The sequence below is a fragment of the Elaeis guineensis genome, chromosome 1, assembly GCF_000442705.2.
Source record: "Elaeis guineensis isolate ETL-2024a chromosome 1, EG11, whole genome shotgun sequence".
Lineage (NCBI taxonomy): Eukaryota > Viridiplantae > Streptophyta > Magnoliopsida > Arecales > Arecaceae > Elaeis > Elaeis guineensis.
Window position 1 is genome coordinate 165,027,826 of NC_025993.2, and position 144,179 is coordinate 165,172,004.

The 144,179-nt window shown below is 38.6% G+C and overlaps 8 protein-coding genes, 1 long non-coding RNA gene and 1 pseudogene across 24 annotated transcripts; 1 reads left to right on the top strand and 9 right to left on the bottom strand.

Moving 5' to 3' along the window:
- Nucleotides 1-18,236: 18,236 nt before the first annotated feature.
- LOC105060515 (uncharacterized) lies at nucleotides 18,237-29,349 on the bottom strand. Its single transcript, XM_010944255.4, has 5 exons — nucleotides 29,265-29,349; nucleotides 28,171-28,247; nucleotides 21,792-21,943; nucleotides 18,919-18,994; nucleotides 18,237-18,811 (listed from the first exon to the last, which is right to left on the bottom strand). Exons 2-5 carry the CDS (start codon nucleotides 28,229-28,231, stop codon nucleotides 18,612-18,614), a joined length of 489 nt encoding a protein of 162 aa, XP_010942557.1. The 5' UTR covers nucleotides 28,232-28,247; nucleotides 29,265-29,349; the 3' UTR covers nucleotides 18,237-18,611.
- Nucleotides 29,350-29,470: 121 nt separating this feature from the next.
- LOC109504809 (pentatricopeptide repeat-containing protein At3g02490, mitochondrial-like) lies at nucleotides 29,471-34,307 on the top strand (annotated as a pseudogene).
- Nucleotides 34,308-34,693: 386 nt separating this feature from the next.
- Nucleotides 34,694-52,328, bottom strand: LOC105060516 (BTB/POZ domain-containing protein At5g47800). 5 transcript variants are annotated; one of them, XM_029260568.2, is made up of 8 exons: nucleotides 52,181-52,328; nucleotides 51,868-52,100; nucleotides 51,630-51,714; nucleotides 38,228-38,369; nucleotides 37,893-37,962; nucleotides 36,984-37,388; nucleotides 36,000-36,737; nucleotides 34,694-35,390 (listed from the first exon to the last, which is right to left on the bottom strand). In XM_029260568.2, exons 4-8 carry the CDS (start codon nucleotides 38,284-38,286, stop codon nucleotides 34,959-34,961), a joined length of 1,704 nt encoding a protein of 567 aa, XP_029116401.1. In that variant the 5' UTR covers nucleotides 38,287-38,369; nucleotides 51,630-51,714; nucleotides 51,868-52,100; nucleotides 52,181-52,328; the 3' UTR covers nucleotides 34,694-34,958. The 5 variants fall into 5 exon arrangements, with proteins under 5 accessions (XP_029116401.1, XP_073103149.1, XP_010942558.1 ...); XM_073247048.1 differs by lacking the exons at nucleotides 51,630-51,714; nucleotides 51,868-52,100; nucleotides 52,181-52,328 and adding exons at nucleotides 39,569-39,692; nucleotides 39,804-40,229 and having other exon boundaries at nucleotides 34,695-35,390; XM_010944256.4 differs by lacking the exons at nucleotides 51,630-51,714; nucleotides 51,868-52,100; nucleotides 52,181-52,328 and adding an exon at nucleotides 39,569-40,229 and having other exon boundaries at nucleotides 34,695-35,390.
- An 8,385-nt stretch (nucleotides 52,329-60,713) lies between these two features.
- Nucleotides 60,714-62,287, bottom strand: LOC105060518 (NDR1/HIN1-like protein 6). The gene has a single exon (XM_010944258.4). The coding sequence runs from the start codon at nucleotides 61,803-61,805 to the stop codon at nucleotides 60,939-60,941; it is 867 nt and encodes a 288-aa protein (XP_010942560.2). The 5' UTR covers nucleotides 61,806-62,287; the 3' UTR covers nucleotides 60,714-60,938.
- A 4,227-nt stretch (nucleotides 62,288-66,514) lies between these two features.
- Nucleotides 66,515-69,141, bottom strand: LOC105060519 (protein phosphatase 1 regulatory inhibitor subunit PPP1R8 homolog). 5 transcript variants are annotated; one of them, XM_010944263.3, is made up of 4 exons: nucleotides 68,993-69,141; nucleotides 68,441-68,545; nucleotides 67,866-68,341; nucleotides 66,515-67,610 (listed from the first exon to the last, which is right to left on the bottom strand). In XM_010944263.3, the coding sequence occupies exons 3-4, from the start codon at nucleotides 68,315-68,317 to the stop codon at nucleotides 66,797-66,799; spliced, it is 1,266 nt and encodes a 421-aa protein (XP_010942565.1). In that variant the 5' UTR covers nucleotides 68,318-68,341; nucleotides 68,441-68,545; nucleotides 68,993-69,141; the 3' UTR covers nucleotides 66,515-66,796. The 5 variants fall into 5 exon arrangements, with proteins under 5 accessions (XP_010942565.1, XP_029116403.1, XP_073103167.1 ...); XM_029260570.2 differs by having other exon boundaries at nucleotides 68,909-69,027; XM_073247066.1 differs by having other exon boundaries at nucleotides 67,866-68,545.
- A 2,353-nt stretch (nucleotides 69,142-71,494) lies between these two features.
- LOC105060609 (uncharacterized) lies at nucleotides 71,495-85,786 on the bottom strand. Of its 3 annotated transcripts, none has more exons than XR_012137958.1 (7): nucleotides 85,626-85,786; nucleotides 85,168-85,238; nucleotides 74,383-74,573; nucleotides 73,953-74,221; nucleotides 73,736-73,851; nucleotides 72,079-72,677; nucleotides 71,495-71,874 (listed from the first exon to the last, which is right to left on the bottom strand). It is a non-coding gene; the product is annotated as an uncharacterized lncRNA (long non-coding RNA). The 3 variants fall into 3 exon arrangements; XR_012137957.1 differs by having other exon boundaries at nucleotides 74,378-74,573; XR_012137959.1 differs by lacking the exons at nucleotides 85,168-85,238; nucleotides 85,626-85,786 and adding an exon at nucleotides 76,807-79,771 and having other exon boundaries at nucleotides 74,378-74,573.
- A 6,601-nt stretch (nucleotides 85,787-92,387) lies between these two features.
- On the bottom strand, nucleotides 92,388-94,190 carry LOC105060610 (uncharacterized). The gene is made up of 5 exons (XM_010944397.2): nucleotides 93,420-94,190; nucleotides 92,971-93,144; nucleotides 92,768-92,878; nucleotides 92,717-92,726; nucleotides 92,388-92,629 (listed from the first exon to the last, which is right to left on the bottom strand). Exons 1-5 carry the CDS (start codon nucleotides 94,188-94,190, stop codon nucleotides 92,388-92,390), a joined length of 1,308 nt encoding a protein of 435 aa, XP_010942699.2.
- A 5,944-nt stretch (nucleotides 94,191-100,134) lies between these two features.
- On the bottom strand, nucleotides 100,135-104,721 carry LOC105060520 (uncharacterized). The gene is made up of 2 exons (XM_073247082.1): nucleotides 104,328-104,721; nucleotides 100,135-101,157 (listed from the first exon to the last, which is right to left on the bottom strand). Exons 1-2 carry the CDS (start codon nucleotides 104,639-104,641, stop codon nucleotides 100,335-100,337), a joined length of 1,137 nt encoding a protein of 378 aa, XP_073103183.1. The 5' UTR covers nucleotides 104,642-104,721; the 3' UTR covers nucleotides 100,135-100,334.
- A 4,387-nt stretch (nucleotides 104,722-109,108) lies between these two features.
- LOC105060611 (ABC transporter G family member 26) lies at nucleotides 109,109-114,497 on the bottom strand. The gene is made up of 9 exons (XM_029260550.2): nucleotides 114,090-114,497; nucleotides 113,027-113,307; nucleotides 112,688-112,843; nucleotides 111,797-111,980; nucleotides 111,432-111,710; nucleotides 110,912-111,196; nucleotides 110,386-110,670; nucleotides 109,789-109,896; nucleotides 109,109-109,484 (listed from the first exon to the last, which is right to left on the bottom strand). The coding sequence occupies exons 1-9, from the start codon at nucleotides 114,243-114,245 to the stop codon at nucleotides 109,215-109,217; spliced, it is 2,004 nt and encodes a 667-aa protein (XP_029116383.1). The 5' UTR covers nucleotides 114,246-114,497; the 3' UTR covers nucleotides 109,109-109,214.
- A 593-nt stretch (nucleotides 114,498-115,090) lies between these two features.
- On the bottom strand, nucleotides 115,091-128,297 carry LOC105060521 (GBF-interacting protein 1-like). 6 transcript variants are annotated; one of them, XM_010944274.3, is made up of 10 exons: nucleotides 127,918-128,297; nucleotides 126,626-126,669; nucleotides 125,357-125,456; nucleotides 124,615-124,738; nucleotides 122,041-122,642; nucleotides 119,251-119,629; nucleotides 118,359-118,668; nucleotides 117,793-117,948; nucleotides 116,734-117,231; nucleotides 115,091-115,939 (listed from the first exon to the last, which is right to left on the bottom strand). In XM_010944274.3, the coding sequence occupies exons 1-10, from the start codon at nucleotides 128,075-128,077 to the stop codon at nucleotides 115,637-115,639; spliced, it is 2,676 nt and encodes an 891-aa protein (XP_010942576.1). In that variant the 5' UTR covers nucleotides 128,078-128,297; the 3' UTR covers nucleotides 115,091-115,636. The 6 variants fall into 6 exon arrangements, with proteins under 6 accessions (XP_010942576.1, XP_010942572.1, XP_010942571.1 ...); XM_010944270.3 differs by having other exon boundaries at nucleotides 117,793-117,954; nucleotides 118,359-118,665; nucleotides 127,918-128,295; XM_010944269.3 differs by having other exon boundaries at nucleotides 117,793-117,954; nucleotides 119,251-119,626; nucleotides 127,918-128,294.
- Between the last annotated feature and the right edge of the window lie 15,882 nt (nucleotides 128,298-144,179).

A 144,179-nucleotide genomic window follows, 5' to 3' on the forward strand; every position in this document is an offset into this window, starting at 1 on the left:
ATGTTGGATGGCACATATTAGAATGGAGTTGGATGTGGTCAAGTAGAAAACATTTTTGAAATCCGCACATTATTGACATGAAATCAAGTGATTTTTTTTCTTTTCATTTTTTTAAAGCCGAAAGCATTGATTACTAAACATCATCTTCGCTACCATAGGTATAATAATTTTTAGAAAAAATTATCTATCAGTCTCTCATTTAACTCAGAATTATTTTTAAGTCCCTCAAGTTTTCAGTTAAAATAAAGCGTTCCTAGACTGTTAATGACTTATTTTTGGATTCCTACCATCTACTGTTGCCACTTGTTGTCGTTTAAGCCCATTTAAATGATAGAAATGGCCTTGACGGTTTTGGAGAGAAAGATTAACCCTACAGAGACTTACTTAGAGATTGATTTTTGGTTTATTTGCAAATGCCACCCCTCTAACTCTCTCAACTGGAACTTTTTCTTAACGCTACATCTCCAATCCCACGCCGCCGCCGCCGCTGCCCCCCTCCCTTTTCACTTCATCTCTACCAGCAATCAAGGTTGTAATATCTCTTTTACACCTTCTATTTTTTCCTCTCTTTTTTCCTTCCTGTTTTTCTTCTTTTTCCTATGATCTGTTCCTAGTTCCTATGATTCTTCGGATCCGTGGCACGGTCTCAGCTGATCTATCTTTATCCCTATTTTATTGGTTCCAAAATACTGCCACTTATCTTTAAATCAAAAAAAAAAAAAAAGAAATGATCTCCGTTGCTTTATTTATAGTGTTATTCATTTATTATATAAGTAAATAGTTAAATATATTCTTGAGTATTTATTTATTATGTTATTTAATAGCTTGATATATAGATGGATTACTGATATTTGTTTCATATTCTCTTTATCAATATATTATACTATACATTACTCATAAAGCAAATAATTGTAGATGGATTATCATATAGTATTGGCAAAATACGGACAAGAAGGGAATATATTGAGGGTGAACCAAAAGAGCACATTCGATGAAATTACACATGGGATATGCAGTAGATGAGGCATAGATAAAGATATTCTGATACTGAAATATCAACTTTTCATCCTAGAAAACTTTATGTTTAAACTCAAGAATAATGAGGATGTTCAACGCATGCTTGATTTTCATATTGCACTGAAGTCTCCATCAATAGAGATCAATATGGAGACCAATCTTAATAATGGATCAGAATCAACTCGTCTTATTGAGTCAGGATAATTTTTTTTTAAAATTATTTTATTATTAATTGATTCATCCAAAGTTCATTATCCATTGTAATTATTTCATATTTTTGACAGCATACTTGGTCCACAAGATGTTAGGAGTATGGCTCTCACGGTCACAGCTTCATCCCAAGGTTCTACATCTACATCCGGCCTTCGATTAGCTAGATCATGGGAGAATGCCATAACAGGCATTGGTCAGTTATTTAAAACTATAACTCATTTTAAGGAGATACTAAGAAATTATTCAATCACCCATAACAAAGATTATCAATTCATCAAGAATGATAAATTAAGAGTTACTGTCAAATGCATCAATGAAAGTTGTCCATGGCGACTGCATGCATCAAGGGTTGGGCAGCAAGAGACTTTCAAAATCAAAATATTTAGTAATACGCATACTTACGGCAGTGGCATTGGGAGGGTCGGACATCCAAAGACATCAAAAACATGGATTGCCGATATAGTGCTTCAGAAAGTTAGAGATAGATTATTGTATAGACCAATTGATATCAAGAAGGATATTCAAAAAGATTTTGGCATTCATCTTCCTTACAGGTAAGCTTGACTTGGTAAAGAAGTTGTTAGAGTTGCATTACATGGTGAAGATTATGCATCATTTGATCTTTTAGGACGGTATGGTGAAGCAGTGGCTGAGACTAACCTAGGAAGTTTATTTGTACTTTAGTATCCAGATGGACATTTTGAGAGGGTGTTAATATATTTTTATGCATGTTTAGTTGGATTCAAGAGTAGATGCCGCCCTTTATTGTTCATGGATGGAATCTATATCCTTAATAGATATGGTAGTGTAATGCTCTCAGTAGTGGTACTTGATGCTGAGAATGGGATGTTTCCACTAACTTTTGCTATTGTTAGTGCAGAGAATGATGTCAATTGAGTTTGGTTTTGTGGAAAACTCCATTATGTAATTTATAACAATGAAGATCCTTACTATCGTCAATTATGTTTTATTTCAGACAGAGCAAAAAGCTTGACAAAGGGTGTGAGGACTTCATTTTTTGATGCTATCTATGGTTATTGTTTGCGGCATCTAAAAGAAAATTTCAAGAAAAAGCTCAGTGGATTGTCGGCAGCACAAAGAGAAAAAGTGTTGAGCCTACTTGATAGCGTAGCTTATGCACTACAGATATCATAATTTATTGATTATATTAGTGACATAAGAGAGATTTTGTCGAAGGCATGTGAATGGATTGAATGTGGCTTAGATATTGATCACTGGCCAAATGCTCTATTTAAAGGAGAGCGATATAGGGAGATATACTCTAATATTGTGGAGTCATTTAACAATTGGGCGAAAGAGGCACGACAGCTTCTAATAACTCCTATGATAGATATGCTACGGTATAAGATGATAGAGTTGATGCATGAGAGATGTGATCGCTCCTATAAATGGTAGACATATCTAGTTCCTAAGATTGAGGAGCTGATAAATATGAACATTGAAGATGGAAGGGGTCTTACAGTGCGATATTCGGATGGCGAATGATTTGAAGTAGTCATGGATTGCCTATACAAAGTTAATCTTAACAGTCGTATTTGTTCATGCAGGTATTGGCAGGTCTATGGTCATCCTTGCTCATATGCATGTGCAACGATAATTAGGAAGCACGAGTCAGTGTATACATATGTATCTAAATTTTTTACAGTAGATGCTTATCGAAAAATGTATGAGCATGTCATCTTTCCTATCACGGATATTTCTAAACCTACAGGGATAAAGTATGAGGATCTGATTATAAAACCATCTATAATCAAACCAAAGGCAGAAAGGCCCAAAAAGAAGCACATTGAATCCCAACCAGAGAAAATCCATCCGCTTAAATATGGGAGATGTCATAATGTTGGGCACAATCGGAAGATATACAATGCCCCAATAGCTGAAGAATAAGTATATTTTGAAGCCTATATGGTTATATTCTATTGACACTCATATGTACGGAGAAGATGAAGTTATAAAAGTTAATTTTTTATGAAGCTAATTGATTATTTTTTATTTATTTCAGATTTACTTTCTTTTGGATGTAGCTCAGCAGTTATTCAAATAAAGAAAGATTTCAATGTATCAAGAATCCATATTTTTGCTGTCTTTTTGATTCTTGAAGCTTGTATGGTTATATTCTGTTGACACTCATATGTATAGAGAAGATAAAATTATAAAAGTTAATTTTTTATGAAGTTAATTGATTATTTCTTATTTATTTCAGATTTACTTTTTTTTGGATGCAGCTCAATAATTATCCAAACAAAAAAAGATTTCAATATATCAAGAATTCATATTTTTACTGTCTTTTTGATTCTTGAAGCCTGTATGCATATGTTCTGTTGAGACTCATATGTATGGGAAAGATGAAGTTATAAATGTTAATTTTTTATGAAGCTAATTGATTATTTTTATTTATTTCAGATTTACTCTTTTTTGGATGCAGCTAACAGTTGTCCAAACAAATAAAAATTTCAATATATCAAGAATCTATATTTTTGCTGTCTTTTTGATTCTTGAAGCCTGTATGTATATGTTCTGTTGAAAATCATATGTACGAAGAAGATGAAGTTATAAAAGTTAGTTTTTTATGAAGCTAATTGGTTATTTTTTATTTGTTTCAAATTTACTCTCTTTTGGATACAGCTCAACAGTTGTCCAAATAAAGAAGGATTTCAATATATCAAGAATCCATATTTTTGTTGTCTTCTTGATTTTTGAAGTCTGAGTATAAATGTTCTATTGAGACTCACATATTTATAAAAAAAATATAGTGTATATACAATTACTTTATTGAGACTGTAAATTTTTAGTTTTTCATCCAAATGTAACCAAATTGCATATGATTTATTGATATTTTTTTATTTTATTCACTTTTGTCGATGGATTGTAGTAGTTTATTAAACCTATAGGTAGATTGTATATGTAAATAGCTTGAATAATAGTCAGTTACTATGCAACCAGAGATGAAAATCTGAAAATTGAACCTGCAGGTGAAATGAGTTCGTATAACCAAACCATGTATCCATATAATCGAAAATTATATTGTGTAATTAGAAATCAAAATTGGATAATCAAACATCAAAACTGGATAATCAGAAATCAAAACTAGATAACCAGACCACCAACTCTGGTACAAAAAGCAACTGGCACATTGGCCCGGCACATAACCTGAGCATAAACCTGTGTAACCGGAATATAAACTTGTGTAACTTTAATACTATTTGTGTAACCTGAATATGGACCTGCGTAACCAATTGTCCAATTTACATAATTATAAAACTGTCTTAACATAAATCTGTGTAATCAGAAATTAAAACTGGATACCGACTGGCATGAAGAGCAGCTCAACAATTGGCCCGGCATATAACCAGACAACCGACTGGCACGAAGAGCAACTGGCATGGTAGCTCGGCACATAACTTAAGCATAATCCTGTGTAGCCTAAACAAAGACCTGTGTAATCTGAATATAAACTTGTGTAACTTTAATACTATTTGTGTAACCTGAATATGGACCTGCGTAATCAATTGTCCAATTTATATAACCATAAAAACTATCTTAACATAAATCTGTGTAACTAAAAATTAAAACTGGATAATCAGATAATCGACTGGCATGAAGAGCAGCTCAACAGTTGACCCGGCAAATAATTAGACAACCGACTGACACGAAGAGCAACTAGCATATTGGCTCGACATATAACCTGAGTATAAACCTGTGTAACCTAAACAAGGATTCGTGTAACCTATATAACCTGAATATAAACTTGTATAACTTTAATACAAATCTGTGAAACCTAAATATAGATCTGCATAACCAATTATCCAATTTACATAACTATAAAAACTGTCTTAACATAAATCTGTGTAATCTGAACAGCTTTCAATAAATTTTTTTAAAAATAATCTATAATTAAAAATAAATATTAGTTATATAATTGTATCTCAGTTATTCATCCATAAGTAAAAGTTACATTAAGTTTGCCCATCCATAGTTACACAATTGATCCCCCATTGTACTACCCCCATCCCCATTAGCTACAGTCTCCTCACCCTCTCCATGTTAATTAGCAGCTTCACGACCTTTTTTCACTTCATCTGCAACAAACTTCTCAAACTATTCTTCATCATTGATAGGCTTTTCTCCACTGAAAACAAGCAATATATGCATAAACACAATCATATAATTGAACAATAAAAACATGTAATCGGACCAAATATACATATAACTAAACACACGAATCAGATAAGCATACTTACTATCATTTTAAAACTGTACTTCAGTATCACTTTTGGCTGCATGCCCTCTATCTATTGTTTCCTCACAGACAATCTCTCTTTTTTAACCTTCGTGAATAAGGAGTGCACTATATTCAGCTCGTAGCCTTATAATATCACTCGATCCTATGTCCAATTGTACCCCACATTGCCATAGTTTCATATAGCGTATCATAAAAACTCCGCAATCAACGCTCCTAAAATTAAAATAGTGATCGAACATAAAATTAAAATTTATGACAAGTATATATGAGCTTGTTTGATATTAAACTGATACCCACATAGGGTCCTGTTGAGGACAATCATCAATTTATCAGAGTGGCCAATCTGAAGCTTGGGGCAGATTATGATGCTTAGCCAAATATTGAGAAATCTAATTTTTTTATTACAATTAATCAGTAATTTATCAGTGATTTATACCATGACGATATGTACAGGATTAAGGAAGTATACTAAATTAAGTGCATCAGGATAATAGATGGATGGAAAGAGAGAGGAGTAATGCTTGAAGCATTTCTCCTCTATATCCATCACTAGTAGGTGCTAGTGGCAGTTTGTACATAAGGGCATAAAGATCAATTTCATCGTATTAATTTCGAATTGAAAACCTCTGAGAACATTATCCGAAAATTTTCAGAGTCTCTGTTGTGCATGTTGCTATAGGAAACACCAAAAATATAGGATCAATAATAACATACAGGATGATTTCAAAGTAAAGAAACTCCAACCAAAAACTTGCCAATAGCCACGGCCTGATGAATACACAAGAAAGATGTTTATTTGGTTCAGATTTCTGATACTCCCGAAAGAGTGCCATGAATGCATCGATAATCTGCATAACAGTTCAATGAATTTAAAAATGTTAGTCAATCATTTTTATCCTAAATGATTTTTATATATCAACTTACATCATCTTCCAACATCTGGTTGAATAGTAGCTCACGAACTTACGTTCGTAAAATAAAGCTACTTCCATTGGACTAAACTACTATCCTGTAACCACATAGAAAACTCATATAACCACAGATTAGCACTGTGTAATCAATATTGAAAAAGTATAACCAAAGGCAAAAATATGTATCCGATTATATTTTTAATATAACTAAAAATATATTACCGATCCATTATCAGTGGGAGGAATCTCGCTATTGTCTCCCTCTCTTTCTCTATAATATATTTTGATCATGGGTAATTCAGTCGTTTCTTATGGTACATCTGATTATCACCAAAAATAAAATTGAGTTTATAAGTATCGTTGCATGTTTTTTAAAAAATAAGAGTCTAGTTATTTACGTACCAAATGAAATTGAGTAGTCATGCTATCTGCATCAATGATAGATGTAACAGTGGGGGACGGAGTGTCTGGCATGTGGGCTTCTTCAAAACTATTTTATTTCTCATTGATCGATGGGTAGGTAGGATTGCATAAGAATTTTTTATCTTTACAGATTTCTCTCTATTGCCCCTACTCTTCACCATCCTAACTATTGAACTTGATTTTTTTATTAATCTGCCTATGCCCCTCCTCTTTCTGTTCATAGTCCTCTTTTCCCATAATTTCAGCACCTGCTGAAGGAAGATCAGAACAATCACTAAAAAATTTAGATGGAGCTCTATCATCTCCAACCTCAGTTTTTTTCTCATCCTTTGGAGGCACAAGACTTTCTTTAAGCTCAACAATTCTCTGCTTTAGAATTTTGTTTTCTTTTCTTAGTCCATAAATTATCTATCTCAACTTTCGATACTTTTTCTTGTAGTGTGAGATGATCTCTTTCATTTCCCTTAACCCTCTCCCTCTATCCACTCTCTTCTCTTTTATTTGCCTTTCCCTCATTTTCATCTTAGATTTTATCTTCTTGGATAGCCCATTTCTCATCTTGGCAATAGCATCGATGTATGAGCACTGTCCTTCATTTGGTTGGAAGAGCCACTTCTCTTCCTCTTCCTCTACAAGAGGTGGTATCTGTAAAATTAAATATTAGAGTAAATGATCCATTGGATATAAATTTCAAGATTAAAAATATATGAATTGCAGCAATCCTATCAAATAAAAGCACATATCTTCTATTCTAAAAAAAGTACATTTTCAAACTTGAAAATACTTATATTCTTGGGTGACACTTTAGCAATTCTAGATTGCAGCTTCCTCCGAATTGAAACTCTTATACTATAGCTCAAAAAATGGAAAAAAAGTTCATAGTGGGCACGATCAACCAAACCCATAACCTCATATAACCATACCTGCATTATATGAAAAATAAAAACTACGTTGCAGCAAAATATATGTAAAATTATAAAAAGCATCATAGAGGTGATGGATACTTACACTAAGAGTAGTTATACAATCCCTCAAGTACCCAACATTCATCTTTTCACCTGCATTTCATTTTTGTACCAATAAAGCCTTCTCTTTGATAATGCTATGCATGAAATCATATACAGCATGACTCCATGCAAAATTAGAAAGTGAAGAGAGATTCTCCACATATCTACACAATAAACAAGACTGTAAGTATTTCTAATATATAAGTTTATAAATAAATTAAAATTATAAAAATTAAAATATTTATGTAAAGATCCATCTAGCAACTTTCATATTATTTATCGGGAATAAAAATATTTTCATGATGTATAAACACGTGAGGCGGATAAAATCTTCAAAGTCTTCCATCCCTTCTCTCTTTACCAAGGATAGTATAAGGCCCTCCAATCTTTTTTGCTTAAATATCTCATTGCTATGTATCTGGTCAAAGTATTTCCTAACTATATCAATCTTTTTTCAAGTACCCATTTTGAAACTGACACGGACACCATATATCGGGAGACCCAAAACCAAGCCAACATCCCTCGCACTCCATCTCAACAAGTGACTACCTATTCTAAAACAACTAGAATCTATATCATACGCTGTAAGTAGATCATCAATAACTGCTCTCTCTTGTTTGATAGAGAGTACGTCAAGTAATGCATGAAATAGAGTCATACCCATGCGGCTCAAGTGGCGTTGGCTCATTTTTTTTTTTTTAACTTTCAATATGAAGAGGTGATATGATGTAATATAACAGCGACAATTAATTAGAGGACCCTTATTACTTCTCTCCTCTCTCTTATCGCTGTCCTCACCTCTCTCGACTTCTTTCTCTTCTTCATCCTCATTGATGTCATCCTTTAACTCTGATTTATTTATAACCTATATAAAATAAAAATATTAAATATAAAAACTCATCAAATCTGCAAAGAGACAACATTAATTATGTAATCAAAGTTAATTTAAAAGTAAACACTTAGAAAGTATATATAATCAGGACTCTATGCAATCAAACTTAACAAGTGAATTCTATAATCAAAGTATAAATACAGATGACTATAACTGATATATGTGTAACCAAATAAATACTTACATAACTAAATCAGCAACTCATATAACTCCCTCATTAAATATGCAAATAATTCAATCTAATACGTTACCTCCTTGCTCTTCTCTTTTTTCTCCTTGGATCTCCTTCTTCTAGCAGTATTTCGAGTCGATACAGTCATTTCCCATCATAAAATAAATACATCAAATAATTAAATAAGATGTTTGTTATATTTAGAGCATGCAATAAAATATAATGATAATAAATCGGTACACAGTTTAAAATTTTGATTACATACTTTACCGTAATGATTACACATACCATAAAATAAGGATAAACCGGACAATGCGAAGCTTAGAATGGGGGAGAAAAAGAAGCAGTTATCGCCGTCGTCGGTTCAGACCATCAGAGGGAGAGATCAGAGGGAAAAGGAAAAAAAGGGGAAGGAGAACAGGGAAAAGGGAGGGCATACCGAAAAATTTTCGTCCGCCCGCTGCTAGTGGAGATAGAGGAAAAAGGGAGGGTGGCGGCCGCGTGCACCTGGGTGACCGAATGGCTGTACTGTAAAGGTTACGGTCGATGGCGTCGGAGCATGAGAAGGAGAAGAGGATGGAGTTGGGGCCGACGGATTGAAGATAAGGATTAATCTTTCCCTCCAAAATTGTTAAAGACCATTTCTGTCAATTAAATGGGCTTAAACGGCAGCAGGTAACAACAGTAGATAGTAGGGATTTAAAAATAAGTCATTAGCAATCCAAAAATATTTTATTCTAACTAAAAATTTGAGAGATTTAAAAATAATTTTAAATCAAATTAAGGATTGATAGATAATTTTTTCTAATTTTTAGTTGGATCTGGTTCGTCGTTTGATTGGCGGAGCAGCTCAACCACAAAAGCATCATTTTTCCGGTTGGTCCATTTTTCTGCATGTTGATCTGCGGTTGCATTGGTCCACCAGCTGAATGGTGGATCCAGCAATCACTCCTATCAAATGGTGCAGCTTTGGCTACTATTTTTTTGCCAATTCCCACGCTACCCCTCCGGCTCTATTTGGGAGCGCCTACTAACTCCTCGCCTAGAGTACGTGACAGGATCCATCCATTTAATCTGCCTCAAGGAACGTGTCCGCGTCTGGTATTCGCAGTTCCATGTTCTAAACACCGTCCGCGGTGCAGAGAATTCGACGCCGGGCGCACCATCCCATCCGATTATATCATATACCTATTATTTTTTAATATATATTTAATATTGATAATTTTATTTTTTTATTTAAAATTTTAAATAATAAAAATATTTTTTTAAAAAAAAATTTAATATTTTGGGTTGATATTATGATATCCTGCATTGAAATTATGATTTCCTACACAGGATATCATAATTTTTTCATAGAACGTCGAAAAAATATTTTTATCATTAAAAAATTTTTATATAAATTTTTTAATAATAAAAATATTTTTATCAAAATTATGATATCCTGTGAAAAATTATAACATCATATGCAGAAAGTCATAATTTCAATGCAGGATGTCATAATACCGACATAAGATGTCATAATTTTTTCAAAAAAAAAAATATTTTTATTATTTAAAATTTTGAATGAAAAAGTAAAACTGACATTAAATGCACGTTGAAAAATAATGATTGTGAGATTTAATCAGACAAGATGGTGTGTTGTATATTAGATTTTCTGTATCATAGGTGGTGTACAAAGTATTTCGCATGTAGAAAATAGAGAGGTATATTGTGATCGGATGCAGGTTTCCCATCATATGCAGGAAGTCATAATTTCAATGCAGGATGCCATAATACCGACATAAGATATCATAATTTTTTTTAAAAAATAATATTTTTATTATTTCAAATTTTGAATGAAAAAATAAAACTGACATTAAATGCATGTTGAAAAATAATGACTATAAGATTTCATCAGGCAAGATAGTGCGTTGTATATTAGATTTTCTGCACCATAGGTGGTGTACAATGCATTTCGCATGTAGAAAATAGAGAGGTATTGTGATCGGATGCAGGTTTCCCATGCGCGGAAGAGCTCTCCGTGATTGCAGCCCTGCTAAACTTCTTGCATGCAACTCTATATGGAACCATGCGTTAAATTGATTATTTTTATTGTACAAGTAAACAATTGTTGAGGTAAATGTTGATTTGAAATCGGCATAATGGGCGTACGTTTTTTATTGCATTTCTAAATCAAACATCCTTGAGGAGCCAACTCAATTATTTTTAAGGTGTTTCAGTTGCAAATAGACCAATTATGATGTAGGAGGGAAGATATCATAAGTCTCACATTAGTTGTGAGCTAAATAGACTTTAACTTATATAGGAAGGGATATCCATTCGGCATAAAGTATTTTTTAAAAGATAAAACTATGAGGCAAGGGACAATACTTTATATATCGAGCCATAAGCTCTTGACCGCAACAGCAACGCACCAAAAAGGAGACCATCCTTACGACTATGGGGTATCCCTCATCCGTATACAGACTCCTCCTTGATTAGGGACATTGTGGCAAAAATAAAAGAAGGGCATCTTTTGTCCATACACAGACTCTCTTTTAACTTGATATTTATTGTATTGTATGAGAGAGGTCATTATTAGTCCCATATTGATTATCAGTCAATGAAAGCTCTTGCTTATATAGGAAGGAACTACTTATCTCACATAAGGTATTTTTTGAAGAGCAAAAATATGAGATTTATGAGTCAGAATGGAGAATATCTCGTATACTCGTAGTATTTTTAAGAAAGTTATTTCTCTTGCTATCTTTATTATAAACCAAACTCTCTAAGATGATATTCAACCAATTCAACCAGCTCTGGTTTCCAACCATCCAATCCAACCTTTTAGGGGTTTTTTTTTTTGGGTGATAAACGCCACCTTAGTTAACGAGAAGGGAGACTACTGTATTAACCAAGAGTAGCAGTACAGTTACCAAATACGTAAAAGGTATTTAATGAAGCGGAAGGATCGGAACCATCCATTTCATGCTTCCTCTTGTTAGTCAATGCTAATCACTAAAATAATATATATATATATATATATATATATATATATATATATATATATATATATATATATATATATATATGTTGCGGCCAATCTCCTCGTCGTCTGATCGCCGGGAACGAGCGCCTGTAAAAAAGGAAGTCCACACTGATCGGAGGCGGCTCCGGCGGGGACCCTCCGACGGTCAAGTCAGAGAGATGACTGGGCAACAGTGAAATGAAGACAGAGAGCTCAATCGAGAGAGAGAGAGAGGGAGCAAGCCTGTTGCTTTGAAGGGCCCCTTGCACTGTTGCCTTCCTCGATATATATATAGTGGAGCGTGGTATGGCGCCGTCATTAATGGCGCGGACAATTGAGGAATTGTCAACTCACTGTAGACTGTCAGAGTCACCGTGAAAGTGTCACATCGCCGTGGGGCTGTCAAATCACTAGGGTTGACAATGTCCTAGGTGGGATAACGCCCTTAGGTGGCAGTGCCGCATGTTGCTGTCAGGGCTGACAGTCTTTGGCAGGTCGACCGACCCTAGGCCGGTAGCCAGCTGTATGGCGTCGGGTGGAGATCCAGGCCCCTCCGACGGTCAGTCGGGCATGTTGCTAGAGTCGGCCATCGGACTCCCTGGTGTAGTCGGTCGGGAGAGTAAAAAAGGTCCGCCCGACCGACATACCCTCAGTCGGTAATGACATCCGACGATCGGTCGGTCGGTCGATCGGTTGGTCGGTCGGTATATCCCAACAGTTGCCCCCCCACTCCTGAGTCCGATGTCGTGTTGGCTCGCATGAACACGTGGGCGACGGGTTCGGACGAAAGGAGTGGTTTTCCGTTTCGTCTTGCCCCGACTCTGGCGATCACATCAACGAACGATCCAATATCGGTCGTCCCGACTGTAGGTCGAGCATGCACGTCGGGTCGGAGGTCGGCCAACCTCCGAACGTTGCTCGTCGACATGATCATTCCGTAAAATCTGATAGTCAAGTAGTGTCCGACGTATTCGGATAGGATAACGATGGCAAGTCGAATATCCATTGTCCAGCCCTTGGTCGGACGTATGCGTCGGGATGTATGATAAACGGTGGCAAGCCGAATATCCTTCGATCGGTCGTGACTAGATCGGTATGTCGCGAATGCGACTGCGGTCGTCTTGGCGTTTTGCCCTTCTTAGTCGAAGCTAAGTCGGCAAGTTAGCCAGCCGCATTAGTCGAAGCCCTTTGCCTTCAGAGGTGGGGGCCATCGTAGATATTCCACCCCTTCGATCTCCGTCGTAGAATCCGATGTGTCCTCGATAATCGAGACGTAGATTGAGCCATTGGTTCGACGATTCGACGATCAGGCCGACGACGGAGTCGTAGATTCGGCGATCGGCAATCGAGCCATGTTGGTCGGGGCCTTTTGCCTTCAGAGGCCGAGGCCGTCGGTTTCGGCGATCGGTGATCGAGCCGTTGATTCGGCGATCGATGATCGAGTCATGTTGGTCGGGGCCTTTTGCCTTCAGAGGTCGAGGCCGTCGGTTCGGTGATCGGTGATCGAGCCGTTGATTCGGCGATCGACCGTGTTGGTCGGGGCCTTTTGCCTTCAGAGGCCGAGGCCGTTGGTTTGGCGATCGATGATCGAGCCATTGATTCGGCGATCGATGATCGGCCGTATTGGTCGGGGCCATTTGCCTTCAGAGGCCGAGGCCATCGGTTTCAGCGATCGGTGATCGAGCCGTTGATTCGGCGATCGATGATCGAGTCATGTTGGTCGGGGCCTTTTGCCTTCAGAGGCCGAGGCCGTCGGTTCGACGATCGGTGATCGAGCCGTTGATTCGACGATCGACGATCGATCGTGTTGGTCGGGGCCTTTTGCCTTCAGAAGCCGAGGCCGTCGGTTCGACGATCGGTGATCGAGCCGTTGATTCGGCGATCGACGATCGGCCGTGTTGGTCGGGGCCTTTTGCCTTCAGAGGCCGAGGTCGTCGTAGATTCTTCGCTCCTTCGATCTCTATCAGGATCTGTGCACGAGGAGCGGGGAGAGGGGTGTAGGAGTCATACTTGCGATGCGTCGGTCTCGGACTCCGTCGTCGGGGCAAGGCCCATCTATCGGTGGAGGGCCTGCTGGGTTCAGCATGGGCCCGACCTTTCTTCCGTTTTTCCTTTCGGCCCGTGCCTTAAGTCAGGCGCCGGTCGGAAGCTCCTTCGTCCGCGCGCATGTACTTGTACGCGCGCTCCAGCAGTTCGGCGTATGTCCGGGGGAGGGTCTTGTCCAAGGAGTATGTGAAACGGGACCCCCTTAGCCCCCTCTTCATGGCCGAGATAGCCATATCTTCATTGAGGTCCTGAACCTCAAGCGTGGCCGCGTTGAATCGCATCACAAAGTGTCATAGAGTCTCATTTTCTCTCTGCTTGAGGGAGAAAAGACTGTCCGAGGTTCGTGGCGGCTTCCGACTGGTGCTGAAATGGACCACGAAGGAATGTTCGAGCTGCCCGAAGGAGTGGATACTTCCCGAATGGAGGCCGGAGTACCAGGCCCTGGCATCTTTGCGGAGTGTGGCGGGGAAGCCGATACAAAGAAGAGCGTCGGTTGCCCCCTGAATTGTCATGAGAGCCTTGTAGCTCTCCAAGTGGTCGACTGGGTCGGTGGAGCCGTCGTAAGGCTCCACGTGTGGCATCTTGAACCGATTGGGGATCGGTTCGTCGAGGATGAGTCGGGAGAGAGATTGGGTGGTCTGGAAGTCAATGTCGTTTGAGGACTTCTGTCCGTCCACTTGCAGCTGGGCAAGCCGATGGTCGATTTCTTCGAACCTACGTTCGTAGTCGTCGACCCGTCGGTGCTGGGAGACCCCAGGAGTGGAGTCTTCGAAAGAGTCCGAGAGAGAGGCGGATGGCGTTCGCGGTCGCTTCTCCTTCCTCGCTCGTTCTAGCTGGGAGGGAGAATGCCGTCGGGATCGATGGGTGTCGCACCGCGGCCGCCCCTCCTCCTCCCTGTGGGAGCGCTGTGGCAGGTGCTCCTGCGGAGGCGATGGAGATCGACGCGAGCGTCGGCGGCTGCTCTTGGAGGGCATCGAACGTGCCGTCGGTTGCCCGACCGGTGATGGCGGCAGCTGGACCGACTGTTGCTGAAGGCTTTTGACCGCATCCGTCAGCACGGTCATCTGCCGCACGATCGCCGCGATCTACACCTCCGTGGTCACCGCGGGGTGCGGAGAGCTGGGTTCCGCCGCGGAGGGTGGAGGAGAGGCCTATTCCCGACGGGAAGAGCGCCTCGCCGACCCGGTGACCCTCGATCGCTGAGCTCTTGTCTTTGTCATCCCCCCTACCTGGTGCGCCAATCTGTTGCGGCCAATCCTCTCGTCGTCTGGTCGCCGGGAACGAGCACCTGCAAAAGAAAGTCCGCACTGACCGGAGGTGGCTCCGACGGGGACCCTCCGACGGTCAAGTCAGAGAGGAGACTGGGCAACAGTGAAAAGAAAACAAGGAGCTCAACGAGAGAGGAAGAGAGAGAGAGAGAGGGAGCAAGCCTGTTGCTTTGAAGGGCCCCTTGCACTGTTGCCTTCCCCGATATATATATAGTGGAGCGTGGTATGGCGCCGTCATTAATGGCGCGGACAATTGAGGAATTGTCAACTCACTGTAGACTGTCAGAGTCACCGTGAAAGTGTCACATCGCCGTGGGGCTGTCAAATCACTAGGGTTGACAATGCCCTAGGTGGGATAACGCCCTTAGGTGGCAGTGTCGCATGTTGCTGTCAGGGCTGACAGTCTCTGGCAGCTGTACGGCGATCGGAGGAGTCGACCGACCCTAGGCCGATAGCCAGCTGTATGGCGTCGGGTGGAGATCTAGGCCCCTCCGACGGTCAGTCGGGCATGTTGCTAGAGTCGGCCATCGGACTTCCTGGTGCAGTCGGTCGGGAGAGTAAAAAAGGTCCGCCCGACCGACATACCCTCAGTCGATAATGGCATCCGACGATCGGTCGGTCGGTCGGTCGGTTGGTCGGTATATCCCAATAATATATATTTGTGAATACGCTCTGATACCAATTTTAGTGAGAAGTCTTTGTTACATTTATGATGTACATTGGTTACGATAGATAAAAAGATTAAAAACTTGAAAATTAAGGCAACTTGAGAATGCATAGATAATGATGTTGGAACGGAGCTTTCAAAATCCAGTTGTTAAACCATGGACCTATTTGTATTAATAATAATAAGGATAAATTATTTTTTTAATTCTAAAATTAAGTTAGATTTTTTTAAATGATCTATAAAATATAAGAAGCCAAAGTTTAGTTCCTAAATTATCTGAACCAATTCAATGTTGTCTTTAAATATAATTTCGATGATTTTCTCTCATTGAAAGTCCGATGTGACAACCTTCGATACTTATATGATGCTTATGTGGTATTAAAATTTTAAAAAATTATTGATGTGGCAAAAATAATGATTATTTCTCCTTTTCTAATCTTATTTTTCTTTCTTCTTCTTTGATTATCTTTTGATCTCTCTTTTTTGAGGAGGATAAAGCCATTGAGGGAAGAGAGTTTGAAATAGAAAGAAAAGATGATGAAACCGGCGTCAGCTCAGTGGAAGGCATTAGGAGGAGATGATGAGAGACAAGTGGAGGCAAAGAACCAAGCAAATGAGGAGGATGGGGCCATGGAGATAGGGCCACAGAGGGAAGGAGATTTTCTTCTTTCTTTCTTCTTTTTTTTTTTTTATTGGGATTTTTGGGATGAGAAAAAAAAAGATGAGATATCCGGCGAAGAAAATGAAATTAAGAATTTTTGTCATATTAGTAGATTTGGGAAAGAAGAAGATGATATGGCTCAAAATATTTTAAGCCATGTTGTATGAGCAAAAGCACTAGAGCTTACCACATTAGATTTTCGATGAGAGAAAATTATCAGAATCACATCTTAGGGCAATACTAAATCAGTTCAGATAGGTTGGAAACTAAACTTTAGCTTTTTGTAGTTTATTGTTGTAGTGTAGAGATGGCCTCTTTAGTCCCACATCAGTTATGAGTCAAGAGAGAGTATGGCTTATATGAATTGAAATATTCTCTCTCTCGTGAGGTACTTTTTAAAAGGCAAAACCGTGAGGCTCCATGCGATAGTACTAAAGGCCAAAGCAGATAATATCTCACATATGCGAGCACGGAGGTATAAGCCAACTATCCAAGCCATCCGACTTCTTGATTCATGACCGCAACATTAGCGCCGTCTGTAGGATCATCTCCTGCTCACACATATTCCCTCTTGATTGGGGGAGCTATGTTGTGGTGTAAAGAGGACTTTTTTTAATCCTACATCGGTGATGAGTAAAGAGGAAGTATGATTTATATGGATTGAAACTTTCTCTCCTCTATGAGGTGCCTTTAAAAGGGCAAAATCATGAAGAAAATCTAATTTAATTCAGAGATCAGGAATATAATTTATCCTAATAATAATAAGCATTGCAGATCTAAACCAGATGTGAAGGGCAATAAACAGAACAAAGGCTGTGGGAGGGAGAAAGGAAAAGCTGGTATTGCCCTCTAAACCTCAGCAAGTCCTACAAATAAGCGTTTAAAGGTCAGACAACTCGGTCGTCCGTTTCTGGCTTTCTGTAAATCAAGATGGGCTGCAATTGCCAGTGTTTCCCGTGGATGGTGCGAGTCGAGGACATGAGAAGCAAAGATCAGTTGGCATTTCGAAACGATCTTTCGAGGTCGCCATGGTCTACCTGAAAAGCTGTCGAAGCAAAGAAGGGAAACGAGGAATGAGGAAGAGCGGAGAGATTTGGACAAAAAAGAAAAAGAAAAAATTATGAGAGCTGCTTTTCGCTTCAATATCTCCACTTCCAAAGAGATCTAAAAATGGGTTGGAAGATGCACCGACTCTCCATTGCCTTTTCTCTGTTCTCATTTTAATATCCAAAACAACTAGGATGTAGCAATTTGGATCTGGACTAAAAGTTTCAAATTTTATGTAATACCATATCAAATTTTATAGCCACTTATTACATATACGTCAATGAAGCAATTTGGATTTATCAAGATGCACAAGATAAATAGTTTGTGTACTATTGAACTCCATCACATGGACGAGGCATATCTTTGAAAATGGGATGAAACGTGGTGCACATTCCGGCCACACCATATCTCAAAATGATCTACCTCATCTTTTACTCAAAAGCCAACCACAAAAGTATGGACAGACTATTGTAGAATGGAGTAGAACCAATTCTTGAGCAATGATTCCTGCCATGCTTCTCCCATTAACCTTCCAATTTCTCATTCGTTTGCTCTGCTGTGTAGGCTCTTATAGCTCCACATCACTGATTTCTAGGATAAATAGTATCAGCATTTGAGGATTAAGCAGCAACAACTCATCATAGCAATTTAAGCATCTAATATCATATCCAAATAAAATATCAAATAAATAATACATATATAATTTGGAGGGGAAGAATTGATGTTGCACCATGTTCAATAACAAGACGGCCCATTAGAGAATAAATGCATGTACGAATTTTCGGACCCTTGCCCCCAGCCAAAGCATCACCATTTATACTGCAGCTCTATTCAATGTCTTTTTTCACTGATAGCATATTCGATGGGTCCTTCAGCACTTTTCTGCTTTAACAGATCTTAAGAATGTAGGAAATTAAATAATTTGACCATCCTCTCTTCTTCTTCTTCTTCTTTTGTTTTCCTTGGCAGAAGAGATGCATACATGTTACGACAGCATTTCAACTTGGCTGGATCAATCATCTCCTCCCACCATCCCTGTAGGGTCCCTCGCTCTCTTGATCCTTCAGGAAGCCAAGGAATGCAAGCAGACCAAAAAAGAAGAAACCGCCTGACCAAGGATGACCTCCACCACCACCGCCACCACCACCACCATCGCCATCATCACGAGGTGGGAATCCAGTACCCCCATCATCAAGGTCTGGTGATTTCTCTTTTCCTGAAATCCACAAATATACAGCTTTTCTTATTTGATCCAAAAATTAGTCAAAGCGAAATAATATGCCAGCAAGTAACAGTTTTTAGAGAACACTGGTTTAGTATTACCTTGGATGGGAGCAATCGTGATTGTTGATGACTGGCGTGTGACAGTCTGTGTTTGCTCTGCGGCACATCTTGCATTCTGCAGCAGAAGTAATACCAAATTTACGAATAATAGGTTCATTAAGAACAAAAATAACTTGAACGAATGTCAAGTTTTACACAGATATACAAGCACCTGCAAGAAGGATCTTGCATTCAAAAATAACCAGAGATACAGCAGACAGGTAAGTGTAAATGGAATCAAGATCAGTAAGTCAAGATGCATATTGCCTATGAATATGAAATCAACCATGAGCCAACAGAAATTGAGAGAAACAAGATTAGATACAAAAGCTTTGAAGAAGAAGCTCTGGAAGTCACATGATTCCCACTTTTAGTCCACCAATGTGCTGATTCCAAGATCAAAAGATGCAAAACAAGAGAATGCCAGACATGGCAGGGAGCTAACTAAAATGGCAGCAGGAAAACATGACAAGAGCATGCAAAATAGGAGCACTAACAGCAAGCAAACTGTGATCCAGCCAGAAGAGAATACCATCCAAGTTTTGCTACATCAGCAAGTCCTCAAGAGCCATTATTCAGAAATATAATAGCATTGGCAGTGGTACCCATAGTCATGAAACAGTCCCCCCCCCCCCCCACCCCCCCCGCAACCCACCAAAAAAAAAAAAGATGCTAACAAGACAACCATCAGAAACAAGAAAACCAGCAGACCGTCAGTGCAGCATCAGAATCTCTTCAAATATATGTAGTATTGGGAATCTAGATCAAATATGATCCTGTTTTATGTTCCCTAAAAGTTTTAACTGACCATTTGCTTTCAAAGTCCAGTTTACACAGAATAGCTTTGACAAATAATTTACCATAAGAACTGGAATGGTCCAACTTTCAACTAAAGCAATGTCAAGCTTGGAAACACCCAAGACACTCTAATGACATCATTAAATACCACATATGTCAATATTCACAATGCATAAAGAGATCCTCAAAACCTTCTAAGGAACATGATCTAGCCAGTCATATTCTGCAGGGAATATATTCCCCCAAAATCTTCTACACTAAAAGAATAGTTTGGATGACTGGAAAAGAATCACTTGTGCACTGAACAGGAGGCAACAAGGTGGAGAGGACCAAAGATACCAAAAACAGCAGTTGACTGCAAAGGTCTGTCCTCAGACTAAATTTACACCATTTCAACCCTAATGCCACATAAGAAACCCAAACTACCAAAGAACTCTAGAAGTTACCCATTGCTTCCCCCTCAACATCCTTGTTTCTTTGAACTTAATAGCCCTTCAGTACTCAAATCCACATGATCAGACACCAAGTGTGGGTACCATCCTATAAAGTGTAGGACATAACGTTTGTAAAGGCTAGGTCCTGCAGAGCCAACCCCCTAAAACGTTACACGAGGCCCATATCCATGACCAAAAGCTAATAACCATCTTCTACCTTCAATGCCCTATCCAAACCCCTCATACTTGAGCCTCCTAAGACTCACATGTTTTCCATAATAATGTTAAAATTTGAAGAATAATGTCATATTCCTTATTCCTGCCTTTACAAGCATTTTGGAGTTTGGACAAGTTTTCAAACAAGATTAAGCATTATTTTAAGATCAGACCATGTCAGGCTATTAAAATTTGGATTCAATGGGTCAAATTCAAAATTCTTTAGGTCCGCATGCACTTTAAAACACTTATAATCAGACCAACCTATATAATGCGTGAACTTCTACCACTGTCTGCAAACACCACCTTAACTGCTAGGGTTAAGGAAACAATTCAATACATGACCTTTCAAACCACAGCCCTCTCTCTCTCTCTCTCTCTCTCTCTGTGTGTGCTTTCTTCCATGCGTGCGCGTGCATGCATCACATCTCTCTCTGCTTCCTTCCAAGGATGCATGCATGGTGCTTGCACTGTGCCTCTGCGCGCATTCCTGTGCTTGCATGCATGCATGTATGCAGGCACATGCATGTGTCAGTTATCTGTCTGCTTTCTTAAAAGTGTGTATCTGTGTGTTTTCAGTTCTCTCTCTGCTTTCTTCAAAATACAAACAGAACAAGAAATAAGGAGAACCACATTCTTTGTATTCTACTATTCTTCCATTACGAAAAGTTGCAAGCCTGCATCTTTCCCCTTGATTCCTTGGCCTTTGACAAACTATTAGTTTTTTTTTCTTTTCCTGAGGTGAATCAAGGAAAAATGCCTCCTATGAATTAAAGAACGATTCCACCAATGGATAGTACCTTGCTAAACTAAAACCTGCTTATTGTTCCAAAAGCAGGCGATTGCAAATAAGCACTTCTAGATCTAATTGTGATCATCCTCTAGCTTGTAATAAAGTTCTATTTCTTTTTCTTAACCGAAAGTCGCACTTTCTCATAGTCCTGCTTATGATGTTTGGAAAAGCAAACAAAACAAAGCTTACACCCAAAACAGACCTGGAGGAAGTCCTGAGGGTTGAAGAACTTCTCCACATGCCCTTGAGGGCATTGTCCATGTGCTTTCCATGCACGCATCTACATGCCCTATTCTATGGACAGACATATATATGTTTGGCCATTCTTATTTTGAAGCACACTTAACATATTAAAAGTTAGATAAGCCAACTGAAAGTTTAAAATTTGAAAATATGTAATCTTTACATAAATCATATGCTTGACAAGATTAGATGCATCAACAATTAAACCTTAGACAGAATTAAGGAGTTTTTTATAATCAATCAACAGAATTTGATAACAGAGAGTCATTCCAGTATTTGGCAAGATAACATCCTTCATGTTTGTGGATAAAAATCATGGACTCGATCATGCCCCATTTATCATTTCCTTGTAACTTGAAAAGGTTATTTGAAGTTATAGAACCATGTACCAAGGCAGCAGCACAGATCACTGCAGTAGAGCGCAGCCTCTGAGCATGTAAAATGGGTTGTCTGTTTTGAAATGGCTGAAATTTGATGCAGGGCACTGCAATACCAGATTTGGTAAGTTCGAGCCTCTGGGACTGCAAAATCTTTGTTTTTCCTGCATCACATGGTCATATAATTTAATGTTAATCAGAAAAGGATGAAAGGGGAAATAAAGAATCTGAGTCTAACAGCTTATCTGCAATGTAGCAGAAAACAAGACATAAATTATGAAATTTAGATACAAAACAGTCAACTTCAAAGATATGCTATGCCTTCTTAGCAAATCAAAGTATAAGATTGTATGTTCAGTTTCATGATTTCACTGATGTTGTTAAATACTAATTTATCCACCCAAGTGCATTATGCAACTTCCAGCTAGTTGCAGATGTTCAAAAGTTGAATGGAATAATAATTGGTCCAGAAATACCATGTTCTCAGGGAACACCAAAAGCAGATAAGTGTTCAACAAACATCAAACTACTTATTTGAAATCCATAACGCTCAATGCTCTCAAATTTGTAGTTGGCAAAGTTCTGACTATTGGTTTCTTGATCTCAATAAACACATTGTGCAGAACCAATTTCTCAATCCATAAAGGTCTTAACAAGATGCAAAGGCATCTCAAGATTACCCCATGATACACACATATAATTTCCTTGTCCTCCATCAAAGTGGATATATACCAGATACTAAAATTATGGTAAAAAAACAACTGCAACTTTCGGAAAGTATTTATCATGCTGAATTACATTTAGGATTCCCAAAGTTATCATTATGTTTCTGAATAGTTTTCATTGTACATTAGGAACTCCAAGATTTGAAAATAAACCAAATAGTTCCCCCATCAAATTATACAAGATGCACCTAAATGATCATTATTAAACTTTGTTAAAGACACAGGTACATTCTCTATAAGACAACAAAATAAGTTCCGACACAAACACATACATTTTCTTTTTAAAGTACTCTCCCCCTGAAACAGTGCACGCTTGTGTTTCAAATGCATTGGGTGCTCTCAATGTAGCAAACTAGTGTCCTCTAGTTTCTTTTTTCAGTTATTCTTTGATTCCAAACAGTACAAAACCTTGTTGTCCTTTTTCCTTCCCCCTTAACGAGCACCAAAGATGGAAAAATAACTCAAAACTTGCATTCCTATGTGTCCTTCTATGACTTCATTTACTTCTTGTAGCATCAAATCTATGACATCTGTTTATGCATACAAGCTAAAGCACCCACAAAGGCACGGATAAGAAAAAATGAAAAATAATATCAAGTAAAAGATCCGATCTTCACGACTCTCTTAGACCATCACTTAGATCACTGAATAATTTGTTCTTTGAAAACCAAATAGAATGATTGAATTTTGTATTTTTATAGGCAAAACTCAAGTTAAAGCAAGATTGAGCATAATCAAAATTGATAAATTTTAAAAATAACAAGGGGTGCAGAAACACTACAAATATTTAAATAGAAAGTAACCAAAAAGAGTTTCCACTTTATAATGTTCGCGGACTTGGTACCAGAACCCGTGCCGGTTGGCAATGGTATGGATCAGTACAGATCCATACCGGACCGGACCAATGCGAACCGACACAGGCAAAGGACGCGAACCGGGAGGAGGAAAAGAGAGAGAGGAAAGAAAGAAAATGAGGGAGGGGAAGCTGTTAGAGAGGCCGTTGGACAACCTTCGACTGGCTGCCATGGCCATCGAATGGCAAACTCCATGCATGCGGTGTCGCAAGCGTGAAACAAGGACTTGCCCTTGTTTCACGGATATTTTTTTAAAAAAAATTCAAAAAAATATGAAATCGGCAATTGGTTTGTCGGCTTCACTCAAGTGAAACTGGCAAATCCATTGCCGGCTTCACTGTTTTTGACTTTTTTTAAAAAAAATTCAAAAAGTGAAACCGGCAATCTGATTGCCGGCTTCACTATTCATCACCATTAAAAAAAAATGATTAATGAACAAGGGCTGTCGTCCCTATTCCGCGGCCACGGCTCCGCCCATGCAGTTTTCGCTGTCCGGTGATCATGGTGGCCACCCGACAAACTCCGACGGCCTCTCCACCGGCTACGCCTCCCTCCGGAATGTCACTCTCTCTCTCTTTCTCACTCATTTAAAAGTCCTATCGGACGACAGTCAAGCCGCCTTCATGGCCCTTCGGCAGTCGTAGCGAGCCACCGCCGGCCTCCGACGGCATCTGTTCTCTCCTTTCCTCCTCTCTCTCTCTCTCTTCCTCCTCCGACATACCATTTTCTCTAGCCGAACGTCCCGGTTCCCCACCGGTCTGGCTCGGTACGGGATGTACCGGCCAATTCGGATTGGTACGGAATTTCATGCCACTTGATTAGTTGGGAAGGAAAATGCAAAACTTAAGAGTTAAGAAGGGAAAAGGGACTTTCCATACAAGATTTTATCAAGCAGAAATGGTTATGTCAGAGAGTTTATAATAAGGAAACTATTGGTTTTCACATAATGGTGACAGGAACAAGGAATGCCAAGGAGCCCACAATGGCTGGGGAAAGCTAGGAGTTCCATGTCTACTAACAGTTGATTTTGGTGTGTATTTAGGGCATTAGAAATGTGAAGAATGAGAATACACATTAAGAAGTCTAACACCATCAAGCAGAGTTATTCCATGGTACAGCAATGCTTAGGTTTTGTAAAATAAGCATTCATCAAGTAACGAGAGATCAAAAGCTGTACTGTTTGAAATTAGGAGGTAGACCAGTACTGAGAATACCTATTCAAATTTGAAAGCACACAAATGATGAGAAGAAACAAGTTTCCTAATCTGTTGCTCTACTCGAGAAGGTGTAAGTTCCTCTTCAATGGTCAGATGGTACCATAACATTCTTACCAAAGTTTTCTTGCAAACTCACTTATCAATGATCTGATAAGAGGACACCTGTGTGCAGTAAAGTATTTGTACAATTTAATGGGTCAGACTCATGCCTAAAGTGCAGTGAATTATGTGTTCTAAAGGTTTGGGCTGGCACAGTACACACACCATGTAATATGGAGCTGATAACTGGAATGCACTGGCAAGAAAAAAAGCACTAGTCTATAAAAAGATTCAGGGCTGGCAAGTTCACCTATACAATTTTTTTTTTTTAAAAAAAATACAAACAAAAATAATTTTCCACTTATTTTTAGGAAAATAAGATCATAAAATATTCAAAAGTAGTTTATTGCACTAAATAATGTTTGACATGGGTTCCATAGTGTTAATTTATCACACTAAATAATGTTGTATGACTGTTTTTGTAGATTACTGTTGGAAGCTTATAAATTAAAATTTATCTCAATTTCAAACCATTGGTTGAATGTAGACAAACGACCACGTTGGGTTGATAGTTTAGAACCTCAATTTCTTATTGAAAACAACTTCAATGGGAAGAGTTCAAAACTATTTTGAACACAAATAAAGCTGTTCAAAATAAATACAAGCTTGTACCACAAATTTGCTATTAATTGGTATGCGTTGCAAATGCTCCAATATGTGATGAATATAATCTCATAGACAGTGACATAAGCCATCATAGATGGCAAATAGGTACTTTCCCCATATCATACCAAAAACCTATCATATGATACATCTTGCAGACACAATGTAATACATCAGAGCACTTTAGTCATCGGTCAAGACCACTTTAATAAATGAATGCAATTTAACAAAAGCTTCCATACTTTATCATTAGATGCCTAATCAACAAAGTAAGAAAAACTTGTCCTTTTCTCCTGTATTTTTTTTCTTTTTATTCCAGATCCACAGCAAGGAATAATGTTTCTTGGCATTTAATTGTCAAAAAACTTCTAACATTTACAAAAATCCTTGTTTTGTTAATATTTAACAAGTCACTAAGAAATCATTTCATTGTAGGACAAGCCTGAAAGCTATCAACCATGTTCATCCATTTGGGCTTAAAAAATAAAAAGTAAAGGACTATTCTACAAATCAAGCTATGCAGTAATTGCATGGAGTGACATATAAATTGACAATCCACATAACTGATCATCTTAAAGAAAAAAAATAATGATTACAATCAAATCTCCTCCGAAATATTTGTTTTTAGCTTTACAAGTCCTCATTTTCCAAATGTTCCTACAAGGTCACCTCCAATGTTTATGAGCTATAATCCCTCTCACAACTTTCATCCATGCAAGCTAAGGTCTTCTCCTCCTCTCTAGAGATCCTTTGACAAGTATCCAAGCAATTTTCTTACTAGAGTCTCCTAAGACCATGGTTGCACATGAGTACTATTTGCTCAATCGGTTCTCCATTATTTATACATTTCTTTTCAGTGTAACTCCTACATTTCCTCTTATACACACATTGCTTATTCTATCCTTCCTGGTTTCATCATATAAACATCTCAATGGAAACACTTTTATCATAATTATCTTGCTTACTCAAAGCGTCTTTTGCTGCAGATGATTATGAACCATAAAACATTTCAAGACTTGATTTTTCGTTTCAAGCTTTTTGGCATGTCGCTGAGAAGTGTGTCAACTAGATATTGCCCCAAGAAGCATCTCAAAACTTCATCCACCCAACTCTAGTTTTATTTGATTTCTCCATCTCTCCATTCTTTAGAATAAATAAATCAAAGCTAATGAAACTGACCACACTGGGGTATCTCATGGCCAATAATTTTGTCTAAAGCCTAGCTTCATTTATGCTCCCGTCAAAAGTTGCATTCCCTATATTTTATTTTTTCTGTACTATCTTTTAGGTCCTTACCTTATGAAGTTATCTCGCATAACTCTAGCAACTAGCAATCAATCTTCTCTTCTGATCAGTAAACCCTGTCATATTCTACAAATAATATTCACCACAGCTAATCTTCCTAAACATTAGCAGTATGCTCACTTATGACTAGTATATAGAGAAGTAGGTCCAGCACTGAAGCTTACTGTAAACCCAACATGCTTGAAACTACACATGCCTCACAACAACTACTTCTGATATTTCTTATTGTCTCAGCATACATGTCAGCAATTATATCATGCTGATTATGCATACATCCTATTTTTTCTATCGCATATCAAATTACTTCTCTTGGTCCCATATTCATATTCTTCTCTCAAAACGGACCTCTAAAAGATGGAACAAGGCTCAATGATTGTGGTGATGGTTATGGTTATTTGAATTGCTTTGACAATTAAGTCCTGCAATATACCTCCAAAATTCAAAGCCATACACTGTAAAAGTTGTCTTGAATTATTAAATGAAAATTCTTCTATCCAAAAGTTTCCTCCTATTCTAATAGTGCAATTTAATACACCTGTCTGTCCACTTCAACCATCATGGTAGCATTGTTCATCAAAGCCTTATTTAAGAAACTAGTGTGATGCTTTGTTTTATTTCCATAGAGCAGCCATTGCCAGCTATCTTTTGCTTTTTGTTTTTCCTTTTTATTTAACTTCAAAAAGAATATTTTTTACTTCTCTAATTTAATTATCATCTATTAGATTAGCATTTCTTTGGTGGGTTTGAAAACTAGATTTCAAGGCCTCACTCCATCACCAAAGGGAATGCTTAATTCCTGGCCAAACCAATTATATTTTTACTTATTCCTTGCTTAATTATCATTTACTGAAGCTGGAGCCTTGTTTGGTTAGTTCAAACACTTGGTTTCAACCAAGCATTAGTTTCAGTTTCAGTAGTTTCACACTATGGTTTTGATAATTTTGTCTAAAAGGTAACTGGGGAAAAAGGCAAAAAAGAGCAAAGGGAAGTTCTCACACACATAACAAGCCAAAAAAATGACTAAGATCATTTTGAAAGTGTGGTACTATTAAGGACCTCTTAATTTATCATCTAAATGGTTTCACACTGAAACATTCAATAAGTCGCAATTTTTCTTTGAAAAAAATGTCAAAGATCATGTTTCATGTCATCATAGAGCATACATTTATTGAATTTTAGCTAATATCAATTTAAATGTTTATGACAAACTAATATTATAAACTAACAAGGAACAGAAGTTGTATGCATCCATCAGAGAATAATCACTACAAACTAACCAAGGAATTCTAAGGCACATCACATCCAAAAAATGCCGACAATGTTCAAACACCTAATTGATGTTCAAATCATCCTAGAGATCTTTCTTTCCTTTTACAAACAGGTATGAATCACTTGTTTAAGTATGTGAATCACCTTTGCATCTTGCACGCATATGATCTTCATTTAAATATGCTATGGATTTCCTAAGGGGCACAAATAACAAACTGAACAAGAAAACCTACATAGATCCTTGCAGAGTTAAGAATTATTCTATATCTAATCAATAATTAATCATCTTAGACATTCTAAATATTATAAAATTAAGTACCTGGCAATCTCTTAGATGAAATTGTGAGTGTAGGTACCGTTCCAGCTGTTAGAGACATCATGATTGCAAGGGAAAACCTACAGATTAGAATTTTCCATTAGGACTTCCAATATGAATAGAAAGAATGAAACAATTTCCAAGATGATATTTAATATTGGCACTAAATTGTGAAGTGATAAACGAGGAAGTTACTTATTCTGTTGGTTCAAGCCAAATTTATCATCCATTCACTTCTGATCATAACCCATGGAAACAAATTGTTTAACATTTTTTCAAAGGCATGACTTACAGATACTCATCATTTGTGAGGATATCATAAACGAGGGAATTATTTGTTTCACAAATAAAAACAATCTGAAGAAAACTGGATCAAATTAAACCCAAAGTCAAAAGCAGCAGTATTACAACGAGAACCAATTTTCCATTTTCAAGATTCGCAAGACTTTGAGGAAAAATGTCAGGAAAAACGGAACCACAGCAATATAATAAATAAAGAACATTGCACATGTCGGTCAAATAAAAATGTATCGTATTACAACAGCAATGCAGCAGTTATGAAAGAAATCATATAATAACCTTGGATATAACCTCGAAATAGTTAAAAACTGCAAATCTTGGAAATTTAGCAAAGCATGTCCCCGGAAATAAAAATTCTAAAAAAAAAAAAAAAAAAAAACTGCTCCCGAAACCCAGGCCCATAAATCACCAATCCTAGATCATTAAATTCCAATAAAATCGAAAACGCTCCGATCTTTTTACACCTGCGTCACGAAAAGAAAAAAAAAAACCTAAAAAATGAACCAGTCTGGAAATTAAAATTCCAAGAATGAAGAACCGATCATGAAACGAACGTAAACCATCAACCAGATGATTTCTGAAAATTGTTTCTTCATATTCGACAATACGTCTCCATAACCGCAATCTGATGAAGAACTCTCTTTGATCTCGACGAAAAAGACAAGGGACGGAAAAAGATGCCATTTTCTTTCAAATTGAGAGCAAGATGCGTAGACATGAAAAGATCCATCAGAGAAACGTGAAGGGATAATCGAAGCAAGAATCGGAGAGAGACAGTGGTGGAGAAAACTCGATACCTTCCTTGTGGTCGGATGTCTCCAAAGTGGGCGAAAAATCCTGATAGCCCGTCGCGAGAGGAAGAGGACCCTTTCAAGCGATAGCACTGGATTAAAAAGGCTTTATTTGTAGGCCGGGCCGGAAGGTTTATTTGTACGAGTAAACCGACTTACTAACTGGGCTGGATGATGGCAACCAAGACATGAACCGGTATACGTAGTGGGTCATGGCTGCCAAGGCCCAGTATGCCGATTGGGTTAGCCAACGTGGCCTTGAAAGCCCTCATCTATTATAATTTATAATAGAATTGAGACCTTGGCTTGAAAGCTTTTTCTATTTTCCTATAGTTGTCAGTTGATCTTTACATTCCATAAATGTGGGAAAATGTTGCTGTTTCCATACTTCAACGATGGTTGCAGCAATTGACCTGGAAAATAAATGGTATGGATCACATTTGCTAGTGTGTTGTGCTTTTTCTCCTTTTTAACTACTTGATATTTTTCTTGTAGGTGGAACTTGTAATCAATTTCAGATAACTGTGATGTGCCTTGCAACCACTATCAGGCCCTTACAAAATTTGAACAAAAATTATATATTCTTGAGGTCCATATTATATATGCATGAAACCAAACAAGCTCTCCTTCTCGTTTGATTGATGCGTTAATGGCCTTCTGTCACTTGCCATTATGGGCAGCCAAATACAAGAAACGCCCTGGACACCTGTGTTAACATCTCCTTGAGCCAGTCATATTTAACTCAATCAACATTTAATTTTCCAAAGTATTTCAGAAAACATCATCTGTCTATTATTCTTTTCCCAAGTTCAATGAAAAGCATGATCGATCTTCTTTATCCTGGTTCATTGATTAGGATTACTCGATAATTATGGTGTTTTCATGCCATACCTTAGTTTGTAGATTAGACGATCAATATCATAGAAAAACACATCCAAAGTAGAACTTCTACATGCAGAGGTCTGATTGGAAGATTTCAGCCTAGCTCTACGTAGATGCACTAGTTTAGTCGGGCACGGTGATCTTTCATCTGAAGTTCCTTCGTTTATCTGGTGCACATACCTTAAAGTGCTTATTGCATGATTCGATGGATTCATGAAAAAAAAAAAAATATATATATATATATATATATTTTTCATGCAAAAGATACAACTCAATTTTTTTTTTTTTTCTTGTAGTATCCAAAGACACTCATCATTTTAACATTAGATCTAGTCTCTAATATGTTCAGCAATAAAAAAAATATTTTAATTCAGTCTAATTGTGTCTAGCAATTGGCAGCCCACGTATCTTTGTTCTTTAAAGTATCGAAAACGTCCTCAACTAAATTTTCTTCTCATTTATTTTTTTTTATTAAAAAATAAATCGTTATCGAGCTACCACGGTGCTTCAACCCTTTCCAAAATCCTAAACCTAGAGAAATTAATGCATGCACCAGGTGCAAGTGAACCAAGGCAAATGCCGAAACATATGCATAGTAGATAATGCACAATTGGAAATTGGTGAAATACTGGGGGTAGCATGGCCGTAGCGTGTTATCCATCATGAAATTTGATGCGGTCCAATTGCACATAAACCTAACCTATGTCAGATTCTTTGAAACCCTAATATTGCGTTTGGTGCATTGTCAGATAATTTTAAAAGATAATGTGGATTACCTTCAGAATAGATTGTCATCATTAAATTATCAATAATATTGATTATTATATTTGATATACAAAGATAATGTTGTTGTAAAATTATTAGAAATCTTGATTGATATATTTGATATGATAATTAGATTATCGATAATGTAAGATCAAATTTTTAAAATATCCTCCAATGATTTTATTCTGATATATATTTTTTTTTCTTATGAGAAGTAACGAGAGTAATGTGGGTGTGGTAGTGACGTGAAAAAGTGATGGATCGAGAAGTGTGGAGAACTGTGGGCACTACAGGATGGGTAGAGGCGGACGCCTCTGAAGCTACAGGAGTGGTGGGGGAGGATTGGACTAAAGATTTTGTGTAATTTTTTTGTAAAATAATTTTATTTAAAATTTTTATTATAATATTATAAAAAATTATAATTTAGATAATTTTTTTTCAAAATAATTCATATTGTCTCATAAAAAATAATATAAATTATCAAAATATTTTAAATTATTATCTAAAAAAATATTAAATATAATAATTTAAAATATTATATTAAATTGTGTGGATGGATTGCCGGCTATCAAACTCAACCTAAGGTTAAATCCCAACGCCTCCAACGGAGAGAACGCGCCAATCACAGCAAAATGAGAAACGGGTGGAAGGCGCTCTATCTCCGGAGCTTTTCTCAGATCTCAGCTCAAAGCTCGAGAATTGGATCCCTGAACCTCCAGGTGAGAGCTCCGGAACCCCAAAATGCCACCTTTCTTGCTCCATTTCTCGGCCGACATACTCTTGGAAACCCTAGAGACCGCTATTTCTCCTCGAAGAAGCTATCGACCAGAATCACGCCCTCGTGACGGAGATATTTTCGAAGCCGAACGGTTCTGATGACATCAGGGCCGAGTTAGAGTCCCTCAATCTCTCGTTGGACCAAAAGGCTGGGAACTTGGTGCTCCGGGATCTCGAAGGGAGCCCTGAGATTGCTCGGAGGTTCTTTGATTGGGTTTTTGGGGTTTGGTTGAGATCATGAAGAAAAAGGGGTTCGGGTTATCAAAATCACGTACTTGAAAGTCTCAGAGAGTTTCAAAGAGCAGGAAATGGAGAATGATTTCAATTTGTTGAAGGAAATATATTTCGTGAATTCCCACGAGAATGTAATTGGGAGAATGTGCCATCAAATTTGCAAGATTTTGAGAGAAGAGGATGAATCAAGTGAAATCATTCAAAATAAACTAGCAGACTTCCGTGTAAATTTGTCATCTGATTTGGTCGTTGCAGTCTTGGAAAGGATTAGCTCCCCCAAGATGGCTTTAATGTTTTTCCAATGGGTTGAGGAAGACAGATCTTTTAAAACCGACAGTAGAGTTTATAATGCAATGGCCAGGGTTCTGGGTCGAGAAGATTGCATCGAGGAGTTTTGGTTTGTTCTTCATAAGATCAGAAATTAATGTCAGACATCAATTGGAGCCAGAAACATATATCAAGGTGTTGGAAAGGCTTCTAAAGAGGAAAATGATGGCAGAGGCCGTGAGCCTTTATGAGTTTGTGCTGCATAGTTCAGAGAAGCCTTCACCTCAGGATTTTGTATTATTGTTGAGAAAAATAGTGGTAAGTAAAGACCCAGAGTTGAATTTGATTACTAGGGTTGTTCGCACTTTTATAAATGCCGGAAATTCTGTCCAGGGATCGGTTTTGGTACGGTACTTAAATCACTGAATAGTGTTGGTAAACTAGGATAGTGTGATAAGATCTTGAAGGCCATGGAAGAAAGGGGCTAGCAGACAGTTTTGTGCACGATCGGGTTGCGGATGGACTTGTCGATTGTGGGAGATTGGATGATGCACTCAAGTATTTGGATAATGTGGAAAAATCAGCGTATAATTTGGATCCAAAGACATGGGCATTTTTAGTTTGAAAACATTCTCTGGCTGGCGAGTTAGATAAAGCATTGCAGTGTTTCTATAAGATGATAGAAAGAAAGGATGGTGAGAATGTTGGTTGTGTCTTTGAAGTTTTGATGAATGGGTTTTGCTAGAAAAACAGAGCAAAAGAAGCACACAAGTTAAAATGTCTGGCTAGTTCGATGAGATTTACTCCATTGAATTCCACTTATAGCATTTTTTTGATTCTGGATTTCAGTTTTCCTTTTTTAAAAAAGAAAGAGCTGTCTTTTTGTCTATGATTTCCTTGATTTGAAGCTATTCTTATGCACGTTTTAGACAGATTTGATGACAGATTTTTTTTCTATACTATTAGGCTGCACTGTATTATCACTTCAGAGATGTTGTGCCATGTCGCTTGGAAATTCATAACCAGAAAGCTGCTGCTTAAAAATGACATATTAGTGACATATTAGAATAATTTCCTTTCATTTGTAATATTGTGTTATTATAACTGTACTTGGCTTCATAGGCTTCATAACTATTTTAGATATGGCTAAATGCTTGAGCCTCTTTTTTTTTTTTTTTTTGAATTTTTTTCGAATTTATGTACTGCTATATGATTTGAAACAGTCATGCTAATTTAAAATTTTCCTTGTACCTTTACTAGGCCCAAATCTGTTCATTCATTTGCAGTCTAGAAATTTTTGGGCATTTAGTGGACCATCACAGCCAGATTATTATAGCCAAGAATGCAGTATAATTAGTCATAGTATCGGGGATAAGATACTATTTTTGAATTCTTATTTCACTATATCATTCAACTCCCAGGGGTTGTGTGGGTTTTACTTAACCATTGGTATTCCTAAATTTCATGCTACATGCATTACCTTTTACTCATCATCTGGGTCAAAAACCATAGCAGGCAACCCCTCGGTTGTATATATGTGGTTACACGGTTGTTTGTCAAACCAACTAGGTGGATGTTTTTTACATTATGGTCCATTTTTTAATTTTACTCCAAATCAAATCATCATGTAAACTTTTTACACATTTTTTTTTTCCAGCTCTAGTAATAGAAGTTGGTTTTTTCACATGTGCTTTGCTGTCGTACTCTCCACTTTTGCTATCCAGCAAGACAAACTTACTTGGCTAGTTCCATGGAGTAAATAGAAAAGAAGCATGTGAGAACCCAGTGCAAACTTGGTTCTTGATGGTTTTGTCATTTCCCTTACAGTTTGATGGTTATGTTTTTTTCCATGTTTCCTGGTTGTTGTGACAATGTTTCCATCTTCCCGCTATGCCATCATTTCCTTCTATTTGTAATACTAAACTTTCTAGATTTTTTTCTTAAAATAACAATTTAACAATTTAACTGCTGTTGCTGGTCAGAATAAATGTTCATCCGGAACAAAATTAGGAGACCAGGTGGCATGGAATCCTTATCTGTATTTTAAAAGAGTCATGCTATGCGACTTCCCTAAAGTGCACCAATCAACAATCTTCTTAATAGAAATAGAAGGAGAATAAAAATAGAAGAATAATAGCATGAGGAAACATAAAATAAATCAAGTGCTGAATCGATCTCCACCAAAACTTAAATCTGAACTTGCATCCGACTATTAATCTGGATTGGTTTGAGTTGGGAGCTTAACTCATTTTGATGATTTCAAATTTGAATCAAACTCAATTTGTCTTATCGACTTTGGATACAGATATGACATGGATCCCACCTTAATCCAACCTCTTTACAGCTCCGATGCCTGCAGGTAACTTGATCTGTTGCATGTGGATTCTTTCGGTTTTATTTGCTAATTTTCTGTGGCAGCTTTTCTTGGAGATCCTCTATGATAATCCTGGACGGGTCCTTGGACAAATATCCCTTCTGTATCATGCATGACATATTGACATTTCAAGGTTAAATGATCTATCATCTGCTGCTCGGTCAAATAATTACAAAATTTACCTTCCAAACAAATTCTCCATGGTCTCTAGATCCAAAAAGAATTCAAAAAGTTAAAAAAAAAAAAAAAAAAAAAAAAAAATCATGGAGATCTTTTCAAGTATTAACAAACTTGATCCCCCTCCCCATGTTTATCTTTTCCGCCCCTTTTTGTTGCAATGCCAGGTCGAGTGGGGATGTGATACTGGTATCATCATCATATTTTTCATCCCTTCTTCAGCTTTATTGGTTGAGCCTGATCTTGCTCCCAGATCCTTCCCCTTTCTCCACTGCTCTCTCCTTCTCCTTCCTGGTCATTCTAGACTCTGATGTCGATCTCCCCATCCTCCGCATCTCTACACTCTTGACCCTTCTACCTTGTACTGGCTCTCCTCTGTGTTGAAGCCCTTCATCCGACCCCTGTCTCGGCCTTCTACCATCATCCTGAGTCACCCTTGCAGCTGAGACCTCATTTGATGATCGAACGGGAGGAACCCCGTGGTTGCTGCCGGCTCCACCTGCCCTCTCCTGTTCTACAAACAGGAGTTGCACTATCGTGCGCAATGGCAGGCGATCGTTTCCTATTGCATGCGAGCGTGCTGCAGGGGACAGCTTTTGGCAGTTAATCATCTGGCAGAGCCTCTTTCTTTCTGCCTTGCTCAAGTCTGGGTGCTCCTGAAGAGATCAATTTAGATTTAAAGACACTAGAAACAACATCCAAGTTCCAAACACTTGAGAGTATGAGTAAATGAAATAATTCGAGTTGCTAAATTTTCATATCCAACTCCTACTTTCAGAAAATAGCTGGTTGGAAAACCACTCAGTGTGTGTGATCTCTAGAAAGTTGGGGTAGAAGTATCTACACTTTTTTTTGTTGTGCTTTTTGTTTAATTATATTGGCTTCTTCTTCTTCTTCTTCTTCTTTTTGGCTGATAATTATATTGGCTTCTCAATGTTCTGATTCCCTCGTGCCAAATACCTAGATCTCAGATTCAACTTCTGCAAGTCGGGATGGATTCACCTTTGCATAAAAGGATTCACCTTTCTTTGTGCCAATCCACTGTTGGATCATCAGCTGCTCTCTTTTAGGTCATTGCATATGGATGAATGACGGAGTTTGAAGTGCTTTGAGATCTGTGCGATGGGTGATCCAATGGTGGTTTTGCATGAAGTAAGGTGAATCGTTCTTTTGTGTGAAAGATGCACCCTAGTCCCCTGGAAGTCGTATGGAAAGCTATTTTCACATGCAATCCAAATAACTAGTGCTGAAAGTATTAATGTTACCTTGAGGTAAGTGTCGATGGCTCGATAGAGTCCGTCATGCTCTTGTCGTGCCATTTCTGGTAAGAATTCTGCAAGATCGCAGAATTTTGACACTGGAAAATCAGTATCTTGTGCAATGACTTGCAAGTAGGAGTCGAAGATCGTTGCCACCCTCGCCATCGACCCAAGCATCCTCCCATTCTCCTCTGGAGGTATGGGCCGCCGAAGTTGAATCAGGAAATTCTCTAATACTGCTTCGACTATACCAACATCATATTCCTGTGGGTTCGAAGGCAGTGGAATGAGCAAATCGCCTGGCATTGCTTCATCCAATTGCCGGCCTGATCGCCTAACTAGCTCGGCTTTGGTGGATGACGAAGCCCCGACGTGGTTAGCAATTTTGAGCAGCCTTAACAAGAACCTGCCAGAGACCGAGCCTCGTTCGCTTGGAATCATGCTGACAATGGACTCCAGCACACGCTTGCCCTTGGCAAGGGTTTCTTCGGTTCGGGCCGTGGAGCTTTGAGCTAGCAGGCCTTGGGTCTCCATTGGATCTGGGAGGTGCTTGCATGCATAGACATGGAGAGCTTCTCCGATGAGTGCTGGAGGTAGCTTCTTGGTCACCCGGACGGTGGAGATTATCGAACGGAAGAGGTCGAGCTCGAGCTCGGAAACATCCTCAGTCCACCAGTCCTTGGGGACAGAATGGCGATCCTTCTTGCTGTAGCCTGGCCTGGTGTATGTGTAGGACCATGTAACCTGGACAAGAAATATATGACCAATTCAATTACATGTACGTAGTAGTACATTGTGATCTTTGAAAGGTATCAACCAGGCTGCTGGTTAAGTCTTGTGGGGTCACATAGAAGACTGCTAACTCTAGATAACATGTGATGCACCTCATTCTACCATTCATCTTTCTGCCCTCCTGCAAAGCTAAGTTACTAATAGCGAACCATGCATGGATGAAAAACGAAACAATCTGAACTATGAAAGTAACCAAACCTTTGATGGTTCTGCAAGGATTTTTTCAATAATGGCATCCATGCATGGTTGCACAATCCTAGGATTGTCTAACCAACCTGACAGCTTCCCTACAGACTGGAGTGTTACGATTGGGTCCTTCCAGCCCTGGAGGATCCATGAGTCGAAGAACGACTCGAGCTTCACGATGACATTTCCCTTGGCAACCGACTCAGTCATCCGTAGGAACCTGGCTGCAGAGATTGCCTGCGCGAAGTTGTGAGCGCTAAGATTGATGGTGATTCCATAACAGAACTTTGCGCATAGCTCAAATGCTTCTTCCCCTCCTGGGACATCGTGAAGAGCTATGGGGATCGGTTGGTCGGAATCGTCATCGGCGTCGGAGCAAAGGCGTTGCAGGAGGCCACACTTCAGGAGAAGCGGAAACTACAGTTCAAAAGACCCTGAAATCAAAAGCTTTGAAGTAATTGAAACATAATGACGTTGCTAATCTAGTTATAATGCGCATCAATGGGTCTTGTACTTGAGTTGTATGCTAGATTAGGCAAGATAGCAGGAAACAAACATTAAAACCGTCTGCAGTCCTAGCGATTCATTATTCACCGTAAGGGCTTAAAGCTGATATTTAAATGTTGATGATGGTCGTCCTATTAAGTTTGAAAAGTGGAGACGCCTTACAACCAGTTGGAACATCCCTTTTTTATTTCAGAAAAAAACATAAAAATCTAGACTTTTCTTTTTTCTGTCATTAGTTTTCTTGTCTCCAAGTTCAAAAGTCCCCAAAAATTGAAGTTCAAATACCCTTGTCGATCGGTCGAGCTATGGCCTTGATCCTGGAGTGGAAATGGTGCTCATGTGTCGTGTCTCAAACAAATTGAAACAATGATATGATGTGTGTGTGAGAAGAGAGAGAGAGAGAGAGAGAGGTACCTTATGCAATAGGTATTTCGTGCTGTTAACATGTATGATAATGTCAGTTGGTACATCCGACAACACTGATCTGCATGGCAAGTGTAGATTTTTTTTTAAACAATTGTATATATAAATGCAATCCTCTGCATAGTGTATGGATATTCCTAATCAACTAGCTTGCAATTAAAGATTTCTAAAAAGAAGCTATATTCTTTCAGCCTATTAATTTAATTTATTACTGCTTAAATAAGAACAACTAATTCATTCCTACAGTTACCAGTAACCCTCGAACGCTTATCCTGTAAATTTATCTGCTTATAAATTAATCTCATCGGTAATGAAGCACCACATACCTCACAGCTTCTTCTGTGTAGAAAATGTCTGGCTTTGTTCCAAGTTTCATGTACTTCATCTTTACCACTTATCTTTCCTTCTAAGAACATGAGAATTCCTACTATCACTAACGGACCTTATCTTCCTTGGTTGTCATTAAACCTGGACATCAAGACATGATTATTTGACATGTTAGTTCTTCATATCCGTTGTTGCAATATAGAGACAGAGATATGGGTTAAAAAGGTATTGATCATTCTACCATTCTGAAATAATATGTGCATGACTGCAAGGACAATCTCCTAATACTGGCGCAAAAAGGTAATCGGACCCTTTGTTCGCCCATTCAGCGTGTCAAAAATTAAGGAAGTCCCCGCCTCTCGGACCGGCGTCCGATCAGCAATGACTCCAATCTCCGGCTAAGTGATCCTATTCGAGTTCGCTCTGTGGGGAATGGAGAGGGGAAGAGGAAGAGGAGGTTGGAGAGGTCTGGCGGGATGTGGAAATAGGGAGTTCAGCTATTCTGACAGGAGCTAATGCCGTTCTGATGTGACGACTCGAGTTGCTGCCTTGTACCTGGCTCTAACTACTCTGACCACTTGACTCCTCCCAACGACTTCTGTCCTATGGTGATGTCCTTGGTCAAACCCCAAACCTCTCCTTTCCATCTTGTTCCTCATACCAAGCCAACGCCCATCCTGCTTTCATTTACCCTAAAAGAATCTCCAGTCCCGGACCTCAAAGGCGACTTATAAACCGTAATAAGCATTTACTCATTGTTCCTACCCCTCATCTACTCTTTGGCCGGGCTTCTCTCCTCCTGTTACTTGGTGGCAAAGACATTTCTTAAAAAACAGGGTAAGGGGAAGTTGGTCATTATCAGGACACTCGTAGGAAAGGGCTTGTTTGATTGTAGAGAGGTGGGACACTACTAGAGCTTCATCCCAGCCTCTACATAAAGAAAAAGTGGAGGTTAGGAAGAGAGCCGCTAGAGCTTATGCTTTTCTTCCGATGGAGATCGAAGCCAGAGCCTTCTTTAATGAAGCTCTATGTATAGGAGTAGCCAGAGATTCACATCTCAAGCTCTCAGCTTGCCAGATCTTTAGAAATTTATGTATAGGTATATGTTTGGAACATACCATGGACCTAACCATTTCTTGATCACCTTCCAGAAGGGAGGTGATCGGAGCGTAGTTCAAAGGTGTGATACAAACTTCACATCTTGGTCCATCCGGGATGGTGGAAGAGCTCACAGACTACGTCACCAAGTCCTTACGGCCGATATGGTTACAACTACCTACAAGAACACCGAGTTGGTGCCTGTTCTTCGACAGTAGGGCTAGATCGAGGAGAAATTATACCTTGCACCATGTGTACCACGCAAATCACCTCTCCTCGTTCATGTATTTCCGTTCATCAATGTTTGCTGCGCAAGTTCTGAGTGTCCCACTTCCCCTCTATAGCTATTGGGCCTAATCTTTTTCCCTTCAAGAGATCAAACCTCGCATCAGGAGCAGAGAGGCAAGGGCTTTCATCTGAGAAGCTAATAGGCTTAGAGAGATTGGAGAATTCGATAGAAAAAGAGATTTTGAACACCTTCAGATACCAAACACGTCTCCTTCCCACCTGCACTTTGGTGAAAGTTGTATGACCGTCCCCTCCACTACCATGGTGGTCGCGGCGACAGCTGAAGGAGTCAAAAATCAAACCCCAGCTAGCGGTAAAGCAGGATGCATCCTCACTCATCTCTTCCCTCTTCTCGGTAAAGAAGTGATGTCCGCCATTCCACAATAAGGAATAGTGGATCAAGGTGACGCAATGGATGAAGACATTCCGCCCTTGCTTTCTATCTCGCCTGCCAACTTAGTGGAATGCTCGTAGTCGGTGTTGTAGACTCATCTCCATCATGGTTGCTGATTGTGTGGCGCAACTCCTTGGCCTATGGAAGCCATCTAGTCTCCGTGTTCTTTAGCTAGGATGTTAGTTGCCTGATGCTTTGTTTCTTTTCTAACTTAGTCAATGCTTTATATCATCTGTTTATCTAGAACCGATATGTTGATGGTTGGTGGGATTCCTATCTGTCTTTGTCATTTAATGACCTATCTCTTCTCTAGCACGTTTGATGGTCTATCTCTTTGATGGAAGGAATGTTTGTTCGGTGCTTTTAGCCCACCTTCCTTTTTGTAGGTGGTTGAAACTTACCTTCAATATTGTATCATGGCCCATTTCCTCTATCTAGTGCTAGGTTAAGGAAAAAATAATAATAAATAAGAATATTATGCATCAGCTTGTTAACAATGATAGCTGAATGCTACCATCTGGAATTGTTCTTATATGTCTCTCTGGTGATACAGTTTCTGCTTAATTATCTTAGAGTTTTGTTGAATTTTTCTCGCCTTTGGGATCCTATCAAAGGGAGTGGTGAGTAATGAGTAATACGATAGTTCCCTGAGAAATTCTTTGTGCACCGCGAGCGGTGCAGAAAATCCAACGTAGAGCATATAATCTTATTCGATTGGTCCACGTAGCCACTGTTATTCAACGTCATTTAATGTCCGCAGTTTTATTTTTTTCGTTTGAAATTTTGAATGATGAAAATATTCCTATTTTTTGAAAAAAATTATGATATTTTATATCCATATTATAACATCCTACATGTAGAAAATCATAATTTAATACAGGATGTCATAATATGTCACGAGATGTCATAATTTTTTTCAAAGAATAAGGATATTTTCGTTATTCAAAATTTTCAAACGAAAAAATGAAACTATAGGCATTAAATGCGCATTGGAAAGTAATTGGACAAAAATACTTCTCCCATATTATGATATCCTACATGCAGGAAATCATAATTTGAAGCAGAATGTCATAATTTTTCGGACTATATTAATATATTTTGTGTGCAGGAAGTCATAATTTGATGCAGAATATCATAATATGTCATATGATGTCATAATTTTTTCAAAAGAGTAGAGACATTTTTGTCATTCAAAATTTTAAACAAAAAAGCAGAACTACAGGTATTAAATGTGCGTTGGAAAGGGATGGCTACGTGGATCAATCAGATAAGACGATGCATACCATATTAGATTTTCTACACCGCCTGCGATGCAGAAAGAATTTTTCTAATTTCCTTCGGTGTCGTGTGGTTAGGCTCGAAGAATCCAAGCTTGATTAGGTATCACCGAATATTATTCGTCCATTGTTAGGTGGCCAAATTGATATATGGATTGCTTTTGATGCCATCGATGCCTTTAGAGGGATACCTCCAAACTGACTTCTGCAGATAATCCCAACAAGAATTGAAGGAAGAACCTTGGAGGTTTGTGTCTCTTGTAATGATTCTACTAAATCAGTTGACCATATTATTGTCAAAGGCCCATTTTCCATGCGATATGGAATATGCTCTATCAAGTTCAACAACATACCGACAAGTTTTTGGATCTCTATTCTACTTGGAGAATGGAATAAATCACTAAGGATTTGCAATCAGCTTTCTTCATACTAATCGCAATGAACTAATGGGTATACTAGGAGAAGCAGAACTCCATGATTTTCATAAAGAAGAAGTCCTCTGCTGCAACTACTGAATACAAGGGTGGTCTTTTTAATGATTGGTCTTTACTCTACCATCAGGAAGATTTGCTAGGTTTTACAAGAGTTTGGATGATGATAAAGGCAACTTCATCTCTTTGATAAATTCCAAGTGATTTTACCTCCCTTAAATAAAAAAAAACTAGATATTGATTTCTCTCTCTCTCTCTCTCTCTTTATATATATATATATATATATATATATATATATATAGAGAGAGAGAGAGAGAGATAGACTAGGCTCCGCTCGATCAGATCCCAGCTTCTATCTAGTCGGATTTCCTTCTATTGAATCGATGCACATCTCAAAGTTTTTTTTTTATAAGCTAACAAAGGAGTTCGGAGGGCGTTAGCTGAGCTAACGTGTTAAAAAAAAAAAACAGCATTTAATGAGACACGACGCGATGTAAGACCAGCGCATGCGACCATCATCATCTCCTCTGCTGCCGTCTTTCGGTAAACCCCCCACCCACCTCCTCTCTTCTTCTCTTTCCCCACTCACCCATGGCCGCTGTCTTTCGATAACCCCCCACCCATGCCTCCTCTTTTTTTTTCTCTCCCCCCACCCACAATCACCGTCTTCTGATAACCCCCCATCCGTGCCTTCTCTCTTCTTCTCTCTCCCATAGTAGCCATCTCATTTCCTCCCATACCGAGCTTCCCACCTCATGGCCGCCATCTCCTCTTCTTCCAAACCCCCCACCGGCCATTAGTGAATATTTTGTATGAATTATATTCTAAAATTTATATTCTCATTGTTTCTTATTATTGTTTCTCATTGTTTGTGTTTATATTGATAGGATAAATATAAACTGTAAATAACTCTGGATAGGATAAACACAACCGTGAGTAGGATAAACACCAAGTACTCCAGAATAATAAACAGGAACTTTGAATAATAAACACAAACTCTAAATAATAAGTACAAATTTTATTAGAATAAACATAAATCTTGCAGAATAAATATAAACTCTGAGATGATAAACACAAATTATCTGAAATAAATACAAACTCGAGATCAAAAGGTTGAATGATCCAAAGGTCCACGCTGGATAAACACAAAGGGATAGGATAAACACTAAGTCCATACAAACCATCTCAGAATAAACATAAACTCTAAATAATAAATACAAACGGACCCAGGATAAACATAAATTTTTTCATAATAAACATAAATTTTGAATAATAAATATAAACTGTGTATAATAAACAAAAATTTTTTAAACCACGAGTTTGTGTTTATCTTGAAAAATTTTTGTTTATCGACATAGAGTCTGTATTTTTAATGCCTGCACTTCTGGTCTCATGAATTCACTATATATTTGATGTCTTCGAAAAGGAAAGCACCCGCGACTTAACAGGAGCAGTTAAAGAGCGCTCCGTGACTTAATAGGGAGCAGTCAAGGGACGTCCCATGACTTAATAGGGGCAGGACGCCGCTCCTTTTATAAGCTTCTTTCTCTCTCTCCATCATGCGATGATGGGGTGGAGCAATATCTTCATGGACGGCGGCACTCAGCTTCTCGACAGAGGCCATCGCTCGTCATTTGAGAGGTGGAGCCATCTTGCAAGCTTCTTATTGACCTGGGAGGTCTATGAAAATATGTTCTAATACTGAAAATTTTGAATTTTCCTCAAAGCGTATCAGACTCATACAATTGGCATTGATGGTACATGATATTATATGAATTATAAAAAAAATTTTAGGTGTCCCTACATTCTGCTTCTTCTGATACATTACGATTAAGCTTTTATTTTTTTTTGTCTTCTTTCTATCGGGTTTTCAGCAAGGTTTTGTGATTTATTTTTCTTATATTTTCATCTGAACATGTAGGACTTGACACCAGACATAGATCTTCTGGCAGAACTTTCAGCAAAGATTTGAAACTACCCTTGCCGACTTGATCGTGAGTCACTTGTGCTTAAAAATTTCTTGATCATCGGATTTCGGAAGCTGCAATATTAGTATATCAGCGTGGGATATAGTGAATATTAGAAGGAGCTTTCTAGTGTCATCTATTTTGTTTGTTGTTTTTATTCTATATGGTGCTTGGTGCGCCGTCGTTGCAATGCTTTGCTCGTCTAAAAATTTTAAATTATTTTTAATTTGACGGTATATACATTCAAACTATATAATATTTGTGTGAAATTTTAAATTATTTTTAATTTGATGATATATACATTTAAACTATATAATATTTCATTTCTTTTAATTCATTTGTTGATGATGTTTGTATTTTAAAATGGAATAAAATGAAAGACCGACGAATCATTCAGGTATTGTTTAAAAAAAAATAAGTCGAAAAAATTGAATGAGATGGAGGAACCTGAAAGGAAGAAGTATGAAGATGCCTACATGGAGCATGTAGGCACATTCATTTCAGATTCCTTCGATAATCTATCTAATTTTAGATTTAAATTTTGTTGGTTTATTAACCCCTGTTCCGTGAATGAAGGAGGAAGAAGAGGACGTGGGTCCTCTATTCCATGGAGAAAAAAATCTTCGAAAAGGTATTTGTCTACATCTTGATTGTAGGCACCAACAACCAAAATGTAGGTGCCTACAATCATGTATGAAGGTACCTTCCTGAAGATTTTTTTCTCCAATCGGCATCCTCTTCTTCCTCCTTCTTCATTCATGAAACATGGTTAATAAATCAACAAAATTTAAATCTAAAATCAGAAAAAAAAATCTTCAAGAAGGGCGCCTTTCATGCATGATTGTAGGTGCCTACATCTTGATTTTAGGCACCTACAATCAAGATATAGGCGCCTACAATTATGCATGAAGGCGCCTGCAATTTCTGAAGATTTTTTTTCACCGATTTTAGGTTTAAATTTTATTGATTTATTAATTTTTATTTTGTAAATGAAGAAGGAGAAAGAAGAGGATGATTGTAGACACCTACATCTTGATTATAGGCACCTACAATCAAGATGTCGGTCAAGATGTAGGCGCCTACAATCAAGATGTAGATGCCTACAATCATGCATGAAGGCACCTAAATATTTTTTTCTCCGACCCACATCCTATTCTTCCTCCTTCATTTACAGAATAGAGATTAATAAATTAATAAAATTTAAACCTAAAATTGAAGAAAAAAATTTTCAGAAAAGCACTTCATGCATGATTGTAGGCGCCTATAATCAAGATGTAAGTACTTACAATCATACATAAAGGTGCCTTTCTAAAGATTTTTTTCTCTGACCCGCATCCTCTTCTTCCTCTTTCATTCACGGAACCTAAAATCATAGAGATTGTCGAAAGAACCTGAAATGAAGACACTTACATGGAGCATGTAGGCCTACATGGAGCATGTAGGCGCCTTCATTTTAGATTTTTTCGATAATTTTTTTAATTTTAGGTTTAAATTTTATTGATTTATTAACTCCTATTCCATGAATGGAAGAAGAAGAGGATGCAGGTCCTCTATTCTATGGAGAAAAAAAAATCTTCAGAAAGGCTAAAGGTGCCTTCAGCCTTCTGAAGGTGCTTTCATGAAGGTAGATAAAAGTTATATTTTTCATATAAAAGAAGGATAATCTTTCTTTATGCGAATCCAATCCACTTTAGATCACCCATGCACAGCTCTGAAAGCTGTCTGAAATCCATCATGGTAAAGAGATAACAATAGATGACAGCAGTTTGTGGGCAAAAAAACTTCTTCATAACAATAGACGACTCCGAACCAATGAATAGAAACTGCGAATAATAAAGTACCGATAAATCAAAACTTTTCAAGATAAATATAATATTTATACTGATCCATACCATAGGAGGTGTTGCCCCCCGCACCTCCTAATGAGGTCAGTAATGGGCTTTGGGCCCGGGCCTATTGGCATGTGCCCTCCGCTACCACCACAGATCTCACAAAAAATTTTAATAGGGTTACAATACGAGCTCTTCAGATCGGATCATAATTTGGACCTTTGTATAAATAAATAAAAGCTGTGAATAATAAATGCAAACTCCATATCGATAAATAAATTTTTTTTAAGATAAACACAAAGTCAAAGTTCAAAAGTTGAATGATCCAATGGTTCATCCAGGATAAAACACAAAGAGAGTGGATGATAAACACTAAGTCCTATTCCAAATAAACACAAACTATCGAAAGATAAATATAAATTTTAAATAATAAACAGAAACTACGAATAAAAAATACAAACTTCAAATAATAAATATAAACTATGAATAATAAATAAAAATTATGAATAATAAATATAAACTTTGAATAATAAATAAAAATTATGAATAATAAATATAAACTCTATATCGATAAATTAGGATAAATATAAACTCGTCGAGTGGTCTTAGAGTCCACCATGACAAACAAGAGAGGATAAACACTAAGTACTATAGAAATAAAACAACAAGAGGATAAACACTAAGTACTGTGAAAATAAATATAAACTATCGAAGGATAAGCACAAACTTCAAATAATAAACACAAACTCTAAATAATAAATACAAAACTTCAATCAGAGCCCAATCGGAGTTTATGTTTATTATTCACAGTTTTTATTTATTATTTAAAATTTATATTTATTTTTTGATAATTTATATTTATTTGAGTAGGACTTAGTGTTTATCATCTCTCTTATATTTTATCCTAAGTGAACCATTGGATCACTCAATTTTTGAACCCCGAGGTTGTATTTATCCTGAGAAGTTTATATTTATCTGCACAGAGTTTGTGTTTATTATTCGAAGTTTATGTTTATTTTTTGATAGTTCATGTTTATTTTTGCAACACTTAATGTTTATCTTTCTCTCTTGTTGTTTATCATTTGTTTATCGTGAGTGGACCTAGGATCATTCAACTTTTGAACCTCGAGTTCATGGGATATTTCTGTTTATCGACCCAGAGCTTGCGTTTATTATTCGCAGTTTTTGATTGTCCGTATAGAGTTTGTGTTTATTCACAGTCTATTTATATTTATTATTCATAGTTTCTGTTTATTATTTAGAGTTTGTGTTTATATTCCGATAGTTTGTATTTATTTTCACAGGATTTAATATTTATCATCCTCTCTTATTGTTTATCATAGATCGATCTAGGATCACTTAACTTTTAAACCATCCGTCTCCTTAATTTCAACGGTGAGTCAATGGATTCTGGGGTTAGATTGCTCCGCGGAGGTTGGAAATTAGGAATTGGGAGAAAGAACGATGGTTGCTGGTGATCTGAGTGATCCGTGGCATCTGGATCTGATCCCGTGAAGGCGTCGATGAAGGCACCTTCATGGTGAATAAAGGCGGTGAATAAAAGTGCCTTCGTCAACCATGAAGGTGTCTTCAGTATAAGGGTTTGGTGGCATCGTGTCTCTCTTTTTTATTTTTTTAATACACCAGATCAGCTAACGGGCAAGAGAAATACTGTTAAGAATTCATACAAAATACTCACTAATGGCCGGTAAGGGGTTTGGGAGGAGAGAAGATGGTGACCACGTGGTGGGGAACTCGGCTTGGGAGGAGATGAGATGGTGACTACGAGAGAGAGAGAAGAAGAGAGGAAGACGACAGCCGTGGATGGGGGGAGAGAGGAGAAGAGAGGAGGTGCATGGATGGGGGTTACCGAAAGACGATGATCGTGGGTGGAGGTGAGAGAGAGAAGAAGAGAGGAGGCAGGTGGGGGGGTTATCGGAAGACGGTGGTGGAGAAGATGATGACGGTCGCATCGCCTTCCATTGAATGTTATTTTTTTTTAATACGCCAGCTCAGCTAACGTCCTCCGAACTCCTCCGTTAGCTTATAAAAAAAGCTCTGAGATACGCACCGATCTAACGAAGGAGGATCCGACCGGATGAGAACTGAAATCCGATCGAGTGGAGCCTAGTCTACCTCTCTCTCTCTCTTTCTATATATATATATATATATATAGTCAGGCTATAATCATATCGATCGGATTTGGACTCAGATCCGGTCAGATCAAAACTCTATAATAGAAATCCCACATCTATGATCTAAACTACTGAATGTGATCTATTACCTCAAAATTATTTGCATACGAAGAATCTTATGATTTGGAGACCTCTAGTTCATACATCAAGTAGTCAAAAATTGGATAGTCTAAATAAAATTGAATTAGATATATTTTTTGAGTACTTGATGAATAGGCTAGGAGTCTTCAAATCATATAATTTTCTGTGTATAAGTAGTTTTGAGATAGTAAATCATATCCAATAGTTTGGATCATCGATGTAGGACTCCCATTATCTAATTTTGATTTGATCAGATTTAAATCCAAATTCGATCGATTTTACCCAAGTCTATTCCTATATATACACACACATACACAAAAAGAGGGATGACTTTGTCTTCAAAGCATTGCCTTTGTATATTTTGGCATAAAATTCCAATTCTAACATAAAACTCTAAAACTTTTAATCTAAGAACTATCAACTTTTTTTTTTTTATTATTAGTGGGCCGGTAAAACTAGATTGATGATAAAAATAAAGAAAAGTAATTGCACCATCCTAGAAATTCTTCTTATACTCGGGTTTATATCCAAACCCTTCCCATAGTTATTTTTGTACATTCTGGTGTTAGGCCTTCCTCTGTTTCAACACAAAAGCCACAAAGTAATGGCCACACCTCATCCAAAAAGATTGACATTATTTAGGTTCGTTGGCTCAATATAAATACCCCAGATCTATTTAATGTGTAATCGATATGGGACTAAATATATTCTTCACATAGTTTTTTCTTTTAAATCTTGACGATTAAGGATCCAAATTCATTCAAATCTAATCATAAATACTGCAATCCATAAGTGGTCAACTCAATAGGCACATATTGCAGCATCCCTTAGTTTATATATAGATTATGAGTCAGATCTTCTTTGATACTATTTGTTACAACTAAAAATCTAGTCTAATAAAATTAATTAAAAAATATTATTTCAATTTTTTGATCTTATATAAATATTTAAAATATATTTAATATATATTAAATATCAGAATAAATATAGCATGGGCCCTCATGGTTATACTTCAATAATTCTAGTTGCTTGCGACAATATTCGAGATATCGAGTATTTGGATTTGGACTCAGCACCCAACCATCCGTGATGTCAGGTCACCCCTTGGCAGATAATTGGACGTTTTATCAAAAAAATAAAAAGAAAAAGATGATTGGACCCACCACCCAACCTTCGCTGAGCTGTGACTGGAATTGTGGCCCAGACAACTTACCATCACACATCATGTTGGCTACATGAGTGACAGAGCCTGCCTTGTTTTAACCTTATTGTGTGAGACCCTTTTTAGCAGACAAAATCTAAAGATAAGGATTTTAAGGAGTTTTGGGGTCCCATATATGTATGCCGTTGTTAGAGCTCTGCATATCCTTTCTGAAGGACGACTGGGACGAATGGGCAAAGGCAATATAAAAAACCAGATGGGACCTTGAAGCAAATCTGTCCTGAGAAAGCCCATCATTTACCCAACTCCCAACTACAAAAGATGAAAATATGAAAAGAAAGGGGCCCATCATCATACGAGCTCGTGTCAAATGATTCAGCCCAGAGATAAAGAGGAAGGATGGAAAAGTTTTCCCTTCAAAGCTTGATTTAGATGCCAGTGGTGTGGTTTAGAAAGAGCAGTCCCCATGCCACTTGCTACTGTGCTCCTTTGGGATGGAATAGTACATAGCCCAGCTCTCATCCAACGAGGATCCCATCATCACATTCTCACCTTTGGGTCCTCCTTCTCCTCATGCAAAATAGTGCCCCTTCCAGGATTAAATGGCCTTTCAGCAAATGCGACCATGCTAACATGAGCTGGAACCAACTTGGTTCATTGAACCGGCAATTTGAGCTGCCTGATTTTTGAGTTGCTTTTGGGTTTTTCTACAGTACTCCAAGGGCATGTCAGTCCTTTTCATCATTGTGAAATCGTCGCCATCCAATCTAATGTGAATGGCTTTAATTTATCTACTGGTAATCAATTTGTAGCCCATTATATGCGTGGGTGGTGCAGTAAATTTTTAAACTTGAGAAGCTTGTTAGAATTGAAAATAGTGGCGCCAGCTCCACCTCTCCGCCAATTCGAACCTCCCTTCGATGAGCTCTCTCCGCCGATTCTCCTATTCCCAGCTTGATCATGCCACCACATCTTTCTCTCCCTTTCACAAGCTCAACTTAGAGGGGTTCGGCTCTATCTTCCATAGCACCCTCCCCTTCGGCTGAAAGATTGCTGTCAACTTATAGATTTAGGTTCCCTACACGAGAAATATGAGTTCCAAAATGAGATTATCCTTACCGCCTCTATTTACGCCGCTTCCTCTTCCTCTATGGCTCCACTCTCTTTTCTCTTTCTTTTTTGCTACTATTATTGCCACTGCTGTCATCACCACTGTCCACCATTCAAGCTTCTAAAAAATAATTCGGATTTGAAAAAAATATTAAAAAATATTTAATTTTTTTTGAAAAATAATAAAAAAAAAAAGGTTAGGAAGAGCCGAGCCAACTTTCCTCCGACTTGGTTTAACCATGTCAGAAGAAAAAAATAAATAAAATGTCCTTTTTTCAAAAGTAAAAAGTGGAGAGGTTGGTAACATATAGCTAACATGCTGCTAACCGATTTAGCATAAATACCGTATTCTATTGGACGGTTTAGATGTCGTCTAATTTTTTATTAAGAAATATAAAGGAGTACCCTAGCGAAATTTATTGCGTTTTTTTTCTAAAGAAAAAGATTTGCGAGTTATTTTCAAGTTCAAAGATTTGGGATGAAAAACGTGGTTTGACCATTTTGCTCCAGCGCATGCTTGCTTCATAAAAGTTGGTGTTGCTGATCAAGAATATAGACATTACAACTTTGACTTTTAAAAATGGGGGAGACAACGAGCGAAAAAATGTTCACGATCTGTCAAAAAATGCGGCTGTTAAAACTTAAGATCTAGAGTATCCTCAACTTTGTCCTGTCTACACAAATTTTCGTGCGAGAGATTTTCATGAGAAATGAATGTAATTTTAAAATTAAGACTGGATAATTGGAAATCAAAAATTGAAAACTCAAGAAATAGTAAGAAGAATCCACTTTCCTCTATCTAGCTAGATCACCCACCTAATGAATCCATATCTGGAAGACGAGCACATATTGTTATCACACTGACCATCTCATATCTTCATCTGCACCGAAGAAGATATATACCTGGGATTCACCGGTCCGCTTAGCTCAAAGGAAACCAATTGACTGGTCCACTGAAAGATGGTATGTCCGCTGATGGACTCAAAATCTATACAAATAGCTACTAATACCGTGCTATTTGCTTGCAGAGACTCATATCTGATGTCCCTCATAGAGAAATGGGACATAAGAAAATTTCTTATGATTTCCAACAGGCAGATGCTCAGCAAAATAAAGTTGGTACATCTGAGTTTGGAAACACCAATATGTGAGCAGGTTGAGTGATAAGCGAAGGAAAGAAAGATTATGTGGTCCTTATGCATGGTACGACAAGCGCATCTATCTCATGGATGGCAGGGCTGCTATTGGACTGCCAGAAAATTTGTCATATGGTAAATAACAGCCAATAATTTCATAGCCTTAATTCCAATTAATCCCAACAACACCACCATTGCCGCTGCCCTGTGGCCAGCAGCAGCAGCAGCGATGACAACAAATTAAAAAGAAAAACATGCATGAGGCATAATATAACATAAATTATGCACAGATAAAAAGGAGAGAGGAAAAAAATGGTACTGTCGAGAACTGTCAAAGTAACTGAAACGAGTTTGGAAGGAAAAGAAAAAGTTGCTGTGTGTGGGAGCGAGCGTGCATGAGAGAGAGATTTTTTAGATTTCAACGGAAGCTTACCTAAAGTACAGGAGACATACGATGGTTGTCGAGGTGAGTTGCTCCTCGGGATCCCTTCAGTCCCAACCTTTCCTTGGATCAGTTCCTTCAATTGAGATAAGCTGTAAATATAAGATATTGGGGAGGGAGAGAGAGAGAGAGAGAGAGAGGGAGGGAGGGAGGAAGGGATGGGGGGGTGTGGTGGGAGGGAGGGAGATGACATGTAGAGAACTTTTCCTGTCATACATGCATAGCCCACCTGAAGTATAGATAGTAATAAGCAGGCTAAGGAGTGATGCCAAAGGAGAGATTTCCTTCAATCCCAAGATATTCTCATACAGATTCCCTTCATTTCAGATGAGTGAGCGAGCGAGCGAGCGAGGGGGAGAGAGAGAGAGAGAGAGAGTTGTGCTCTATCAGTTAAATGGGTGGCTATAAAACCTAGTAGGTAGGGCTCAGTTGTTGCCATGGTCAACATGGGTGATATAGCATCTGCGATCCAAAAAGCAACACCATAAGTTCATTGAAAGAAAGAAGAAAAAGGGAAAAAGAAATGGGGGAAAAAGGAGCACCTTGTGGGGTTGATTTTACCAAGAGTAAGAAACAATAGTTACTGGACTACTTGGGCAGATTTTTGTCGTGCTTACATGACACAGTAATATACCATTGGATCATTCATCCGAGTATCATGAGCTCATTGAAAGGCCAAAGGGGCCTTCTGTAGGTGCTCTATGATTGAAGCCTCACAGTGGGAGCTACTCCATAAAGAGTGGGGAAGGAGGGAGAAAGGTCCACTGTGGACTCCCATCATTGTCCCCTCCCACCCCACTAACTTGGTATATTCTATGTCCCATCCCCCTCTGGATCCTGATATCGCTGTCGGGCGTGTGACTCCTCCTGCACCGCTCATTCGTCGCACATTGGCATCACGATGGCAGGCCAAATGGATCTCAAGTCCACTCGACAGGGATGATAGCGTCGATTCTTTTGGTCGAGGTTGTCTGGAAGCCCGTACGAGCCGATCTCACCGTGTCTCCGAGTAGGACGACCCACCAGCGCCTACCTTGCTGTCTTCCTCTAATTGCTTCCCCATCACAACTAATGTCCACTTGTGGGCATTAGTTCAAAGATGTGGCTTCGACTATGCCAACTAGCTCTTTCATGGTAAAATTGCTTATGTATCTGGTGATCTCATGGCCTTTTATCATCACAGGCTTTGTAATTGAATAATTTGTAATGGAATAGAACATCCTATGGCCACTCAAAGGGCTAAGAATGCGTTTGATCGAGTTAAGAGTTTTTTTTCTGCTTCCTCTTTAGATTAGTAACAACTGATATTGATGTAGCAAGCAGTGTTTGCTATAATTTGTAACGGATTGTTAACACCTCAATTCTGATTTTTCTCCCTTTTTTTTCTTCTTTTCCGCGATGTTGATATTACAACTGAAATCCTATAAGAATGAGACCGGTGCTACTATATCTCCAATTATAAGGTGGTGTCCAGCCTTTTTGGTGATAAATTTGATACTAAATCTCTTTCCATCAGGGACACATGATCCCATGGGTTCCTTCCCAATTCAAACTAGATGGTGAGAATTACAATTTTTTCATGGCGATGTTTATGCTTCCTAAATCTTATCATTGGATCTAAAGCATGACAACCATATCTGACGGTAGATTGATCATTTGAATTTAGTATTCAAATGCTCTGTTAGTCTTGCTAAAGTTTGGTATGATCCTATGAACGACGACTTTGCCCCTCTGTCTGATTCCGAAAAAGTCTTAATGGAGCTTATTTTTCTAGAGAAGATTCCTCGCTTTCATGTGTCTACTTTAATAAAAGGTCAACCTTTGGTCTTTGTCACAATGAATCCAACTCTTATCCTTTTATTGTTTCTGCTGTGGACATACAGTGAACGAATTTGATTGGGGGATATAATTCAACAAAATCTATTAACAACGAAATCTATGGAAACTTCAATTATAGATGCCATCTGAACTAATTTGTAATGCTTTTGTGTTAATGTTAGTACTGTTGGTGCGTCTGCAGAAGCTTTCACTAGCAGAAGTAGAAAATGTAGGGAGAGCAATGGAACTGAAACTTGGTAAGTTAGCTATAAAAGTTTGGACGGCATGATCGTTGCTCTCCTTCTCATGTATTTTTCTTTGATATACAGCTGAGCAGGACCCATGTATGCTTTGATGTGAACAGGATATGATCTTGTCCATACATTCAGAGAAGATAATTGTGTAGCTATTCGACCAGCCATATATGTTTCCCTCAGTGACAATTTTTCACTTATGGAATTTTGAGTCATAACGCGAGCTAATGCTTTCGCTGTAATTGTCATCATATGAATGTAATTGCCTTCAGGGTTTTGTCCTAAGAAAGACCTAAACCATGATGTTCCAGGGGCATCGCTCACCCCTTTCTTAGGGATATGGCAGCTTTTTTGATTGGGCATACATCCCTAGTTATCAGGCACATCTTCCAGGAGGCGAATGCCAATGCCACAGCGGGCTGGGTGGCTGCGTTCATTTTATAGCACTTTGGGGATATATTTTGGATTGATGTGAAGTCAACCTAGGATATCTTAAGGACATTTTGTTCTGTGATCTTTGTGGATGTATTCATACAAGACTTGTATAAATGATCCATCTTTACCAAAAAAATATATATATATATATATTGTTCCATAACTCCTTACTTGACAACCTTATATGTGTCCATTATACATTTTACAATGCCATATACCAGATATATCTGATTGGTCTGGTCCATGTCAAAAACAAATAGTGCTGTTAGGTGATCAAGAACCATTAATTGGTCTTTAACTAAGGTAATTTGGCCAAGCACATATAGAAGTTAGTCCTGAGTATCCATTAGGACCCTAGATGGTTTCACATTCCACATGCCAAACTGTAGTTTATTGCTCGATTGCCAGAATTTAAAGTGAGTGCATGAGCAGATGCAACTACATGACACACCTTCCAATTGTGGAGGTGGTGTCTGTTTATAATAGGAGATGGTCTTTGGTTACAACTGCGTAACAAGTTAATGAGACTCTGGTACAACAACATGTAGGTACTCTGGTAGAACATGTAGTCGTAACAAAGTAACAAGACTCTGTTACTCTGGTACAACAAACAAGAGACTCGGTCCTACTAGCCTGTAAATCATTCAATACGCCCCCTCAAGTTTAAGTCGAATACCACGACATTGAGCTTGAAGTGAAGCATGCAAAAACGCTGTCGGGACAGAGGCCTCATAAGAATGTCGGCGGGTTGATCCTTGCTGGACGCATAGGATACCTGCAGCGACTTAGACACTACATGCTCACGAATAAAATGGAAGTCAATCTGAGCATAGAAGACTAGATTAGCAGCCAAGTATGTCACTCCTATATTGTCACACGAGACGAGGAGGCGAGGAGAAAGAAATGCCAAGCTTGCATAGTAGCAACTGGATCCACACGAGCTCAACCGTGGCATTTGCCACAGCTTTGTATTTCATCTTGATACTTAAACAAACAACAGTAGCTTGTTTCTTCACATTCCACGAGACTAAGTTGCGGCAAAAAAAAATTGCATATCTACTGGTTGATCGGCGATCTAAAGAGCAACCCATCCAATCAGCATCGTTAAAGGCGTGGAGAGTGCAATCGGAGTGGTGATGCAGCAATAAGCCATGGTCGAGGGTCCCCTTGAGATAGCCAAGATGTGTTTGACAAGGGCACAATGCTTTTTAGTTGGTTGGTGCATGAATTGACATACCCGATTCACGGCGAATGCGATATTAGGTCTTGTGATGGTGACATATTGGAGGGCCCCAACAATACTTCAGAATTGTGAAGGATTATCCAAAAGTGGAGAGGCATCACTAGCAGGAGCAGTAATAGCCATAGGCATAGACATTGGCTTGGTGTTCTCTATATAAGCACGGTGTAGAATATCCAGCACGTATTTATGTTGAGTGAGCATGCAGCCATTGGGATGGGGTGCCAATTCAATGTCGAGGAAAAATACACAGACCCCATATCTCGAACTGAAAACTCAGTCATTAAAGACTGTACGAGACTGTCAATACCAGTAGGGCCCTCTCCAGTGATAAGAATATCATCTACATATATGAGAATGTAGATGGATGTTGAAGGTACTACCCTATAGAAGAGGGAAGTATTGATCTTGGAGCCAAGAAATCTAAGTGGCAGGAGATAGTTGTTTAAATGATGAAATCAGGCCCTCGGTGCTTGACATAGCCCATAAAGAGAGCGTTGGATTTGGCAGACATGGTGAGGAAACTGTGGGTGAGTAAACCCAGGCGGCTGCTCCATAAAGACAAGCTCCTCCAAATCATCGTGAAGGAAGGCATTAGATATCTACTCTTGTTGATAAAGACACCGATTGGAGGAGACAACAATGGATAGCAGAAGGCGCACTGTGGTGATTTTGATCATCGGACTAAATGTGTCAGTGAAGTCGACACCATATTGCTACTTAAAACCCTTCGCCACCACATGAGTGTTGTTTGATCTTGAAAACCCATTTGCTATCGGTAACATTCATCTTTGGTAGGCATGGAACAAGTGTCTAAGTTTTATTTCGAAAGAGGGCATCGAACTCCGCTGCTATAGCTGTCCGCTACTTTGGATATTGAATCGCATCAGAATAACATGTCGACTCAAGAGGGAGAGTGGTGGTGACGGAGAGCACCGTGAGAAAAGGGTGAACTATGGAGAGGAGCAGCAGTGGCAACCACAGCAGTCGTCGGGAGAAACTTTAACGGATATGGCTCAGTGCCGTCTACAATCTCGATCAGATCGTAGCTACGAAGGATCAAAAGGTATTTCAGAAGAGATAGTTCTCGTGACATAACTGGATGAGGGGGATGGTCATGAAGTTGATAGGAAGTGATGTAAGAGACGGGGAGGAGAAGGCAGGAATCAAAGCCATAGGATTGAGGCTGAGATGCTCTGATACCATATAAAGAAGTACTAAAGTAGGAGCAGAAAAATGACACACCTTCCAATTGTGGAGGCAGTGTCTATTTATAATAATATATGGTCTTTGGTTACAACTGCGTAACAAGTTAACAGGACTCTGGTACTTTGGTACAACAACATGTAGGTACTCTCGTAGAACATGCAGTCGTAACAAAGTAACAAGACTTTATTTCTCTGATACAACAAACAAGAGACCCGGTCCTACCAGCCTGTAAATCATTCAATGATAAACAACCTGAAACTTTGGCTCTAAATGGATTTGTTGAAAGAACGATGGAGAGGGCAGTGGAGAGCCTATAAAATGGCTTGTTGCATGAGATAGTGGTGTAGAGCATTTTGTCAAGGTGGCAAGGTAGTCATGGGTTCAGCCTATGACAATTGTAAGGTGGTGAAGTTGTTGGTTGCATGGATGGTGGAGCTGTTGTTGGATTGAAGACAAGGTTATTGCTAAGAATGGTATCCAAAAATTTATAGAAAAAAAAAAAAAATCAACAAATGAACCAAAGTTTGAGCCTAATGCAATCTTGACAAGTAAAAAAAAAAATCTAGAAACATGATGAGGCTCCGATGACTGTTGCAGTCAAGGGCTTATGATTCGAGCAGATCGGTCTCCACTTCCGCATATATGAGGTATTGTCCGCTTCAATCTCTAACCACTATAACATGAAGCCTCATGATTTTGTCCTTCAAAAAATATCTCACGAGAGAGAAAATATCCCATTTTATATAAGTCAAAGATTTTTTTGACTCACAACCAATGATATCATTCTTTTTACACCACAACATGACAATGTTGATAAAAATATACAGGAGAGTATGAAGTTGGTTAGAAAAAGATGACAGAAACAAGATAACTTCATGTTTCATTAAATAAACCATGCAATACATACCCAATGTTGTCTTATATACATGTACAAATAATAAGAAACTCGAAATTTCCCACGGGAATGCAAGTTGCTGAAAAGGCCTTGCCCTTGCCAGATTTGACTAAATATTTTGCCGACATGAACAAACTCTGGTTTGATTTCATAGGGTGGTTTTTAGGAAGCAATGGAGAACCAAGATCATCCTGTCCCCATGGAATTTTCATCAGACGTCGATTTGTCAGCCAACTCTGAGAGCCCCGAACCGACTGAATGGCTATTATGATGGTGGAGAGAACTTCTGTGAAGCCTGCAACGAAAAGATCCGGCATGGGTGGTTGGAGAGCACAAGCAGCTCGCCTTCTGACTTGATTGCTTGGACAGAAGTGGTCGATTGGTTGCTCGCGGTGAGCCAATCATCAATGTTGTGTTCTTGTCATCCTCTAAAGGATTTTCCGGCACAACAATGTTGGCAGGCTTCAATTCTTTTGTCGTCATTTAGGCCTCCATCAAACATAATACACTATTATTAATGAAGCAATGCATCCACAACATTTGTAGCATTATCTTTTGCTAAATTTGAATGATAGCTCGAATTCACTAGCATCAATCACTCTTCTATGCGCATTAATAAATTTTTTAACAACACCGAGGCCAATTCTAACCTAAAAATTGAAATGTGGATTTGGATAAAAATTTTATAATTGCTAATTCATTGAGAGTGCCATGGGAAATGAAACAATGGACAAACCCAGCCATGGGAAATGAAACAGTGGACAAACCCATTCATTTCTCAGATAAGAAAAGGAGTTTCATGAGACAGTTTCTTAATTCGGTATTTCTAAATGCTAAACGATTCTGACAATTGAGAATGCTCTCAAATTAATCAAATTTAAGGTGTTTAGTAAGGGTGACTCTCTTTGAGCTTTGAAATCATATAATGGGTACTTTTGGATTTGGATTATGGAAAATGAGTCTGTCAATATGGGAATAGAATGATTGAATAAGGAAAACAAAGAATTAAATTAAAATAAAATAAACTGAGCACTAGAAAGAATTACCAGGGATTCTCGGAGAGAGAGCTGGTAAATGGCCGAGAGTCCTATTCAAATGGAAAGCCAAACCCAAGTCAGGATAAGAGAAGGGTTTTATTGGCCCATTATATGGCAAGCTCCAGTTTGCGTGTTCTTCTAAAATCATTAGCTTAACATATGCCCCCGGTAAAGACAGTGCTTCATTTGGCATAGATATTTCTAGTGCTTGCCTTATTGATCGGTTTCTTTTAAGTTGAAATATTCCATGGGAGCATATGGAACTAACGATAGATCAAGCCTCAACGTTCGCCGGCTCGCGGCCTTTTCTCACTGCCACAGAACCGCCCGGGCGGCAACTTCGCTCTCCGTTAACCGCGGTTCCAGAATAGAATAATACGATCAAAACAGTCTGAACCGTCCACCTGAGGGCAAGATTCCATAATGCCCAACTTCTCTCTGCTCCCCTTTTGACCCATTCCATAGGGCGCTTGCCCAAATAGTATATGTATATTATGTATGCATGTATGTATTTGCATGCAAACACCAACATAGCTTCAAATAGTTATAGTTATGATCGATGGGGTTATGGCTTCTTTAAGTTCATCCCCGTCTTGAATACATGATGCATCTACCAAAAAAAAAAACATGATGCATGCCACATGAAAACATGACCTCCTCGTAAGCCTAGCACTATAAAGCGGCAACTCTCCTTGTAGCTCCTGATTATATCTTGCTTCTCATTGGGCAGCCATGGGAAGACTGCATTAGGTAGCTTCAGCTTAGATGAGGAAATTAGGAAAGGAACCTTCATATATGGGATCCAGTCGCTTTCATACCACTTGATTCATTCCAACAGTAATTTTGGATAGGTCTGGTATAATCTAACCCACAGATAGGTCTACCATAACCTAACCCATAATCACTATTTGTGCCTGTTATTCAATCTTTTTTTGGACATGATCCGACCAGAATGAACTTTTCCATGAATTTGAATATATTTTTGATCTTAATTAATTCTTGTATTGAGAGTAAAATATTAATAGTTTGGAAACCTTTGGCCACTTTAGTGTGCACCCTTGGACGAGTGTCCATGTATTAGCATGCTTGAATTCCGATGGATCGAATGACTCCCATGTATCGGCATGCTTGGGCCTTGCATTTCTACATCAAAAATCGACCCATGACATAACAGCAACTGGTGATCTGATCATTAAACATAAAATGCATTTAATCCACAAACAAATATGTTTTATTTACAGGTGGAAGATTTTTCTAGGCATATTCGCAGCCAAACCATTATTAAATTAAGCTTAATTATGTGCCAGGACAAAAACGAAATTTGGTCGGTCAATCTTATGGATGCTGGATACGGCGAGCACTCGAAGCCTTTCAGGTAGTATTCTTTCTTTCCATTTAGGAAGCTTGTAAGCTCTATTAGATTTTCATAAACAAACCAAATTAGTACAGAAATTCCATCCTACAAGAATCTAGAGTTTGCCGCAATACCCAATATTTGCCAGCCAAACGCCAATGCCATAAAAGTGAGTCGCCAAATGCCCAAGACACAAAACACACGCACACCACACTAAGACAGATTGAAACCAATCTTGGATATACCTGTATCCATTATTTGGTTTCTTGCAGAGCCTCCAGAGAAGAATCAACCAACCAACCATAGGATAAGATGCACAAAATAGACATCAATAGGATTTGTATAACAATGATGCCAGGTGTTAACTACTAAAATATGATATTTCTCAAGCAGAATGTTAAATGTGCATAAAATTAGATATCTAATTCGCAAGCTCATAAACAAGCTTATGAAATCTTATAGTTGGATATTAGCACCAACAATTATTATCCAGTTGATTAGCATTTCTCGCTTGAGGAGAGATTCAGCGATTCATGACCTCAGGTGGTGGCATCCCACAAAATCTCTCAATAAATAAATCCAATCCAGAAAAGAGCATCATCTAAACACCCTGTTATGGTGCTTAGGCATAAGCTAAAACAAGAGGATCCCTCGCTCATGAACATCAGAACGCAAGAGATTTAGTACAGGAACATACTGTGGTAACTCAGCTATGTCGCTCAACAAAACAAAAGGCAATTAAATGACAATCTCAAAGAACTATTACTTTTTTTCAGAGTTGAATGGCTTCATTTATAGTATGCTAAGCCTTCTTCTTAAAAACCGAGAAGTAATTAGCCATTAAAGCAAAATCCTTGCTTTCATAGTCAAGGAACTCTTGAACATACATCATACTAGGATTTAAACTCTCGTCCCTAACACACTCATATCTCATGTCAATCCCTACAATTGGATTGTAGCAGGCCCCACCCGAATCCAACGTTTACAAAGGCAAGCTGTTCCTTGTTTTCGGGAGGCACATCAAATCCCATGCATAACTAACGACTCACCATCAGAATTTACAGATCCACGGCAACCTTGTAATCGGCCGACCTGATGCCGACTTTCTTGTTGGGCGATAGGCCATCGACCACAAGCGCACAGGTGACGTTCACCGTGACCTTCTGCCAGTCCGTGTTGAAGACCCGTAGACTGACGGGCACCCTCACGAACACGTCGAGTGGGATCCGCCCCGTGCGCCGGTTCTCCTCGAACACCCCATGGACCCCGGCTCCGAGCTTGCTCTGCCCCTCCAACACCACATGCATCACCGTCGTGTTGTGGTGCCCTTGGTAGAAGCTCGGGAGGCGGCCGGAGCACAAGGATGTGTTGCGGTACGAGATCATGACACGGGAGCCATCCCTGTACCAGATCCCGATCATGTCGTTGGGGTTCTTTGCACGCACCGTGACGATGAACTTGGTGTGAATGGTGAGACTGGCGGGGTTGAAACGTAGGCCTCCGATGGAGAGGTTGTCGACGGAATAGGAGGGAACCTTGGGTTTGACGACCAAAGAGATGAAGGCAGCGACGGCGATGATGATGATGAGAAAGAGGAGGAGGAAGCAGCAGCAGCAACAGCAACAGCATCTGCAGCTACAGGAGCTACTGGAGCGGTGGGAATAGTAGCGGGGAAGGTTGCGGCGGTGGGGCGGAGGTCGGAGAGGCGAGTCACCCCCTTGCTCCGATAGCACCATGTAAGGTGGCGGAGGGAGATGGGCCCTTTGGTGATAATCCATGAGAGAGAGAGAGAGATGGGCAATTGGAGGAAGGGTTGAGAGGGAGGGGATGGGGGTTAAAAGTCCTATGGTCAAGCTGAGCTGTACACTTGTTCGGAGGGTGGAAGATGTTAGAAGTGGAGGGAGGGAAACAGAGTCGTTGGGCATTTCCAAAACCAGTCCACCCAAATCCCCTTTTGGTGGACTCAAGGAGCGGTTTAGATGCGCTACGGAGCCACCGAGATTTTAGGGGCACTTTGAGCCAAATTAAGGAAAAAAAAATAAATAAATAAGAATAAAAAATTTAAAAGTTAAAAAATAATTTTTTAAAAGAAAATTCCCATTTTGTTACCGTACACCCACCAAACTTCATGTGCTTGGGGGTGGGGCAGAAATGTAGCCTATGCGTCCTCTACGTAGTCCTTTTTGCTTTAATCTAGTCTCCTAGAACGAGGATAATATCTTCCAAGGGGTACGGAGTATACCATATTTGGAGTATTTGCTGGAAAGAAGATGGCAAACGACGGCCATTAGGATGTGAACAGGGATGGACAAGAGGTTATTCTCTCATGAGTATGAGGTTAGCGGATGGAACGCATCATTCCATGTTCTCAAATCAACAAAGGAAAAATGAATGAACTTTTTTCACTATAATAAAATAAAAGGGATTTCTTTGGTGAGTCTAGAAAAAGAGAGTTCCATAATAAAATCCAAAAACAGAATTCAATGTTTCAATAAAGAATTGACATATGCTATTCCCCTCATAATGCTTTAAGCCAAGAATACAAGATCGCTGAAAAAGGATTGGAAGCAGCATAGAGAAGAGAGACGACGTAATCGAGAAAAAAAGTTTGTCGCACGTCTTCTTCCTCTGTTACCCTGGAAAGGCAGAAACAACTCTGAACTTAAATGGCCTTTTCCATTATTTTTGAAAGGAAAAGGGCGGTTCTTATGTTATGAATCTAGTTTTCACTTATTTAAAAAAAAAAAAAAAACAGAAATTCCACCAGGTAATGTCCCAGTAAATTTCTGATCTCTTCAGAGCTTTCAAACGCAACACTCTCCTTCCCCTCTGTATGAATCATGTACGATGTTGATGAGTTCAACTAGTATCCTCTAGCCCCATCTTCAGTCCTCTAGCCCCATTTTAGTTTGGCATTGCTCATAAAAATCGCCTAGCCTCATTCTAGTTTAGCATTGTTCACCAAAAAAGCCAGACTAAGATCAGATGCAAAAGTTATTGGACTCTAAAGGGATCACTGCAGTTGGCCAGACAGCAGAAATAGAAGCAGTGCTCTTCGATGGAGTCCCTTTGGGGATGAGCACATGCAACGCTGGGGCTGGAAGTGGGCTGGTCCGGATCAGATTATACCTCCACCCGAGCTTGGTCCAATTTTTTTTCGAATTTTGGGCCGAACTTAGACCCAAAATTTTCTAAAAGACTCAGGCCCAAGCCCGGTCCCGATTGGGCCAACCCACAATCCACACCGCTGCTGTCTGTGTCGTCGTGAGGCAGAACCAATGTTCGGAGATGAAGGAGACAGCGAGGATAGAGAGCTCCGATCCGACGGCAAACAAGGACGAGGGCAAATCTTATTGGACCGGATGGTGGAGAAGATCGCGAGGAAGCAAACAGAGCAGCGGACGTACCTTGCGGCGACGGTGATGTCCAGCCTCTGCATCACCTCCATGGCCGTCGCCGCCTTCTATTATCGATTTTACTAACAAATGGAGGTTGCTCGGATTCTCGGATATCTCCATGAACTTGTATACCTCCTTCTCAAGATCCCACTTCCCCTTTGGTCCGGATGCGTCTTCCCCCTTCGCCTTCCACTTCCTTGGCCCTCTCCACCACATTTGTTGCCATGAGTTGGCAAGCCCTAGACCGATGTTTTTTAATTGGACGAGTGAGAGAGAAGGGGGATCTTAAGGGGCTTATCGGAGGGCAAGGGGAGGGAGGCTAGGACGAGAGATGCGAGAGGAGAGAAAGGCGGAGGGGAAACTAGGGCTTGAGAATGGCCATCGAGTAAGACAAATCTAGAAAAACATACACCGTGGATAACGCATTAGGCATTATACAAAGGGTAGCATGGCATGTTATGCATCGTGGGATTTGTCTTTAAATCTCGGACTAAACTTTAGGCTGATATTTGGACCGAGCTCGGATCGGGCCAAAGATATATCCGAGCTCGGTCCGAAAGATAAATGAACTCTGTATTTAAGCCCAAATACGGTTTAAATTGTCTCGAGCCGAGTTTGAAGTCCGACCCAAAGTCGACCCGGTCCGAGCCCAATTCCAGCCTTATGCAATGCACATGACAGGAGCTGTAATATGATGACTGGGGTGCACTTGTCATGTGTCTGTCTTAAATAAAGAGTAAAGCGAGAAAGCAAAACTGAGGTGGGGTGCATTTAGTAGTGCAACATACTTGGGTAGAACATCCAGTCAGACATCTCGTAGTTCTGCTTCATATAACAGTAAGGATTTCAGATGCTTGCACAATAATCTTTTAATCCATCTGGGGTTGATTTCTTGTAAATACATGCCCCATGGAAGGTTCTGCAGGAGTTGCCTCCTAAGCCTCAAGACCTCCTAAATTATTTCTTACTCATAGAATTTGTAACCCCAGAATAACTCAAATTTTGAGAAGATTTTTCCTATATTTAATCGATATTTTACAGCTAAGGTTTAGGAGACGATCTACATCACCATCTTGGCCTGTTGAAAGATGAGTTCAAAGTATTTTTGTCTCGACTGCTGAGGGTCATTGCTTTTAAATAATGAAGATTTACACAATCAACTGCTAACTCATTATATTAGTTGGTGCTTTATGATGCGAAAAGAAAACACTATGACCTAACAATGCAACTTAAAAAACATAATCAATGAACAAACCAGTGAACAACCTAGCGTGGCCTTGAAGAAAACCCTTACTGGAAGGGGGAGAAATATCAGTGCAACAAGGTTATGACTCAAAACCCCATCGGGAGCTTTTGTTTATGCCCATCAAGATCAAATAATAGGTGCTCCAGGGTCTTAAGTTAGGGGGAAAGAAACCTGTGTGATTGCACAATTTGGTTAACAGCCAAAAGCTATGAAAGGAATTTTATATTGGGTGATATATTATTCCAAAAAAAATGATATTAGAGTGAAATTTAATGACCAAGGGATCGAGAATAAGCAAATACAGATTTTGGATCTATCACTGTTAGAAGAATGCAGGGATAGAAGAAGACATGTTAATTAGGAATTGAAGGCAGAATGGAGGTAGTGGAATGTTTTTCAGGCTGCATGCCACTAAATTTCTTGGAGATCTCATGCAACATCCCACATGATGTTGTAAGGATCAACAATATCTGATGAGGAAGAGATTTTATCCGAAGAATCTGAAGTCCTACAAAACCTACAACCTAAGTATCGTGCTTTCATTCTGCTTCTAAATAAACTGCTGTTCAAAACTCAAGCAGGTGTTATAAATGATGCTTTCTGTTAAAACTCATGCTCATTGGACTTCAAATCATATAGATGAAAACCACATAAGAGCATTCCAGGTAATGTGAAAACGAAATAACCAAAGTTACCGGATATCAAGTGAGCAAATAAAATAGATGGATGATCAAACTTCATAATAAACAGCGCCTTTTGTTAAGGCAGCAGCGAAAATAGTAACTAAAACACCAACAAAGAATGCTCCTGATCAAAATTGATCAGCAAGGATACTGGCAAAAGCATTTTCTCTAGTTTGCATCTTTTTTTTTTTAATTAAAGTTGGAGACAAAGCAAGACAGATGGAGCAGAGTAGCATGGATGTTCATATGATTTCTCTGAAAATTAACAAAAAATACTGCAGAACAACTTACCATTATGCCTAACCTAGACAGTCAAAACAACAAAGAACATTTCCCTGCAGTACCTCATCCATTGCCCTTCACTTAAATCCATTAACCAACACAGCCTTAGAGATGAGTATGTGAAAACATTTCAACCCGGGAGGCAAAAAAACAGGTTTCTCGCTAACGTACCAATAAACATGTAATTTCCATGAAACCATATCCACCAGATTTTGTCCCGAACATTTAGGATTGGATTCTGACTGCTCTTTGCAAACCATTCCTATTCAGGATCAGGTTTGGCGTTGCTGCAAGCTTTTCGAAATCCTTTCCCACAACTTCCATGCATGTCAGCCTAGGCCTTCCTCTCCTTGTTTTAGACCCTTTGAGACAATCTTGAGCGCTTGTTGGATCCTGAGATTTTGGTTGTACATGCCCGTAGCTTCTTGATTGATTCTTCACCATTTGATCTTCAATTGATTCAGCTCCTATGCCTCTGGTAATATATCCTTACACCACCATCCTTCATAGTTCTTCCACAGATTCATCTCAACATTCTAAATTTTATCATGTTCATCCTGATTACTCACAATTTTTATATTGCCAAATCATGCAAAATCCCATTTCCACCTATTCCAACTAACATACTGCCTTGTTACACATAACCATGAGTTCAGAGTGAATCAATTAGCTAGTTTAGTTGTAATTTAGAATAGTTGAGAGACAGTATTTTGGTTCCAATGTTCTTAAAATCAAACTCAACATATAGCCTATGGTAGTTGGTATCAACTAATAACAAGTTTTGTGATACAAATGAGCTGCAGCTTGGCATAAAACTCAAGAAAACATTAAGCATGTCTTGTTCTGAACTTCTCCAGCTCAATCAATATGGGAAACACAATCAGTCTTGTACTAACCACTATATAAAAGTGCTACCTAAAATGCCAAACCTGAGGGCATAATAATGATCAGAAGCGTATGAAAATCTGAAACAACCTATCAGATAATGCTAAATATCAGGGGCACAAAAAACAATAACCAATTCATGAGAGAAAATGTAAACCCACTTTGAACTTAAAGAAGTAAGAGGTTCACCACCAGAGAACAGCCCAAACATATCATTGTAGAATAATTTTTGGCAAGCCAGGCGTACCTTTCTGGTGTATGTCTTCCCATACAAAACGATCATGAGGAACTAGAGCAAAATTTCTCAGGTACATAAAATTCATATACCACCATGGCTTCCCAAAATGTGCATTTGAAGCATAACTCATCAGACACTCATTCAATGAACAGATAAGAGAATAACAAGCTTTTATGCATCATCATTAGTCACCAAACAGATCATCGTTGTCATCCTCTGAACTACCATTTTTTTTCTCAGTAGCAGAACTAAGGGGCTTTTCTTCAACGCTTTTAGTGTTACCTGCCTGCCCATCAGGCTTGTATGCCCAGGACGAGCCCACCTTTCCAGAAAAGGAATCCCCATATAGATCATCATAAATGCCACTTTTTTGAGTGCCTTTGACTTTGTTCAAGACCTGTTGTAGCTTATCAGTAACACCCTTGGGAGAAGTACTGTCTTCCCTTGGAGATACCTGCTCCTTTCCTTTTGGAATAATAGTAATCCGTACAAGAGATTCATATTTCCCAACAAGACTGCCTTCTTTTACACCAATAGGGCCAGGTTCAGTCTCCACATCTGCACCATCTGAAATTCCAACTATTTCAACAAGATTCCCCCCAATCTGATCTTTAAATGCTACTCTTGCTTTCCTAATTCTTTTGGCAGACCTTCCTGACAGATGGTTATCATCAGTTTCACTTGACCCATTGCCTGAAGATTGTTTAGACTTGGATGAAAGATCCAATTGACTAATACCACTGTAACGGTTGAGTGTCGTATTATATGCCACCACAGCATCTTCATCAGAAGGGTCTGGAGGGGAAGGTAGATTAATTTCTGCAGGAAGTGTCGGGGTGGGAAAAAGAGCAGCAGTATTCTTTCTTAAGATGTAGCTTCTGGTTGAAGCAGCAAACCGTAGCGATTGCCCAACTTCAAGCTCAACTGGATTATCTTTAGTCAGTCTCTCATTTGCAACAAATGTTCCATGAACTGAACCCAAATCAATCACATAAATGCTGCAGGAACATTTAGTGCAGGTATATCAGGAGACACTCTAGCTCCAAAAAAATAACTAAATCAACATAATAATTCCCTTGCAATTTAAAAAAGCAATCCTTAGAAACTGTTTTCACAAACAATCATAATTTAAAAAAGAACGATGAAGAAATATGCAAGGTTGTATGCAAAAGGTCTTCAATTTATTATACTTCACAACCTGTACACAAAGAAACTGAAACCAGAGAAAATTAGAATCAGTTCAGATATCTAACCTTCCATTCTTGTGGGGAACCACAGCAGCGTGTTGGCGTGACACAGACTGGTGATCTAGCACAAAATCACATGTCGGGAGCTGCCTCCCAAATATATGCCGCCGCTTTTCTAGATTGATCCGATCGATGACCTCTCCATCCTTCAACACCTCAAGATAGTAAACCCCTGGACGGGGTTCTGTAGCCCAATCCGGAGGCTGCCAGGTGGATTGCCCTCCACCAACCTGAGTGGTCTGCAGAGCTGGAGCCACCGGTTCAGGTCCGGTTGGTTTCGAGGCAACATGCTGTTGATGCTGAGTATGGGTTGGGCGAGAATTTTGCAGCTGCAGTGACTGGACTTGAGGGTGGGCTGGTTTAGGAGCTGAAGTAGTTTTGGAAGCCGAATTGAGGCTAACTGAGAATGGCTCCAATGATTGGGCTTTCTTAAATCTATCAAGGCCTCCTCTATACATTTTCCTTTCTTCCTTCTTGGCAAACTACAATTTTAAGGTTATGTCGCATGAAATCATCCCAAGATGCAGTCTTTTTTCTTCAGCAAGAAGAGCTAAGTACAAACCATCTAGATAACATCGAACCTGTGTTAGATCCAGCCAAATCAAGAGGTATGGAGCTTATCCATTGAAACAGAAACCCTGTAAAAGCTCCCAAACCCTAATTTGATACCAGGGTTCTCAAATAAACTGCTCCATCAAGTGAAAGAAAAGAATCAGTACCATTCACCCAAAAAACCAGAAAAAACCCCATACGAAACCACAAAAAGAAAATTATTTCACGCAGACAAGAAGCTGAAAGGAAAACACAAATTTAAGACCTAAAAATAAAAATTTAAAAAGCGCCCAAATCAATAGAAAGGGATAAAAATGCGACCTTTGAGCATATAAAAATCCCAGAGCTCTAGGAAATCGGATCCCTAATTACACATCGTATGATTCGAAACGATTACAGAAACCAGAACAAATTACGATGAAGAACCCAAATCGAATCAAATCCGAAGCAAGCATTCAAATGAAAAAGCACATCGAATCATCGGATAGGAACCAAACCTAGAAACGAATAGATAAGGATTATGATAGCAAAGCGGTAATTGGTGGAGTAAGAGAATCCGAGAGTAGGCTAAGAAAGGTTACCTCGGGAGGCGGAAGAGAGATTCCGATTAGGGTTTTTTATGGTATTTCGCCGAAGAAGACCAGGGATAGGGAAGAGAGAGAGGAATGCACCCTCGGAGGCGATGGATGGCCTTAATCAATATAATAGTTTTGGAGACCTATGCAAGTGACTCCATTTTAGGACTTCCCTTTCAGGACCGGGTTCCTACGCTATGGACTCATGCCACTATGGGCCTTAAGAGTGGCTGGTAGCAAGTGGGGTCTTTCGTGGTTATTCCTATAATGATAATAATTAGTGCAAACTTCTAATACTATAAGCCAGTGAGCTCGATGATCACGCGCATCCCACGTGTGCATAATTTTTTTGAATTTTATCACGCACAATGGGTTCTATTTAAAAAAAAAAACGATTATGTTAAATTCGAAGTGCTCTTCATCAGTAGTTTATTGGAGGTGAAATAATTATATTAGAGACATACAAATTCCTCTGAAGAGTAGGGATGTTTGGTAGACATTGGCGAATGCAATAGAGAGAATGTGGGGTTAATTGACCCCATAAAAAAAAAATCCATGTATTTATATACTAGACTATTAGTAAGAAAAGTTATAGAAAAATTAAAATTAGCTCCATAATATTAAAAAAAAAAATCAAAATTGACCCCACTAATTTTATGAATTGACTTCGTAGCTCACATAAAATTTTAAAGAAACAAAGGATAAAAAAGACCACATCAAAAAAATAATTATGATCTATGTTTTCTCTCTTTAATGACTTACATGTTCTACCTCTCTTTTTCTCTCTCATTCTCTCACATCACTTTGACCTCTATTCCTCTCTCTCCTTCTTTCTCTTTTTTTATTAATTATTTTTTTATTTATCTTTTATTACTCCATCCCAATCTCATCCGTTCATCTCTTATATTTAAACCCCATACCAATTTATTTTTTATATTCTAAATAGATCACATCAATTTATTTTTGTTATAAAAGATATTTAAGGTATTGCATATTATCATTTTTATATATTTTATTATTTTTAAAAAATAATATTTTATTATTATTTTCTTTTTTTTTTGTAGCTCTTCCAATTTTTTTATTATATTGACTTTATAAAGTAAAATTTCTGGATCCGCCACTATTGATAGAGGGTTCATATGTTATGTACTAGATTAGTTATGGCCTCTTGTTTGAGAAGAATAAAAAATATCCTTTTGAAGCATTATTGAATTAGTTAAGGGATATATTTTTTATCTTTGACCTCTAATGAGATGTAAATATTTCATAAGAGAATTTAGTACACCCACTACACACACCATCAAGCACAAAATCATTTTTTTGTTAACTCTATGATCGATCGACTCGCCATATTTAACAATAAATTCATGAGTTTCACTGATGCTCTCTTGCCACATGGGAAGAGACCCTATATAAACCATCTCCATTTTGTCACACTTTACCATCATAATGTTGTTTTTTCCCTTTGTTTGTTGGATGAGAATACGAAAATAAACTATGAAGTATCGCCACTTCAACACCCATAGTTGATTTTAGTCTATGCAGTCAAGATCCCAATTGCAACTCCATGACCATGGTTTAGACTTTAAATAGGTCAAGGGCTCTAGTGAACTTATTGCATGGTCAACAATATTTGTGAGGAATTTAAGATTTTTTTAATAGTATAGTATTTATTAGATTTTTTTTGAAGGATATAATATTTATTTGCTACTGCTTAAATGTGAACTTGAGGCCTCTCACTTGGAGAGATGAGTATCAACCAGTTGAGCTACAAGATGTTGGCATTAAGGTCTATGAATTGTTATGGTGGTGATTGTTGCAAGATGATGTGAGACAAGATTTGCATAAAGAACATAAAAATGTTGAGAAGATTTGTATGATTTTGATGGCATATGCTAAATTAGATAAGGGATCCTATGGGAGAAGAATAACATAGGAAGACCGAATTATGACCTATTAAAATATAGCATCATATAATCATCCTAATGCCTATGGTAGATGAAAAAGGATGCTGTAACACATTTTGATTCTAATCGTTTATATTTATTCCCAATCGAAAGGAATAATTTGAAGGCTTAAATGATTCGTGCACTTTTTTTTTGCTACAACCTATCTCACTCAGCAAAGAAATTAAATGAAGAATAGAGTTCATGATCCAAGACGGCTATTAAAGCAATCCTTTCAATCACACAGACAAAGGCAGCAGCACCGTTAGAATATGTTAAAGAAGCCTGTACACATTTAGGGGGAAAAACAATAGGTCATAATCCATAATTCTACATTCCTCTAGTCATTTATAACATGTTGCCAACAAAGCTATGCTTTTCCCCTAGGGATGTTTCTTTCTTTTCTCCACAAAACACCATTCTGGGATTTGGACGTGAAAATGTACGTATCTTCATGGAAATAACTAGTATAAATAAATTTCCTGCAACATGATCAATTGCCAAATACTCATCACTGGAAATTGTTTTCGATGTGGTGAGTAATCAAAAATGAAGTCTTCCATGTTCATTCAAGGCACTCTGTCTTCTTTAGATAAAAAATATGACAGAGAATATCCCAAGAACTGCATCATTAGAACATTAACTTGCAGAATTACTTGAAGAAAGATTTACATACATTAAGATAGTCACCAAGTAGGACCCCCTTGGAGGGTCATAACCTCTTCGATAACCCATCCATTTCTATCAGGTAAAGGTGATTTTTGCTGTGTGCCGGTTACTTCTCCTCTATGAGGTGATAATTCTTTCCCAAATTCATAACTGATGGTATACATGAGCCTTGACTGATTCCCATGGCATCATTGAATAATCAACACAGCCAAGTCTCTGCATCACTTTACCCTCCAGAGGACCTCCTCCAAATATTTCCATCAATGAACTGGCCTGGCAATGCATTAAAAACCACAAAAAGTAACTCAAAGTTTGTCATTGATGACAACCCCAAAATGTTTCAACTTGAACATATTTGAATGCAATATTAGATTAAGAGACTTATAATAAGAGGAACTGCAGCAGAAAAAACCTCAAACATTTTGACATCCGCCATGATCAAGAAAGATTCATTGTCTTCAGAATGGAGAGTTTTACCTCAGATTCTTCTTCAACTATCAGCACCTTTTGTTCAGGACTCAAGTATCTTCCCTTCCACAGTGCCATGATGGTCCCGTCAGATATATTCGCATCATTCTCTTTTAGGCAAATACTAGCATGATAATCTAGTTTTGCAACTCAGGAAACCCAAGGCTTTGAGAGTTTTGAAACCACTCCAGACATCAGTCAATAAAGTGGAAGAGAGTGAAACATGAAAGATCAGTGCAGAAAGCAAATGAAGAGATTGAAATTTGAATATGACCATACACATGCCTGGTTCGACGGGGTTGGTCCATGCTCATAAAAGATGAAAAGGAAGACATCCCATTTGAATTTTGAGAAATCAAATGAGGCTTTACAAGAACGAAAAAATACTTGTTGGCTGCTTGGAATGAAACAAATGACTGGAAATGAAATTTTAATCTTCCATTTTGGTCTTGTGTCTTTGCTCCATGCTCTTTGCATCCATACCTTTCTCTTGCACAGCATGACCATCAGAGAGGGACAACCAACAGATGCCAGGGATGGTGGAATGACTTGAATGTCATTAATGTCTTCCCAAAAAACAAAAAACTTCGTTTTGTTTCCAAATATATCTGCATAAAACCCAATTATTCTAGGAGAAAGAAAGAGGCAACCCTGCAAAAAGCTGATATTCTCAGTTGAACAAGAATGTTGATCCTTTAAATGTTTATCAACATGAGTTTGAACATTTAACCCGCTAGGATATAAAATTCCAAGTCCATCCCCAAGAAATTGAAAATAAAGTTCAATAAACCATATAAATTTGGAGTCAGCCAATATTTCAGGAAAAATGCTGTGGCACCCCACTGAGTTTTCCAGGAAAAATGCTGTGGCACCCCACTGAGTTTTCCATCTACATGACATTGGCATGGCAGAGGCTAAATAGGAATCTTCCCCCAAAAAAGCCACCAACTCTGAGAATTGGACAGACACCTCCTTCCATGTCCAAAAGGAAACAAATCAGGGAAAATGTGTGCAGGCACCAAGGCATTCCTCTTGCTTTAAAGACATCACTACAAGTCACAAAATCACAATCTTTAACATGTAACTCATGACCTACACCATCAAGCACGATCCAACTTGCAAAAGTGAACCACTAATTAATAAGCATTTTCCTCGACTACCGCATTGATTCTGCAGACCATCCAAAAGAAAATACTGAGATAACCACCAGACCAGGAAATAATTGAACTGCATGTGACTGGTTTAAGAAGTATATGATGAATTATGTTTTCTGCGATAGTATTCTTTTATTCCTGTGGTTAACATGTGTACTCCCACTTGTGGTTGATACATTTCTCTTGTTCCTCTCTCTAGAACATGGAAATGGAATCAAATGGGGTGTTGTTACTAGAGATGAGAGTGTATTTATAGAGACATGGAATTGTCGAAGACACCATGGCATGATGTCAATGGTGACATAATTCAGGTAACCTACAAGCCAAGTCATTATTGGCTGAGTAGTCACCTTAATGGAAACCAACATGCAGGTTGCAAGTATGTATTCTCCAAGCTGCCTTATCATATGTAGCTGAACTAAGGTAATGCAGTCTACTAATAAACAGTCAGTAGAAAAATATGAAAGCTAACTATTGTCAGGTAAAATACCACATAAAATAAACAGAAGTACCTGCAAAGGCATTATGCACTTCAAGTGACAGGTAAAATCATTGATGAGAAATTCTTCAGGTGGGAGACCAAAAAGCTATGGCATGCTGAATTTGTCTGAGGCGATCACAAGTTTATCTGCACATTTATTTATCTCACAAACTTGGACAAGAGAGCTATAAAATACACTAGAGCTGAAAAAACAGCAAACATTGTGAATTCCAAATAATAATTCTCACCTTCTTACCAATCTCCTTCTCCATCTTTATTAGGTACTCTGTAACAACTGCAGTTCCCTGTGTATTGCTCAAGAAAATCCTCAAGTGCAGTTTAGACTGGCATGCCTGAGCAGGTTTTCCTGGAAGTGGAATACATAAATCAGATGGTATGATAAATTAGACTTCAGTATGACCGAGCAATATGGCTTCATTAAAAGGACCATCAAAATCATGAACAGACATATCCATTCTGGATGGAGGATCACCCATGGCATCAAATTCAAATATTTCTGCAAGTCCAAAAAAAAAAAGTGAAGTACAAGGAATGCACTATAAATTGGTCAAATTCAATCAGACAAAACTCTCGTTGTGAAATCAGAAAATAAGTGCTTGTTCATCCTTAGGAACAAAAGCAAGAAAATAGAACAAAATGGAAGAAGGGATACTTTACTCAGTTACTAATCCACTCTGGATTTGCTGTTTGCAACTTGATTGAGCTGGTTTTTGTTCCACCATTGCAGGTAAAAACAACATATAGATCAGAGAACTCAGATGAATCCACGGCTTCTATTCTACTTCCCTTGATCAAGGCAACAGGCAGCAACCAACCATCTCCTTGGGCTTTAACCCCATGATCATTCCCTGTACCCATAACAAATATTCTCTCTTAGTGAGCAAGCAGCAGCAAAAGAAACCAAGATCACTCTCATAGGGGAAACAGAATGGTGCAGTCCAGAGAAGAAACATATATTCCATTTCCAGCATAACATTAAGGCATAGTCTATAAGTTACAGAAAGCACCTAAGTGGATTATTGCTCACAATTACATGTGCCACCAATGCTATATTGCGACTTTTTCTTTAGTAAACAACTAGCAAAGCAGATTATGGGAACTATCTGTTTTGAACAATTTTTATTGGCAATTCTAATCTGAAAAATCATCCACCATGCATTACTTTCCATGCAGTCATCTTTTATAAAAGACAATCATGGATATTATTTAAGTGAATATGATGACAACTCCTTATATGCCAAAAGACAATCAGAGCCTAAGAAAAAGAATCAAATGGTCCTCTTTATGCGGGCATAAAAAGGGTGGCCGAGTGCATGAGGCTCGTGCCATTGTTGGGTTTAGGGAGGGTTAGATGTATGCAGTCTTACCTTGCATGCCGTTAAGCTGTTTCTATGATTCAAACCCATGATGCCCAAGTCACAATAGAGCAACCTTATCTTTGCCAAGGCTCAACCTTACCCATGACACCAGGTCTCTTTAAGCAGGCATAAAGCAGAAAAAATAAGAAAGAAAAAACCATGCTTGTGGATAGCCTGGCTGGGAAGGCAAAAAGTTAACAGTCATGAGATGAAAAGTTTCATATAACAAAATATAAAATTCAGAAAATGTGCCAAGTAGATAAATACTGTTGCTAGTACATAAGTTATCAGATCAATGCCTTCCTGATAAAAATAATCCAATCCACATTCTGCTCACAGATTAATCACCCAACAATTTCTGAGATACCTTCGACACCCTTCAACCTATAGATCCCTGACATTCTGAGATAAAGACTAATCCATTCCAAAATTTCCCATTTGCATTTCCTAATATCTCGCTCAAAAAGCCTCTTCAAACTCAATTCTTATTATATCTAGAACGGGAAATATAAGAAGATTATTTTATCACAAAAACAGTAAGCTGATATGCTGAAGCACACCATATCTAAATGGCTAACTAATTATTCATTTCCAGAACAGAAAAGGTGCTATATTCGACAGGTTTCTCTTACATCTCTAGCAGCTATGCTATGATTATTTTTTCACTGCTTGTTGATGGATTTAATTTTACCAAGAAGATGTATAATATGATCATGTCCAGCAAAAAACATTAGAACCAGCTAAAGCTAGAATATTTCAAAAGAAATACTCCATGCCTTAAAATCTAGTTCTTAATCTCTAAGCTACAAGAAAAGGAATTATAGAGCATCTTGTATCGATTGTCCAAATGATTTCATTTTCTGTTAAAAGAAAAGAAACCAATTGGCTCCTTTCCTGGAAAACAGAAGCTAATAAAACAAAGATTCCAATGACACTTGCTTGAGTATACTGTCTGGTTATGGATCAAAGATAAAAGTAACATGTTGCCACTATTGCTTCACATCACGCAAAATATTGTTACAAGTTGAATGCACAGTTATGATATTAAGATGTAATAAATTAATTAATTCATTCTGCATGAAACTGACAGAAACTCATCTCTCTGTATGAAGATTTTGAATTCACTAAGTTATGAATACAATGGATCAGAATTATCAGATTAAATGATGCACCAACTCCATGTAAAGCTAGATGAATTATTGCATTAGCAAGATATATCAAGGCTTATCCTATTCTTTAATCGTTCATTACATGCAAGAGGACTAGCGCATATGAGATACTTGAGACATCTCATATTTTGTTGTTAGAACAATTATTTTCAAGGGGATACCTGGTGGATAAGTAAAATGTTCTGGACAGTTTCATCACACAGACACAAAATTGCCATAGACTAATAGCATAGGCACAGAAATCAACTTTTGAAACCAAATATATTAATCAAAGCACATCACTGTTCAAGTAAATAAAGATGGCTACTAAGCAGAGCTACTACGTCCATGCTTCCAAACATGCAAGAAACATCCAACAAATGCTTAGAGCAAACTGTCCTTGAAGGATTAAAACTGCAGACACTATGATCTCCCCTACTGAGTCAGGCAAATCTAGGCCAACAAACTCAAGCCCATGAATTGAGGCAGGGCTATCTAACAAGAGGTGAGCAAGAACATATGGTCCTATAACAAAAGAGCATATTACAGTTATTTCCAAGGAGTCAAAATGCCACCTTCCAATTAGACTCTTGCTTTGTCTGCGATGAAGCTAAGATCTGTTCTTTCTTGGATCCCATTGCTTCCAAATTTACTAGCTCAATGTTCTGAGAAAGCAAATCAGCAAACTGCACATAACTCTCCATTAGGTCTTGCCTTGGCTCCATTTTCCATCATACCTTTTATTGACACAAAAATCTGTCCGGAGCTGGAGGCGCTGGAGCGAGACAACGTCCGACGGGTCAATGGCAGCCAAACCTGCAAGAAAAACCCCAATCGGAGGTGGCTCCGGTGGAGATCCTCCGACGCTCAAGTCAAATTCATGCGCAATATGTGGAAAAGAGCGTTTGCGAGAGGAAGAGGAGGCGTATCTTTTTGGGGTTTCTTTTTTACCTTTATATATAGTGGGAGATAGGAGCCGTGGGAGAGCATAGATTGTCAGAGATATTTTGTCTCTCATTATATTCTTATGAATTGTGCCTAGCAGTATTGTCTCATGGCACGTGGAGAGCCGCCCATATTAATGGCATAAGCTGATAAGTGATGGCTTGGTGGCATTGAGAGCTTACTCCACTCATGATCACCCCTATATATTAATGGGATGATGGGACGGGCCATAAAAAATCCTCATGGGGGCTAATGGCTGAAACTGGTAGTGGAAGCCGATGTCGGGATCGACTGAGCACAGGAAGCACGATCACCTATGGAAGCCATGCACAAGGGGTTCGGCTTTTGCTTGGTCTCCCTCTCCCACCACCTTTTCTCTTTCTCCTTTCTTTTCTATTATCTTACTGAGATGCCCCTGGGAGGATGGGACAAAGGGAGAAGCAATTAATGCTTTTATTAAATTCAAATAAGTGAATGACCACTATCTGCTCTCCCTTTTTGTCTTGTTGCGAGGCCCATAAGAGAATGGGATGGGAAAAGGAGTGGAGGCTATTAATGCCTCTATCAAAGCCAGGCGGACCAAGACAATTCTCAAAGCATATGTATGGGTGGTAGCACAGCTCAATGGTTCTTTGGGTCCCACATCTTCGGTCGGTCCAAAAATACTCACAACACTATCACGTCTTCAGCCAATGCACAAATACCCCTAACACTGGCCCCCCTACTCCCGAGTCTGAGCCTTGGCTCGGACGAAGGGAGCACAGTGAACAAGATGGATCTTCTTCACCTTGGATTTAGTCAAGATGACTTCTAATCGGATCTTTTTCACCTTGGATTTGGTTAAGGTGATCTCAGATCTTGTGTTGGAGTCGTCTGAAACACCACGCCTGCACAGAAATTAAGGATCTTCTGATCCCTCTATCTGAGGGTGGGATTATGTCTTTCACTAAAAGGTGAGGTTTTTGTATACAATCTCACCGACCGGGGATTCCATATGCACTCCCATCGAATAGGTGGGGGCTTCAGATGCTTTTCCACCGTCATAGGGGCTTCATCTGCACTCCCACCGTCGTGGGAGTTTCAGATGCTCTCCCACCGTCGTGGAGACTTCATCTGCATTCCTACCGAATATGTGGGGGCTTCGGATACTCTCCCACCATCGTGGGAGCTTCATCTGCACTCCCACCATCGTGAAAACTTCGTCAGCTCTCCCACTGAAGAGTGGGGGCTTCAGCTGCACTTTCATTGAAGAGTCGTACAAGTGGCCGTTTATGTCCTCTTGATTTGGATTTGAGCTTTTGCTAAGTACTCAAGGACATGAAGATCTCATCGCTCCAAAAAAGCCTCTACCACGTTCTGGATGAGTTCGTCCACCCAATAAGCCTAGAAGTCGTGCACCGGAACTCCCAATTCTTCTATGGCAATGACCACAAACATTATGGCTTTATTCCTGACAACGCACGTCGTGGAGGGCCATTTTTCATCATCTCTGCGACCACAGCTCACGACCAAAATGGCGGACCGAGTCCACAAAGACTCGACGTCGACACCGACGTCGGGGCCCCGAAGTTCTCCCATGGAGATGCCAATCTTCACCTCTGGCACACCCATGCATGACTTCGGGTGACACCAAAGCCGCCTACATTGACCCCGAACCAGGTCCGATTGAAGTCCCCCTTTGTGTGTCTGCCAAGCCTCTGACGGCGCCAATCTCGCTCAGGTTCAAGCCTCCAAAGCTACCGCATCCGTCGACATCGCCGATCTAGCCACTCAAAGTCAGATCTGGCCTTGTTGGACCCGTGGACCCGGTCTCTGCAGTCGCACCTTGACCAGGTACCAATCTCCCTCAGCTCCGTAACCGACGGTGCTGGAGCCGCCTGTGAACGACACTGAAATCTCCCCCGTGCGTGCATCGCGTTCTCTACTACGAGCAACTACACGAGCTCCGACCTCACCTCTCCATGGACCTGCCACCACTAACTTCATCCCACAAACCCCACATAGCTAGACTCAGTGGCGATGGTGCATCGGAAGAGAAATGGCGATGTCCCTGGGGGGATCGGCTGTGGCTAGAGAAGTTCGAACAACGACAGTCGACAGATCCTCAACAACTTCAAAGGCTTCATTTCATCCTCCCTGGCCTGATGTACGATTAGATGGCGATCTAAGAGGTGGCCACCATCAAGGTCCTAAGCATGGAGCATCTCATCCTCCAGATCTCCCACCACAAGACCCAGCAGCTCAAATGCCGCGAGGTCACCGATCTCACCATCTCCCAGTTTAGGGAGGTCTCTTCCATTCTCAACCATGCCGGTTGCCTCATCGGATCTCACCAAGCCGAATCCGAGCCCAGTGCCCCGAAGAAAGCTTCAGCATCTTGACCTCGAGCCTCCACTGTTCCCATCATCACCGGCGACAGCTGAAGTATAACCTGGTGGGGCCAGTGGGGGTGAGCCTAGTGTCTCCCGAGTACACTCGCTGATGAGTCCTTCGAAGCCAAGGGACAAATGCGAGATGAGTTTTCGACGAGCAATAGCGTAAGTACGATCGGTGTTATTAATTCAAACATTCAATAAGATGGATCGGATCATACAGTTTTCTTGGACTCGGTTAGAGCAAATGCAGCTTAATTAGTTCGTGGTTCTTTGAGCACCCAACCTGTACCCGACCTCAAAAGTCTGTCACTAGAAGACTCAAAATCAAGACCGAAGCCGAAGTCAAAATCAAGGCCAAAGCTAAAGTCAAGATCAAAGCTAAGGTCAAAGTCAGAATTAAAGCCGAGGCCGAAGTCGAAATTGAAGCTGATCCAAAGTTTAGAAACAGACCAATCCAAAGTCAGATCCAGATTGATCCGAAGTCCAAAATCAGGTCGATCTAAAAAAAAATAAGCCCAAACTGAAGTAAAGCTCAAGTGCAAGCCAAAACAATTGATGAGGAGTCAAATAGGACCCAAGAGCTCTCTAACAAAACTCGTAACTTTTATGGTAATAGGCATCTAAGCCCCTTCCATTATTCTATTTTCTTTTTACAAGACAGCAGGTCCTTGAGCACTTAACGAAAGCTCAAATCCAAATCAGGAGGGCATGACAGCCACTTGTGCCATTCTTCAGTGGGAGAGCTGGCAAAGCCCTCCATTCCTCTGAGGGAGTGCGGCCGAAGCCCCCACTCTTCAGTGGGAGAGCCGGCAAAGCCCCCCATTCCTCTGAGAGAGTGCAGCCAAAGCCCCCACCCTTCAGTGGGAGAGCCGGCACAAGGGACTTTGACGCCCGCATCAAAGGCAGGATCGATCGATGAATGGGCTTGACTCTCACACCTAGGACCACCGGAGTTCGGATCCGTCGGAGGGTTCAGCGAAACTTTGGGCCTACAGAAGATGGAGGGCGACAGGTGAATGGCTTCGATCCGTGAATGCACCGAAGGGCCCCAGGGTCATGATAATCGGACTAGCAAGGGGGCTTTAGAACTGTCAGAGGCGATTTCGGCAGTGAGGGATGTGCGCGAGGAGCTTTGGTGATGTCTCAGGTTGTCTCAACCATGTCGGGGATATGTGTGGGTGTGTGAGGAAGCTTCGACGATACCGCGGTCAGCCTCGGCTGTGCATGAAAACACACGGGGAGCTTCAGCCACGTGGGAAGCTTCGACGGTGTGTGTGAAGCCCGGGGCCCACTGTTGGCCATCGAGAAGGGTGGCTCTAGTGCCATCAGGGGCGTGCGCAAGTGCATAGGTCTTGGGCACGCATCGGGGCACAAGGAGAACCAAGGGGCCACCGACATTGGGATCGATGCTGGCAATCGAGCGAGTGAGTGAAGGAGAGGGCCAAGGCCACCAATCCTAGTTCCGACGGCGGTTGACGCGCGTGGGACTACTTCGATCACATCACAGGTCTCGGTACGTGAAAGAGAGCTCTAAGGAGGCTTTGGCCTCGCCGACCCTGAACTCGGCATCGGCTATGTTCGTGCATGCGTGTGGAAAACCCTTGGCGATGGTCGAAGGGGGTCGGTTGGAGCCATTTCCTCCTTTCTCTCCCACTTACCCTCTCTCCTTACTCTTTTCTGTCACTACGGCGAGACAGGAGATCATCGCCTCCCTCAAGTATGGGAGAAACTAGGCAAAATCCCTTCAGTGGATATCTCACAGCGGGTGGCGCACTGTCCAAAGGGTAGCATGGCGTCCTATACATCATGGGATTTGACTCCGACAAACTCAAGAAATGGTTGCACATGGGGCCGTATGTGGATGACCTCGGTATTGTCCGAAGTCGGACGCATATGAAGAATCATGGGCCACTCACGGAGGGGCACTTACAGGCGTCATCATCTTCATTTGGATCCGGAACCAAGACAAATTCCGAAGCATATGCATAATGAACAATGCATAGTTAAGAATTGATGATACCTGAGGACAACATGGCACAGTATGCATGGGAATCCCTTGTAGGGTCCACCTACAGGGGCTGCGCATAGGGGCCCCCATATCATCCAAGATCAAATGCAATTATCCGAGGTTAACGCATCGACAAAGGCCGGTTATACGAAAATTTTCACTTTTCCTTCTCTCCATCTCAAGAGGAGAAATTATTGCATGCACCAGACTTAAGTGATCCAAAGACAAATCCCAAAGAATGCACAGTTCGCCAACTGGCTCGATCCTAGGCCTCACAGAACCTTCAAATACCTTGAAGCATTCCCAACCTAAGCATGCCTGATCGAAGCAAACCCGACCTCTGCCAGCATCGATGTCACCCTTGGCATAGCCGAAGAAGGCCGCGGAGGCATTAAGACCACCAATAGATGGACGACGCACGGGCGATGCCGAAGCAGGTCTAATGAGAATTGCATTGTTCTCCCCTGGCATGACAATAGGAGTACCCCTAGCATTGAAACTATCCGTGGGTGGTAAAAAATTTCACCAAAACAAAGGCACTGAGACCAGTCATCGTAGGCTCACCTTCAACATGGTCCAAGTCGCCTTAGCCAACTCCGAAACCCCCGCTGCTTAATGGGAGTGCATCTGAAGCCCCCACTTATTCGGTGAGAATACAGATGAAACCCTCACAATGGTGGAAGGGCATCCAAAGCCCCCACCTATTCGGTTGGAGTGCAGATGGAATCTCCGATCATCGGGAGTGTATACAAAAATTTCACCTTTCAGTGAAAAACAGAATCCCAGCCCCAAATGGGGGGATCAGAAAATCCTTAGTTTCTGTGCAGGCATCGTGTTTTAGGCAACTCCAAGACAAGATCTGAGGTCATCTTGACCAAATCCAAGGTAAAGAAGACCCGATCAAAAGTCACCTTGATCAAATCCAAGGTGAAGAAGATCCGTCTTGTTCATTATACTCCCTTCACCCGAGCCAAGGCTCAGACTCAGAAGTAGGGTGCTAGTATTGGGGGTATTCGTGCATTGGGTGAAGACGTGATAGTGTTGTGAGTATTTTTGGACCGATCGAAGATATGAGACCTAAAGAACCATTGAGCTGCGCTACCACCCGTGCATATGCTTTGAGAATTATCTTGCTCCACCTAGCTCTGATAGAGGCATTAATAGCCTCCACTCCTCTTTCCATCCCATTCTCTCATGGGCCTCGCAACAAGACAAAAAGAGAGCACAAATGGTGGTCATTCACTTATTTGAATTTAATAAAGGCATTAATTGCTTCTCCTTTTGTCCCATCCTCCCAGGGCATCTCAATAAGACAATAGAAAAGAAAAGAGAAAGAGAAAAGGTGGTAGGAGAGGGAGACCAAGTAAAAGCCGAACTCCTTATGCATGGCTTCCGCAGGTGATCACGCTCCCTATGCTCGGTCGATCCCAACATCGGCTTCCACTATCAGTTTCAGCCATTAGCCCCTATGAGGCCTTTTTATGGCCCATCCCATCATCCCATTAATATATGAGGGTGATCATGAGTGCAGTAAACTCTTCACACCACCCAGCCATCACTTATCAGCTTATGCCATTAATATGGGCGGCTCCCCACGTACCATGAGACAATACTGCTAGGCACAATTCACAAAAATATAATAGGAGATAGAATATCACAATCTATGCTCTCCCATGGCTCCTACCTCCCACTATATATAAAGGTAAAAAGAGGACCCCAAAAGATACACCTCCTCTCCCTCTCGCAAAAGCTCTTTCCCATCTGTTGCGCATGAAGCTGACTTGAGGTTAGAGGATCCTCGTCGGAGCCACCTCCGATGAAACCTTTTTTGCAGGTCCGACCATCGTTGACCCACCGGACGTTGTCTCGCTTCAGCACCTTCGGCCCCGGATAGATTTTTGCGTCAACACCTTTCATCATTGTACTCTGAAAAAAATTTGTGCACCAGGATATTAGCAGATGGGAGGATTGCTCATCAGATGGCAATTGAGGCCCTGACATGATACAGTAGAGGATTTCTATCCTAAAATAGCTACCATAAGGAACATTAGGAGTGCTCACACTCACTAAAACCACAAAACTTCTACCATCAGCCTTCAAATATGTCTGCTCCTCTGAAGCTCTTTTTCCAGGGTCTCAATCAAGATCTTCTGCTTCTACTCCTCAATGGATCTCTTAGCTACCTCCTCCTCAGTCACTAAATCTCCAAGCCAAAAGATAGTGAGACATATATAGAGGGAAAGAATGGAAGAATATTCATCTGATCTGCCCAAAACCCGTGACATTGAGAACCAAAGATAAATCAGCCAAACACAAGAGAGTTGATTGAATCATCATGCATCTGAGAATGCAAGCTCTTCATGTTCTCCAAGTACAGAAGTGCTGCTACTATTGGAACCATGATTATAGGTTTATGAATGATATTTTTATGGTTGATCAATGCCTGTCATGGGGCAAATCATGACAACTGGTCAATGCCCATGATGAGGTGAATCATGACAACAAATCAATGCCTATCATGGGGCAGATCATAGCAACTGATCAGTAGCCATCATCAATGCAGCTAAAGGCCCCCATATCTGTCAATTCTCTGAAATAAGGATTCAGACTCCTATAAAGAGGTCTCACCAAGCAACCCATGCCATGAAAGACCACCGAATTTCAAAAAAAATCACATGATTATATTGAAAGAAGCATCTAAACGATCAAATGGCAATTCCTTGAAATTCTTGCCACCATCTACTGGTGGGGCAGGACACTCTAGAAGACCACCAGATTGATAATCACTCCTTCAAAGAAGAATACAAGGTGGCACTCATGCATTTAGTGAGCTTAAATTATGAAGTTCATATCCAGACGCATTAAAAAAGGTAAGCCAGCACACATCAGTCCCAAAATGAACGTTCACCAGCATCTCTACAATTAGTATTTTTATATAGGATTACTTCCATGATGTTCTACATCAAGCCAGCTTTCCAACACATCTGAAATCACTAATAATATAGGCAACAAGATGTTTCACCACATTAGCACACAGAACAGAGAAGCTGGGTTTATTCATGCAGACCTAGTTCTTGGGAGGAAATAAATTGAAATCACTGGTAACAGATACCATAAAGAAGGTGATTACAGTGAAAATGGCTCGAAAAAAAGAAGAAAACGTGGGATTGCAAAAGGATCCAACAATCTAAGACCACCAATACTATATACGAACTGATGTTCACATTGGAATGTATAGAAAACAAAATTTTCAGCAAGAAATACTAATATCAGTGATGACACTAGATCAACTATCAAAGCAATACATCCAAATTTCAAACTATAGTACACCTCAGGCAAGTTATTTTTTTATTAAAAAAATCTAAAACAAAATATTTCTTCCAAAACTAAATCTTGAAAGTTAAATCAGGTCATCTGTCATCTGTTGTCTGTAGAAAACCCTGATTACGGATCACGCAAATGCAATTTTTTTTTAAAAAAAGAACACCAATTACGGTTCAAGAAAACCCTCAAGAAGCCCAATTCGGAATAAACTAAGATAAAGATATTTAATGTCGAAAGATTCTCTGAAAAAACACCAAGAGCTCTCAAAAGAGATCAGGGATCACCTATGAATCCACTATCACCACAGCTTCGATACCGTTCCATGTCGTGGAGACTCCTAATTTGATGACCAGACCTGGAAGATCAGAAGTACAATTCACAACATACCCAGCATCGAAACCTTATTTTTTCCATTAAAACTCTAATCCAGAAAAACAAAAAGAATGGATGAACACCCATTGGAATCCTAAGTCGAAAACCTAAAATATCTCAGGAGAGATCTCTAAGCACGGTCTCGAGAAATCTAAACAACGATCGAAGTCGAAGAGAAAATTTTCTTGCTAGATATCTCAAGAAGAAGCACCAAGAACGACCGAAAAAGAGAAACAGGGCCAAGAACTCATACCTCGAAAAGAAGCATCAAGAACGATCAAAAAAAAAAAAAACGGGAGAAGGTCAAGAACTCAAGAAGAAGCACCATGAACGATCAGGAAAAAAAAAAAGGAAGACCAAGAACTCATACCTTTGACCCAGAGCAAAGAAGAGGAGCTTCGCATGCGTATCTTCTTCTTCAGCGGTGGGCGGATGGAGAAGACCGATCCGATCGGGGCGCTGGTCGTGAATCAAGAGCTTAAGAGCTTCGGGGATGGTCGGTAGGAAAAAAAAGAAAGAAACCCACCCCGTTTCGACTTTCGAAAGCGGGAGGGAGGGAGGGAGACAGGAGATTACTCACTCGACGCGAGGGGAAGGGGTGGGACCGGAGGCGTGAAACTAGAGCAGCACGGGATACCATGTTTAATGGATCACCATGGCGCACCGCGCGAATCAGGTGTGTGTCGTATAAAATATACGTAATCATGTTTAAAAAAAATTATCTATCAGTCTCTAATTTAATTTAAAATTATTTTTAATTTTTTAAAATTTTATTAAAATAAAATATTTTTAAACTGTTAATAATTTATTTTTGAATCTTTATCATCTACTGTTGCTATCTACTGTCGTTTAAACCCATTTAAATGATAAAAATAACTTTGACGATTTTGAAGGAAAAGATTAATCCTCATCTCCAATCCGTCGTCCCCAACTCCATCCTCTTCCCCTTCTCACGCTCCGGCACCATCGACCGTAACCTCGACAATACCACCATCTGGCCACCCACGCGCACACGGCCGCCACCTTCCTTTTTCCCTCCATCTCTACCAGCAGCGGACGGTAAAAATTTCTTGATATGCCCTCCCTTTTCCCTGTTCTCCTTTCCCTTTTTCTTCTTTTCCTCTGGTCTCTCCCTCTGGGGGTCCGAACCGACAACGGTGATAACTACTCTTTTTTCTCCCCCATCCTAAGCTTCGCATTGCTCGATTTATCCTTATTTTGTGGTCCCAAAATACTATCACTCATTTCTAAATCGTGAAAAAATTATATAAAGCTAGAAGAAAAAGAGACAAAGGTATGTAACCGAAAGTTGGATTTGTAAATAAAAATAAGGCACATATAATCATTATGGTAAAGTATGTAACCAAAATTTTGAACTATGTATCGATTTAGTTATTTAATGTATTTATTTTGTGATAGGAAATGGCTGTACCGACTCGAAATAATGCTAGAAGAAGAAAATCTAAGGAGAAAAAAGAGAAGAGCAGGGAAGTAACGTATTAGATTGAATTACCTGCATATTTAATAGGAGAGTTATATGGGTTGCTGATTTAGTTATGTAAGTATTTACTTGATTATACATATATCGGTTATAGTCACATGTATTTATACTTTGATTACAGAATTCATTTGTTAAGTTTTGTTGCATAGAATTCTGATTATATATACTTTCTAAGTGTTTACTTTTAAATTAACTTTAGTTACATAATTGATGTTGTCTCTTTGCAGATTTGATGAGTTTTTATATTTAAGATTTTTGTTTATTATAGGTTAGAAATAAATCGAAGTTAAAAGATGATATTAGTGAGGGTGAAGAAGAGAAAGAAGTTGAGAGAGATGAGAGCAGCGAAGAGGGAGAGGAGAGAAATGATAAGGGCCCTCTAATTAATTATTGCTGTTCTATTACATCATATCACCTCTTCATGTTGAAAGTTAAAAAGAAAATGAGCTAACACCACTTGAGCCATATGGACATGACTCCATTTCATACGTTGCTTGACGTACCCTCTATCAAATAAGAGAAAGCAGTTATTGATGATTCACTTACAGCGTATGATATAAATTTTGATTGTTTTAAAATAGGTAGTCACTTGTTGAGATGGAGTACGAGGGATGTTGGCTTGGTTTTGGGCCTCCCGATATATGACACCCATGTCAGTTTCAAAGTGGGTGCTTGAAAAAAGATTGATATAGTTAGAAAGTACTTTGACCAGAGGATACATAGCAATAAAACATTTAAGCGAAAAAGATTGGAGGGCTTCATACTATTCTTGGTAGAAAGAGAAGGGATAGAGGACTTTGAAAATCTTATCCACCTCATGTGTTTATATATTATAGGGATATTTTTATTCTTGATAAATAACATGAAAGTTGCTAGATGAATCTTTAGGTAGATATTATAATTTTTATAATTTTGAGTTATTTATAAACTTATATATTAGAAATACTTACAGTCTTGTTTATTGTATAGATATATGGATAATCCCTCTTCACTTTCTAACTTTGTATGAGGTCACGCTGTATATGATTTCATGCATAGCATTATCAAAGAGAAGGCCTTATTGGTACAAAAATGAAATGCAGGTAAAAAAGTAAATGTTGGGTACTTAAGGGGTTGTATAAACACTCTTAGTGTAAGTGCTCATCACCTCCATGATGCTTTTTATAATTTTGCATATATTTTACTGCAACGTAGTTTTTATTTTCCATATGATCCAGGTATGGTTATATGAGGTTATGGGTTTGGTTGATTGCGCCCACTATGAATTTTTTCTCCGTATTTTGAGTGATAGTATAAAGGGATTTTCAATTCGGGGGAAGCTACAATCTAAGATTGCTAAAGTGCCACCCAAGAATGTAAGTATTTTCAAATTTGAAAATATATATTTTTTTAAAATAGAAGATATGTGCTTTCATTTCACATGATTGCTGAAATCCATACATTTTTAATCTTGAAATTTATGTGCAATGGATTATTTATTCTAATATTTAATTTTGCAGATACAACCCTTTGTAGAGGAAGAGAAAGAGAAGTGGCTCTTCCAATCAAGTGAAGGATAGCGCTCACACATCAATGCTATTACTAAGATGAGAAATGGGCAGTCCAAGAAGATAAAATCTAAGATGAAGATGAGGAAAGAGAAAATAAAAGAGAAGAGAGTGAATAGGGGGAGAGGGTTAAGGAAAATAAAAGATATCATCTCACACTACAAAAAAAAAGCATCAAAAGTTGAGATGAATAATTTATGGACTAATAAAGGAAAATAAAATTCTAAAGCAGAGAATTGTTAAGCTTGAAGGAAGTCTTGTGCCTTCAAAGGATGAGGAAGAAGCTGAGGTTGGAGATGATGGAGCTCCATCTAAATTTTTTAGCAATTATTTTGATCTTCCTTCAGCAGGTGCTAAAATTGTGGGGAAAGAGGAATATGAACAAAAAGAGAAGGGTGGTGCTAGAAAGAGGAGGGGCATAGGTAGATTAATCAAAAAATCAAGTTCAATAGTTAGGATGGTGAAGAGTAAAGGCTATAGAAAGAAATCTGTAAAGATAAAAAGTTCTTATATAATCCTACCTACCCGCCGATCAATGAGAAATAAAATAGTTAAAGAAACCCACATGCCAGACACTTCACCCCCTACTGTTACATCAGTCATTGATGCAGATAGCGTGACTACTCAATTCTGTCTAGTACGTAAATAACTATACTTTTATTTTTTTTAAAGCATACAACAATACTTATAAACTCAATTTTATTTTTGATGATATTCATGTGTACCATAAGAAACAACTGGATTACTCAGGATCAAAATATATTACAAAAGAAGAGAAAAGACAATAGTGAGATTCCTTCCACTGATAATGGACTGATAATATATTTTTAGTTATACTAAAAATATGATCAGTTACATATTTTTGTCTTTGGTTACACTTCTTCAATATTGATTACACAGTACTAATCTATGGTTACATGAGTTTTCTATATAGTTACAGGACAGTAGTTTAGTCCAATAGACGTAGCTTTGTTTCACAAACGCAAGTTCATGAGCTACTATTCAATCAGATGTTGGAAGATGATGTAAGTTGATATATAAAAATTATTTAAGATAAAAATGATTGACTAACATTTTTAAATTCATTGAACTGTTATGCAGGTTATCGATACATTCACGGCACTCTTTCGGGAGTGCCAGGAATCTAAACCAAATAAGCATCTTGTGTATTCATCAGGCCGTGGCTGTTGGTGAGTTTTTGATTGGAATTTTTTTACTTTGAAATCATCATGTATGTTATTATTGATCTTGTATTTTTTGTGTTTCCTACAGCAATATGTACAACAGAGACTCTAAAAATTTTCGGATAATGTTCTCAGAAGTCTTTAATTCAAAATTAATGCGGCAAAATTGGCCTTCATGCCCTTGTGTACAAACAGCCACCGGCACCTACTAGTGATGGATATAGAGGAGAAATGCTTCAAGCATTACTCCTCTCTCTTTCTATCTACCTATTATCCTGATGTACTTAATTTGGTATGCTTCCTTAACTCTATACATATTGTCATGGTATAAATCACTGATAAATTACTAATTAATTATAACAGAAAATTTGGATTTGTCAATATTTGGCTAAGCATCATAATATGCCTCAAGCTTCAGATTGGTCGCTCCGACAAATTGATGATTATTCTCAGCAGCCCCTACGTGGGTATCAGTTTAATATTAAATAAGCTCATATATACTTATCATAAATTTTAATTTTATGTTCGATCACTATTTTAATTTTAGGAGCATTGATTGCAGAGTTTTTGTGATACGCTATATGGAACTATTGCAATGTGGGGTATAATTGGACGTAGGATCGAGTGATATTATATGGCTATGAGCTGAATATACTCCTTATTCGTAAAGGTTCAAAAAGAGGGATTGTGGTGAGGAAATAATAGATGAAGTACATACAGTCAAAAGTAATACTGAAGTATAGTTTTTAAGTGACAGTAAGTATGCTTATCTGATTCATGTATTTAGTTATACGTATATTTGGTCCGGTTACATATTTTCATGGTTTAGTTATATGATTGTGTTTATGCATATATTGCAGTGCAAAAGGAAGATTGAGTCAACTACAGTGGAGGAAAAGCCTGTTAATAATGAAGAATAGTTTGAGAAATCTACTGCAGATGCAGTGGGGAAAGAGAGTGAAGCTGCTAATTAGCATAGAGAGGGTGAGGAGACTGCAGCTAATGAGGATGGGGCTGCACAATGGGAGATCAATTATATAATTATAGATGGACAAACTTAATGTAACTTTTATTTGTAGATGAACAATTGAGATACAATTATGTAACTAATGTTTATTTTTAATTATAGATTATTTTTAAAAAAAATTATTAAAAACTATTCAGGTTATACAGATTTATGTTAATATAATTTTTATAGTTATGTAAATTGGATAATTAATTACGCAGGTCGATGTTCAGGTTACACAAATTTGTATTAAAGTTATATAAGTTTATATTCAAGTTACATAGGTTACACAGGTCTCTATTTAGGTTACACAGATTTATGCTCAGGTTATGTAACGGACCGACGTGCTAGTTGCTCTTCATGTCAGAATCGATGGTCTGGTTATGTGTCGGACCAACGTATCAGTTGCTCTTCATGCCAGAGTCGATGGTCTGGTTATGTGCTGGGCCAAAGTGTCAGTTGCTCTTGCCAGTCGATTGTTTGATTATTCAATTTTAATTTTTGGTTATACATATTTATGTTAAGATAGTTTTTATGGTTATGTAAATTGGACAATTAGTTATGCAGGTTCATGTTCAGGTTACACAGATTGTATTAAAGTTACACAAGTTTATATTCAGGTTACATAGGTTACACAGGTCCCTATTTAGGTTACACAGATTTATGCTCAGGTTATATATCGGGCCAATGTACCAATTGCTCTTCGTGCCAGAGTCGGTGGTTTGGTTATCCAGTTTTGATTTTTAGTTATGCGAGATAATTTTTGATTATATGGATACATGGTTTGGTTATATGAATCCAGTTCACCTGGAGGATCAGTTTCTTTATTTTCATCTCTAGTTGCATAGTAGCTGACTATTATTCAAGCTATTTACATATACAATCTACCTACAGGTTCAATAAACTACTACAATCCATCGACAAAAGTGAATAAAGCACAAAAATATCAATAAACCATATGCAATTTGATTATATTTGGATAAAAAGCTAAAAATTTGCAGTGTTAACAAAATAATTGTTTATACACTGTATTCTTTTTTATAAATATGTGAGTCTCAACAAAATATTTACACTCAGGCTTCAAAAATTAAGAAGGCAGCAAAAATATGGATTCTTGATATATTGAAATCCTTCTTTGTTTAAACAACTGTTAAGCTGCATCCAAAAGAGAGTAAATCTAAAATAAATAAAAAATAATCAATTAGCTTCATAAAAAATTAACTTTTATAATTTCATCTTCTCCGTACATATGAGTCTTAACAGAACATATACATATAGGCTTCAAGAATTAAAAAGACAACAAAAATATGAATTTTTGATACATTAAAACCCTTCTTTGTTTAGATAACTGTTGAACTGCATCCAAAAAAAAGTAAATCTGAAACAAATAAAAAATAATCGATTAGCTTCATAAAAAACTAACTTTTATAGCTTCATCTTCTCCATACATATGAGTCTCAACAGAACATAACCATATAAGCTTCAAGAATCAAAAAGGCAGCAAAAATATGGATTCTTGATACATTAAAATTTTTCTTTATTTGGACAACTGCTGAGCTGCATCCAAAAGAGAGTAAATCTGAAACAAATAAAAAATAATCAATTAGCTTCATAAAAAATTAACTTTTATAATTTCATCTTCTCCGTAATATGAGTCTCAACAGAACATATACATACAGACTTCAAGAATCAAAAAGACAGAAAAAATATGGATTTTTGATACATTGAAATTCTTTTTTGTTTGGACAACCGTTGAGCTACATCCAAAAGAAGGTAAATCTAAAATAAATACAAAATAATCAATTAGCTTCATTAAAAACTAACTTTTATAACTTTATCTTCTCTGTGTATATGAGTCTCAATGGAATATATCCATACAGGCTTAAAGATATACTTATTCTTCATCTATTGGGGCATTGCATGTTCTTCGATTGTGCCCAACATTATGACATTTCCCACATTTAAGCAGACGGACTTCCTCTGGTTGGGATTCAATATGCTTCTTTTTAGGCTTTTCTGTCTTTGGTTTGGTTATAGGTGGTTTTATAATCAGATCCTCACGCTTTACTCCTGTAGGTTTAGAAATGTCCGCGGTAGAAAAGATGGCATGCTCATATATTCTTCGGTAAGCATTCGCTGTAAAAAATTCAGATACATATGTATACAATGATGCATGTTCCTAATTATTATTGCACATGCATGTGAGCAAAGATGACCATAGACCTGCCAATACCTGCATGAACAAGTACAAATGTTTAGATTAACTTTGTATACATAATCTGCGACTATTTCAAACCGCTCGCCATTTGAATATCGCTCTGTAAGATCCCTTCCATCTTCAATGTTCATATTTATCAGCTCTTCAATCTTAAGAACTAGATATGTCTGCCATTTATGGGATCACGTCTCTCATGCATCAACTCCATCATCTTATACCGGAGCATGTCTACCATAGGAGTTATTGGAAGCTATCGTGCCTCTTTCGTCCAATTGTTAAATGACTCCACAATATTAGAGTACATCTCCCCATATTGCTTTTCCTTAAATAGAGCATTTGGCCAATGATCAATATCTGAGCCATGTTCAATCCATTCATATGCCTTCGATGAAATCTCTCTTATGTCACTAATATAACTAATGAATTGTGATATCTGTAGTGCATAAGCTGCACTATCAAGTAGGCTCAACACATTTTCTCTTTGTGCTACCAACAATCCATCGAGCTTTTTTTTGAAATTCTCCTTTAGATGCCGCAAACAATAACCATGGATAGCATCAGGAAATGAAGTCCTCACACCCTTGTCAAGCCTTTTGCTTTGTATGAAATAAAACATAATTGATGATAGTAAAGATCTTCATTGTTATAAATTACATCATGGAGTTTCTCACAAAATCAAATCCAATTGACATCATTCTCTGCACTAACAATAGCAAAAGCCAGTGGAAACATCTCATTCTCAACATCAAGTGCCATTGCTGAGAGCATTACACCACCATATCTATTAAGAATATGGGTTCCATCCATGAACAATAAAGGGCAGCATTCACTCTTGAATCCAACTAAACATGCATGAAAACATATAAACACCCTCTCAAAATATCTATCTGGATACTCAAGTACAAATAAATTTTCTGGGTTAGTCTCAGCCACTGCTTCACCATACCATCGCAAAAGATCAAATGATGTATAATGTTCACCATGTAATGCAACTCTAGCAACCTCTTTATCGAGCCAAGCTTGCCTGTAAGAAAGATGAATGCCAAAATCTTTTTGAATATCCTTCTTGATATCAATTGGTCTATACAATGGTCTGTCTCTGACTTTCTGAAACACTATATCGGCAACCCATATTTTTGATGCCTTTGGATGTCCGTCCCTCCCAATACCACTGCCGCAAGAATGCGTGTTACTGAATGTTTTGATTTTGAAAGTCCCCTGCTGCCCAACCCTTGATGCATGCAGTCGCCATGGATAACTTTCATTAATGCATTTGACAGTAACTTTTAATTTATCATTCTCGATGAATTGATAATCTTTGTTATGGGCGATTGAATAATTTCTTAGTGCCTTCTTAAAATGAGTTGCATCTTTAAATATTTGACCAATGCCTGTTATGGCATTCTCCCATGATCTAGCTAATTGAAGGCCAGATGTAGATGTAGAACCTTGGGATGAAGTTGTGATCGTGAAAGCCATACTCCCAACATCTTATGGACCGATTATGCTATCAAAAATATGAAATAATTACTGTAGACAATAAACTTTGGATGAATCAATTAATAATGAAATAATTTAAAGAAAAAATTTTACTCCGACTTAATTAGATGAGTTGATTCTGATCCCTTATTAAGGTTGGTCTCCACATTGACCTTTATTGATGGAGACTTCAGTGCAATATGAAAATCAAGCAAGCATTGAACATCCTCATCATTCTTGAGTTTAAACATATAGTTTTCTAGGATGGGAAGCTGATATTTTAGTATCAGAATGTCTTTATCTATGCCCCACCTACTGCATATCCCATCTACAATTTCATCGAATGTGCTCTCTCGGTTCATCCTCAATATGTTCCCTTCTTGCCCATATTTTGCCACCACCATATAATAATTCATCTGCAATTACTTGCTTTATGAGTAATATGTAATATAACATATTGATAAAGAGAATATGAAACAGATATACATATCAAGTTATTAAATAGTATAATAAATAAATATTTAAAAATATATTTAACTATTTACTTATATAATAAATGAATAATACTATAAATAAAACAATGGAGACTATTTCTTTTTTTTTTTTTGGTTTAAAGATGAGTGGTAGTATTTTGGAACCAACAAAATAAGGATAAAGATGGATCAGTTGAGACTGTGCTACGGATCCAAAGAATCTTACGAACGAGGAAGAGATCAGAGGAAAAAGAAAAAAATGGGAAGGGGAAGAGAGAGGAAAAAATAGAGAGTGTAAAAGAGATATTATCACCTTGACTGCTGGTAGAGATGAAGTGAAAAGGGAGGGCAGCGGCGATGGCAGCGACGTGGGATTGGAGATGTGGCGTTAAGAAAGAGTTCCGGTTGAGAGAGTTAGAGGGGTGGCATTTGCAAATAAACCAAAAATCTATACCTAAGTAAGTCTCTGCAGGATTAATCTTTCCCTCCAAAACCGTTAAGATCATTTCTGTCATTTAAATGGGCTTAAACGGCAGCGGGTGACAACAGTAGACGGTAGGGATCTAAAAATAAGTCATTAGCAGTCCAGAAAAATTTTATTCTAACTGAAAATTTGAGGGACTTAAAAATAATTCTGGATCAAATTAGGGACTGATAAATAATTTTCTCTTATGTTTAATCATTTCTTTTATAAACGTGGTAAAGCAATGGAGTACAAATACGAATGGCTACAGCGGCATCTAAAAATACTTATATGTATTAAATATAAAATCAGTTGGAGGTTGGAGGAGTATAAGTTGGGCTGCGTCAGGTCAAGGCTAGTCTAATACCAATAAAACCTTTTTAGGTCCAAGCCTGACTTTGGGTCTAAAATCTAAGCTTCCAACGCGTACACGCGCGCGAGAGAGAGAGAGAGAGAGAGGGGGGTAAAAGGGCTCAGAAGGAAAAGAAAGCAACCAACCCAATTTCGAACGCAGGGAGGGAATTGACTCACTCAAGAGATCAAGGTGAGACCATGGGAGTGGGAATAGATATTTATAGGCCACCATGAGATCGGTGTAAGTATCACAGAAATATAACGCTGTGTATGGCACTACTTAAAAAGTTGACTGACAAGGAATCTTCCATGAATGGGACACGCAAACGTAGGATAGATGATATATGATATAATAAGTCATTGGCATAAACAAGGTTTTTAAATCTTGATGACTTTCTGACATCAAGATGGATCGAGATCTTGTTTTATTTTTGATCGATATAATAAGTAAAAAAAAATTAAGAGAATTGTGAGATGATATTTTTGCAACCAGATATTAGAATCTCAGCCAACAAGATAAATCTGAGATAAAGAAGTATATTTAAGCATTGTTTTTGAGATGTATCAATTAAAAATTTATATAAGAAACTTAAAAATAAATGAAAAAAATAATTAACATAGTGCATTGGACAATATCTCAAATTTTATCAAATCTAAGATAATACAACAAAGATTTTCACATATAGATAATGAAGTGATTGCCGATATGGAGATTGCCAATTGATCTTGTTTTAGACACATTATTACTGCATTAATCTTGTTTTAGACACATTATTACTGCATTAAGTTGATGGATAGTCACTGAAGACCATTACAGTGGTCATTATCATGATATCGTCTCAAGATATCTCAGTATCTTTATAATCAAATGTCACATAATGATGGTTGTTTAAGTTAAAAAACAAATCATCATGCACAGCACTATCATTAAACTTGATTTTGAGAAAGCTAGAGAGAGAAGCTCCAAATCGGGAAGGAGGATATAGCATCGACAGGATAGAAGACCCCAAGTTTCAAGAATAATGGTTTTTTGTTTAAGTTTCCTCCATGTTGATTGATCACAAAGTATGATTGTATACTAATTATCGTCTATGAACATATTAACATCTGTATGTGCATCTGCTTATCCTAAGGGCTTAGATGATCTTTCTTGCATCTACATAAGCAATCTAGGGTCAACATATTGAAGTATTAATTCTTCAATCTTTTTTTGAACAAAAAAAAAAAAAAAAAAACTTGTCAATACTGGCGTCTTATAATGGATGCTGGCTATTTGAATTGTCTAGCTTGAGAATGGTTTCACGTTCAAATTCTTTAAGATTTATTCTTTTACAAATCAATATCATGACTCTTTAAGACTTTTGGTTGCACTTATAATATACAGTGATGAGTCATTAGCTTGATTGCAATATGGTAAATATGTACTTCTTGTTGCAATGCAGATATGATTAGCATTGGATGCAATCTCAAATTGATCTAAGATTGCTCCTTATCAAAGAAATCAGTCCTGTCACAATTGATGTCCATAAGAAATGGTATATGCTACTGGTCAAAAACTTCTACTCAAGGTGCTGTATTCAGTCTAGTCTAGAATCTTGCTTCAGATTCTGCATTTACTTCCTAATGCTTCTATTCTGTTTGAACAAACTATTTTAATTGCTACAGCTAATTTATACATCAATCATACTACAGAAAAAGCTGTATACAAAAGCGGAGGAGCATTCCTGCCAGGGAGCAGATTTATAATCCCACATCTTTGCCCCCTATCATCCTTTTCCGATCACTGTATCATGCATTTTACTAACATGCAGTAACAAGATGAGGAATTATAGTTATACCAATTTTTACTTTATATATATATATATGTGTGGCTTACAAGTCCTTGGATCCCTTAAAAATTTTAAGAGCTTCATTTCCTTTTTCCCGCACCCAAATTAGCCCCTGTTTGATTGGCACATGAGATGAAAAAGTAGTCTTCCATACCTCTTCATCAAGAAGTCTTGAGTTTAAAATTATCTTGAAAATAATTGACTCCTGTCATGTGTGTTCTGCCGATCATCAGGGCACTACCATGCTCGAGGACTGGTCTGGTCCTGTCGTGTGGCTTCTGAAACATATGGTTTCTTTTTTTTTTCTTTTTTTTTTCTTGCTTTTTTCTTTTCCCCAGGTGACTCAGCTGTAATATGTAAAGGTTCGTGTCAGGTTATATGAAGTCTTGAAGCTGATATAGCAGAAGGTGATCTGGTTACAGGGGATCTGGTTATCTTAGGCTGCTGGGAAACAGAGATGGCGATTCTCGTTTCCCTCCGCAGAAGGTGTCAACTTATGGAAGACTGAAAAAACAGTATTTTAATACAAATCAACAGCCTGTATTCAATCCTTTCTTTAGAAGTGCAATTATAAATCATCCTGTAATTGCTTGTTTCTTCTTTAGAATTTTACCATAGATAACATCCACTTACAGTTTAGTAATCGAAGCGAGAAGCATATCAGCAGTCACCTTTAGAGAAAAGCATCATCCAATACTCTACTACTCTATTGTCCCTTGGTACTCATCTTATCTATCTACCTTGAGGGCATGTTTGGTTTGGGAGTGTTGGACTCTGGATTGGGAATGGACATGTTTGGTTGGGGAGAGTTAGAGAATACATGCACCAGTGATCAAGTTGAGACTTCATGCAACACTGGGCACTGGGGTGTGTCAGGCTCGCATGGCCTCCAATCTGTCTTTGCTTGTTAGTTGGACACCCCCATCAACCCAGTTCACTAAAGATCAACTTCGATGGTGTGTTTCCTGCTCTAAGTGCTGGAATTGGATTTCTTGTTAGAGATCATGTAGGTCGAGTGCTTTATGCTATGTCAAGGAAGCTGCCTCCCTCTGCGGCACCTCTTGCAGAGCTGCGAGCAGCCTGGGTAGGTTTAGTTGTTGCTGCCAACCTGTTTCATCCCCCACATATCCTTGAATAAGACTCAGCTACAGCCATTGCATGGATTAAGGGCTGGCCAACCACCACCCATCAGGCTTCACAATTATTCTATGACATTTGACACTTCAGAAACTCTCTTCCTATGTTCAAAGTGTTTTATTTCTTTAGGAAATGAAACCGGCCTGCTGACTCAGTTGGGATGGGAGCTTCGGGTCTAATGATAGCTATTTAGGTACCACCAGACCTCTGCTCATTGGTTCTTGCAAACTCTTCTGTCTGTAATTTCCCTGGACAGTGATTCCAGTGAGGTTTGCCTTCTTGTTATCAGAAGAATAAATAAAATCTGCCACCACTCTCCAATTCTGGCCAGAACTTCTGGGGCCGGGTAGCTTACCATGTACAGAGGTTCTAGTGCCATATGCAACAAATAAAGGGTCCACGTCACAGAGATTGCTTCAGATTCGTAGCGCATGGACATGTCTGGGAGACTGACATCATAAAATATTTCATCTCAGATATGCACGCACAAATGCTTGACAATTCAACTCCATAAAATAGTGGTGGGGTCTCTGTTTCTATATGCTATAGTTTGTCCTTTCCTGAGCTGTTGTACATAAATTACTACATGGAGGTGGATGCCATATAGCTTTCATACATTCCACACATTGGATTATGACTTGAGCAAAGGATTGGCTATTTATTCCTTCTAATTGTTGTTTGCTGTGTTTGCATTTATTCCATTGCACGTGTTACCATTGTTTTGGTAAAATGATGTGTTTTCGGTATCTATAGTAGCCCTCCGCATGAGGTGGTCACCAGTCCCATGGACCTGATCAGATACTGAACTGCATCTCTCACCATCATGCTCATCCCTCATCTCTCCCTCTATTTGATCTTAGCCATCCACCTGCCTGGTCAAAGCACCACCTACATGTGTGACATGAATTTGATCATGTGTATTTCATCAAAGTTGGACCTCTGGATGATAAATTACTGATGTAAATCCCACTTTTTTTTGCATGTAACACATTAACCTGAATTTGAAATTGCACTTTTTCAGTGCTAAACATTGAAACTGGCATTACTAGATCAAAAAAAGTTTTATGCAAATGGCCAGATTTTCAGGACACTACAATTACTTTATTAACATCATCAACTCCATCAAAATGCTAACAGAAAAGACTTGCACATCATATAGATAGCAAAAACTAGATGCTGAAAAATTCATTCATATATTGAAAGCTTGATAATTTTATACGCACATTCTCACTTATATTGGATTTACCAGCATGAACATATGAAGGAGATCCGTGTGATGGCATAAACAAGCAAAAGGGAAGCATAGACCAAATGGAACAATAATACGCCATTAGAATAATGGAGTATCATCAGCTACACAAACAACAATATTCTTGATTATCATATTTTCTCTGTAAGGTAGAAGGAAAGTTACAGGAATATGAAAGTCAGAATTAAAGATGTCAGCTAATCCATGGCACTGACTATGCTTCCTATGGAAAATTTAAACTTAACAGTGCTGTCAAACCAAATGAGATAACTAGGCCGTATTGGCTTTGGTATTTTTATTCCGGAATACCAATCATGTTTCCTTTAATAAGATTAAGACCAACAACTTCTCTTGATGCATCTAATTCATAAATCGCCTGCCCAAGAAAAAGAATTATGGTCCACATATCATATGAGATATTTACAAAACAGATGGCAAATTTTGTCGTCAACAGCAATATGGACATTTATATATTTCAAAATAACATGTATATACACCAAAACAGAAGATGTGTACAGCAACATGGTATAGCAACTTACAATTCTATTAGCTGGTTGTGTTACAGTTCATTACCTTCTTCAAAGACCCAAGCCTAACCTTCTAATGGTAAATCTGTAAACTAGCTTAAGGAGAAAGATCTCAGGTCAGCGGTGCTTTGGGGGTGCAAGATGCTGCTCTATGCTGTAGCCTGGTAATGCTCAACTCCATATTTCGTTTGACCATATCTTGCAGTAGCCTTTTCGCTGTTTCTGCAGCTTTGACAGGACCATCAACCCGAGTGGCAATGTCATAAACAATAGTCTCTAAGTTCTCTGACACCACTCTCTTTGGCCGGGAGTTATCCCTGAGCAGATCCAAAAGTTCACGAGCTCTTCGCTGGGCTTTATCTGTGCCCTCCACAGTTAACAATAAAAGCCCTGGAATCGCCCCTTCTTTTAGGATAAGCTCCCTGTATTTCACCCAACAACTCCTGCACAAGGAAAGCAGCACCCCAACTGCATACTCTGTGCTAAGCAGAGAACCCTCTTCGATGGTCTCTACCAGTGTCAGAATCCCTTCATCAAATTCTGAAATCGAGCTCCTTCCTTCTCCAGTTTTCGAGATGATTTCAAGAAGGGCAGCAGCTTTTTCAGCAAACTTGGAGTATTTCTTGGAATCTTTTAACAGGGTGAGAAGAGGTTTGACTGCTTCGACAGGAAGAGTAAGATTCAGACTCTCTTTGCAAGTGGACAGATTATACAAGGCAGTGACAGCATCAACCTTTCCTTGTATACTTCCAGAAATGAGGATTTGAACAAGAAGGGGCACTGCACCAGAGGAGGTGATGGTTGGTTTGTTAGATGGTGAAGCTGAGAGTGTCAGAACTGCTGCAGTAGCTAACTCTCTCAGGCTGCTGTTCTCAGATCTGAGGAGCTCTATGAGATGCGGAACAGCGCCACTCTTCACAATATTATCCTTGTTTCTAAAAAGTACGAAAATTGGGTGAATGAAAGTTTTTAGTAAGATGTATTCCATCAAAAAGTAAATCAAGCACAGCTCTTCGTGGACAAATCCTTAGGAGGTGATAAGGTAGATGAGCACAACAATTATTTAAGCTGACTCTAGAACTAAAAATTTCTTCAAAACTTGCAATTCAAATTTGCAATATCATAATAAACGATTAATGTCTTAGACAACAGTATCAACAGTCTTCTGATCACTATTATTTACACAACTGCATGCAATCTTTCAGTAACTACATTATAATGGCATTGACACATCCATACAGAACAGAGTGCAATAGAAATTTGATGCCGAGAAAAAGAATCCAGAACCTTAAGAATTATTTAATAACTCCCAACACAAAAAAAAAAGGAACCTGATTGAATCAATTATTATTTTTGTTTATCATTTCTAGATCAATAATGATTTTTATTTTTATTTTTTTGAGGAGGGGTTGTGGGGGCCTGCCTACACGATGTACAACTAAATTTCAAAGTAGAGGGTAGATAAATCCATAAAGACATCTAAACACCAAAGCACACGGACATCCGAAAATAAGAGAACATCCACTTAAAAATTTTTAGAAGAAGAAGAAGAAGCAAATTCCACAATGGATGCAAGTAGACTAAAGTGGGAGCTCCAAAAGCAGCATCAGCCTTTGGAGAGAGGGGGGAGACGAAGGCTGCAACTCAAAATTAGTCCAAGTGAAATGAAGACTACATAAATGTGCCAGAGTGACAGCCCAAGTTATTTTCTACAATGCTAGGATTCCTAGGAAGATTGCCCACTAAGCTGCATGCGTATTACCTTCAGCCTGAGGTGTCTGCTACTGTGTGCATCAAAATCAGTGGAAAAAAAAGAAAGGTACTCTCTGAAGCATTTAAATGGGCAGTGTGGCAGGGGCTCCAGTTAAAGGCTTCAAAAGCAGAATGACCCCCCGATAAAACACCAAATGCATATAAGCATTTTTATTTTATTAGACTAGGATAGTTTAAGTGATAACCAGAAATTAGTTTTGAAGGCAGTTGTTGACATTTGGGATCCAAGATATTATTGAAGATGTCATAGGATATTTGAGTAATGTTATGTCGTCCCAGTTTCATGCATACAAGAAGTTCGGCATGTGGGAATTAGTGCAACTCATGGAAATTGGTGCAATACATAAGTGGTTGCTGATGGCTTTCGAATATCATTTTCAGGCACTTGAACCAAACCCATATTTACCACGAGCTTTTAATCATATGGTCGTGATCTATCATTATGTGAAAAAAAAGGGCCCAAGGACTTCTTTTTGGTGCACTAACAGAGCACCTAAAGCATTTTCCAGGATATTTATTAAAAATTTTTTGGGTGAATATCCAGCTGAAAAATCCAGAAAGTTTGAACACTTTCCTCAGAAAATGGCGTCAGTTTTCTTCCCATATCTGACTTATTTCAATCTGACAGTGACTTTTTTTTTTTAACAAGTACCTTGTGTGATTGGTTGAGCCCCAAATAAGACACTTCAGTCACCAGACAATGTGGAGTGATGTCACTCACCCCAGTTGGGTTACCTTTTGGGGGCACTTTTCATGGTTAAAAGGCATATCTGTCAAGATTATCCTTAGTTGAGAATGCCATATTATCATGATAAGCTGCATAAATTGCAACTAGATTGCCAAACCTCTATTAGCTAATATAGATCAAGAGCAAAAGCTTTTCATTAATATCAAAAAGATCACAAATCCAATATGATCTCATCTTTCTTCTCCTAACTTTACCTAAAATCGATGGATAATATCTACTTCGAGAAGAGCATAGACAGAATCCTTGCTCCAGATTCAGTCACTGCCTAACCATGCATCTCATTTACACCTTCTGTTAGATGCAAGGTGTCTGATAAGGACAACTAAGAATGGAAGTGTTGAGCGGTAAAAGGGCAGTACATGGAAAGAAGGTCAGGTGGTGGAATGGCTTTGGCATCTAAATTTCTTAAAGCTGGGAGAACTTCTAGCACCCAAAAGACTTGGACTAGCTGCCAATCTTAACTAGCCACGTCATGTAAAGCAAGGAACCTATCTTAACATATGACATGGCCTTTTGAAATTATTAACAAGGCCTTTCTATATTTTTGTCTTCATTTATTTGTTAGATGTCCTGCATAATAAGCTGCCTTTCCCTATATCTTAAAGATCAGAAAGGACGGCTATTATGTAGAAGAAAAATTTGAAGAAGAAATTAAAATGGCGATCAGGTCTCCCTCTCTCTCTATTCGTTTTTTTTTCTCAACTTTTGTGTGTTCTCCATCTTCTTCTATTATTTTTCTTTCATCTACTTATCTTTACCTGTTGCTACATATTTCACATCAGATCTGATTTTATATCTGCATCTTTTTTTTACAAATAATTTGTCCTTTAGCCTTCAGCATTTTATTGACTTCCCTTAAGGACACTCTTGGGGTATCCAATATCTTGCAGAAATAGTATCACCCATCAAAGTAGGCACTTTACCCTCTTCTGAGTTGCAGTTCCAACAACTGATAAATTTAAGTTGTTAAAATTTTCAGTCTTCTACAATAATTCTTTTTTTTATATAATTAATTTCCTAATCTGTTGATGCCATATGCTAGGCCTATCTTTTCCATTAAAACCTAGGGTATAGTGGCCAGAATCTTGTGATCTCGGTCCTATTCTAAGGATAACATAATATCCACCAACATGGTCACCTTTAGTTATTTCTAATGACATCATCATGCTTTCTTAAAATCAATACTTTAGATTCAAAAATAATCAATTATCCATTAACAGGAATAAATACTTAACATGAACCCCTCACCAGTTCCAGGTTTTAGATTTAACTCTTCCACCTATTACTACGAATTCATCTCCTGCTTAGTGAGCAGATTCTCTCTTAATATCAGGAGGTCGAGTACACGAAAAACTAATTGAATAAAAAAAAAAAAAGGAAATTACAAAACCTATGGAAGAAAAGCAATATCAACGAGGTGTAAGTTTGAAAATTAAAACAAAAACAAACCCTATATCAACATAAATCAACCAAAACTCAACAAGAAGAAAAAAAGGGAACAATTACTTCCAAGCCCACTCAATAATCCAATGGATGGCAGGAAGAGCGGAGAGTTATAGGAAGAGAAGACCCAAAAGTGCTCACCGTTCGTTGCGGACGGCGAGATTCAGGAGAGCAAGGAGGGCGGACTCCCGGGCCTCCGGATCCGGGGAGGGGAGCATGGAGACGAGGGGCTGGACCACGGCGGCGACGGCGAAGGCGGAGCGGGCCTTCGCCGAGGCCCGGGCCAGCTTCCGTATGTCCCGCGCGGCCTGGACCCGGGCCGCCACGTCGCCGTCGGCGAGCCTCCGGGCGAGCTCCTGGACCTGCGCCTGCTTCTTAACGTCCCGAGACTGCTCCTCCTCGCTGGGGCTACCGTTAGGGTCCGGACTGGAGCTAGGGCTAGGGTTTTGGCACATTCTCTCTCTCTCTCTCTCTCTCTCTCTCTCTCTCTCTCTCTGAGTTCGCGGGAGAGCGAGCAAATGGGGAGAGGGATTAAAGAAGAAGGGGGAAGAATAGACGTCCTTTTTATTTTTTTCCCTCCTCTGGCCCGAATTTGGGGGCTCGAATCGGGTGCCGCGACATTGGACGCGTGTCGTAGATATATTTGTATCTTTTCGCTGTTTGCTGTTTGATATGCCGGTGAGTTATCGTGATGCTAATCTTATCTTACACGATCTTAAGGGAGATACCATTCCTAATTCTCCTATCACATCCGCTTTAATCAATTTGTTTCTTAGGTGGGAAGGAATTATCCTTGTTTTGTCCCGTTTGGATTAGGTTCATCATTATTTGTTCTTTCGGCGTGCATGGACATGAATTGGGTGTGATGGGGACCGGGTGATGGAGCTGGAAAGCTTAATTTAATTGATTTAATCAATAGACAGTGTATGCCGAGTGGAATTTCTTGATTATATTCAGCCGGTAGGTGAAAAAGCATGAGTCCCCACTTGTCATGGTAGATGGTTTCATTGTACCTGGTATTGCGACACCCATGCATAAGATGTACCACGCTTGGAAGGAGGTCATTGCAGCCCTTCTTGTAACAAGATGTACCACCGGTCGAAGATAATTTTTTTTTTCAGTGAAAACTAGATAAAATCCGGAGTCTGCACCTCCCCTCCTTTTTTTTTTTTTTTTTTTTAAACATCACTTTTCCACTTTAGACTGAATATATAATATTGCACAATGTTCGTTACAGATCTAAGTGGCAACCTTTTACAACAGCTTAAATATTTCTTTTCACCCATATGCATTGAAAACCATTTCCTTTTGCAGCAGTAGCAACATCCAATTTGCCAAGCCTTGTATGGAAAGAGATCTGTATTCTATCAGCAACATCACCATTCGCTCATAACTAAGGGTGCAATCGAGCCCTTGCCTTTATTCGTGTCAAGTTATCCTTGGAAATGAGAAACTTTCCCGAGATTTGGATTGGTCAACAAGAGTACCATATCTACAAAACAGAGAACGTAAATCCAACAGGGATCTCCAACTTATCCCTTAAAAAGTTGTATGGCTGAAGAAAGACGCAAGAACACTGGATGATTCAAAAGATACTCTAGTACCAGAAAAAACCATGAAGAAATTTCGTAGAAACGCTCATCAAGTATTTATTGGACTTCTATTTGATGATAATGAATCATGTTCCCTTTGATTGACAGAGAAATAGCTGAATTTCTGTTTTCAGAGATTTATATCAAGTGACGAGTTCCAAATTCCAATAGAGCATTCTATGAGATGAGGCAAATAACGGACAAAAGTTTGCAAAACAAATTTATATAGAGATGCTCTAGGTTCTGAATATTCTAATAAATAGACATTTGTGCATAATAAAAGAATGAGCGGATAAAGGAACATAGAATAGATAAAAAACAGAAAATATTAGCAGACCAGCAAGAATTCAGAAAATCATTTTCTGCAAAGGAATAAAAGAATTTCTTTTTGCAATAAATGTTATTAGAAAAAAAAAAAAAAAGGAAAATGTGATTTAAAAAAAGATAAAAGAAAAAGAAGAAAAATGAGAGAAACGTGGTGTGCCATACTAAACAGTTTTTTTTTTTTTTTTTTTGGTAGAAGATGGCCCAAAGGCCTTGCTTATAAATAAGATAAAACCTCCCCACAACCCAAAAAAGAAATACATCTCGAAAATATTTAGATAAATACCCATAGGGCCGATCATAGGTAAAGACTGTAAGGTGATGTATCTGTCTTCATGCTGTTGGATAACCCATGAATATATGACTCATGTAAACTAGACTTGAGGGGAAATGATAATAACATTGACCTCCAGCAGCAACACTCCATGCAGTAGAAAAGCAATCAGTTAAATATAATACAGTAGAGAGCCTGAGCATTAAGCAACACTTTCTACTTCCCTTGTAGAGTGAGAATTCATATGCACAATGAAAAAGGAAGTAGGTTTCTGTATAACTGAGTAATTCATGATAATAAATATTATGTGATGGAGCAAATAGACATGCCAGGATATGAAGGAAAGTTAATCCCAGCTCTATCATTTATTCCGGCCATCGAAGAGAAGTGATAAAGTGCAGCATTAGACACAGGATACTTAAAATATGAGCAAATTCCGTTTTGGGAACCCAGAGAATTAACACACTAATCAGAATGGAAAGGCTAAACAGTTAAATGTGCCTAATGATGAAGATCATGATTGGGGCTGCGGGGGCCGCATTTGTATGCGAGCTAACTTCCAGTGCAATGTCTTTACCATTTCATTTGCTGCATTCATCATATTAACTCATCATAATATCATTAAATAATTATGTAAGACCGCTTCATGGGAATTGGATTTCCACAGAAAATGTAATGACTATAGCCATTCTAGGAACCAAATATTAAACAAACAAGAAAATTCAAATTTTTGGTTTTTAGCTATTTTATATATTGTAAATCATGACCAACAATGCTGTTTTTTGTTTCGAAAAGTCCATTGATTTACATTATGAAAAATTCAGAGCCAAATTAGTATTTATTGACAATTTTTTTTTTAGACTACAATATAATTGGATAAGAGATCCTCTTTACTATTCATTTAGTTACTCAGCAACATCATATTTAGGTACACCAGCATGTTCTTTCGTCAAAGGGCACGTTTGTTAATTTCTCTCAAGCAGCATGGATTAAGACAAGGGATCCAATCTTCCCTAATCTATTCAATGACAAAGCTGGCAGTCATTTCAGGCAGTTCAACAGGCAGAAGGAAAGAATTAAGTCCAAATGATTTTTTTTTTTCCATTTATCACGTTTCTTTTTCTAAACTAAGGAATGAAAAGTTTCTTGGCAGCTTGACATGTAGATAAAGGAGGGTTAGCAGGACAAACTTCTTGCCAAGTACTAGTTCTCCAATCCTTGGGGAATTGAAATGAAAATTTTGTGAATTTCATATGTTCAACATTTGTAAAAATTTCTAAAACATTTCTATAATTTCTTCATAGCAAAGCTAGGTAGAGAAACAGAGCAAGCCAATGATAACAAAAGAGCAGTAACAACAATCCCGTAGAAAATTCTAGTGGCAATAATTTACTAAATTCCAACTTACTGTAGCTTTGCAGAAAATTTTAATTATTTGGCCGTCATTCAGCTATGTTAATATTATGAGCCATTGGAGAACTTTTCGATGTTTCAGAATTAATATTTGAACCACTTTAACAAACAAACACATACTATAGAAGCATGGTTGATGGATCGGCAACCTTTAAAATCTGAAAGAAACTAAGCTCTATATTTAATATTTGAAAGACTAAAAATTCCATTATTTTCTTAAAGGGAGTAAAATTTTCCACATGAATATTAGAATACATAGGAGATTTGCATGGTACACAACTGTAGATGAAAAATGACTGTAGGCAATTTAGTCATTTGATGTCTAATCATTGATGCACTTTCAACAAGGAAATAATAGAATTTGCTATGCTTTATATTGCAGGGAAGCCATATTGCACTAGTAGAAATAATGTTCCAAAGGAAGACCGGTTAAGCATCATTTTTATTTTTTTATTTTTTTGTTTTTACAAATATAATAATAAAAATCAAGATAGAAAATATGTTTAGTGCTTTTTCTAATTTTAAAAAAATGTAAAATTTATTATTTCATATATAATATGATTAATGATGTTGTACTAATATGCTCAGCTATTATTAAGACTCAATCAGTTGTATTTGTGCTTCTTATGGCTATTGCATGAGTGTGCTGGAAAGAATGAAATTTCAAATTTTTTTTAAATAAATATTCATCTATAGCAGCTGTAGCATCAAAAGGATTTTATATTTTTAATGACTAGTTTATATTATGTGATCAAGATCTTCTTTTGAATTTTGAAAGAATTTGGATGAAGGTTAAAAATATCCCTAAAAATCTTCACGAAGGCTAATATATTTTTTCTTCGCTTTTTATTTAATATTATTCTATATACTAATCATATTATAACTTTTTTAAATCTTCTTTTCTCTCTCTTGTATTTTTTTTCTAATCTTCAATAAAAGCCGGGTGGCTATTTCTTCCTCCCTTTCATTCAAAAAAAAAAAATCTTACTCAAAACTTTATTGGTCTGTACTATGACCTCAAACATACCTTCCTGGCATTTCAAAGTGGTGAAATATCACCGGAAATGTAGTCTATCAGTGAGAGCTCTCCTTTTTCTTCTTTTTACTTAAATTTATCTCTTCTTGTATATTATTTCCCTCGAATAAATTAGGTTGTTTGGCCCCCACTTCCTTTTTTTTATAAAAAAGAAAAAAATTACTCATGCATATCGAACCTAAATCCATAGCAAAATCTGTGGAAGTAATTTTTTTTAAAAAAATGAATACAAATTGGCTCAAATATTTGGCAACACCAACTATGGTTCGCTTCACATAACAAAAACAAGGAACTCCCATGCATGTTTTTCTTATATCCAAGCAGTTGTTCTACATGATAAAAGTATTCAGTAGTCCATGATCTGAAGTTTGTTCATCAGTACTTCAACATCAAAAAGGAGTGATGCTTATTCTTTTTCGGAGGCAGAAATAGGCGAGCAACCGGTAAATGAGAGCCATGAGTAATAGAATCCATACTTCATGTAATCTGCCATTCAAATTTATCGTATCAAACGAAGGTGAGCTCTGCAAGCTTCGGCATCCACCTTTGCTTTGGCATTCATACACCAAATCTCCAGAGTACTGCACCTTCAACAAGAGTCTAAATCCATAATGCATGAAAGAGATATACTTCAACCATTGCATGAACTTGGGTATATGCTGTGAAACAAGCAACTTATTTCATCAATATAGTGAGACAAGAACATTTCATATTAAGGGGAAAAGGAAAAAAAATCCTCTCATGTGAAACAAAATATTGGTAAATAGGATGGTTAAAGAGAGGACGACAAAGCCATGAAGGATTTTTATTCTTGAATCTAACCCAACTAACTTACTGTTGTTCAGCATAAAACATATGCCCAATAGCCCATACTTGATTTCTTGGACATATTATGGGCATGTCAATCTTTTTTAAGAAAAAGGGATAAAATACTAACAACTAGTTTACTAGGAGGTTAGGCACCTGAACATAGTATCCTCCTGTGAGGAGAAATAACATGAGCACCAAAGATGCCACCAATCCAGCCCTTTTTACACTTAGAATTGCCGCTCCAAACAGCTCCCCAGCTCCCTGAAATGGGGGGAAGTTATTAGAGGACTTTGATGATATCATCTCCAATATCTTATTATTAGAGCATTGTGATGAGTTTTTGTTTTGTTTAGTACAAGGTTACTAACATGCCTTCAACAAATCCAAAGCAAGATTCTTTTTATTCAGGTGAGAAGGAAAAACCAAAGCCCAAATGTGTCTTTTAGAGCTAATATACTCGAACATATTCAAGCTTATATCTTCCAATGTAGAATTTCCTATTTCATTCCAAAAGATGGCCAATATAGACTTCTACCCTCCTTTCCTTCATGCTTTTCCCAACTCAAGAAGTTTCTACATTAAAAATCCTTCTGTTTTCCATGCAAGTGACCAAAGCTTTCAAGGGGAACACTAGACTGCATGTATGGAATGCTTGCATCAAGTCATTTACTCTTATTTTAATAAAATTAGATGACACAAACTCTCATAATCTGAAAATTGGATAAAGCTGCTTGAGGCTTACAACAATACCTGGCTAGTGATGACAATCAATAGAACTGCAAATAATGTCAAGAAAAAGCAAGGCGCTGTTCTTCTAAAGTCCGCCATGAAGTATAGTATGACCATAAAAATGATGGGATAGAATATGTGAGCCGTCATGTCACATAAATTGCTACAGACATAGTATACACTTAGTCTATACATATCTGCTTTCCTTTCTTTTGCCAAGTACACCTTCTCCAATGGAAAGACATACACCGATCCAAATAGTGATGATGATGTCCAGAATATACAGATGTAGAAAATTAGGCCGACCTACATACAAAGGAAACTTGTTCAGATGTAAATGGAAATATAAGGTAAACAAGCATCCTTCAAAATTTTCTCAGTATGTGCATCATTTACTAGCAGGTCAGTGTGCACTTAACCTTGCTGAATAGTTTGGCTATGAATTATACTGATTAAATGACAATACAATTGTAATTCTAGACCGAAAAAAATTTTATCAAAGGAAAAAATGAACTGGAGATGAATTGACTATATGTTGTAGAGTGACCTGATCTCTTAGCTGAGCTTCGGTTCCTAGCTTGGATTTCCACCAGAGAAGGCCTAAGAGTACTGCTACACCAATAGCTTGTGCTAACCTTAGCTTGTCTAGGTAGTCCCCACATCTCTCCCGAAAGGTTCTCTTTGACAGTATCATTAACTGGTCAATCCAGCTCATAGTCCAATCCTTCTTAACTTGAATTGCTATCTGAAGGTGCTTCGGCGCTTTTATTGCTCGATGGTTCTCTTCTCTCTCTCTAGGTTCCACTTCTGTCTCATATTTCTGTTGCAGAAACTATAACATTTCATTAAGAAACCAGGTTAGTGCTAATTTTCATTGAAGAAATATACAAGATAAATGCTTGCTTCTAACACACTGAGTTTCCTAAAATCTTGATATACTAACACTTCTCAAGATGGACTAGAGATGTATTGTCCAAACTCAGGATATATTGCCTTTCAAAGATGCAGATAAGTAAAGACAGAAAGAAAATTGGTGACATGAGTAATTGTTGGAGATGCTTATCCACCTTTGTCACTTGTATCTCAAATTCTTGTGGATTTGGAGAGCCTCGTAAAGCTTCAGGGATGCTAATGTCGTTCGCATGTCCGGTCACCAAGTCTAGCAGAAACTCAGCTGGGTTCATGGCAATTTCAGGCACAAAACCCAGGGATGCAAAGTACTGCATGCACTCCCTAGCCTCCCCATGGTATATGGGATAACCTTCTGATATTAACAGAAGCTTGTCAAACATGTGGAACATCCTGCTAGATGGCTGGTGGATCGTCGTGATGATCGTCCTTCCTGTCTGTGATCAAGCATGACAACAATTCCAAACGCTTATACTCTGATCTGTCATTGACCAATGCCTGGTGTTGGCAACAGAAGAATCACCTTTGCGAGGTTCTGAAGAACCATCAAGAGCTTGCTTGCAGAGGTGGAGTCTAGGCCTGATGTGGGTTCATCGAGCAACAATAATGAGGGATCGACGAGGATCTCATAACCTATACTAGTCCTTTTCCTTTCTCCTCCCGAGATGCCTTTAACAAATACTCCTCCCACTTTGGTGTGGCGGCATCTGAAACAGGAAATGTCATTAACAAGCAATTGAAGAGATCAAATCCATGGCATTTCAAGAAGTTTGACCACCAGCTATACTACAATAACAAGCAATTGAAATATCATAAGCAGCAGTCTAGTGTTAGATTGCATGAGATAGTGTGAGCTCATTCTGAAGTCAGTAAAATTAAATCAGCCTACTTGTTGAGACTAGAAATATAATCTAATCAGACTCTGAAAAGATCACTAGATTGGACTTAACGCATCTAAGAACAAGAGACTGCTGGGAAATGGGAACCATTGAGCATGCATGATGCTAAGAATTTAACATGTTTCTTTTTTGTGAGAAAGAAGCTCACCCTGTTTCATGTTAGCAGATGAATGAAAAAGAACGGGAGACCCAGCTGGTAGGCAATAGGCAATAGAAGAGGTCAAAAATAAGGAAACAGATGAAAAGTAAAAACTGACCAATTGATCGCAAAAGATTAAAGCTGATGTGAAGCCGAATCATGCAAATGGAGATTAGATCAGACACTGTGGAAAGCTACAACAGGAGCTAGAAATTTTTTTTTTTTTGGGACAATTGGAATAAATAAATTATTCATATGGAGGTTGTTCAAGCTTGTAACTAGCCTTCACGGGTAACATGACTCCCATATATGACTTGTGTAACTCATTGGCACATATTAAGATGCTTGATGATTACTTAGATCCTCTTATACTGACCTTTCTAATGTCAGTTCCTTTATGATGGCATCTGCCCTGGCGTATTTCTGCTGGCTAGTCATGTTGGTAGGAAGCCTTAGGAAGGCAGCGAAGACAAGGGTCTCTTCCACTGTAAGCTGAGGGAATAGCACATCATCCTGGGTCACAAATCCAATCCTGTGAAGAAGTCCAGGGCTTTAGCATCAGATAGAGCTCATGAAACCTCTTGTTATTGGATTGATCAAGGGAAATTTCCACTCTCTCATCCATGTGGCTGTGTGCATATGAGAGCATGGCACATTTCCTGAATTCGAGTGTGCAGAGAGAGAGAGATCTTTTAGTGTTTAACATCTGTTTTACCTTCTCTTGATAGAGGGACTATAGGGAGTATCATTATAAGTGATGTTCCCTTTGATATCCCCATCCAACCTACCACCAAGTATCTTTAGCAAGGTGGTCTTGCCACTCCCGGAGGGCCCCATCAAAGCTAGGATTTCACCAGGCCCCACGCTTCCGGTTATGCCCTTGAGAATGTGCTTGCAACTCCCTTGCTCCACCCTTAACTGTGAGGCTACACTGGTAATCGCAGCTTTCATAGGGTTCCTCCAAGCACCCCTCACCTTATATTCCACATCCTCAAACTGCATCAACAAATTAAGCAAAAGGCATGAACAATATATATTAGTCACTTTGTTCATATGCCAGCATTAATTTTAACAATTGATGCGTGACACCTTTCTACTACCATTTTAGCTCATTCTCGACATGTCACCCTGATTAGCAGATGATAATGAAGCTACTTCGATGATCGACGATCAATTTGAATCGTTTTATGTTCTCTTGTCAAATACTCGCAAGTAATAGACCCAAATAGTTGGGAAAATACTAAATAATTATGTTTATAATGATTATCAAATACATGCAGGCAAATTGCGAGCAATCATGAAAGCAAGAATGGATCTCTTATATCATATTATCTGACATTGATTTACATGCTTAGATCAGATGATGCCACAAATATGTTTTGATTTTGCTTCAAAAGTTGATAACTGAACATGGACCGAGGGGCCTGGGCCATGGCTTTTAAGAATTGAAGTTTCCCCCCTTCCGTAGGTGACTCCTTGGAGGCTATCATCAAGATACCAATTTCCCATGTCATCCCATGTCCCAAATTAATCATTAGATTTATTTCTGTATCAAAATGGCAGCAAAGCAATGTCACATAATTTTGTCTATTTAGGGTTTGCTTTATCTCTTTTTTTTTTCCCCTTCTTTTGAGAGGGCATGCTTGGGCCCAAATTCATTGGGAGAATGAAGTGCAATAAGAAAGAGGGGAAACAAGTAAAAAAAAGATATTAGAAGAGAGAGAGAGAGAGAGAGAGAGGTGTAAATTAACCTAGTGGAAGGGAAGAGAGAGGTACACCTTGAGAAAAATAGGAAGTGGGCCATCTTTGGATGTGCATGAAGAACTATTCTCCACGCCAATCTCTACAATCCCGTCCTCCACGTTTGCCGGGATGGCCAACGGCACCTCCCTCTCTTCTCGATCTCTACAATCCTGTACTCCATGGATTTCCATAGCTGAAGAGGGATGATGATTCAAGTTAACGTCCTAGGGCCTCATGTGCTCTATAAGGTAGAAGGGACGACCAACTACTGGCAACCAAAACATGCCGAAAAGTATCCCCTTGAATGTCCAATAAATAAAGTTTGGTGGCCCACAAGCTTTCTACATGGAAGACCATCCCACGGAGGCTAAAAGATGATGAGTCCAACACATTCGCCAAGTAATATGATACCACAGGCATGCTTCTGGATCTTCCTAACACGAAAAAAGCATGAAAACAACTACACTTATACTTCTCATTTGCGTGATGCAGGTACAGTTCAAACATGTAACAGGCTTAGATTATAAACATGCAACAAAATTTTTAGGATTTATGAATTTATAAGAACCACCACAAGCACCCTTCAACACATCACTGCATTGATTGATAAAGAAATTGCTCCATGTCACGATAGTCATAATTGCACCAGTTTATATTGCACGAGGAACCCCGTATTTGTTCCATGGACAAAAGACTACATCACAGGATAAAATAAGACAACATAATGGATTCAACAATGGGCATTAGGGCACAAGCTGTTCAAAACAAGACCTTCATCATACAAACAATTTTAAAAACAGAGCCAACCTCCTTCCTCTTGCCCCATATATGCTTAGCACAAGGTGCAATATCCTTGTCGCATTGCCATGTGGAAGACAATTCCATAAGTAAAAGAAAACAAAACTGACTGGAGCCTTTTGTGCCTATGACTGGTAAGGAAAAAGGTTCCATTGCTCTTGTGCACAGAAAAATAAAGGAGGTGGATTCTGCAGATCAATTCAAGCATATTTATTTTAATTGCACGAGAAAGAAAACAGAAAGGAATGCGCTGCTGCTTCTATTATGCCAGATACAACAGTTGTAATACATCGTCATACTATCAAAATTCACTTTACAGTCAAGGCAGTGGAAAGAATGAAAAACCCACTAACTTAATCTTACCTTCCCATTACTATAACCTCATCTGAAGGGAACAAGAAAAGAAAATCACGCCTTTCACCACTGAATAACTTAAAAAAGATCAAGGGAAGAGGGCAAAAGATAAAGAACGAGCAGCAAACAAACAAAGAAAAGGAACCTGCGCAGACCTCTCTACTATCTTAAAAATGGTCAGTATCAGTCACAGGTGAACCTCCACAATTAATCTCAAACTTTCAAAGCAACCTGGAATCCTGAAGCCTTCCCTGCAGCTTGCCCATCCTTTAGATATATCTATATATTTACACTCTTTGATCAGACTGCACTATGCTACAGTTGTGAAATGTTCTGCCTGAAAACCACGGTAGCCTCCTTACTTCACAGGATCAGAATATCTACTTTGCTTTTTAAGAGGCTACCGTTAACAAGGATTTGCTTCCTGTCTTCAATAATTATTAGTCCAATTGATCTGTGCTCGTTGTGGCTGTTGATAAACACCAGAAGGTGGGCCCACCATCTCAACAGCGCCAGCCACAGTCTGAGACTGCTGCAGTAGTGGATGAACAGCAGCCGCAGCAACAGTTGGGGTGGGGTGGTAAAGTCCACTGAAGGCACCATGGCCAGCTTGTGTGGGTGCGAATGTCATGTGTGGTCCTTGTGGAGGAAAGCTGTAGAATGAACTGGCCTGAAGACTAGAAATGTCCCGCCCAGCAGCTGCAGGAATCCAAACAGCTGAACCTTCGCTCTGCTAAACAGAAAATATTCAAATATAACTAATAGAAATAGAAGCTCATAAATCTAGGATGATCAACAATGGAAAACAACAATCACAGCATTGCAAGCAGACATGCTTCTCAAATGTAAGTGAGGAACATACCGACAGCATAATAAGTTCAATATCCAAAAAAATATTTACATAACAAGTCATATTGGCAGTACTCATATCAATTCTGTAAACAATATAAGGATACCAGAGCTTGTCCTGGTTTGGTCCTGGTCGGTACAATAGCGGGATAGGCAGGGACAAACCAAGACAATCATTAACAACAAGAATGAAAGGGGGATTTTTTTTTTTAAATATATATATATAGGATACAATCATCTCTGTCCATCCTAATACAATCATCTCTGTCCATCCTAGCTGACACCAACCAGCATAGTTAAAACCAAGATTGCTATACCGGCACCATATGAGTACACAGTCTCATATCATACCGACACTCGATACACCTCGCTGTCTCGTACCGTACCACATACCAATACTATAATAGGATAGTACCAGTATGCGGTTTGGTATTGAGATGGCGAATCTTGATTGAAACATCTCTGTACATGAGTGAACTGGCATCTCGGTGTTAAGCCAAGTACCGTTTCTCGTTTGAGCACTATGGTACTGGTGGACGTGCCAGGATACACCAGAAAGTGAATCAGATTTCTAAGATTTTTGATCATCTAAAACAACAGCTAAACAATGGTGTTTTTGCATCAAAAGAGTGAAGAAACCAACAAACGTCAAGTTCGAGTTAAAGGAAGGAAAGGTACCTGCTGCCCAGGCATATACACATTATTTTCCTTGAACTGAGATGCCGTGGGATCCTCGTTGCCTGTTGAGTTGCCACTGCTCACGGCAGGATTAGGAGCGTAGCCAGCTGGACTCGAGTTATATGTTCCATAGCCAGTTGGCATCCCAACAAGGGCCGAATTACCAGTGTTGGTACCAGGCTTGTATTGAGAAATAGAGTACTTGACAGGGGTAGCAGCTGCAGCTCCAGGAGGATATACACTGCCTGTTGGAGGTTGCTGAGGGAAAGCAGCATTGCTTAGAAAATGGTGAAGGGCAGGGGGTGGAACATAGAATGGGGAGAAATATTGACTATATGGAATATAGTTCGGGGGGTAATGTGATATATGTACACCAGCAGGCTGCCGGAAAACGGGAACTGGTTGCTGGGGAACAGCAACAGAACTTGGCATAACCCCAGCAGCTTGAGTGGCAAGAGAAGTAGACCCAGCTGTTGATAAGACCACAGAGTTCCCACCCTGGAGTCGCAACAAATAATAATGTAAGTATTCTATCTAGAACACAAATATATGAAGCACATAAAAGAAGAAATTTCATCCAGAAGGTAAACAGAAAATGGTGAATATGTTGCTGGTATGCAATTAAAAAATTATCACAGAATACAAAAGAAAGGAAGCATCTCAAAACAAAACAAAATACTATCAATTTCTTCAAAATTCCAAACTCAAAAGTTGGCTCCCATTTTTTCAGGTTTAATTTCAAAGCAAGATTGAAGGCATTGATTGAGTGCCCTTGGTAGAAAACAAATTTTCACTTAAAAATAAAAAAAATCAATCTAACAGTTGATCCTGTGATACATTAAGCTAACAAATTTAGCAGGATCCAAGCAAACATATATTTCAAATTTTTTTAAAAAAAAAAGGGAAAGGGTGGGGGTAAAACAGTCCTAAAATCAGTCCCAACTAGATGGGTAAAATATTCTAGTTATGATCAAATATGATCATGACAGCATGTGAAGGAAGAACATTTTGATTATTCCATTAAACAAGCAGCACAACAAAGCAGAGTTTGATGTGAACCTCTTGAGGAGCCTGGCCAGTCTGAGCAGGTAGGACTGCAATATTGCCATTATACTTGGTGGCACCAGGTGCAAGAAAAGGAGAGAAGCGGCCCTCAGCATCAGCAGTAGGTCGATAAAATTGGGTGTAGTAGCTCGAGGATGGATCAAAAGGTTGCTGGACCTAAACAAAAGAATATTAGTTTTTCATATTCCTAGAATGGACTCCAATTACAATACAATACAATACAATTGGAATATCCATCCAAGTTCCTATATAGGCTGATTTATAATAGAAATAATTGGCCCTGAAACAGAGCTAACAATAATGAATGGAACAGCTTGAAGAGAAAAACGTAGACAAGATGCTAGGGATGCCCCCATTTCTGAAATATTTGTTTGCAGACACATCCTGTGGTCGCTGCCCAATGTTACTTTACAGTAGCAACTAGGCAATGGAGCAAAAACCATCAAAGTAACATATTACATGTTGTTATAACATAAAATACAGTAGTCACTTGAGCTACAATCCAATGAGTAATTTTCAACTTAAAATAAGCATAAAGGTCCTGAAAGTTGACAACATACCACAAAGCTTGGGAGGCGAGTGGTATCATGTGTCTGAGACTCGGAGCTTTCAAATGCTGCTAGTTGACTGCCAAGCATTTGTGGTACCAACCCAAATGCTGAATAACTTGGTGCAGTATGAACAACTGAGTACTGAGGACCTTCTGGAGCCAAAGAAGCAGCTTCTTTGGATTGATCATATTCTGGTGCTGCAGGGACACTGGAAGGAATGTCAGCTTCCCTACATGAAAAATTTTCTGGCACCTGACTAGGTGACTGGGGATGATCTGGATAGTCCACTTCTTGAAAAGTTGGGGATGCATCACGACTGCTGCGCCCACAAGAGGGAAAAGAAACAAATAAGAAAACCTAACAAGAAAAGAAAATGAACTTATTTGTCAATTTTTTTTAAAATATAAGTACATTATATGAATGTAAAGTATCTTGATGCTAAAACAGTGTACATCGACAAAAGATCAGAATTCATAGTTTTTTTATGAGAATATCAACTCACCCATCAGAGAGAGAGAGAGAGAGAGAGTAGCTTTACAGTACCAAATTTATAAACTGGCCAATATAGATCAAACTGTATAGAAGCATCTTACAATAATTTGAGTGGGATCATACAAAGTATATAGGCTAACAGACAGAACACCACAGAGATAGATAAGGTCAAGGTGGACAGACTGTACATCACAGTGACTTTTGTCTCTGCCACACCATGGAAATATATATGTAGAACCAGTATGCAGTATTAAACAACCATTACAATGAGGCAAGCAGATAATTAGAACAGTTTTTGGAAGCATCAGCTTTGAAAAATTTTATAAGCAGGCAAGAATATATATGTATGATGAGAACTGCATTAATGTACCGAACTTCATGAAAAAAAGTTCCAACTGATGTATCCAACCTTGAAGAAGGATCCTCAACATTTCCCTCGATCTCTTGAGATAACTCGGGTGGTGGTGCAGTGCTCTTATCACTTGCAGGACCATTAGCAAAACCAATGCTTAGGTTAAAACTGGATTCAAAGCTTCCAAAACTCAACCCATGCCTCTCAGACTCTGGAACTTGAAGATGGTTTGGAATGATCACATGTTGTCTGTCCAATAACTGCAGTTCATCGAGCTTCTTTTCCAGCTTTAAAGTAGTGTTTTCTGATAACACTGGCCGTGATTCAGAAACAGCTTCCACCACGGTAGACACATCAGAAGTACCAGGTGTTCCAGATGCTTGAGCAGAATTTGTGTGCGTTGATTTTGGTTTCCACTCTTTATTAGCAACAACTGCTGAATGAAAAATGTGCATTATCAAGTCAATCTTTGATAACCACCACATTTGACAAATTATAACATAGAGCTTAAACATTTAAATTGCACATACTAAATGCATGCCAAAATGATCTATTGACAAAGTGATGGCATATCACTATGTACTAACAAATGATGAAAACATATGCCAGAATCAACTACATAGTTGCATTTGCTGAATCTTTCTTGGAATGTTGTTTAAAATTATCAAAATTTGCTTAATCTATTAACAGAGCTCTCACCTTGAAGTTTGCTCTTTAGCTGACCCAATTTTCATAAGGAAAAGGCTTCAAAATGATTATTACAGTCAGATGAAATCCACAAGTCTACTTAAAAGACAGTGATACATAAAATAAAATACATTTTCCACCCAATAGTTTGTCAATATTACAAATAAAGCCTCCCCTTATCAATTTATACAAATTGACCCTGATGACTTTTATCTATTTTGGAGCGAACACCTTAGATTAAGTTTACTCTAATAGATTAGATTGCAAAGAAGCATTTGCTTAAGCATTTGGTGGGACCATTTTAATTTATGGGATAAAATTACCCCTATCCCTTTTTTCTCCTCCCTGCATTTTCTCCTCCTAGGACTTTCTTATTTCTCAAAACCATGGCATTTCCTGTTCCAGTCTATTCAAGAACCGCTTCTTTATCACTCCAACCCCATTGCTTCCAACTCAGTTGCGATCTCCCTCACCCTTGAACGTATTTTCTTCCCCCCTCCCCCATCTCCTCCGGCATCACTCCCTCCATCGCACTTACCATCGCTTCGCACACCTCAAGCTCCTTCACCATCAGTTGTGTGTTGCTCCCCCAACAATGACCACTCCACCATCAGCACCCATGCTGCATGCTCTATAGTGTCGAGGTCCACCCATGGTGGCTCATAAATGCCCCCATCAATGCATGCACCAAGATCTTGATTTCTAAAACCTAACCCTCACCACTATTCCCAACCTGTATACGACAACTACCTGCGGCACCTGGTCCACTATTGACATTGACCAAGCAATGCCCATCCTTGCCCCTCCAGCACCACACCACAGCCTCTCCATTCAACAATTGGTTTTGTGACCAAAACAACACATGCACCACCAACCCTGGCAAATGGTGGTCCAGCCAAGCCCAACACCCAGGCGCAAGGGACTTTAGAGCAACAGCAAAAAGGAAGCCCACCATAAAGATGGATAGGCCAGTGGATTTGACCAAGCATTGCGGAAGGGCTTGTTGAGGGATTGGCAATGTCCAAGAGGGTGGCATTGAAGCAGCGATAGTGGACGGCTTGCTCATGATGAGCATGGAGTGGGTTGGTCGGGAGAGGTGGCAATGAGCATGTTATGGGAGACGTAGGGGTGGCAGATGGCAACACCAAGAGGTCCGAGAAAGGGAGATTGTCGGTATCGAAGGCAGCATGGGGCAGATGGCTCAAAATATATATAAATGGATATGTCAAATGGGATGGTGTGGAAGGAGACATGCAAGATACTGAGGGAGCAGGCAAGGGGCTGTCCAATCAAAGAACATGTCACCTATGATGTTGAGGAGGGGTGGTTCATTCGGGGATGACAAAGAGGTTTGGGAGAATGTTGGGTGGAGACAGAAGTGATGGAAGCAATTACTGGTTAATAATTCTATATCATAGCATTGATCAATCTACCACTCTCTTTCCTCCTCTCTCCGTGTTTTTTATTTCCCTTTTACTTTCATACAATCAAAAGCCCAGTTCTCATGTATGTGGATCAGGATATAAAACAGAAATGAATGAGAAGTAATCAGTTAGATTAAGTAAAAAAATACATAAATAAGTATTACTGAACCCAATAACTAGGCACTAATGTGCAATTGTTGTATCTGAAAATATAGCATGCATGATGTACCCTGCCCATTTGTACTTGTAAATAAATTAATTCAAAGTTATTAAGAATAAAAATCAAAGAATGTCAATTTTCAACAACTGCTTCTAAGCTGATTCCTCAAATAATTATAGACTGTTAGATATTAATAGTTTATATGACCTGGAAATCTAGAATTAGAAAACAATTCAAGAGTCTAGCTCCACAATATGCTTGGCAAGTTCATAAATAACATGTTGCTGGATAAAACCCACAGCCAAGAAGATGTCAGCCCCCAACATATTAGAATACACGACAATAGACAGAGCATAGTAGAAACACTATAAAAATTGAGCTCATCACTAACACAATAGGGTAACAAACAAAAGATAGTTTATGCATGAAATGAAGGCCCGTGGTTGCAAGATAGTATGACAAAAATTCACAAAATAGACCAAAACTTCAGTATTACCTAATGTGGAAAAATGTGAAAATTGATATAAACAAATGCAGAGATATGGCTGGAACATGTCAGAGCCATGGATATAATACCTTTTTGTGAACCAGTTAGCTGTTGTGATCGGCTGCTGTAAGTGGAAGATGGTCTGCTGCCTGTAGGGCCAGATAGAGATGAAGATGCAGCATGTGATGTATCTGAGACTTGGTGCACTTCAGATCCTTGTGATCTACTTCGCACCTTACCATGTACTGGAGAATGACTAATGTCAGAAAAACCTTTTCGGTGTAGAGACAACAACTCTGGTCCAGATATATCACAAGACGCAGCCTTAGTTGCCGTTTCAACAACAGTCCTCTGACTTCCAATCACATGTTTGATAGTGCCCGCATCACCCGGGCTACATGTATCAAGAGATGGCAATAACACAGGATCAGATGATGAGGCATATCCCCCAGACACAGATGCCGCCTTGGATGATACAGATTGGCCCGAACCTGGTACGGACTGTCCAGATGCAGAACCACTTTTTACATCATCAGAGATCAATGAGGTCTTCCCCAACTTATTGTTTTCAGCAGCAGAACTTTCTTCCTTTGAAGCAATCTGACTGACACCAGATACTTGCGACGTACATGAATGAGATGAAATAGGGTGATCCACATTGCTGGGACCATTGGCCAGGCCAGGTACAGAGCTGAAAAGTATCAAGCATGCAAAAAATATAAATATAGTGATGCCTACATACAGGAAAAAAAAATCTTTTTCATCTTTAATTGAGTACTCAATCAGCAAAAGTAAAAATCAAAGGAACTCAAGAATTATGTTTTTTTCAAAAAAAAAAAAAAAGTAAAGAACCCAAATCTAAAAAAGATGATATCATGGTAATTAAGGCAGTAAAGCACTAAAACTATAACCATGGAAAAAGACCCTATACATACAATCCAAATCGCATATGTGCAGTCCAATGGAGAAATATCATTATGAATTATAACCAATTATGAATACTCCTACAATCCATTTGGCATACTAAAATCATGGTAATTAAGGTAGTGATGCACAAAACTTGTCAAGAAATTGACATCCTTTTTCCCCTATACCTCAACTAATGGCTGATTTGGTTAATTGTCATTTATTTAGCTTTGATTATAGTCTCTTTTTTTTTTATTAGTAAAGAAAAGAAGAGACATAAACTAATCGTTCATCTAAATAGTTTCTGATATAATATATAGGAAAACTAAAGTATGGTCATTGTTAAACAAATGGCAAATTGATCGAATCAATAATTGGTTGAATAACAGGGATAATCTTGTCCTAAGAATCTAAAAGCAGGTGCCATATGTATTTTTAAAAAAAAAAGGGGGATCACATTGGGATTGAGTTCGACAAAGAAAAACATGTCAACCCCCATTATAAACAGTGAAAAACAAAATTATACTGCAGTGCATTTTGCATGTGTGCAGTCCGATGGAATAATCATGAGTGAAACTTGTCCTTAGATCCCTAGCACAAAGTCTGACTCACACCCTAACCATTTTCCAATAAGTGATAACCTGTTTGCCAACACATCCAGATAGATGCTGGAACCAAACCCAACCTAATAATCTGAACATGCCCATCAAGAATTAGGAGAGAGAGTAAAGAGGTGTTTCTGGACTTCAAAGGTCTCTCTCTCACACATAATGTCCACTCTCTATCCCTCATTAACCATGTGTGGGTCCTGCAGGTTGTCAAATCCCATCACTGGTGTTAGTGCTTTCGAGATCTCTCTTCAATGCTTTCCCATTCTAAGTTGGAAACTAAAAATGTAATTATAGTGGCTTCACTGGTTTGGAGTCTGGCTTTAGCATGCCCATGTCATCTCTTCTTATTATAATTATAATATATAATAAATATATAATATAGAAGATCTATAGAAATTATACTCAATGAAAGATAAATCCGAAGTATGCGAAAGAAGCCTGATTTACATTGCTGACAAATAATTATCTGATAACAGTCACATGAAAAAACTGTTCATTGTCCTCATTCAAAAAATAATTTTTTAAAAAAAAAGGCTTAACGTTGTGTCAGAAAAATTCATGAACTTATCATATATAAGCACCCAAAAGCAAGGTAGGACTCAAAAGTAACTCGCAAATGGTTGACTACTCAACATGATGCTTGTTAAATGGTTCTGACTCTGTTCTGTCATAAAGAAACTACAGAAGGTCAATAGCAAGTTAAGAATTGGGACTACATTTACATCAACTTATGGAGTCTTCAATTTGCAATGCATGACAACAAGTTCAAAAGAGAGTAAGGAAGCCAGTGCCTGCTACTTCTACAACCAGGATATGTGACAAATTCATATTGCCAAATCACCTATTTAAACATCACAGAAATTTGCAAAGACATGAGAATACTATATTCATCCCACTTCGTGACAGTCTCATGATCAATCAAGAATGACACAAATGGCTAAAAGCAATACGTATCTGCAACAGCAGCAAGTGATGGTACAGCATAGCATATATGTCAACTTAACATGCATAAGTAAAGTGTATCAGAAGGCTTATATTAATTTCATCAACATAAACAAAATCAACAAATCACATTCTAATATTATAGTTATAGATTGTTATAACGATAAAGTATGTGGCCAACTAATTACAGCCCAAATCAGATACCTTGAAATGGAGATTGAAGATTTGTTCTCAGTATCTGGAATAGCAGATAAAGAAGATTTATTGCCACTGTCTGTGCCCACTCCATTCTCCTTTCTAGAAGTAACATTCCTTCCCCCGACAATATCTGCAAGGAGGTAAGCAATATGTATGATTTATATCCAACAGATAAAATGATAAAGTAGCATCCTTGCACGTAAAATTAGTCAACATATGATATTTATAATGCAGAATGCATCTAAGCAAACACAACAATGCATGTGCTGTATAATGACAAATCTCAGGGATAATAATAAGGATTGCAAATTATGATACAAGATACAAAATTTAAGACAAATAAAATAAACAGCATGATATATTTAACACAATTAGGATATAATTACAAAAAATAAGAAGAAGAAGAGGACATGATGTATAGTGTGAAAAATGAGCTCTCATTGATGATAAACAGAGACTTTCAGATCTGGTAAACAAGTTTGTGTTACTGGCAGCCTCAGATCATTCAACCGAACAAGAATCAGAAGCATAAATATACATCCTAAAGAGTTAACGTTTAAAACTTCAAAGGAAACACCCATTAAGTGGACCCTATTCAGTAAATCATAAAAAGCAAAACATACAAACTGAAAAAAATATCAATTAGTAGATTCAACAAAGCATGACCTATAAGAGCATGAAGTGTCAACAAGAGCTATCTTCATGGCCAGCTGAACTCAAGCTTCATATTATAGGTGTAGGCACATACCATTGGATGAATAGCGTGAAGAATAGTTTCCTCGACCACTCCTACCTCCTCGCCCCTGCACTCCCTGCCTCCACCTAGAATCAGCTGGGTCTCTGATGTTCTGCAAAGAATCACAAAGTAAAATGATTAAAATACAATTTCAAGCAAAGAATAAATCAAAATAGTTTGTCATTGGATATCTCACAACACCTGAGCCATGAGTATTGAGAATTATGACCAAATCAGCCATCAAAATATAATCAAAGGGTCAAACAAGTTTATTCAAAAGAGTTGTAAAATGAAACAATAAATATACACTTAATGGATGAAGTTTGAAATTTGTCACAATGAATTAACTAGAATTGCCATATCTGTCCTTCAGAAAGTTGTAGGGCACAAGAAGTATGTATGTTTTTGCATATTAAAAAACATAATTTCAGGATCAGTCAATAAAAGCTGACTATTGATGATCATTTAATAAAAGGCTGATGTTTCTGCATACTCAACACCACACTGTCAGGATCATTTTATTACAAAACTTTACAAAAATGTCGATTTTATCTGTTTACAATCCTAAAAGCAAGACATTATCCAACATCCCCTTGATGGTAGATCTCAACTTCAAAATGCTAGAATTTTAAGCCCATCTTTGGATCATATCAAAATTTGGCATTGTAGTTGTTCATCATTAAAGATCGGTGCCATTGAGAAGAAGAATAATGCTCAAAGCAGGACAATGGAAAATAGCACAAATCAGACATAAGAAGCAAGGTCAGATTTAAAGGATCAAGTGCTTAGTAAAGTTGAAGAATTTCCTGATTTTTTTTTTCAATTTGGAAAGAGGAACAGATTCAAATGAGATATAAGTTTGCATCTTCTTTTTCATTTCACAATCTGGATTGATGTTGCTTAGGGCACCATTCACATATGCAGATATTTGAAAGAGAAGTTCACATCTAGAGTCACCTGCAGAATTATTGCCATGTTGTAGGAACAAGTATATTTGTATTATTTTAATAGACAATGCAACAAATGTATGAATGGCACAGAAAATGGCATGCATATTTATAGAAATACAATGTTACATGCAATAGCATTGACCTTGATAATCTTACTCTCTGAATTTAGAATGGATTTTAATTCCTTGATTACAACAAAAAAAATAAAGGTGATACAAACAGAAATTGAAAACTTGTTCCATGAAAACTATTTACTCAGCAGTCCTAATAAGAATAAAAGAAATTACAAGATTAACATTAAATAAATGCAAGCAAAATAACAAAGAAATACCTCTTTTCTCTTATCACGCTTCCTCTTGACCTCATGAAAGGTATCTGAAAAAAGCAATGCACTCATTACCACCTAATTATGCCACATTTTGAGCAGCATGTAGGCATAGACACATATGAACGCATGCACACACAAATGTAGATGCACAAATATTTATGCAAAAAATGCATACACATAACTATATGTGTGTAAGGTAACAGTAAGAAAGCAAGAAAGAAAGGAGGGGGAGGGGAGGCGGGAATATAACGCATGATTATGTGAAGAGTAGATTGTGTGAATCAAATTACACACGATAGTAAAAAGTCCCCTACAGTCAAGAACATTGACCGAGTGCATTCAGAGAATAAAAGGCAACAAAGTAGATTATGTGAATCAAATCAAGAACAGGATAAGAGGTGCGTACACCAAGATATGCCTATCCATTACCACTTAGGTAACTTCACCTATTCCAAGATGACACTTTCATTACCTGGATTGAATAGCAAATCTTAAAGAGATGCAGAATCCCTAGATAATCTAAAATATAATATATAGATATGGCAATACTTTGTTCGTCAATCAGTTGTGAGCACTGGCAAGACTCCCTTAGAAAAGTATAAGAACGATCAAATCCACAGTTTAGCTAACTAGTCCAGCAACTTCAACCAGTTCAAATTCATGAAGAAAAAGGGTAACAAAACAACCTGCAGTATTCGATCACAGCCATTAAACCAATGCCATATGCATAACAAAGTTGCACTGTTCATTCTATGGAATGAGAGTTAACAGATCTGCCATTGAAATAAGCATCTCTAAGCTGTCGCTGATGTTAACAGGATTAACTCTTGCATATAGAAAGCTATAATAAACTAAACAAAGATGAAGATGGATAGCTGACGAACACTACTCGATGACCCAACTCCAACTTTCGCAACAAAGGTCTCGCTTTTCTTCCCAAACCACTAAGATCAGCCGTGATCCTATCAAGATCAGCCTTTCAGTATTACCAGATAAAACCCTCGATAGGCCAACAAAATTTACGCACCAAAACCTCCAAATCTCGTTCTGGAAACCGAAAAGAAACGATAAAAAGCGTGTTAAAAAAAAAATTGAAAAGGCATCAATCTCCTACAACCCATAAACCCAACAGGGCTTGCCTCGATTCATGTAATGACTGCCACCTCCTATCAAAACAAAAGAAGCCTGCATCCAAATCAAGCAGACCGACGATTCGAGCAAAGGAACAAAAAGCAGAGCCCAAACAAATCTAGATGGAGGGGTTTGGATTGGGGAAGTGGGAGAAAAGGGAGGACCTTCGAGGAGGAGCCTCTGGGTGGTCTCGTTGGGATCCATAGAGCACTCTTTGAGCATTGCGTACACCTCCTCGTCGCTGTGGTTGCCGGCGATCTCCTTGATGTTCTGGATCGTCTTCCGGACGTTGGAGGGGATCGAAACCCTAAAGCCGCCGCTCATCTTGGGAGGCGGAGAGAGGCCGAGGGGACGGCGGTGATGGGGAGAAGAGGTCCTAAGGGAAACGGGAGGAGAAAAGGAGAGACTTTTGGGGCTTGCTGAGAGAGAGAGAGAGAGCGCAAAAGGGAAGACTTGATAAAAATATGCAGTCCTCACTTCTTTCTATTTATTATTATTCCACAGGAACAAAAAGACTGTTTTTGGGGCACCATGAGGAGAGGTGGGCGGGGACTTCTTTAGGTTTTCCTGAGACAATCCATTGCTCCATCAAAATAATACAACAAGAATATAACATATATTAAAAATTAAATAAAAATTAATACATAATTTTATAAAAAATTAAGGTAACAAATTACATACATGCATTTTGCTTCCATTTGTTTAAGCAAAATTTGATTAAAATTGATTGATGATGCTATGACATGAAAAAATGAGGATGAGATCAATCTCTAAACCATGCACTTTTAGAACGATGGAAAGACACTGTATTTTTAAAGTGTTCATTTTTTTTATATTAAATTATTGGTTATAGAAGCTGAATTTTTTTTTTGAAAATATATATTAAACTTAATTGTTTAGAAAAAATTGTTTCATATTAAATTATATTTATATATATAATATATATTTAAAATAATTATTACATGCTTTTATTTTTAAAATAAAAAAATATCACATGATTCTTTGTGGCAAAATCCTACCGTTTTCTTGGCAAAGTAGAGTATGTTGTTGCAGCTTTTAGTTTTGTCATATTTTTATTTGACTTACATATCATTTCTCTATGTCTTCATTTTGAATGATTTTGTGTGTATCTTTTGCTATATATTTATGTAATTTTATTCATTGAATTTTAATTAGATCGATTCTGTATAATCTTATAAAAAAGCAAACATAATTTTTGCTTGGTAGCTTCATTATTACATCCAACATCTAATAATATTTGTTAAAGAAGATCCTTTGTTTCTTTTTGTCACTGCAGATAAATGACAATCCATACACAACGGCATTGTTACCTTGCCAATGAAGTCTGCTGATCCCCAAAGCAGCATCCAGGGGGCACTCCAAAATAAACTTTTTCTAAAGTGCTATTGGTCCCTTTTTTCATAACCAATAAAAATGCCCCACTTATTATACATGCAGATATCTAAAATTATGTCTTCTTATGGGCAACTGCATGCTTAATTCCGTTGTCTAATATTCATGCATTGCCGGCTTATGGTAGATTTGGAAAGTGCAAGTACTTTCTTGGATGATCATCTTGATTCAGTTTGTTGATACTTAAAATTTTTCTGAGTAGGATCTTAATTTGATTGTATAATATCTTTTTGTATGGTAGTTTTAAGAACTAGTGCTTCTTGGACGATGTAGTTTGCTAATTTTTAATAAATATTTTGTGCACCGCCGACAGTGCACAACCGTGCGCACTGCATTAGCCCACGTATGGGATTGAAAAAAAAAAAAAATTTGTACACCATATTTCGACTCCATACGTGAGATAATCACCATAGATGGCACGTGCATGAAGTGCGCATGGTGCATTAAAAATTTTGTCATCAATTCTAACCACCACAACTCTCCCCCACCCCACTCCACCCCAATCCAACCCCACGCCGGGTACTATTTTCTTGGGGAAAAAACGGCAATGATGCTATACTTCTCAGCTGCTGAGATGGTGGTCGTTGTGGTGTAGATCGAATGATTGGTTTCAAAATTGTGCTCCTCTACAGCACGCTTTGTACAGTAGGAATTTTTCCATTTGATACTGCCACGTGGATCATGATGGTTGATTCCAATTAGGTTCAAGGGATGATGTGATGAGTGTTTCTAGTTTTAATAATTGAGATATCAGCTTTGGTGGATAAGGGCCTCTTCCGAGTAGCGATGGGTCAAAAGCAAGGCGGGCATTTTTTTTTTTTTTCGTAAACAGCAAGGTGGGCTAATTGATTGATGTGGTAGCTATATTATTTTGCCTCGTCACACGTGTCGCTGGTTTGTTGATTGGCTTTGGAACACCGCGCTTAAGTAAGCTGTACCATCCTCGGATCTTTGTACATGTCATGCAAGCAAAACGTAGAGTAAATGGAGTTAATATGGGGAACGTAGCATAAATGGAGAATTACATGGCTGCAATGATTCATAGCAGACGTGGAGAGACCGTGGTATAGACATGTGATAGACCATTCTAATAATTAGCAATCAAATGTGCAACTATTTTGGGTACTGTTTTTTTTATCATGACTTGGAACAAAATATCTCGGTATCTCGGTATACCGAAAGAATCAAATCCATGCTTTGATCAGCTGTTCTTGAATTTATGCGCGAAATCGACCCTAATGAAGTATTTGCATGAAGACCAAATGTCATGAATAATTTGGCTGGTGTCAATACAAAAGCGACTAAGATGATAAAATGCAATGAAAGTGGATGAGTAACATCCATGTTACAGTAATATTGGCTGTCATTATGTGGCACCTAGATGCATTTTTTCTTGTGAAATATTCTTACCGATGAGGTTTTATGCAAGTGGTTCTTTGAGGGCTCATGCATGGGCAAGCTTGCTATAGAGCTATTGTAAAATTGCTCTATTGGTCATCTATATGTTAGGTTTAAATGCCTTTTTGATTTGCATGAGTCTTAGGGCTTCACGAGAGAATCCATCATAAAAAAAAATAGTATGTACACTACAAAAAATCAAATTATTAACGACGGCTAGTTATTATCGTTAATAGTCCACTTACTGTTGCTAAAAATCTCACCATCGCTAATTCCGTCATAACAGCCAATCTGAAAATATCTTATCGTTAAATATCTTTATTAGCGACGATATTAGTGACGTCATTAGCTACGAAAAAATTTCACCGCTACTTATTTTTAAATTTTTAAATTAAATTTTTAAAAAATATTAACGACGGTATTTTGTGTGGCTAATGCCGTCGCTAATAATTATTAGCGATCAATACGCCATCGCTAATACCGTCTCTAATTTTTTTAATTTTTAAATTAAATAAAAAAATTTAAAAAAATATTAACGATGGTATTATCGTCGCTAATACTGTTACTAATAAATATTAGCGACACCAATATCCATTTCTAATACTATCGCTAATAATTAATTTTATTTTTAAAAAAAATTAATAATAATATTTTTTAAAATTTATTTTAATTAATCATAATGAATTAAAATTTTTAATACATGTTATAATTAAAATCCAAAGATAATATGATAATCAAAAATTAAAAACTAATTATATTATATTAAAAATATAAATTATATAATTTTTTTTACAAGCAGTATCAAAAAATATAATACATTAAAAAAAATCAGATTCGATCTTCATCATCGTCTGTCTCCTCCTCCTGCTCCTTTCCAGTAACTGATGGACGAGAGCCGGATGTCCCAGCATCCTATAACGAAAAAAATAAAATAATATTAATAAGTTTTAATATGGAGGTGTATCTTTCGATATGGAGACGTATCTTTTGATATACTTCTTCGATTTTTGAATAAATTATTTTTATATATTTTATTCAATGATACGGAACTATAGACACCTCCGGTCCATCAATTGGACAGTTAGATTGAATTTTTAGCCCCTAAATATTCTACCCGGACTCAAACCTAAATATATGAAATTTCTAAATATGAAAACTTAAAACGAGTAAAAGGGTTTTGTAATATAATTACCTGATGTGATGACTGAGATGATGAGTCCAATCGATCGTGCAGTTGCGGGTTCCAAAAAAACTCTACGACTATATCACGAATGGCATCTAGGAGGCTCTGAGGTCGCTGGCTCAGGAGTCTCTGCACGACCTCTTCTATGTGCGCATCGCTCCAAATCTGAGACGTCGAGGCTTGTGAGGATGCCGAAGGATATCAGCTGATGGAGGATCGAAGCTGTGGTCGAATCTTATGATTCGGCTCCTACTCACCTCTTCGGTGGCACTGAGCCATCTCTCAAGGTAAAGGGGGGCTGAGAAGATGAGTTATCGCCGTACCTCTCAGCAACGTACGCTGCATAACGTGTCTGCATAGTTCAGAAATGCATTAGTTCTAATATAAAAATAAGATCCTATAACAACTTAATTAGTAAATAAAGTTTGAAGTTCTTATCACGATCTATCGCGATGTAGAATCTAAATAGTCACCAGTCCTATTATATTGGTGTGTGACCTGCCACAACTGCAGCTGGTCTGGTAGACGATCCAGCTACCGTGTCTACAATAAGTAAATAATAAAATTAAATTAATTAAAGCATGCATATAAGAGTTTTTACAATTCTAGTGAAGAGTTTTGGTTTAGATTTCTTACCGGTCTGTGGGTCACAATATGCATGCCGATGGAGCCATTCGTGTGCCTCATCAAATTCTACTGGACGATCCAATTCTATCGAGCCTTTTGCCGCCTACCGACATACTCCTCGCTGCTCTACTAATCGCAAAGGGCCTCCCATGTGTCCGTCCGTATCCAGTGATCCCTGTAGGACTTCCAATTTGATGGTGATTAGGAACCGAAATGCTTGATGGTGGACTGTCGTAGGCTGTGTAATTCATCTCGAAATCTACGTATGGCCACCTGCTCGAAGATCGGACGGTCAATCTTCTCATCTTAAGGAGATAAGAATCAGTAGTAGTCCTGCAAGTAGAAACAAGCGTGTATTAATAAATAGAATACAAACCTATTACGAATTATTAAATTAAACAACTTGACTTACCTGGAACATCTCTCAGGCTGCATCACGTGCCTCCGATGGCCAACCGAAGAATGTGTCCCCCGGCCCTGGCATCAATCATCAGATGATCCCAGTAACCACATGAGGCATGGAGCTCTCTTTAAATGTGCTACAAAATTGATTTTGATCAATAAATGTTAGACTCTATAATGACTAAATTTTAAACATATTCAGTAAAGATATAGTACTTACGAGCAGCTCTGAATATGGATGAACTCTCTGTCCTCTGGTTGAGTTGGAGGTGCCATGAGCTGAACAGATCCTCTACCATGCCTCTGTGTCTGAGAGTCGATTGCTACTGCATGTAACTGTGGGTCACTGGTGACCTCTTGTCGTCCGAACTTGAGAGTATCAAGACATCATAAAGAATATTATATTCAATAATAAAGGATAAAATAATATTTAAAAAATAATTAAAGTATTAGAGTTGATCACATGACATGTGTGCCATGGAATCATGTGAGCTGGCTGCATGAGAACTCTCTCCTCCAAAGCTCTCTCCTCGATTGTGACAACTCCGATCTCGGAAAGACATGATCTACAATCTCTAAAAATAAAAATAACTATGTATCACATTGTATTAACTGTATACCATAATAAAATAATTATGTATCATATTTATTTAACTGTATATTATGATACCTTAACTTTGTACCACGTTCATAAAAGTAATGTGCATAATTTATAACTAAATGAAAAATGAGCAATATTAGTATGAAACATAAATCAGAAAAAAGATACCTGACTGCATCAATAGGATATTTTTGTCCAGATCTTGATGATGTACGATTTCAGTTCCTTTTCGAGCATCCTAGTTTCTGCAAGAAATAGTTCTTCTTCGATGAAAGGCAACTTGTCACAAGTATTTACCACCTGATGGAGTTTGACTTCTATCTTTGTAGCCATACAGACTAACACATTATCATGTACTGCTGGATGAGAATCATTTTTCTACTGATACATTACAAATGCTAAAAAATAATCTTACATAACATCTGATCTCTCTGATGAAGGAATGACATCGATTGACGAGTCTAGAGATAGGTCTGCTATGGTGCGTCATCTGCCGTAGATCAAGGATAATGTTACTAGAGGCATCAAGTTGATCTAGTAAAAATAAATAGATATTTAGGCAAGTGGAGCCCCAGTCCATGACCTCCTAAACTTGTAGGATTCCAAAAAAATTACTATTTGTGGGGGTGTTTAAGGGAAGGCAAGTTTCTGTCCATAGTATACCAACAAGTTGCTGCTCCAAGGCTAATGACCTCCCAAAGGGAGAAAAAAAGATGTAGGACTCCGAACATGCAGAAAAAGAGATCAGTTCTCATTACGTAAAATTTTCTATTATCCTTGAAAATGGCAAGCAAAATCCATCAGCAGCTATCAGATTTTAGACATTATATAGAAACAAGAAAAAAAGCCCATAGTAATCTGTAAAACCATTCTCTTCAATATCCATTAATTAAGTTTGAATCATCATAAGAAAAAATAAGAAGGCAACTATAAGAATATAGCAAGTAAAATCTATCAACACCCATCAGATTTTAGACATCATATGGGAACAAAAAAAAGAGCCCATAGCAATCTGTGGAGCCATTCCTTTCAATATCTATTAATTAAGTTTGAATCATCATCAGAAAAAATAAGAAGACAACCATAAAAATATAGCAAGCAAAATCCATCAGCACCCATCAAATTTTAGACATTATATGGGAATAAGAAAAAGAGCCCATAGCAATCTATAGAGCAATTTTCTTTAATATCCATTAATTAAGTTTGAATCATCATCAGGAAAAATAAGAAGATAACTATAAGAATATAGCAAGCAAAATCCATCGGCATCTATCAGCAATATCTTCAATATCTATTTAGTTTGGATCATCATCAGAAAAAATAAGAAGGCAACCATAAGAATATAGCAACCAAAATCCATCGGCACCCATTAGTTTTAAGACATCATATGGGAAGAAAAAAAAGTGGCCAATCCCTTCAATATCCATTTAGTTTGGATCATCATTAAGAAAAATAAGAAGGCAACCATAAGAATATAGTTATTGAAAAATAAAGCATTGCAAGTTTTTCTATATCTTTAACCATGAGACAATACTCGCATCGCTAATGCCATCACTAATACTCACAATAGTAGGTGTGTTGGCATGGGGACGGGGCTGTAGGGTCGAGGTGGCGATGCAAGGGCCATGCGGTTAGGCTGATGGGGACGAGGCCACGGGGATGCTGGCGAGGCAGGGGCTGCAGGGTTTGACTGGCAGGGTCGGGGCGGCAGCGGTGTAGGAGGAGCCGATGGGGTCGGGATGGCCGCGAATGAGGCAGGACCAGGGCGGTGGGCTCGACACTGTGGCATAGGAGGCACTGGTGGAGTCGGTGTTGGGGTGACCGCAGGCAAGATGGGGCCAGGACGGCCGGCTCGGGGCCGTGGGGTCGGGGCGGCTGCGAGTAAGGCGGGGCCAAGGTGGCGGGCTCGGGGCCCCAACGTATGAGGCGTCAGAGGGGTCGAGACGTCAGGAAGGAGGATGCATGGGGAGCGAGGAATGCTGGGAAGGATGCATCGAGAATGGGGGTGGACACCGGTCAAGAGAAGGCACCGACGAGATGGGGAAAAGCTAGGAAGGAGGAGAATGAGAGGAGATTCACGGGAAGGAAGGAATGAGTGCGGAATTTTTTTTCCTCTAGTAGGCAAGGAGTGTAGTTTAGCCAAACTTTTACCAATGACAACGGCGGCCATCGATAATATGGTCGGTAATACACTTCAAGTTGCATGCCAGGGTATTAGCGATGGTATTTTCTGTCGCTAATATCCACCTACCGTCGCTAATACTATTAAATTTTTTTAAATATTAAATTTTAATATTATTTTTTTAAAATTTTAAAATAATATTTTTTCAAAATTATTAGCGATGGCATATTATTCCATCGCTAATGCCATCTCTAATACTATTAAATAAATTTTAATATTAAAATTTTCTCCTTGATTACTTTTTGGGTGGTTAAAAATTATTATTAAATTTTATTAAATTTTTGTACTTAATTAATTTATGGATCAAGTCCTAATTGATTTAAATTAAATTTAATTTAGTTAGGTTTGACTTAATCTAAAGCTAATTGGATTTTAATATTTCAAGTAGGGTTTGGGTTCAAAGCCTAATTGAATTAGATTTGATAAGATTTTGAATTGGATTCGAATTGAATCATGGATCAAGTCTTAATTAATTTAAATCAAATTTAACTTAATTAAATTTGACTTAATTTGAGACTAATTGGATTTTATAATCTAAGTAGGACTTGAATTCAAAGCCTAATTAAATTAAGTTTGACAAGATTTTGAATTGAATTCGAATCGGATTCCAATTAGATTCAAATTGAATCATAGATCAAGTTTTAATTGATTTAAATCAGATTTAATTTAATTATATTTGATTTAATTTGAGGTTAATTAAGTTTTATAATTCAAGTAGGACTTAGATTCAAAGTCTAATTGAATTAGGTTTGATAAGATTTTGAATTGGATTTGAATTGATTTTGAATTGGATTCAAATTGAATCATGGATTAAGTTCTAATTGACTTAAATCAGATTTAATTTAATTAGATTTGATTTAGTTTAAAGCTAATTAGATTTTATAATTTAAGTAAGACCAAGATTCAAAATCTAATTAAATTAGATTTGATAGGATTTCGAATTGGATTCGAATCGATTTCGAATTGGATTCGAATTGAATCATGGATCAAGTTTTAATTGATTTAAACTAGATTTAATTTAAGTAGACTTGATTTAATTTGAGATTAATTGAATTTTATAATTCAAACAGAACTTGAATGCAAAGTCTAATTGAATTAGTTTAACAGAATTTTGAATTAGATTCGAATCAAGATCGAATTGGATTTGAATTAAACTCAAATTAAAAATTATTATTTTTTAATTGATTTAAATTAGATTAAATTTAATTAAATATAATTTAATTTGAAGATATTTAGATTTTATAATTCAATTAAGACTTGAATTTAAAGTCTAATTGAATTAGGTTTGACAGGATTTCGAATTGAATTCGAATCGGATGCAACTTAGATTCGATTTGAACCCAAATTGAAAATTATTTTTTTTTAATTGATTTAAATCAGATTAAATTAAATTTGATTTGATTTAATTTAAAGGTAATTGAGTTTTATAATCCAAGTATAATTTCAATTTCAATACTAATTGAATTAAGATTGACAGGATTTTGAATTGAATTCAAATCGAATTCTAATTGAATCCAAATTAAAAATAATTTTTTTCTAATTGATTTAAATTAAATTAAATTAATTTTAATTTATTTTAAGATTAATTAAATTTTATAATCCAAGTAGATCATAGATCCAAAGTCTAATTAAATTAGATTTGATAGAATTTTGAATTAAATTTGAATCAGATTCGAATCGAGTTCGAATTGGATTCAAATTGAATCCAAATTATTTTTTAGATTATTATCAATAAAAAAATATCACCATCACTAATTTGATCACTAATAATATTTTTTAAAAAATATTTTTTCAAATTATTCTTCAAATTTTTTTAAAAAAATTATTGGCGACGGTAAGTTTTCCATCATTAATAACCCCAATTTGCTATTGCTAATAATTATTTTATATTTAAATATCATAAAAAAATTAAAAAATTTAAATACTTTTAGCGATGGTGTTTGTCATCGCTAATAATTATTTTACCATCATTAATAATATTAGCGATGACATGATTTTTGATCGATTTTGTTGTGGCTAAAAAGTGTTATTAGCGATAGAGTTTGTTTGGTATCACTAATACCATCGTTAATATTCAATATTCTTGTAATGTGCATTTACATAGTTTTAGGTCTATATTTAAACTTCCGAGAGCAACCATTTTGGATCACAAAAAAGATAACACTCCTTTAACAATCCAAAATAACAAAAGGAAAAATCTTATCTTCCTAATTAGAGAATATGTCTTGGCTATAACAAAGAAAAAGCATCTCAATATATTCTTATTATAAAAAGCAATTACTTGCTGTACCAATTAAAATAGCTTCCTCGAAGATATTTCAGAAATCTCCATTCTCATTATCTTTGAAGTGAAAGTCATCATTGAGAGGTACAAAACTGGACCTTGCATTTCTATTTTTTTTTTATGAGAATGGATGCTGCAAAATAGCTTGCATTTCTCAATTCTATGTGCACCCACTATTATTTTGTTTGCATGCCTAAATGCATGATGATCAACAAAAGCAATCCTCTCATCGGCCATCAACTTTCTACATCATGCAAACTGTTGATGCAATTTTTTATCTCGAGATTGGATCAACTGGAGTTAGACGGCGATGGCAGATCGGTGATGGTCAGATGGTGGCGGCAGGACCTACAAAAAAAATTTTAACTAGAGATGGCTCTGATAGGGATCTTCCAACATTTAAGTCAGAAATCCGACAACAGAAGGGAAGGAGTGAGCGTGTTAGGAGAGAGAATCTTATATACCTAGAGGATCCCTCTTTATTTATGGATGGAGGTTGAAGAGCCATGAGAGAAAAGAGAATTAGACGGTTAGTCTTGACTTATCTAAAGAGATATGGCCGTTATCCTTCCCTTATCTGAAGAGATTTTATTTGTTAATCTTCCTTATCTGCTCTGCTGCCAGTGGTCGTTTGAATTTTTGAAAGAGGCCTGAGATTTGAGGATCTGTGAAGGTCAACCCTTCCTTGTAGGCTTCACATCTTCGATCAGGATAAAAATACTCCCAACACTAGTCTCCCTACTCTCGAGTTCGAGCCTTGGTTCGAACAAAGGGAGTATACCAAATCGGGCTGTCGAAGATGTGCCCTTCTGTGTCACTTGAACTCAGATTCTTTTGATTTCGTGTTGAAGTAGTTTGAGGGTTTTTGGCCTTCAGCTCGGATGACTACAGAATTTGAGGGCTCCGAGCCGATCAAAGGCTCCTTCAGTTGACTGGCCGATCAAAAACTATTTTTTGTTTATCAGGACTAAACCGATCAAAAGATCGTCTTTTATTTTCTAGGACTGAGCCGATCAAAGATCGTCTTTTAGATCTTCAGTGACTAAGTCGATCAAAGACCGTCTTTCTATCTGCTGTGACCTTAGGAATCTCAGATGCCTCGCGAAAGACATCAAGGATTCGAAGGTCCCCACAGAGTCTAATCTGCTGTGGCCTCGGGGATCTTAGGTGCCTCCCAAAAGGCATCAAGGATCTGGTTCGCTATGGCCTCGGGGATCTCAGGCACCTCTCAAAGGGTATCAAGGATCCAGAGGTCTCCACAAGATCTAATCTGCTGTGGCCTCAAAAATCTCAGATACCTTCCTAAGGGCATCAAGGATCCGGAGGTCCTCACAGGGTCTGGTCTGCTGTAGCTCTGGGATCTCAGGTGCCTCCCGAAGGGTATCAAGGATCTGAAGGTCCCCATAGGGTCTGATCCGCTATGGCCCTGGGGATCTCAGATGCCTCTCGAAGGATATCAAGGATCCAGAGATCCCTATAAGGTCTGGTCCACTATGGCCTCGGAGATCTCAAGTGCCTCTCGAAGGGTATCAAGGATCCGAAAGTCCCCACAAGGTCTAATCCGCTGTGACCTCAGAGATTTCAAGCACCTCCTGAAGGGCATCAAGGATCCAAAGATCCCCACAGGGTCTAGTTCACTGTGGCTATAGGGATCTTAGGTGCCTCCCAGAGGGCATTAAGGATCCGGAGGTCCCCACAGGGTCTGGTGTGTTGTAGCCTCGGGGATCTTAGGCACCTCCCGAAGGGCATCAAGGATCTGGAGGTCCCCACAGGTCTGATCTGCTGTGGCCTCGGGGATCCCATGCACCTTCCAAAGGGCATCAAAGATCCGAAGGTCCCCACAGGATCTGGTCCACTGTGGACTTGGGGATCTAAGGCACCTCCCAAAGGGCATCAAGGATCCGAAGTTCCCCAGAGGGTCTGGTCCACTATGGCCTCGAGAATCTCAGGCACCTCCCGAAGGGCATCAAGGATCCGGAGGTCCCCACAGGATTTGGTCTGCCGTGGCCTTGGGGATCTCAAGTACCTCTCGAAGGGCATCAAGGATCTGGATGTCCTCACAGGGTCTGGTCTGCTGTGACCTCGAGGATCTCAGATGCCTCCCGAAAGGCATCAAGGATCTGGAGGTCCCCATAGGATCTGATCTGCTATGGCCTCGAGGATCTCAGGTGTCTCTCAAAGAGCATCAAGGATTCGAAGGTCCCCATAGGATTTGGTCTACCATGGCCTCAGGGGTCTTAAGCACCTCCTGAAGGGCATCAAGGATCTGGAGGTCCCCATAGGGTCTGGTCTACTGTGGCCTCAGGGATATCAGGCGTCTCCCGAAGGGCATCAAGGATTCAGAGGTCTCCACAAGATCCGATCTGCTATGGCCTCGCTGGGGTACAAAAGAATCATCCAGCCTCCCCCCGTTTGGATGCTGGGGTGCAAAAGGGTCAATCAGCCTCTCCCTTGTTAAGACCGTTGGAAGGACCTTCCTTATGGGCGTTGATTCGCTGAAGAGTGGATGCGACTTTCGGAGGTCCTATAGGTTACCCCCCACTGCTTGGTTGTCGAGGTCTTAAGTTACTGATCCTATTTTAGTCGATCTTCCTCCAACTAACTTTCATTGGTTGGTATTTTGGCTTCTAGGAGCTTAGCTTCTGGAGGTTATCGTTCGAGAGTTCGACTTTTCGGAAGCTTACTCCTGGAGGGTCGACCTTTGGAGGTCAATCTTTAGTCCATATCAGGACTTGGCCTTCTCGATCCGGCTTTAAACTTCATCTTGGCGATGAGCTCTACTTGATCCTTCATTTCAGCTATTGTCTTTTGCTTGATAGTCCAGCCTTGGTTTGCTCAGATTGGTCCTCACTTCAGCTTAAGTGCTTGAAAATTTATTGTTCAAAAAGAATAATACGAGATAATAGATAGGGTCTGAAAGTCTTTTACCATAAGAGCTGTGAGCTCTATTTGAGAGCTTTGAGATTTTGCTTGACTCCTTCTTATCATTTATCTTAATTTGAATTAGAGCTCTGCCTCAGTTTGAGCTTATTTTTACTATGGATTAGCCTGATTTTGAGCACTAGTTGGTCTGGATTTGGGCTTTGATCGGCCTTATTCTGGATTCTGGTCAGCCTGGATCAGAGCTCTGGTCAGCTTTATTTTGGATTCTGATCGGTCTGGATCTGAGCTCTGACTGATCTTATTTTGGACTCTGATCGGTCTGAATCTGCTCTGATCAGCCTTTATCTACTCTGGTCAGTCTGGATCTAAGCTCTGATCGATCTTTATCTGCTCTGATCGGCCTGGATATGCTCTGGTCGGCCTTTATCTGCTCTGATCAATCTAGATCTGAGCTCTGGTCAGCCTTTATCTACTCTAATTGATCTGGATCTGAACTCTGATCGGCCTTTATCTATTCTGATCAGTTTGAATCTGAACTCTAATTGATCTTATTTTGAACTCTGATCGATCTTTATCCGCTCTGGTCGGTCTGGATTTTCTCTTTAGCTCAGACTTGATTTTTTTTCCTAGGCTCAGCCTTGATTTTTCTTCTTGGCTTTCTATTGTTAGTCTTGGCTGCTGAACCTGTAAGAAGGAAAGCAAAATGGAAAGGCTATTGGCTACCTCGTGGTTTTATTTATAGATAAAGTGGCCTTTCGCTGCTGAGGTATTCACCATAGGAGAGCTCACCACCGAGCTCCTTAGCCACTGTGGTGATAGGATTGGCCATGCCCTTGTGGTATGAAATCGGGGAATGGAGCAACTCCGGACGCCTGGATCTAGAAAGGGTTGGTGCCATAAAAGGTAGATCGGCACCATTGGGCGCATAGGAGGTGCGCTTGGGACCTCGGATCCGCAGATCCTGCAAGCGTCGGCATCAATGGTGAGCAGGTGTGCACGAGGGCTACGGAGCCACTTATTGGTGGATTCAGCACCGGTGCATGCGGGGAGTTTTGGCCGAGGAATGCAAGGGGTGCACGCACAGGGGGTGGTCTCTCGCGGATGGCCTCGGTGCGGGAGAGCTTCGGGTCCGCGAGCAGAGGGCTTGGACAGTCGGAGCTGGAAGAGATCCGCGATGACAATAGAGGGAGATCGGATCTCAGCTACGGTAAGCTCCCCAGTGCCCCCGAACTCGAAAGCCTGAAGTCGGGCGAGATCGGCACGGTCAGGGGCCCCTTCAGTGGCTTCGGAGGTCAGCATCTCGATCGTTGGAGTGCAGGGGGCCAACGATCCATTCGCAGGCAATCTTGGCTTCGTCAGGTGCAAAGGTACAAGTGGGGAGACTCTGATGCCTTCGAATCCAGCGAGGTTCAATGCCGGCGGAGGCTTCGAAGGCCACTTGCAAGCCGTCTTAGTGTTGGCAGAATTTGGCACGGCTTAGGACAGATCGGCCGACGGCGAACCTACTTCGGTGCAGTAGTGCGATGGACCGATCGGTGGGGCTCTTGCTTCACCACGGCGCACGGGAGGTGGAGGCATGGTTCGGCCAGGCCCTTCTTTGTTCTTCTCTCATTTCCTCTTTTTTCTTTTTTTTCTTCTTCTTCTTCTTCTTTAAACAAAAATCGGCCTCAACGATGTCGACCTAGCCGATCAGGGGTCGGCCTCATCGCTGGGGGCTCGACTGGAAGGGTGCACTAGAGGTGTCGTCGAGTGCACATGAGGAGGAGTTGTCAGTCGAAGGGAGGGCATCGGAGAGGAGCAAGGCTGCCGATCCTGCGGAACTTGACGTGCGGGGGCGTGCAGGGGGTGCCGGTTTGCTTGCGGGCTGCCAATCTGGTGGAGATCAGTGCCCGGGGATGTGTGTCAGTGCGCAGGAGGCGTCGGTCTGCTCGTGGGCCGTCGATGCCGGCCCTGGCGCTGGCAGAGATGTGCGCACGCACGAGGGAGGCACGGCTGCCTGTGCCTTCTTCCCCACTCCTCTTTTCTTCTCCTTGTTCTTCTCTCTCTTTTTTTTTTTTTTGTCTGTGTAATGGCCTGACCCGAGTAAAAATCCCAACCCATCAAAGTCCAAAAAAAAAAAAAAAAAAAAGAGAAGAACTCCCGAAGGGAGTCTTCTTCTTCCTCTCGCCGGCTCCCAATCGAAGTCGAAAAAGAGCTCTCTCCGGTTCTATTTAAGGAGGAAATCCCTCCTCTCTCCCTTCCACTAAAGATCTGAGATCCAATCGGCGGCAATCGTCGGAAAACCATCGCAGAGACTCGTCACTGTGCCCGTCCAATTGCTCGTCGGTAAAGCCTCACCGGCGTCGAAGGTAAGCCTCCTCCTCTTCCTCTCTTCTCCCCTTTCCTTCCCATGCCTGTTTGCACGCTCGCTGGCGACCGGAGTCGCCGGATTTTGTTGCGGAAGAAACCTTTATTTTTGCCGTTTTTCTTTGATTTCCGACGCCGGTGGTCACCGCCGACTACCGGTTTGGCCCTCCTCTTATCGTTGGGTCGCCCCCCTCCTGTCGATGGCCGCCCCACGCCGATTGTACCGCTGGTCGGTCAGCCAACAGGGGATTGTGAGATCCTCTGTTTTGGCCCAAAGGAAGCCCGAGAAGAAGAAAAGAAGAAGAAGAAGAATGAAAAGAAAAGAAAAAGAAAAGAAAATGAAGGAAAAGAAAAGAAAAAGAAAAGAAAAAGGAAAAAAAAAGAAGAAGAAGAAAAATAAAATAATAATAATATAATAATAATAAAAAAGATTTTTTCTCCTCTCTCTTCTGTGAAGAAAAAGAAAAAAGAAAGAAAGAAAGAAAGAAAATAAGAAAAAAAATAAAATAAATTAATTAATAAATAATGATATAAATAATAAAATATGAGAAAGAGAGTTTCTTTCTCTTCCCTCTCTCCCTTCAGCTTGAACTAGTATTTTCTCTCTCTAGAATTGGATTTTCTCTCTCTATTTTCTCTCTTTAAGTTATTTCTCTCTCTTAAGATTTTCTAGAATTTTGAGAAGAATGATGATGAATTTAAATGATCCTAGTAATGAATTTTTGATCTGTGATCACCGGACGGTACATCGACATTCACTTTGATCAGATTAGGTATTTTTAAGATTTTAATTTCTATAATTTTATTAAATTATTCACATGATAATCTTAGCATGATTTGATCTGATCGATCGAATTTGTTGAATAATATCGTCTGAGGAGTCCAAGATGAATTTTTTCTCTCTAGAATTTTCTCTCTCTAAAGCTATTTCTCTCTCTATCGATTTTTCTCTCTTGATTGATTTATCAATGAGAGTTTCTTTTAATATTTTTGATCTAATGAAGAATTCTGATTCGTGATTGTCAGACAACGTACTGGCACCCACCTTGATCAGATCATGAATCTTTAGATTTGATCATCTATGATCCCGATCTAGTCATGACTTGA

Bases quoted from the DNA above. Each gene is read 5' to 3' on its own strand.
- LOC105060518 (XM_010944258.4), bottom strand. From the start codon at position 61,805: ATGCCCAACGACTCTGTTTCCCTCCCTCCACTTCTAACATCTTCCACC.
- LOC105060610 (XM_010944397.2), bottom strand. From the start codon at position 94,190: ATGGCTTTCACGATCACAACTTCATCCCAAGGTTCTACATCTACATCT. The intron at 93,145-93,419 runs GTTAGTGCAGAG...TATGCACTACAG, and splicing joins TTCCACTGGCTTTTGCTATT to ATATCACAATTCATTAGTTA. The intron at 92,879-92,970 runs GCACGATAGCTT...CATAAATGGCAG, and splicing joins TTAACAATTGGACGAAAGAG to ACATATCTAGTTCTTAAGAT.
- LOC105060519 (XM_010944263.3), bottom strand. From the start codon at position 68,317: ATGTATAGAGGAGGCCTTGATAGATTTAAGAAAGCCCAATCATTGGAG. The intron at 67,611-67,865 runs GTTAGATATCTG...ATGTTCCTGCAG, and splicing joins GTTCCCCACAAGAATGGAAG to CATTTATGTGATTGATTTGG.
- LOC105060516 (XM_029260568.2), bottom strand. From the start codon at position 38,286: ATGAAGTACATGAAACTTGGAACAAAGCCAGACATTTTCTACACAGAA. The intron at 37,963-38,227 runs GTATGTGGTGCT...CTTGCCATGCAG, and splicing joins TACACAGAAGAAGCTGTGAG to ATCAGTGTTGTCGGATGTAC. The intron at 37,389-37,892 runs GTACCTCTCTCT...TTTGAACTGTAG, and splicing joins CGAAATACCTATTGCATAAG to TTTCCGCTTCTCCTGAAGTG.
- LOC105060515 (XM_010944255.4), bottom strand. From the start codon at position 28,231: ATGATGTCTCTAACAGCTGGAACGGTACCTACACTCACAATTTCATCT. The intron at 21,944-28,170 runs GTACTTAATTTT...CATGTGATGCAG, and splicing joins TTCATCTAAGAGATTGCCAG to GAAAAACAAAGATTTTGCAG. The intron at 18,995-21,791 runs GTACATGGTTCT...CTTCTGCTGCAG, and splicing joins TGATCTGTGCTGCTGCCTTG to AATGCAAGATGTGCCGCAGA.
- LOC105060520 (XM_073247082.1), bottom strand. From the start codon at position 104,641: ATGTGCCAAAACCCTAGCCCTAGCTCCAGTCCGGACCCTAACGGTAGC. The intron at 101,158-104,327 runs GTGAGCACTTTT...CGTACTTTTTAG, and splicing joins CTCGCCGTCCGCAACGAACG to AAACAAGGATAATATTGTGA.
- LOC105060611 (XM_029260550.2), bottom strand. From the start codon at position 114,245: ATGGAAATCCATGGAGTACAGGATTGTAGAGATCGAGAAGAGAGGGAG. The intron at 109,897-110,385 runs GTATTGTTGTAA...CCCCCATTTCAG, and splicing joins TGATTGTCATCACTAGCCAG to GGAGCTGGGGAGCTGTTTGG. The intron at 109,485-109,788 runs GTGCCTAACCTC...CTTGTTTCACAG, and splicing joins CAGGAGGATACTATGTTCAG to CATATACCCAAGTTCATGCA.
- LOC105060521 (XM_010944267.4), bottom strand. From the start codon at position 128,077: ATGAGCGGCGGCTTTAGGGTTTCGATCCCCTCCAACGTCCGGAAGACG. The intron at 124,739-125,356 runs GTATGTGCCTAC...ACCTCCTTGCAG, and splicing joins TTCACGCTATTCATCCAATG to ATATTGTCGGGGGAAGGAAT. The intron at 122,643-124,614 runs GTATCTGATTTG...GATACTTTTCAG, and splicing joins TCTTCAATCTCCATTTCAAG to CTCTGTACCTGGCCTGGCCA.